At 54.5% G+C, this 122,455-nt stretch overlaps 37 protein-coding genes across 37 annotated transcripts; 15 read left to right on the top strand and 22 right to left on the bottom strand.

Annotated features, from left to right (window-relative positions):
- Positions 1-1,884: 1,884 nt before the first annotated feature.
- ISF_09422 (hypothetical protein) lies at positions 1,885-2,292 on the bottom strand (the record flags this gene model as incomplete). Its single annotated transcript, XM_018853024.1, has 1 exon — positions 1,885-2,292. One exon carries the CDS (start codon positions 2,290-2,292, stop codon positions 1,885-1,887), a length of 408 nt encoding a protein of 135 aa, XP_018699827.1.
- Positions 2,293-3,681: 1,389 nt separating this feature from the next.
- Positions 3,682-4,101, bottom strand: ISF_09421 (hypothetical protein; the record flags this gene model as incomplete). The annotated part of the gene is made up of 1 exon (XM_018853023.1): positions 3,682-4,101. One exon carries the CDS (start codon positions 4,099-4,101, stop codon positions 3,682-3,684), a length of 420 nt encoding a protein of 139 aa, XP_018699826.1.
- Positions 4,102-4,787: 686 nt separating this feature from the next.
- Positions 4,788-5,311, top strand: ISF_09420 (hypothetical protein; the record flags this gene model as incomplete). The annotated part of the gene is made up of 2 exons (XM_018853022.1): positions 4,788-4,886; positions 4,958-5,311. 2 exons carry the CDS (start codon positions 4,788-4,790, stop codon positions 5,309-5,311), a joined length of 453 nt encoding a protein of 150 aa, XP_018699825.1.
- Positions 5,312-6,018: 707 nt separating this feature from the next.
- ISF_09419 (Ankyrin repeat-containing domain protein) lies at positions 6,019-8,007 on the bottom strand (the record flags this gene model as incomplete). The annotated part of the gene is made up of 1 exon (XM_018853021.1): positions 6,019-8,007. One exon carries the CDS (start codon positions 8,005-8,007, stop codon positions 6,019-6,021), a length of 1,989 nt encoding a protein of 662 aa, XP_018699824.1.
- A 2,064-nt stretch (positions 8,008-10,071) lies between these two features.
- ISF_09418 (subunit P of phosphatidylinositol N-acetylglucosaminyltransferase) lies at positions 10,072-10,692 on the bottom strand (the record flags this gene model as incomplete). Its single annotated transcript, XM_018853020.1, has 1 exon — positions 10,072-10,692. One exon carries the CDS (start codon positions 10,690-10,692, stop codon positions 10,072-10,074), a length of 621 nt encoding a protein of 206 aa, XP_018699823.1.
- Positions 10,693-11,024: 332 nt separating this feature from the next.
- ISF_09417 (golgi complex component) lies at positions 11,025-15,950 on the bottom strand (the record flags this gene model as incomplete). Its single annotated transcript, XM_018853019.1, has 2 exons — positions 11,025-15,488; positions 15,558-15,950. The coding sequence occupies 2 exons, from the start codon at positions 15,948-15,950 to the stop codon at positions 11,025-11,027; spliced, it is 4,857 nt and encodes a 1,618-aa protein (XP_018699822.1).
- A 917-nt stretch (positions 15,951-16,867) lies between these two features.
- Positions 16,868-17,866, top strand: ISF_09416 (hypothetical protein; the record flags this gene model as incomplete). The annotated part of the gene is made up of 1 exon (XM_018853018.1): positions 16,868-17,866. One exon carries the CDS (start codon positions 16,868-16,870, stop codon positions 17,864-17,866), a length of 999 nt encoding a protein of 332 aa, XP_018699821.1.
- Positions 17,867-18,613: 747 nt separating this feature from the next.
- Positions 18,614-19,995, bottom strand: ISF_09415 (RING finger domain-containing protein; the record flags this gene model as incomplete). Its single annotated transcript, XM_018853017.1, has 2 exons — positions 18,614-19,688; positions 19,772-19,995. The coding sequence occupies 2 exons, from the start codon at positions 19,993-19,995 to the stop codon at positions 18,614-18,616; spliced, it is 1,299 nt and encodes a 432-aa protein (XP_018699820.1).
- Positions 19,996-26,183: 6,188 nt separating this feature from the next.
- On the top strand, positions 26,184-26,992 carry ISF_09414 (cyclophilin H; the record flags this gene model as incomplete). Its single annotated transcript, XM_018853016.1, has 4 exons — positions 26,184-26,221; positions 26,280-26,526; positions 26,585-26,722; positions 26,792-26,992. 4 exons carry the CDS (start codon positions 26,184-26,186, stop codon positions 26,990-26,992), a joined length of 624 nt encoding a protein of 207 aa, XP_018699819.1.
- Positions 26,993-27,425: 433 nt separating this feature from the next.
- On the bottom strand, positions 27,426-28,868 carry ISF_09413 (hypothetical protein; the record flags this gene model as incomplete). Its single annotated transcript, XM_018853015.1, has 1 exon — positions 27,426-28,868. The coding sequence occupies one exon, from the start codon at positions 28,866-28,868 to the stop codon at positions 27,426-27,428; it is 1,443 nt and encodes a 480-aa protein (XP_018699818.1).
- Positions 28,869-33,105: 4,237 nt separating this feature from the next.
- On the bottom strand, positions 33,106-35,899 carry ISF_09412 (transcription factor AbaA; the record flags this gene model as incomplete). The annotated part of the gene is made up of 2 exons (XM_018853014.1): positions 33,106-35,357; positions 35,416-35,899. The coding sequence occupies 2 exons, from the start codon at positions 35,897-35,899 to the stop codon at positions 33,106-33,108; spliced, it is 2,736 nt and encodes a 911-aa protein (XP_018699817.1).
- Positions 35,900-37,857: 1,958 nt separating this feature from the next.
- Positions 37,858-40,728, bottom strand: ISF_09411 (Nucleotide-binding, alpha-beta plait; the record flags this gene model as incomplete). Its single annotated transcript, XM_018853013.1, has 3 exons — positions 37,858-39,372; positions 39,617-40,438; positions 40,498-40,728. 3 exons carry the CDS (start codon positions 40,726-40,728, stop codon positions 37,858-37,860), a joined length of 2,568 nt encoding a protein of 855 aa, XP_018699816.1.
- Positions 40,729-42,449: 1,721 nt separating this feature from the next.
- Positions 42,450-44,969, bottom strand: ISF_09410 (Glycosyl transferase, family 2; the record flags this gene model as incomplete). Its single annotated transcript, XM_018853012.1, has 3 exons — positions 42,450-43,715; positions 43,784-44,485; positions 44,565-44,969. The coding sequence occupies 3 exons, from the start codon at positions 44,967-44,969 to the stop codon at positions 42,450-42,452; spliced, it is 2,373 nt and encodes a 790-aa protein (XP_018699815.1).
- Positions 44,970-50,394: 5,425 nt separating this feature from the next.
- Positions 50,395-51,685, top strand: ISF_09409 (Concanavalin A-like lectin/glucanase; the record flags this gene model as incomplete). The annotated part of the gene is made up of 4 exons (XM_018853011.1): positions 50,395-50,668; positions 50,726-50,781; positions 50,895-51,340; positions 51,442-51,685. The coding sequence occupies 4 exons, from the start codon at positions 50,395-50,397 to the stop codon at positions 51,683-51,685; spliced, it is 1,020 nt and encodes a 339-aa protein (XP_018699814.1).
- A 2,158-nt stretch (positions 51,686-53,843) lies between these two features.
- ISF_09408 (dynein light chain) lies at positions 53,844-54,627 on the top strand (the record flags this gene model as incomplete). Its single annotated transcript, XM_018853010.1, has 6 exons — positions 53,844-54,026; positions 54,102-54,135; positions 54,199-54,233; positions 54,301-54,327; positions 54,430-54,499; positions 54,563-54,627. The coding sequence occupies 6 exons, from the start codon at positions 53,844-53,846 to the stop codon at positions 54,625-54,627; spliced, it is 414 nt and encodes a 137-aa protein (XP_018699813.1).
- An 879-nt stretch (positions 54,628-55,506) lies between these two features.
- On the top strand, positions 55,507-57,114 carry ISF_09407 (Cytochrome P450; the record flags this gene model as incomplete). Its single annotated transcript, XM_018853009.1, has 5 exons — positions 55,507-55,897; positions 55,965-56,164; positions 56,212-56,541; positions 56,610-56,740; positions 56,817-57,114. The coding sequence occupies 5 exons, from the start codon at positions 55,507-55,509 to the stop codon at positions 57,112-57,114; spliced, it is 1,350 nt and encodes a 449-aa protein (XP_018699812.1).
- A 785-nt stretch (positions 57,115-57,899) lies between these two features.
- Positions 57,900-59,261, top strand: ISF_09406 (aldehyde dehydrogenase family protein; the record flags this gene model as incomplete). Its single annotated transcript, XM_018853008.1, has 4 exons — positions 57,900-58,093; positions 58,147-58,540; positions 58,615-59,051; positions 59,117-59,261. 4 exons carry the CDS (start codon positions 57,900-57,902, stop codon positions 59,259-59,261), a joined length of 1,170 nt encoding a protein of 389 aa, XP_018699811.1.
- A 3,082-nt stretch (positions 59,262-62,343) lies between these two features.
- Positions 62,344-63,363, bottom strand: ISF_09405 (Peptidase S33, tricorn interacting factor 1; the record flags this gene model as incomplete). The annotated part of the gene is made up of 2 exons (XM_018853007.1): positions 62,344-62,602; positions 62,660-63,363. 2 exons carry the CDS (start codon positions 63,361-63,363, stop codon positions 62,344-62,346), a joined length of 963 nt encoding a protein of 320 aa, XP_018699810.1.
- A 5,460-nt stretch (positions 63,364-68,823) lies between these two features.
- Positions 68,824-70,928, top strand: ISF_09404 (hypothetical protein; the record flags this gene model as incomplete). The annotated part of the gene is made up of 3 exons (XM_018853006.1): positions 68,824-68,997; positions 69,146-69,405; positions 69,461-70,928. 3 exons carry the CDS (start codon positions 68,824-68,826, stop codon positions 70,926-70,928), a joined length of 1,902 nt encoding a protein of 633 aa, XP_018699809.1.
- A 1,222-nt stretch (positions 70,929-72,150) lies between these two features.
- ISF_09403 (hypothetical protein) lies at positions 72,151-73,357 on the top strand (the record flags this gene model as incomplete). The annotated part of the gene is made up of 2 exons (XM_018853005.1): positions 72,151-72,882; positions 72,965-73,357. 2 exons carry the CDS (start codon positions 72,151-72,153, stop codon positions 73,355-73,357), a joined length of 1,125 nt encoding a protein of 374 aa, XP_018699808.1.
- Positions 73,358-75,401: 2,044 nt separating this feature from the next.
- ISF_09402 (hypothetical protein) lies at positions 75,402-77,075 on the top strand (the record flags this gene model as incomplete). Its single annotated transcript, XM_018853004.1, has 4 exons — positions 75,402-75,583; positions 75,680-75,741; positions 76,036-76,172; positions 76,269-77,075. 4 exons carry the CDS (start codon positions 75,402-75,404, stop codon positions 77,073-77,075), a joined length of 1,188 nt encoding a protein of 395 aa, XP_018699807.1.
- A 1,645-nt stretch (positions 77,076-78,720) lies between these two features.
- Positions 78,721-81,144, bottom strand: ISF_09401 (hypothetical protein; the record flags this gene model as incomplete). The annotated part of the gene is made up of 7 exons (XM_018853003.1): positions 78,721-79,771; positions 79,835-80,249; positions 80,298-80,442; positions 80,498-80,596; positions 80,654-80,752; positions 80,806-81,019; positions 81,077-81,144. 7 exons carry the CDS (start codon positions 81,142-81,144, stop codon positions 78,721-78,723), a joined length of 2,091 nt encoding a protein of 696 aa, XP_018699806.1.
- Positions 81,145-85,530: 4,386 nt separating this feature from the next.
- ISF_09400 (RNA polymerase, subunit N/RPB10) lies at positions 85,531-85,857 on the bottom strand (the record flags this gene model as incomplete). The annotated part of the gene is made up of 3 exons (XM_018853002.1): positions 85,531-85,651; positions 85,704-85,765; positions 85,822-85,857. The coding sequence occupies 3 exons, from the start codon at positions 85,855-85,857 to the stop codon at positions 85,531-85,533; spliced, it is 219 nt and encodes a 72-aa protein (XP_018699805.1).
- A 299-nt stretch (positions 85,858-86,156) lies between these two features.
- ISF_09399 (WD domain containing protein) lies at positions 86,157-89,038 on the top strand (the record flags this gene model as incomplete). The annotated part of the gene is made up of 2 exons (XM_018853001.1): positions 86,157-86,401; positions 86,467-89,038. The coding sequence occupies 2 exons, from the start codon at positions 86,157-86,159 to the stop codon at positions 89,036-89,038; spliced, it is 2,817 nt and encodes a 938-aa protein (XP_018699804.1).
- Positions 89,039-89,487: 449 nt separating this feature from the next.
- ISF_09398 (Oxoglutarate/iron-dependent oxygenase) lies at positions 89,488-90,655 on the top strand (the record flags this gene model as incomplete). Its single annotated transcript, XM_018853000.1, has 2 exons — positions 89,488-89,687; positions 89,758-90,655. The coding sequence occupies 2 exons, from the start codon at positions 89,488-89,490 to the stop codon at positions 90,653-90,655; spliced, it is 1,098 nt and encodes a 365-aa protein (XP_018699803.1).
- Positions 90,656-90,906: 251 nt separating this feature from the next.
- ISF_09397 (hypothetical protein) lies at positions 90,907-91,362 on the bottom strand (the record flags this gene model as incomplete). The annotated part of the gene is made up of 3 exons (XM_018852999.1): positions 90,907-90,976; positions 91,062-91,132; positions 91,201-91,362. 3 exons carry the CDS (start codon positions 91,360-91,362, stop codon positions 90,907-90,909), a joined length of 303 nt encoding a protein of 100 aa, XP_018699802.1.
- A 474-nt stretch (positions 91,363-91,836) lies between these two features.
- On the bottom strand, positions 91,837-92,802 carry ISF_09396 (urease accessory protein; the record flags this gene model as incomplete). The annotated part of the gene is made up of 1 exon (XM_018852998.1): positions 91,837-92,802. One exon carries the CDS (start codon positions 92,800-92,802, stop codon positions 91,837-91,839), a length of 966 nt encoding a protein of 321 aa, XP_018699801.1.
- Positions 92,803-93,360: 558 nt separating this feature from the next.
- On the top strand, positions 93,361-97,737 carry ISF_09395 (Urease, alpha subunit; the record flags this gene model as incomplete). Its single annotated transcript, XM_018852997.1, has 11 exons — positions 93,361-93,381; positions 93,438-93,524; positions 93,578-93,604; positions 93,654-94,031; positions 94,104-94,897; positions 94,959-95,174; positions 95,258-95,933; positions 95,998-96,087; positions 96,123-96,302; positions 97,060-97,114; positions 97,217-97,737. 11 exons carry the CDS (start codon positions 93,361-93,363, stop codon positions 97,735-97,737), a joined length of 3,045 nt encoding a protein of 1,014 aa, XP_018699800.1.
- A 428-nt stretch (positions 97,738-98,165) lies between these two features.
- ISF_09394 (NACHT nucleoside triphosphatase) lies at positions 98,166-100,493 on the bottom strand (the record flags this gene model as incomplete). The annotated part of the gene is made up of 1 exon (XM_018852996.1): positions 98,166-100,493. The coding sequence occupies one exon, from the start codon at positions 100,491-100,493 to the stop codon at positions 98,166-98,168; it is 2,328 nt and encodes a 775-aa protein (XP_018699799.1).
- A 1,553-nt stretch (positions 100,494-102,046) lies between these two features.
- Positions 102,047-102,873, bottom strand: ISF_09393 (hypothetical protein; the record flags this gene model as incomplete). Its single annotated transcript, XM_018852995.1, has 4 exons — positions 102,047-102,131; positions 102,191-102,468; positions 102,548-102,777; positions 102,831-102,873. 4 exons carry the CDS (start codon positions 102,871-102,873, stop codon positions 102,047-102,049), a joined length of 636 nt encoding a protein of 211 aa, XP_018699798.1.
- A 214-nt stretch (positions 102,874-103,087) lies between these two features.
- On the bottom strand, positions 103,088-104,358 carry ISF_09392 (Peptidase C45, acyl-coenzyme A:6-aminopenicillanic acid acyl-transferase; the record flags this gene model as incomplete). Its single annotated transcript, XM_018852994.1, has 4 exons — positions 103,088-103,813; positions 103,878-104,023; positions 104,086-104,260; positions 104,323-104,358. 4 exons carry the CDS (start codon positions 104,356-104,358, stop codon positions 103,088-103,090), a joined length of 1,083 nt encoding a protein of 360 aa, XP_018699797.1.
- A 506-nt stretch (positions 104,359-104,864) lies between these two features.
- On the top strand, positions 104,865-106,480 carry ISF_09391 (Major facilitator superfamily transporter; the record flags this gene model as incomplete). Its single annotated transcript, XM_018852993.1, has 5 exons — positions 104,865-104,995; positions 105,159-105,444; positions 105,502-105,759; positions 105,815-106,147; positions 106,196-106,480. The coding sequence occupies 5 exons, from the start codon at positions 104,865-104,867 to the stop codon at positions 106,478-106,480; spliced, it is 1,293 nt and encodes a 430-aa protein (XP_018699796.1).
- Positions 106,481-106,542: 62 nt separating this feature from the next.
- ISF_09390 (Transcription factor) lies at positions 106,543-109,787 on the bottom strand (the record flags this gene model as incomplete). The annotated part of the gene is made up of 4 exons (XM_018852992.1): positions 106,543-108,347; positions 108,932-109,378; positions 109,453-109,598; positions 109,660-109,787. 4 exons carry the CDS (start codon positions 109,785-109,787, stop codon positions 106,543-106,545), a joined length of 2,526 nt encoding a protein of 841 aa, XP_018699795.1.
- Positions 109,788-110,643: 856 nt separating this feature from the next.
- On the bottom strand, positions 110,644-112,478 carry ISF_09389 (Zn(2)-C6 fungal-type DNA-binding domain protein; the record flags this gene model as incomplete). The annotated part of the gene is made up of 2 exons (XM_018852991.1): positions 110,644-112,308; positions 112,374-112,478. 2 exons carry the CDS (start codon positions 112,476-112,478, stop codon positions 110,644-110,646), a joined length of 1,770 nt encoding a protein of 589 aa, XP_018699794.1.
- Positions 112,479-113,234: 756 nt separating this feature from the next.
- Positions 113,235-114,300, top strand: ISF_09388 (hypothetical protein; the record flags this gene model as incomplete). The annotated part of the gene is made up of 2 exons (XM_018852990.1): positions 113,235-113,346; positions 113,414-114,300. 2 exons carry the CDS (start codon positions 113,235-113,237, stop codon positions 114,298-114,300), a joined length of 999 nt encoding a protein of 332 aa, XP_018699793.1.
- A 234-nt stretch (positions 114,301-114,534) lies between these two features.
- On the bottom strand, positions 114,535-115,375 carry ISF_09387 (B-cell receptor-associated 31-like protein; the record flags this gene model as incomplete). The annotated part of the gene is made up of 4 exons (XM_018852989.1): positions 114,535-114,886; positions 114,960-115,118; positions 115,194-115,279; positions 115,355-115,375. 4 exons carry the CDS (start codon positions 115,373-115,375, stop codon positions 114,535-114,537), a joined length of 618 nt encoding a protein of 205 aa, XP_018699792.1.
- Positions 115,376-116,130: 755 nt separating this feature from the next.
- ISF_09386 (SET domain containing protein) lies at positions 116,131-119,339 on the bottom strand (the record flags this gene model as incomplete). Its single annotated transcript, XM_018852988.1, has 4 exons — positions 116,131-117,662; positions 117,884-117,983; positions 118,360-119,022; positions 119,079-119,339. 4 exons carry the CDS (start codon positions 119,337-119,339, stop codon positions 116,131-116,133), a joined length of 2,556 nt encoding a protein of 851 aa, XP_018699791.1.
- Positions 119,340-122,455: the final 3,116 nt, after the last annotated feature.

The following is a 122,455-nucleotide window of genomic DNA, read 5'->3' as shown; positions in this document are numbered from 1 at the left end:
AAGTCCTTAATCCTAAGGAGATTATGTGATCTCCTATCCTTTTTAGTGGCTAGTATAATAAGCCTTCGCTTTACCTCACTTAGCCCCGCCTATACGTCTTATAGTATTTATAATAAATAGCTAGACTATAGTTTTTTTTATACTATTAGAAATTATAGAGGGACTTAATAGCCTTAGAGCTAATAGAAGTACTTTAATAATATTATAAATACTATTAGTTATTCTATAATTTAAATAGGTAGATCCTAACTTTACTACTCTATACTTAATCTAGTTCTTAAGTGTAATAGTAACTAGATCCTAGTCTATATCTTAAGAAGTAAGTTAGGTTAAAAGTATAGAGTATAAATAAATAGTATTATAGTATAAGTTATTTTAAAAGATATCTCCTAATAGTAGAACTATTACTTAGATTAATTAGTAGATATTTAGTCTAACTATCTATTAGAAATCCCCTTCCTTATATATTTATTCTATTCTCTACTTTATTACCTAAATTATTTCATTTACTCTATAATCCTAGTAATCCTTCTAGTTTACTAGATTATTATAGTAATCTATTAAGCTATTATATAACTTTCTATCCTATCTAGGTACTAGTGTACTTAACCCTAGAGGGCGGCCCGAGAAGGAGGCCAGGCGGGACGCCTGCAGGACGCCCGATCAGGATAGAAAGTCACGTGACCACGATAGGCTCACGGGCTCACCGTGAGCCAGTGAGCCAAGAAAGGATCACGACCTCAGCGTGAGCCAGTGATCCAGGTAGCACAGTAGAGGATAGGAAGGGTATATAGGGAAGGGGATTCCCAGTAGATAGCCAGACTAGATCTCTACTGATCAATCTAAGCAATAGTTCTACTATTGGGAGTAATCTCCTAAACGTGACTCAAGCTACGATACTGCTCATCTGCACCTGTGGTGCATTCAACCTGACTCACTTCCTAAGAAACAGATTTACTGTGGATTAGAGAAGAGCCACCGTTACACTAGTCTACTTTACTTAGTTCTATATATATACTAATAGTATTTATAATAAGTTTATTTACTAAAAATCCCTTTCTTTATATATTTATTCTATTCTCTACTATATTACTTAGATTACTTAGTTTACTCTATAATCTTAATAATGTTAGATTAGTACTAGATTACTATAATCCCTAATAATCTAAGTATATAACTAGTTCCTTTATTCTTATACCCTTATAAGCACTTTATAGTTACTTATTAGACTACTCTACTCTTTATCTATAGTACTTTAGTATATTTATAACAAAAAAGTAGACTTTTTACTTCTTTTAATAAGTCTAATAGTCTATTAAGACCCCTATTAGCTTAATATATAACCTCTAACCTTATTTAAAAGTTATATAAAAGCTATAAAGATTTATATATAAATCCTTACTAATCTTAGTAAGGTGTGATTTTTATATAGATAGTTCCTAAGTTACCTCTAAGTATCCTATTAAAAATAAACTTAAGATTATTATATAAGGATATATAAGTAGATTTATAAGACTAATAACTAAAAATTAGTTGCTTAACTCTTAATATTATACTCTACTAGTAGGGTATAGAATAGTAAATAGGGTTATTACTACCTCCTTAATACTAGCTTATTAGTAGCTAACGTTATAAACTAAGGCCTCACTATGTGACCCTAAAGTGTATTAGTCCCTCCACCCTAGCATAGAGCTAGTTTTATAGCTAAAGGACAAGGTTGAAAGAGCAAGCATAGGACGCGCCAGTTATTAGAATTCAGCTTAGATGGCAATTTAACATTCTAAATAGTGATGCTATATAAAGAAATACTAATTTTCGTCTTTAAATCACGACAGGTAGAATACTTTCCATCTATGCACCATCTTTCGTGAATGAAATTTCCGCTCAGCATGTGCAGCCGCAGCGTTTGCAGTTTCCTGCGCCGCATGCCATGATGCTGCTGCACTGGCTGTCATTCTTGCAAGTAATCCAGGGTCCAGTTCCGTCACCCTCGGCCGCCCAGCACCACTGGCCGCCGCCGCCACAAGTATGCCAGCAATAGCCACGTGAGCAACCAACAGGCTTGCCGTTCCAGCAGCGTCGCTTCGACAAGTCATCCGAGGGATCAAGATGACCAAGAGGATGCTCCGCGCAGAGTCGGGTCTTAGACGCAGCGTCTTCGGACATGCCCGTCGTGTCCATGACGCCAAGCTTGCCGCAGATGGCTTTTGCTTCGTCGTCGTTGGGCTGAGCTGCGTCGACACGCTGCAAGGCAAGTAGGGCGATTCCGTAGATGTACGTGACGAGCTTCATGGTGAAGTGTTTCAAGAATGTCAATGTAATAAGAAACTGGAGATATCTGAGATGCCTGACAGCAAGTTGAGGGAAAGAGAAAGGGGTAATGCTAGGGCGACGTATCTCTCTCTTTTGTGGTTTTCGGGCTATAGGACTATTTCACCTGGACGAGGCTACGGATCTGGGCTTCTGTCACGAGGTCAAAAATACATTACCATTTTGTCGCGGCGGTACATCTCACCAACTACGGACGACGCGTACTCCTGGCAACGCCAGAAACACGTCACAGCGCAACCTTGTAAAATGGAATCAGGCTGCAGTCAATATGCATATGCAAACAGATCCTTTCATGTACACTATTGATTAGACAGTAACGAGTGGCTTCAAATAAGTGCGGCTATATCACCCGCTTAGCTATACCAGGCGCTAACTCAATGTACAGCTACAGTAGGTAGACAAAAGTTTCGATTAGTACCCTTTTTTACACCTAAATACTCTGTATTTAAACCCTTATAACTATACTTCTATAGATTCTAGAAATCTATACTAAGTCTAATTAAATATACTTATAAAAATAATAAATAGACTGACTTTAATATTTTATTATAAAATTCATTTCTTAAAATATTATAGAATAAAGTTTAAAATTAAAAGCTACTTACTTTTTACTAGTAAACTTTACCCCTACTTAGTATAAAAAACAAACTTTTAACTTCTAATAGAAATCCTAAGGAATATACCTTTTAAAAATAAAAAGTAGATAGATAGAGATAATTAAGTCTTTAAATGAATTAATTAGATTTAAATTACTATTTATCTATCTAGTACGTATTTAGTTATTAAGGGTAGAAAACTATATGCCTTTATATATAATTTAGTAGAGGAAGTACTAAACTAATCGAAACTTTTATGAACCTACTATAGTCGGACTGGCGGCGCTTTTAAATGCGTAGAGGGAAACACTGTACTTCCGTAAAGAAGGCTGTAGAAGTATTGCAGCGCATAATCATTCTGAAAAACTTTCATGCAGTTTTCGCTAGTGTGCTGTAGGTGAATTGTAGGCTGCCACGCGAAATAGGATTATTAATACCGTATCCCTTTACGCGTAACCTGGAAAGATGAAAGGGGTGTATGCTAGGTAATCTAAGGTAAATGGAAGCACCAGAAGAGTTGTAGGCTGACGCGAGGCTTGAAAGAGCTTTACGTGTAATACCATTGTTGTAGCATCATTGTTACCGTTAATCAAGCTCAAGGAAAGTCCATTTTGTAGCTTGCTTCAGAGTCATCGTATGCTACGTCACTTGCAGATCCTAGGAAGCTCAAAAATAGCTTATGTGCTACAAGAAGAATCACGAGGAAACCAAACATCTAGGTTTAACGAGGAATCATATTTATAGACTGTTCTACTTAACAGCCGCAGCCGCAGCCCTTGCAACCACCAGCACCGCAACCCATGGTTCCAGAGCAATCAGAGCCCTTGGAGCACCTCTCCCAAGGTCCAAACCCATCCCTCTGGGCGGTCCAGCACCACATGCCAGTCCCGGGCGGCCCGCAGGACTTGTAGCAGTAACCGTGGCGGTTACACCCTACTGGCTGCCCGTACCAGCATTTGCGTTTGTCCAGCTGCTGCGGGAGCTCAGGACTTCCGAGGGGATGGTCTGCGCAAATTCGAGCGTCTTCAACGTTGATGGAAGCTGGAAGAGCCGTAGTGTTCATGACACCAAGGCCGCCGCAGACCGCTTCGGCTACTTCGTACGAGAGCCTGGCGAAAGCAAAGTTGGTCGAGGCGAGGGCAGCAATGCCGCAAGAAAAAGTTGAAAACTTCATCTTGTAAGACGGATGATGGAAGAGTAGTAGATATTTTGTAGAATGTGTGGGAGAAAGCAATGTCGTAATAGAGAGAGTTAAGAATAGAGAGACAAAGGTCGACCAATCTGTTCTGGTTTAGATATAGAGTTGGTGTATTTTATATTTGTTGATACTGTTGACGTTGGTAGCTATACGCGTACTCGTTGTTTTCTGAATTATACCCCTCCCCTTTACGGCTCAATTGTTTCTCAGCTGAAACCTGCAGATGCTTGACACGTTAGAGGAAGAAGGCTTCAGAAAGCTACCGTTACGTTATAAGGCTGCAGGCTGGCGAGAAGGATGCTGTTCCGCTTGTGCAGATAATTACTGCTTCCCTAAACCGAAATAGATCTACACAGAGTACAATAAGGCTATTAGAAAAGGTGCAGGTTATAAGTCTTGCTTCCATTTTACCCAGAGGCAGTAATCGCTTTCCTCAATTGAATTCCACAATTACCCCGTAGAGGAAGCATAGCCAAAGGTTGCTCCCCACACACGCGCGTACGTACATACACGTACTGTACATATATATAGAGAGAGTGGGAGTGAGAGAGATGGTAAGTGTGATAAGACTCCCCCAACGAATGCTCCTGCCCGTTCTCCCTTGAACAATTTTCTTCTTCTCGTTCATTAACGCATACTCCAAGTTTTCTCTAAAATACAACATGCAATTTTCTATTGAATCCGCTATCGTCGTCGCCTGCATTGCGGCACACATTCCAACTACGACTGCGTTCAGCAAAGAACTGAGCGACGCCTTGCGTGTAAGACGAAAGACGTTACCGCGAACGACACTGTTTTAAGCCACTGACAGCTTTTTGTAAAAAAAACACAGAGACTTGCGCTGGATCCCACTGGCGATGGCTGGACCCAGCTGAGCGACGGCGACGGCGACGGCGGGCAGCTGCTGTCGCTCAACGGGGCAGACGACGTGATTGATCAGGTGGCCATTCCGTGGCAGCAAGAGGCCGAGCTGCGCTACGAGCTCTCGCTCGCGTATCCGGCCGTAGTAGCTGCAATGCAGTCTGGCCCCGCCGAGCAGTTGCGATCCGAAACTCGCAACGTTCTCGCGGAGCGCGGCTGCCCGAGTCTGATTATCCCTTGCACCAGTCACTCGACTTGTCAACAGGTCGGATGCTCTGCGTGCCTTTTTGAGAATCCAGTCGGCGTATGCTATGGCTACAACTAGAGGGGCAATAAAGTGACTAGCTTAGTATAAAATCAGCGATAGGCGTATACTTAAATAAGACTTAGGATTCTCCTAATTAGCTAGCATACATATATCTATATAGTATAGTAGGTATACTACTTAACTATAGCTTACTCCTAAGTAGTACTACCTTTAAATTAAATTATATTAATTAATTATATTACTCTAATTAGACTAGTCTACCTATCTAGTACCTCTATAATATTAATTTATTATACTCTAATTAAGTCTAACCTATCTAGTCCTTCTATAAATCTAATAAAAGAGGGAAAAACTAAGTTCTAGTAGAAAACCCCTACTTTTATATTAATACTACTATAGTACTATACTAGTAGCTATTTAGGGTCTATATAAAAGGTCCCCTAGTAAATCCTAGTTAAAAACTATAGTTAGTAGTAGTATTTATTTATAAGTGAGTTCCTCTAACTAGGGCTATACTTAGTGGCCCTAAGCGGCCTTACTCTAGGGCCCCCTCCTAGTCGTCCTACCCCTCTCTATATTTTACTATATTCTTAAATATTTATACTTTTATCCCTTTATACTACTTTACTTATTCCCCAAGCTAAGCTTTACTCCATGGAATTGGTAGCCTATACCGGCATGTCCAAGTGGCGAAGTATGTAAGTGGAAGCGCGGGTTGGCTACATCTTGTGTACAGAAGTGTAAAAACAGCCATGGATGTACCATCATTCCACCGCACCCCATTCTCGGAGCCTCACACGCAGCTGTGCCGGCCCGTCCGCTGCCTCGCTCAACGGCGTCCTGCCCACGGCATCCCTACGATTCACATCCACCTTGCCTGTGTTGAGGAGCAGCGTCGCCAGGTCGCACGATCCCTTCCTGCACGCCAGGTGTAGCGGCGTGGTGCCGTCCTCGAGCGCGGCCTCCGGGTCGGCACCGTGCTCCAGGAGACGCTCCGCGATACCGGCAAAACCGGCCTCGCAGGCGTCGTGGAGCGGCGTGCGACCCGCGGACAGCGACGGATGTCCTCGGGGAACTCTAAGAAGCAACAGGTCGACGATGCCTCCCTTGCCAGTAGAGCATGCAAGATGAAGTGCCGTTCGGCCGGTGCCCCCGGCATCCAGCACCGGATCCGCTTCGCGCGCCAGCAGTGCCCGCACGATCCTCGACTGCCCCCCCTCGCAGGCCAAGTAGAGCAGCGTCTCGCCCGTGTCTGTGACCGTTGTCGTATCACTTCCCCTCTCGAGCAGCTGCTCCACGAGCGCGACGTTGCCGTCACGGCAGGCGTAGCAGAGCGCCGACCAACCCCGCGCCGTGGTCAGGTTGACGTCCGCGCCGGCCTGCAGCAGCGCGCTGGTGACGCCCCTGCCGCCCCTGCACTCCGCCTGCACGGCGCACAGGAGAGGCGTGGCGCCGTCGGTCCTCTGCCGGTCCACGCGCACGCCCTTCTGCTTTAGCAGAAGATTGACGACGCCCACGAGGCTGGCGGCGGTGGCGACGTGCAGCCAGGTGGCGCCGAGGCCGTCCGCGGTGTCGTGGTGCTCCGGGTAGGCCCGGATGAAGTGCTTCAGGAGGCCGGTAGAGACGCGCTTCTCGCAGCCGAGCCGGAATAGCGCGTCCGCCGGGACGTTCACCCTGCTGCAACCCATGAGCAGCCTCGCCGTGTGCTCGTGCCGCAGCGCGTGGAACACGGGCGCCAACCCGTCCCTGTCCGGCCGATTGGGGTCGACGTCCGACCTGACGAGCAGCATAGCGACCATCGCCTCGTTCCCGGCCCCGGCCGCCAGCGCGAGCGGCGTCCGGCCCTGGCGGTCCGGCGCGTCCGGGTCGAACTCGCCAGAGTCCAGCAGCAGCTGAAACATGCCTGTTGCGATCCCGTTGCCTGGCGGCTCTGCCGCGGCTGCCCAGGACAGCGCGGTGCGGCCGTGGTCGTCCTCCAGCCTGGGCGTCACGTTGCGCCCGGCCGCGGCCAGCAGCATCCGGACCACCTCGGGCCGGCGCTCGCGCACCGCCAGGATCAGCGGGCTCGGCATCATCGGCGCGCGCAGGTCGCCGTTGGCCACGCGCGCCAGCACGTGGCTCACCATCTCCACGCCGGCGCTCTGCACCGCCTGCGCCAGCGGGTTCAGCCCGTGCGCGACGAGCCCGTCAAAGTCGACGCGCCCGGTATCCGTGAGCAGCCGCACCATGGCGAGGTGGTCGCCCTCGACGGCGGCGAGGAGAGGCGCGCTGCTCGCGTTCTCCCGCGGGGACACGTCGACGCGTGCGCCGGCGGCGAGGAGCAGTCGCGCGACGTCGAGGTGGCCGCCGCGCGCGGCGAGGGTCAGCGGCGTGTGGCACGGCAGATCCCGCGTCGCCGGCGACGCGACGTACAAGGCGTGGAGGCGCTGCGAGTCATCGTCGTCGTCGTCGCCCGGGTAGCGGCGCTTGCGATGGAGGCTCCGGGGTGGTCGCCGCGCGTTGGGGTCGGCGCCGGCGGCGAGCGCCCGTCGGACGGTGCCAGCGACGCCCCGGTGCGAAGCCCACTGCAGCGCCGTGCTGTTGGCCCGGCGGGCGTTGCGCGCGTACAGCGGCCGGCCCAGCACGTCGTGCAGTCGACGGCTCGTCCGGGACAGCGTTGAGAGGGCGGAAGCGTCGGCGGCGTCGGCGCCGAGCTCGTCGGCGAGCAGCAGCAGCACGTCGTCGGGCAGCCGCGAGAGGTGAGCGACGGACATTGTCGGAAATCAAGTGTCCCCCGGCTTCTTTTCACAACAATAAGAGGGTGGGTGTTGAATTAGGCGGTCATCACAAAGGAACATCCGGCCGTCGTCCGTTGCGTCAGTAGAATTGTTGAACTGTGGACGCAGTCAAAAGAAGGCTGCGAGCTGCAGCCTGGAGCGGGGAAAGACAAGGACCTGACCGCCCACACGAGGCTTTCATTCTGCGCCTCCGAAATCAACCGCCCCATCAAGAGTCAATATTCCTTTGCATGCGAAGCGCGGCTCCGGGTAATCGGCTCTCCATGTCGGCTGTTACTTGCCGCGCTATTGCCCATTGCACCGCAATTGAATCCTACGCGCCCCTCTTACAGCCTGATATTATGAACCGATAATGATTCCTTCTGCAAACATACACGTAGGCACAGGCATCATCACGAGAGACATCTCAGGGCTGTTTTGGTGTTGGTGTTATTATTCTATTGACCGCTATGGTCTATGACTCTGTCAATGCCTCCATCGGGGCATACAAGACATGGACAGAGACAAGCACTTATCTTGTGGAATTGGGCCAGTCGGATATCCGATTTTCAATTAACGGCTCTTCCCATCAGGAAACAAGGCTTTGCCAGGCTCCATGCCCGGATCCTTCAGCGGCACCAGCAACCGAGTAATGCCTGGTACTGGCCCGCACCACAGAAGTTGCTTGCAGATTCGGTGAGTCCTTTCATTAGAGAAAGGTATCAAAGCTTCTCATATGACGTGAGTAGATATGAAATGGCGGCATGTCCCGTCTCAGCAATGCAAAGTACGCAAGTATAAATAAAGGGACTTGGACCCCAGTTCACCCCGAGGCGAATCATCTCTTCTACAGCCCGTTCAAGAATCCCAGCACTTTCACACATAACCAATCTTGCGCACACAACACGATGCAGCTCTCAGTCATTCTTCTTTCCACCCTCGCCGCCTTTGTCGCTGCGGCCCCCGCACCCGGACGCGGAGGATATGACACTACTGTGAGTTACCCGACGAGAGCAAGAAATAGACAAGCAGTCAAGACTGACGTGGAGCGGCAGGGCTTGCCAAAGCTTAAATCGGTCCAGGGAACGACTCGGGAGTAAAGCTCTCAAGCCGACGCCTTGTGTGTCAAGTGAGTTACACTTACCATGTAGGAGGCTGTAAGGGGCAAGTCTGACATGGGAACGGCAGAACCGCACAGAGGCACACCGAAAGCACCCGCTAGGGTTACTCAGGGCTCTGCATCACGGACGTTAAAGATACAGGGCGGATACTAGGGGATGTTCGGCCCTGCGAGCTGCCATAACTCGGTCTTCCCTAGCTAGGTTGTCGTGGCTCTGCATCATGAGGGGGGGGGATCATTTTGGAAGGGGCCTGCCAAGTCGTCGTATGAAGCTATTGGACCGATATAGCAGCTAAATATAAATCGGGCTTCTTCCTCATGTTTCGGGGTCTTCCCCACGCTCTCCTCAGCGAACCAACCAACCAACGGGGGTCGACTTGGGATGGCCCGTGCCGTCGAGACAACAAGTAATAACGCAAAATTCCTTTGTTGCATAACCTGGTCAATATCCTCATCCAAGGTTGCAGCCTGAATAGCACCTATTCTGCGTTGCCGACCCCGTCTGCTCGCAGTAGCCAGTGCAATCACTCTCTCGTGATGAAGGCTGACTTCCCCTCGAGAATGTGTCGGGTCATATACATAGCCTTGAAAACCAGTTTTATGAGAAGATGAACAAAGCTTTTGAATACCTCATTTTGGTATCTCTCCCTGCTTAGTGCCGGGGTATGTATGCATGTGCCACCACCGCAGAGTCTGAATAGTAGGAGCAAGTATAATACACAAGGCCAGTCCTGTCGCCCTCTTTGATCCTAACAACAGCGCCCTTTGCCATGTCGCAGGGTCTCATCGTATACCCTGCTTCCAGGGAAGAAAGTATTAAAAGGAAATAGAAATACACCAGAAATGCACAAGGCCACTCAAGCCGGGTATGCCACGCTCGCTCGCTCCGAGGATGAAGCAGACAAGAACACAAGAACAACCAAACCGGTCCTCATCCCTCATCATATCGTCGTCGTCCACAGATCATCCTCATCCTCCTCCCCCTCCCTCCCCTCCCCGTACAGCACCTCGCACACGCCCGCCAGCGGTATATCCAGCACCGCATCCGTCCCCCTACTCCACGCCTCCTTCCCCCCCCCGCGCGCCACCTGCCCCGCGTCGTCCACCACCGTCTCCACCCTCCGCAGCTCCAGCGTCAGCACCTCGCGGTTGTACGACGCCAGCGCCACGTACACGTAGCACAGCGCCATCACCAGGAACGCCGGCGTCGCCAGCGCCCACCACCGGTCCGGGTAGTAGTAGATCCCCAGCCCGTGCAGAAACGGCGACGGCAGGTACGCCCACAGCAAGTACACCAGGAAGGCGAGGCTGCTCAGCAGGTACAGCACGAACCCGTAGTATTCATAGGTCGGCACGCGCGGCGCCGCCGAGGGGACAATCGGCGGCGGCGAGTGCGGGTGTTCGTCGTCGGAGGCGTCGGGGGGGCGGCCGTAGAAGGGAGGGGCGAAGAAGTTTTGTGGTAGGGGCGGGCCGGCGGGACGGGGGGGCGAGGTGTCGGAGCCGGAGGAGCTGTGGTCGTCGGAGAGGTAGTCCACGCCTTCGTCGTCGGATGAGGCCTGCATTTGGTGACGTGTGGGTTTGCGCCCGCCGCGCGCGTGTTGCGTTGTGGTGAGGAACAAGGTGTTTGTTTGGTGGTGATGTTGAACGGGGGTTGAAGCTACCTATGATGCGACAGCTATGCGGACCCACTCCGGGCACATCATCGCCTAACGTATCGCTTATCGCTTATTGTCGCTTGTGACGAGACATGATTCTAGTTAGTTCACGCAACTCCCAAGAATAATTAATTCTCTTTTGCTTTTTATTATTTACACGGGCAAAACCCGGATTCAACTCGTGAAAATATAACTTGCTGTATACATAATTATCATTAGTCTACCACCTCCGTCCCCCATTATCCATCAATCGGACATCGGTACTCCCTGTCCCGCGCAGGTCCCGTGCCGTTCTCCTGCTTATCCTGCACCGCGTCCAGACAGCTCTGGTGGTATACATGTCGACACGCGAGGACCACCAGCGGGCCGAGCGGAGCGTCCTTGGCCGTCGTCGTCCCGCCAGCGACCGCCGCCGCCGCCTGCTCCTTGTCCTCGACCAACAGGCTTACCGGCCGCGTGTCCAGGCTCTTACCTTTGCCCTTCCCGTCCGTTTCCGCGCTCGACTCGCCTCCTGCTCGCGTCTTCTTCCTCTCCTTCTTTTCCTCCAGCCGTCTGGCGTCCTCCGCGGCCTGCCTCGTCTCCCACGCCTCAAAGACGGCACCGCCCGCGACGCCCGGGCCCCAGACGCGGCGGCCGCAGTGCTCGCACGTCGATCCGCGCGGCCGCCATCCGCGCTGGCGCAGCTCCACCGACTGGCTGACGTTGACGAACAGGCTTCTATCCAGCAGCCGGTTGGAGAGTCGCAGGATAGACTCCTCGTACGCGTAGGCGGAAAAGATGGACGCAAGGACGCCTCGCAAATCGGCCAGGTTCGGGGATGAAGCCGCCGCGTTGGCCAGGAACGCACGGAGGACTCTCAAGAAGGAGATATTGGTGCCCCCGGCCGCTAGCAGCTTAGACGCCGACTGGCCCGGGTTCTGGCCGGACGTCGACGCCAGGAAAGCGGTAAAGGTATGCTGCACCAGCGATCTCAGTAGCGTCAGCAGTCGTTCGCCATCCAAGTCTGCTTCGACTACGGCCTTTTGGATTTGCGATGATATTTGCTTCGTCAGCTTGACTGCTGCCTCGATCAGTTGCAACCACAGGGACTCGTCCGTGGTGAGCGCTGCCTGGGCGTCTTTTGCTCGCTTCTGAACGTGCGTGGCCCGCTTGGCCGGCCTCTGCTGTCCTTGGCAAAGCCAAATACCAACGTACATGTACTTTTGCAAGCCCTGAAGCAGCTCCTCAATAGAAGCCTGCAGATCGACCGTGTCTTCTTGCCAGTCCGCTGCACCGGACAGCACGCCCTGAAGCGCCGACTCGAGCGTGTCAAAGTGCGCGACCAGGCGCTGCATGGCCTTTTCCACCAGTCCGTCACGAGTAAGAATTGTCACGGCAGCATCCACGACACCAGTCTCCTCCATGGTAGGCAGCACTTGGTCAAGCCGAAGATCCCCTGCCTGGACACGGTTGATGTAATCTGACACGTGTGATGGCTCAAACGTACACATGAGACGCACATACTGCTCAATGAGATGCCGGTCTGGCGGCATCTCCTCTGGCAGCTTTTCACGCTCCGAGTCCAGCAAAGTCTTGAGATATGCAAACTGGAGATCTGGTGCATCTGATGCGCTTTCCAAAATTTGCTTTTGCGTTTCACTCGTCTCTCCGGCGAGCACCACAGCAGACTTCTCGGGGCTGAGGTCCAGTAAGTCCCGTGCGTGATCGGTGATGGCTTCATGGATGCTGGTACGCTGCTGGAAGCCCAGTTTTGTCGAAGGGCGCAGGCAGCTGGCGAGGCACTCAAAGACTTGGTCCTGGTCCGCTGGGTCCTCAAAGTATGTGCGGATCAACGTACCAAACTGCTTGTCAACCTTGAAAATGCGCTTCAATATACGATAGAATCCAGCTTTTTTGAACTGCGGCAGCAGGGCCGTCATGTCGGTCGGATGGTAGACGGAAAGCAGGTATTCAGCACTCAACTGCGCATCATCTGCCAAGTCCTCGCCGGGGTAGTTGCAGAGCCCCTCGAGCACCTTGGACAGCGTCGATCCGGAGAAGAGCAGGTACTGCGGGAACTTAGGTAGATTTCTCGCGATAAACATGTCTAGATATATGGTGTCGGTCGCGGCGAAATCATCGGGGTTCATGACGTCCAAGAGAATAGACAGAATGTATTGGCGGTTGATCGTCTGCCCAAAGATTTGCTCTTCCGGTATGTCTACCGCTGAGCCTCCATTTGTCTTTTTATCTGGAGAGTCGTTGAGAAAGGGGTCCTCAAACGCCTCGTTGAGCGCGCTCAGGAAGCTCGGCGCATCGTAGCGCAGGATAAGCCTCAAGTACGGGAAGGAAGGCTCGTAGTCCATCCCAGGCCGTGTGAGGAACACCTTGCCGCTTCCTTTGGGCCAGGTTATCGTATGTCCAGAGAAGAAGAACCAGTAAATCTCAGCCTTGGCTTGACTCGCCGTATCCTCATTCATCGGCTCGCCATTTGGGTATATCCGGCTCGTGAGCGTGTAAGAAAGGTATGGGAATATCTTGACAGCGTTGATGCTGAAGTAGTCCTCACCGACGGCATCGCTGTCATAGCTGCCGTTGGCCATGATCGGCACGAGCAGACTCAGAAGCTCAATCATGGGGGTTATATAATCGCGGATCGCCTGGTTCCAGACATAGGTGAGGGCGTCGTAGAGACTGTGCTGCTTGCACAGGAGTGTGATCTGGTCGAGATCGAGCGTCGCCGTCTCCATGTGGCAAATCATCTCTTCCAGTCTGCTCTCCCAGCCTTGCGCGGCATAGTGGTTAACCATGGCCTTGACCACTACAGGAGGGATAAAGACGATGGACCTATCAAGGATATACGGCTCGAGGACTTCAAGGAATATTCCTGCTACGTCGGCCTCTTCGTACCACTCAAACATGTCGTCGAGCAAAAAGTCATCGTTGCCAATGTTGAGACACGCCACAAAGCAAGTCTGGGCGAGCTGCTTCAGATGCGCATCATCCGCGGCGCTCTTATCTCTTTGCCGCTGGGAAAACGCGTACTTGAGCGACGCGCTGATGATTTCCAAAACCTTATCCTTGACCATGCTATGCCGTTGCGTTTGATCCTCTGGTAGCCCGACTGTCAGCTTGTCCGCGTCGCCCGTGTAGTAGGACGTGGCAAGCTGGATGGCCCCAATGTAGTCGCCGTGCTCCATCATGGCTATCAACCGGTCGGCCCAGTTCGAAAGAGCGCCCAAGGAGACCTCGTTAAATCCGAGGATGAATATCCTGCCTTTGTAGGCCTTGAAGCTCATGTAGAAGGCGTCCGCCACCACCCCGTGCATCGAAGGGTCCTCCTCGTCCAGGTTCTCGACCAGGCTGTGCAGCTGCTTCGAGTAGAGGTCTTTGTGGTACATGTAGCGCTGCATCAGGTCAAAGGCCTCGGCCATGCGCATGGTCCTGTCTTCGAGCACGATCAGGCGCTGCGAGACGGTGAGCACCGTGATGACGGAGCGGCTGAGCCACTGCACTGCAACAATGGCCTCCTCGCACTTCCATCTGCTGCGCGCCTTGAAGCGCAGGCTCGGCGGCTGGTCCTCGTCTTCGCTGGGCACCTCGATGACGTCGAGGACCGTTAGGACGTTAGACCAGCAATACGCCAGCTTCACTTTCGATATGTCGCTCCCGCTGACGGGATCCGGCGTCTTTAGCCTGACAGCGGGGAACCAAGCCAGACATCCAGTCATTGTGCTGTGGGCCGGGACGTCCTTTGGTCGGGCCGACTTGTGTTGGGTTTGCGCGACCGGCGTGGTGGACACTATGACAAGTAGATACGGCGTGAGCATAGCCGTCAGCCCCAGGATGTCCGTGGCGCACTCGACGTTGCCTAGAGGCAGCGAGGCCAACGCGAGCACGGTGCTCGGCTTTACTGGCTTGCCGGCTGGCTTCGGGGCGTCGGGGTAGCGGCCGAGGATCCTTGTCGTCTTGACGGTCCGGCCGAGCGCGCCCGTGCCGCGGGTCGCGAGATGCGAGAAGGCCATGCCGCGGTCGTCAGCCGAGACGAGGGCCGTATGTCGCGTGCCCAGGAAGCCTAGGTGAATCACAGACACGTTGGCGACGTGGCCGTCCGCGGTGCGGTGCGGCGCATCGCCGCGCTCCAGGTGCGGTATGCTGAGGAATGGACGCGAGGGTCGCGACGTGTCCCAGGTAAAGATGCTGCCGTTGGCGTGGCCACCAGCGATGGTGGTGTGGTCGGCGGAGACAGCGATGGCTGTGATAGCGCCCGACTCGACGGCCTTTGTGCCCGGACCAATGATGAGCTTCAGGTTCTGACCGTAGTCGAAGACCAGGATGATGCCCTTGGAGGTACCGAGCACGATGGACGCCGAGACGGCGAGGCACGTCGGCGAGCCAAAGGTGCGGCGGCCCGACTCGGAAAAGGCTTGACCGTTGAGCTTCTGTAGACGCGTCCAGCGGACCACCTCCCAGGGCGGTGTCGTCGTCTCGGTGTCCGGGCCACCACCAGCGTCGACTTGAAAGTTGGAGCTGAGGGAGACGTTTCGGGAGTGGCCGCCGATGAAGGCAGGCGACGGGGAGCGCGGGCTGTGTGTGCCTGGGGACGCGATGCGTGAGGAGAAGCGGCGGTCGAAGGGGCGAAAGGAAGGTGTCGGGCTGCCGAGGTATGCGCGGGAGGCGACCGAGGGGAGCACGCTGCTGCTAGGAGAGGATATCCGGGAGCCCTGGTTCCTGCGTGTTAGCAAAGAGCCGTCGCTACGGCCAGAGGACAGTTACGATGGGGATTTACTTACCTGTACAGAAGGCGAGATGCCCTGCGCAGAGGTAAGCGAGTCAACCGGGCTGCGCATCCGCCTTGGTGTGAGGTCTACCGAGTCGGCGGCGTCCGCGGAGCCGAGCTCGGATCCTTCCTGCAGCTGTGCAAGAGGCCGCAGTGGTGTTGTCGGCGTGTGGGCGTCTTGGTCCCCGGTTTCGGCGACGGCTTCTTCATTGGTAGCATCTTCGTCGTTGCCGTCGTCGCCAGTCTCGAGCTGGGGCACATCAGCGTCGTCGTGCTCGTCAACCTTGCCGTCCCCGTTGACGACGGCCACCGGATCAACGATGACGGCCGTTGCGTCATCGGGCGTCGCGGGGATGTCGCCCAGCTGCTCTGACGGGACAGCCGGCTGGTTCTCTGAATCTGCCATGGCGTCGCCGGTCGCATTACTTCATGGTTTCCGGAGGGCGGTACGGTCGGGGGAGGGCTTGCGTGGCGTGAGGAGGCCCCGTCTCTCGGCCGAGCGTGGAGCGTGGAGCAACAATTGCGAAAAGCTTGGAAACCTGAGTGGGACTGGGATGCGGTGGGCGGTGTATCGTTGTGAATTGAAGCCAGGAATAGCTGGCCCTATGCCTGGGCGGCTGCTTGTCGTGGTTGGATGAGGAGGAAGAAGAGATGAGAGGAGGCTGGGTGCGTTTTGGGGGGGAGCTTTGACGACGTTACTGAGCTCCTGCCAGCCCTGCGTGGGTTCATTGTTAGCCTGTGTACATCCCACTGTACTGTAGCTTCGCGCAACGGTGGCGGTCCGGTGTTACTCCGCCACGAGGATGTCCTGCACCCCGCAGTAGCTGAGGGACGAAATATATTTGTGCGATCACGGCTGCAATTCATAGAGCGAGTTGGAATTTAGAGCAAGGAGCCCAGCTCATTCTTGGGGCGTGGTGGTGCAAGCAGCTCAGCAAGGCGGCCCTGGAACGGCTATGTACCTACAGCGCCCAGCATCTTAGGCAATAGCTGAAAGGCTGCATGCGTGGTACCTATTGGGCATGAGGACAAGGGGAAGCGTAGGAGAAAACGAGATGAAGAGAAATATGAGGACAGAAGGATTCAAACATTACTTTTAGTTTTTAAACAAACTCCAAATCTAGGCAAGTTAAGTCAAGCCGCGTATATAAAATCAATGCTATATACCTACCTAGGATCGCCCAAGTACGTCACTCCACCCAATCGCAGCACAAGCGCATTTCTTCACCCAACTACCCATCATCCTCCTTCACCTGACAACCCTCTAACCTTTCAGCTCACACCAACACCAACACACACACACACACACATATACAGCCCAACATGTCCTCAATAGGCCCCCAACTCCCACCCCAACCCTCTGCCAAGCGCAAACGCACGCCCGGATCCGGCGACGCGTCCCCCTCCTCCTCCAAGCACACCCGCCGCAACAACGACGAGATCGACCTCGACGGCTCCGACTCCGACTCTGACTCCTACGGTCCTCGCGCCGCACCCGCACCCACAGCCTCCTCCTCCTCCCGACCATCTCTCGGTCCCTCATTACCACCCTCCGCCGCCGGTGCGCAGAACAAGGACGAGATCGGCCTCGACGACGACTCTTCCTCTTCCTCCGACACTGGTCCCGCCCCTCCTCCTCCTGCGCCAGCACCTGCCGTCCGAGAATCGGCAGCAGACCCCGACCCCGACTCCTCCTCCGACTCCGACGACCAATACGGCCCTGCCCTCCCCAGCGCCTCCGGCCGCCGCCGCGCCCCCATCGGCCCCTCCATGCCCTCCTCCTCAGACGCGCCCTCCGCGCCCACCCGCGACTCGTGGATGCTCGCGCCGCCCACCTCCAGCGGCTACTCCGAGCGCGACCCCACGAAGCTCAAGGCGCGCAAGTTCGCCTCCAAGCCCGGCACCGCCGCCGCCGCCGCCTCCTCGTCCTCCGGCGGGGACCTGGCGGCGATATGGACGGAGACGCCCGAGGAGAAGCTGAAGCGCCTGCAGGATTCCGTGCTCGGCCGCACGTCCGACAGCGCGGGCGGCGGCAAGGCGGCGGATGAGGCGAGGGCACGCGAGGAGGAGGCGCGGAATCAAAAGATTTCGGCGTCGATCGCGGCGAGTCGAGGCAGGAGCCTGTACGACGAGCACCAGGGCGGTGGCGGTGCGAACAAGGGGGGCAAGGCCAAGGTGGAGGACGATGATCCGAGCAAGAGGGCGTTTGATAGGGAAAAGGACATGGCGCTCGGGAGCAAGATTGGCTCGGCGCAGCGCAGGGAGTTGGTCGCCAAAAGCGCCAACTTTGGTGGGCGTTTCCAGAAGGGCTCGTTTTTGTAACAGACAGACAGGCCTTGTATTTTACGGTAACAATTCGTAAATAGCATGGTACACCCTTTGTTTACAATACATCTGCAGCTGGGACTTCGCGAGCAACAACTTCTCCAAACACACGAGGGATCAAAGGCATTCACAATGTAACACGTGTGTATATATACCTCCGAGGGGCTATTTAGTATGCCACATCAAAGCCAAAACTCCGCCGCTATCAAAATAAACAAAGATTTCAACTAATCCCAAAAAAAAGCGAAAGAGACAAAAAATAGCAAGGACAAACCCGTTGCTGCCGTATCCTTCCAAGTGACAATGCAAGTTGAAAATAAATAAACAGAAGAGCAGAACCGAGGTTAATCGACTCAGCCCAAGCGCATTTTGCGTGCTTCATGTACAGGCGTGGATGGGCATGTCGGCTCACTCTCCAGAGTGAAACATGCCTCGCCGCAGAGATCAAGATTCCGCGGTATAATCAAATCCGCAGCCAACAAGTCATCGATTGCAAAGCCATTTTAACACCGCCAATCAAAGACATTCCCGCTTTAGTGTGGCTTGGTGCCGTGGGATATGTGACGTGTGAGAAAATGCAAGTAGGAGCAGGCGGCGTAGTGATGTACAGGCGCAGACCCGGTCTTGTTGTGAGGATTTTTTGAGCTGGGGACAACGCTCCCCTTGTGGGAGCGATGGAGGTGATGAATAGAGGTCGTAATGAGGATGTCGTTAATGGTATTGGGCGGGCAGACCGCAGCGACTCTACGCCACAACGTGAGGTCTGGTGCCAGACTCTAATTGAGCCGGCGTTGGTTCTGCTGTGGCGGCAGGGGCGGGTGCCTCGGGTTGGGCGGCATTATTCCTGCGGCCAAACCGCATAGCGGATCGCATAGATGACACCATGCTGCGACTGAAAGACTCGGTAGGTTGATCCGCGGGTGTCTCGGTTGTGTTGGTCCTTGAGCGTCGGCTCGTGCGGAGGGGAGGAGCTGGGCCGTTGCGGAACCAAGCAGACGCAAAGCTACTAGGCATGTTCATGCGCGTATTGCTGCGCGGATCTAAGCTGGGGTTGGTCTGGGCGGCGGCATCGCCATCCTGATTGGGCCGAGGCTTGGGCGTGTAGTAGTCTGCCTTGCAGAGCGGACAGCAAGCACGACGGCTCGTCAACCAGGGGTCAACGCAAACAGCATGGAAGGCATGGCCGCAGGTAAGGCCACGGATGTCATCGTCGTCCTCGAGCGTGTCAATGCAAATAGCACAGGTATCACCGGGCGCAGCAAGGCACTCGGGGGGCAAGGCGGCGTTGATGTGTTCGTCGTCATCGTCTTGGTCGTCCTCGTGGCTTTCAACGCGTTGCACGTCGTCAGTTTTGGGAAGTGCAGCGGTCGAGGTCTGTCCGGCAGATTCGATAGCGTCAGTGTTCTTAGCTGGTTTATCCTTTTCCGTCTCAGTTGGCTTCTCATCGGCTCTAGTTTCGGTCGCAGCAACAGGCTCATGGCTATTTGGCGCCGGGTTTGCTTCGTCTGTCGACTGGCGCTCTTTTGTGATGGGAACCGATGAAACCGCTTCAACGTTGTGGATACTGGTTGGTCTGCTGGCGGACAAGTCTACGCCGCCAGCAGTGGGTAAACCTTCTCGTGCACGCTCAATAACCCACGTCTTGTACTTCATCATAGGAAATTTATCATTGACCTCGTCCATGGTCATGAGCTTCTTTTCGCGACGACGACGATGAGGTCTGGGCATATTTTCCAGAGGCAGGGGTTCGCCATCTTCACCAAGGCGGGCGCGGTTACGGGCATTGTAACGGAAGCAATACTTGACACCGACGATGATCCTGTGGCACGAGTTAGGACGTGTTGGCACAGTTGGCACCCAGTGGACTCCAATATCGAGAGGGGCGAAAAGGGCTTATCTTACCAGAGGTTAGTGAATACAACACCGAAGCCTAGAGCGACGAAGAATAGGAGCGGCGAACTGCCTCTGTTGTTGTCCGAGTTTTTATTGTTCTGAAAGTTGGAATCGGTGGGCAGGCTCGATGTGGTTGAAATGGTGGACGAGTTGGCGGTGGGAGACGGGGTATCGGTGGCGGCCCGAACAGCGATATGCGTAGCCTCGATGACGAAGTCGGAGAGAATCGTCATGATGGCGACGGTGAGAAGGTGAGATTGGAGCAGTAGGACTGGGAGGCAATCGCAGAGGTGATTGTTGAATCAAGTCGTCGTGAGGAGGTGGGCAAGGGCCTGAAGGCGGCAAGTGGGAGACTTCATGCAAATGTAGCGGGCACGGCGCACCAACCAAGCGCCCGTTGGAAGGGAACGTTGAAGATGTAGCGTCGTGGCAGTGTCCCTTGGCGACAGATGAGGAGTGGTGTCGAGGTTGGTCGGAAGAAAAGAAGTCGGAGGCGGCGGACAGGTCGGAGAGGTGAATAAATATCGTGGACGTTGTCGACAAGCGTCAGCAAGTGACAAATGAGGCGATGGATGGGCAGAAACGGGATCTGCGTCGACGCTGATGGATGGAGGATGGAAAGATGATGTATAGGAACGGGTGAGCGGGTGGGCGAGAAGGTTGGTAGAGGTAGAGAGGGCGGATGGGGCGGCGCTGGTGGCCGTGGGAGAGGGATGGATGGATGATGGCGTACGAATAGACTTGGCTGACTGGGGCTGGGCTTTGGACTCTTTTGGGGGGGACAAGAGGAGAGGCGAGGAGAGAGAGCTGGAGGAATAGAAGGCGTTTTGCGGAGTGCAGGGAGAGTGGATACTGGTAGGGGAAGAGCGGCGTCGCCAGCCAAGAGGCGGCTTCTTTTTAGGTGGCCAGCGGTACCCATATGGAGTAATAGATTTGGAAGAGCATCTTAAGCATGGGCACTTAACTAACGCCCTCCTTAATTATTACAGATCATGTTAACACATTCGCGGGAGCTGCGCTGCATGCAGAATGGCTGGTTGACGGGCTCCACCTCTGCCGTTAGGCTCTGGTAGTGGGTGCAAGCATAGCGCTAACAGCTGGCTCCCCTGTCGTTTTAGTGAACAGTCAAGCTTGCAGGTACCTTACCGTGCTAGGGCTAGTCAGGCAGGTTATTTTAGGCCGCACCAGTACCCAGCCACAAGTCGTCTCTCAGCTGTTTGTGGCAATGAGAAGAAACACAAATAATTGAACGTAAGAAGGGTACAAAGATCCAACCCAAAGTGTACAAGAATTACGTGGGAATAAAATGGTGTCACGGACGATGACGAAGTGTGGCTCGCATCGTGTGTGATACCGCCCAACTTAGTAGCATCGGAGCATCGGACGGGTACACGCATAAGTTCTATTTTACCGCCAAACAAGCAACGCCCAGGTCTCACAAACAAACCAGGTGGGCTTTCCTTTGCTCCAGACGTTGTGAATTCGCTCAATTCGCTCAATCGAGGGGTCAACATCTGCAGCCCGCGTACTGAGACAAGCAGCATCCACTGGTCGTGGCCTGGTCTGCTGTATTCGGTGATAATAAAAACTACGAATTAGCTTACTGAAATTGAACTCAGGCTCCGTATGCACACAGCCTCAGTGGCGCAAAATAACCGCACCGTCTGCCACACGCAAAAGTGCACACCAATTAGGTCCTCCAGTGAGAGTTGCTGCCTCAATTGCTTCTTCCAAAGGCAGAAAAAAAACAATGAAAAAAAAAAGGGAAAAACAGACCACTCGAGCTGAGCCACACTCATATTCCATCCATCCTCTTGAAGCTCCTGACGTTTCCACTCCCCCAGTCCACGTCGCAGCCAGCCGCTGTTGGGAGAGGAGGCGTCGGCATCAAGCCTGACTCGAGTATATGACCGCCGAGTCGGCGGCGTCAGCCAGACTGAATGCCCTTTTTTTCCTTTTTTTTTTCTCCTTCCCTTGTCCTTTTTAGGCCTCCTGATCGTACTTTCTTTTACGCCGCGGCCATTATCCGTTTGGCTAACCAAAATTGGTGACTCTGCGTTTGCATCGTCAACCGAAGAAAAAACGTGGGCTGATTTGGCCAGCAGCAACAAGGCACTAGGGCTTGGTCCCCTCCTGTCTCAAGTGATTGCGCAATGAGACATCAGCTACCTGCCCGCCTCGGGCCAACTCAATCACACCCAGCCAAACAGCTCCTTCTGTTATACCCTCCCCTTTCACGATCTGTGCTGGTAGCAACTGTTGGCGTTGACGGCTTGGCCTTTCTTGTCTAACCGGTTCATCGAGGCGCTCCAGGTACAAACAACTCGGTGTAATTACCCCGCCAATGTTGTTCATCCATGCTTCGCATCGTTCCATGACGAACAATACCCATCCTGATGCAACTCTACAAGCACCATTATTATCTGGAGAAGCAGGGTCATCAGTCCACTTTTCCACTTCCTGGTGACAGCGCAGACACCGGGGGAGGGGGATCGCCCAAACACAGCGAACACAATGGCTGTGCAGCGTCCGTCTCGCGCGGAGCGGCCAATTTGGTTTGTCGGGCACGTATCAGTCTGGCTATGGCTAAAATCATGATTCCACAGATTCTTTCATCTCCCTCGATGTTTACGGATACAACTGATAATGTTCACCTCGGATGGCGCATCATCCGGCCTTCCCGTAGCGTCGCCCGCGCCCGCCACATCCCCAGTATTTTAGCACCCACGGCCAAGCGCCGGGCGGCCCCAACAACGAGGCGTCAGTCAGTTGACGTGTGATTCCAAAACGAACAACGGGTTGGGGTCCCCTCGGTCTATCTTCTTCCATCAAGAAGGGGGGGAATCGGCTGCCGGCAGTCGAGCATCGCCCCGATGGCGTCGCGCCGACGACACGCAAATCAAAGAGTCGGTACTCGAGATAGCCCGCTGCAGATGTTGGGTGTGCGCATCATGACGCAGCAGTGCACACACGGAGAGATTCTGGACAGCCCCGGGAGGATGAGCAACGAATAAGCCGCAATGGCTTGGGGCCCCCATAGTGACCGGGCGAGCTGTCTTGGCCGCCCAGCCCTGGCCAGACGAACCACGCGACAGCTTTTCACGCAATCGCAAAGGGCAAACGCAATTACAAATGCAAATGCAAGGCGATGCAATGCAGGCGACAGACTCGTTGCCCATCAAGCCAAAAGTTACCAGCACCGCTGCACTGTAAAACTGATAACTACCGATGTACTAACTACTAACAGTAATACTACCAACTCCGTATAGAAGAAACAGCACCTCTCAGCCAACCTCAAACGCGACCCCGTCTTGGCGCGGCCTAGTTTTCTTACTCTAGACAATACGGGTTTGAGAAAGAATGAACGTCGCCGTCTCTTCGTCTCCGTCTATTCGTTCTTGTTTCAGTGCCTCTTCTTGCACTGCTCTTCAATTCCGAGCAGCCGGATGAGTCTTTGTCTTTTTTTCGTTGGCCGTTGACATTGACATTCCCAGACGTGGAGGCGGGGCTTCTTCTTCGAGCCCTCCTGCGAGTGGGCGGGGTTGCCTTTTTAGCGCCCTCCGCCATGTCCTCGTCAGCCCAACCACCGCTGAAGTAACTTGGCACTATAACTCCAGTTAATAACTGTCATGCTGATGATGATAGGATTTGTATCAAAAGAAATAGGACAGAGTTTCTAACGTCAGAGATAAGGGACAAATCCACAAACACCCAAGAATTTGCATCTAGCCCAGCACAGAGTTCCGTTAATGCGGAAATACACCTCTTTGACTTGGCGACATCGGCGACCGTGCCATGCTGCCAATAATGATAAGAAAAGAACTTTTTATCTCTGAATCACTGTCTCAGTTGGCGTGTATGATCGGTCTCTACCGTCAAACAGAACCGCGGACTGGTATGAGCCAGCCCTGCCCAGTAAACGTCTGCGTGCCATGTCCCTCGCAATGTCTTGTAAGAATATTTCGCCATTGATAAAATCCCCAAAAAAAAAAATATGCATCGCCGGGATCCCTTATTAGCGCCGATTTGCAGCTGCATCCTGATCTCTACTTCACACGTGAGGCGAACTGACAGACGCCGACGCATTCTCACAAAAAGGGGCATGTTTGCCCCCTATCATCAAGTCGTACATGTGTTTGTTCCATAGCTCTCGGCATGTTGCCGTCGCTCAAGACGCACGGTTCTGCGCTCTGTGCCGATTTTCCATACGGCGGCATTCTACAAATTAGTTACGTCAACAACACCGCTGCTATCCGTACTATGATGCATGAGTGCCTGCCAGTAAAACAAATGTCGATACGAAGTATCCGTGCGAATTAATGTATCCGTTTATCATTACTGCTGCAGATACTTCGTGATCCGTATAAATTTACTTGCTGCAGACGACATGGTTCCAGGTTCCCTGTTAAGTCAGTCCCCAGGTCTCGCCCCCTTTCTCAGCCCAAGACACGGCCCTCGTAGCGAAATAAGAAGAAAAGTTCTCTTCTCCCATCTCGTGTCCTTTTGGCAATGCGGCCTGGTTCTTCATCGACCACACGAAAAAGTGAACAGGCTTCCCGCATCCTGTCCTGTCTCGCCCGAGAAATTAGAGTGCTTCTATTTTTACCCTTGTGTGATCCCCTTGTCCCTGGTACGGATGTCATGCCCTTGTTCTGGTCAATCAAAAACGCACGCAAAGGGGGCAGCCCGAATAACCTTGCCGTGCCTTGTCCGATGCGCACGTGGAGCATTGCGAGGATAAAGCGCTGTCGAATGTATTACCCTAGTCCACGCTCAATCATTAACGAAACAGCTCGGATAGCGAAAATCTTCGCCCCTGGCTATCCATGGGCTCGCAGCCGGGTGTACAATCCTAAGCAATATGTGCTCCTTTTCCCCAAAACCGTTCCGGTGTGCAGACAACCCCTAGACGATGTCGATACATGCGTACGACGCACTCTGCATATTCTTTCCGTAGCAACCATTCTTCTTCGTTTATCCTGGACGAGCTGAGTGACTGCTGCCAGGAATAAGGCTTAATTCTCGCCGCGGCATAGGCCAGGTGACCCACGTCATTCTTGGCATCTATCCGTTTGCTGGCCCCGACGCAATTCATCTCACGGACCTCGTCAGCAGGTGCGCCTCTTTGTCACTCACTCAACTGCCCACATGTACGGGAAATGTTTTATGGGCTTGTTATCTCTGTCAGCAAAGGCTGTCTCTTTCTTCTTCGCCCGTCGCGCCACCATGCCCGCGGCCGCGCTTGTTTGCCTCGACCGTGCATGCTTCCGCAGCCGCGGCAGTCCCATACGCAACACCGATGCGCCCCATAGTGCCTATTTCGAATGAGATTGCGATCATTTATATTCATAATGAAGCGGCGTGTTGAAGCAATCTAGATATGACGGCCTTGTGTTGCAAGCTCGGGGGATGTGCAGAGTACCGCGTATAATGGCGCTCACTTTACATGCTATTTCTATTGACCTCTTCTCATCATGGACGTCTGTCTTGTTGTAAACGGCCTTCTTATGTCAACGTGTTTTTACCTAGTAACTTGCCTCAACGCTACAATACTTTCCGTTCACAGAATGTGTCCTGTCCTCTTGAACGCGCAAGTTCAAGATGGATCGAGATGCTTTACTCCTCGCATCGGCCATGCTTATTTCTTTCGGGACTACTTTCCACTTACAGTTCAGTCCAAATTCTAGCCCCTTCTTCACTAATAAGCTCAAAGCCAAAAGTCTTGACACAAAAATTGGAAGCTCATCAGCGGTCCGACTGGACGGCTATTCTGCAGGCCGGGTGCCACAAGTACCGGTATGTTTTCGACTTTCAATATCTACACATTCTGCTTCTTCACCATTTCTGTTATTGATTCCTCCTTTTTAAAAACCGCTATATATTTATTTCGTAATTTCTCCGCGGCATCCTCCAACTTGTACTGTGAATGCGGCGCCTCTTCCAAGCTGTTGCATTATTAGTGTCGACCCGTTCCCAGAAACCACAAGGTAGTCAGCTGAAGCACCATAACCTTAAAAGACCTTTTTTTAGAAAAAAAAAACGCTTAAAAACTTTGACCATCATTTCGAGATCTTATACAGTTCCGGGCAACCTATAAGCCATAAACTCTATCTATCCTAGATCTAACTTTTAGGCCCATTAATAAGAGCCAAAAGCGGTTCCCCACTTTGGTCGCGACAACTTCCTTCATGGTTGAAGCGTTGTTTGGCTTTTTCTATTCCCCATCTCCAATCGATACCAACAACCGTTTTCAAAAAGCCTTTTTATCCTTTTAGTGTTCATCTTGATTTTATAAACACGCCCCCTTGATACCCGGCACCTAGCAAAGACCCGCCAGTCTTAAACGTTGCTGTGCTTGTCCTGACAAGCCGACGACGCGAGCCTCACCCACAAACAAGTACTATAGAGAAAAGAGAAAAGGATGGCGCCTACACAATTACCCCAATCGGGAAACCCTTTGTACGTGCTTCCCATGTTAGAGCATATACGACGAATGCTAACTCGGGGCCTCATGCAGGGTCTTTTTCGACATCACCCTCGGAGGTAACGTTTTCCGCCCACCTCTCCCATCTCATCTCAGCCTTGACTTGAACCTGACCAAAATATATCGGGATACAGGCGAGCCGCTCGGACGGGTCACGTTTGAGCTGTTCAAGGACGTCGTCCCTAAGACGGCCGAGAACTTTCGCCAGTTCTGCACCGGCGAGAGCAAGGACTCCGTCGGCCGGCCCCAAGGCTACAAGGGCTCCAAGTTTCACCGCATCGTGTGTTTTCCGGTGAGCCCTTTTTTTAAGGAAAGTTGTGAGCTAATGACGCGAGCAGATTTCCAACTTCATGTGCCAGGGCGGCGACTTTCTCAACGGCGACGGCAGCGGCTCGACCTGCATCTGGGGCCACAAGTCGTTCGCGGACGAGAACTTTACCCTCAAGCACGACCAACCCGGTCTGTTATCCATGGCTGTATGTTTTCCTTTTTCCTCTTCGGTCCTTTCGTCTCTTTGGCATTGCCGCTCACAAACACACTCGCAGAACGCCGGCCCCAACACCAACGGATGCCAGTTCTTCGTCACCACCGCGCAGACGCCCTTCCTCGACGGCAAGCACGTCGTCTTCGGCAAGGTCGTCGACGGCATGGACGTGGTCCGCCGGATGGAGGCCACCAAGACGGGCTACAAGGGCAAGGACGTGCCGAACCTGGACGTCGTCATCGCGCAGTGCGGCGAGATGTAACGGGTGTCGGGTCATCTTGCAGCTACACCATCATGTCAGGGGACCGGTCATCTTGCAACGACAGCAACATCATGTGAGGCGAATCATGGGCCTTATCACAAGTCATATACAATGAGGGGGGGGTAAGAAGAAGGAACATCCAATTTATTTTCTTATCTGCGTTGGACCAGCAACTTGTCCAAAATATAGAGGATGATGAAGAAGAAAAAGAGAGAGAAAATATAACAGTGAGAAACGAAGGGCACCATGTACGGTTTGGTATAAACGAACTCAAAACAAACAGGGGACAAAAAGTTCTCTGCCAACTGGTATGGCGTAATCTGCATCAGAAAATGTGACTCAAAACAGCAACAAAAATCAAGTACGTCCTCCTTCTTCTTTCAACTTACACCGGCCTTCTTCCTTTCCAGGCCCGGCACTTTTTTGGGACGCATCACTGAAGAAGGTGCCTGCGTCGACGCCCCGGAGGAGGAGGGGCGGACGCATCCGCCTTGGGCACCATCTTGGTGACCGTCGCGACGCACGTGTGCTTCTCGGTGACGGTAGCCGGCGGCGCGTCGCGGGGGATGGGCATGTTGGCGTACACGGCCGGCTGGGAGCGCCCGGTCACGCTGGAGTCCGGGCTGGCGCTGCTCGCGGGGGGGCCGGACGCGGTGACGTAGACAGTCTCGACGACGGTCTTGGCCGGCAGCGTCACCGTCGTGGTCACCGTGACGCCGCCACTGCCGCTGCCGGCGGGTGCGGCGGACGGCGCCGTCAGGGTCGAGGTGGGCGCGGCGGGGTGGGGGACTGGGTTGGCGCTGCTAGTGGTGACCGGGCCGCCGGCGGGCGTGGAGGGAGGAGCAGCGGCGTCCGGAGTAGAAGCCGACGAGGCGGTCGCCGTGGCAGTCGCGCTGCCGCCGCCGGTGGCCCCGTTGCCGTCAACGTCGACCTGGTAGTTGTTGGCCATCTGCGCCTTGATTGCCTGCGTGTAGATGTTGGCGTCCGACTTCCACCCGGCCGCGGCCTTGGCTACGGCGCCGGCGCCGCCAGGGAGCTGCGCGGCCTCGATGATCTTGATGTCCACAGTACTCGCGTAGCTCTCGTTCTTGGAGATTGCGTTCAGGGTGAACCCGTTGGGGTCCTTCTCGCCGCGCTGGAAGGTACCGGCCCAGGGAAACTTGCCGTTCTTGGTGGCCGCCACATCGATGTGGTCGGGGTCGAGGTCCGGCCAGTCCCAGTACCAGTAGAGCGTGTACGTGGAGCCAGGCTTAAGGTCTTCGGGTAGCTGGAGGTCCGATTGGCAGGCCAGCGCCTTGGTGTCAACGGCGCCTTCGGCGGCACCTTGCTTGACGCGCTCCTCCTTGCGCGGGCTGGTGTTCGGCTCATAGCACTGGCCGTCATCGTAGTTGCGGGTGTGGAGCAGGCGGCCACGCTTGTCGCCACCGGTGCCGTCGCGGGTCCAGGCGAGGTGCACGTCAAAGAGGCGCTCCTCAGGCTTTGGGTCAGCAGTGCCATAGACGAAGACGGTGCCGCGGTTGAGCGGCTTCTTGGGTTGGGCGTTGAGCGTCACGTGGCCGTTCTCGAAGTTCAGCAGGGCGATGTAGTCGCCGGGCGCGGCCTGTAGCATGGGAAAGTTCGGCTTGTCCGTATAGGGGTACTTGTTGAGGATCTCGTTGCCGGTGTATGCGCTTGAGTCCGGCAGCAGGTGCTGTGGGATCTTGTCGCTAAAGACTGGGTCTTTCGAGTCGCGTGAGACCCAACCGCGAGCGTAGCCGGGGTCCCCGACAAAGCCGCCGCCCGGGGCGATGCGATGCACTACCTCAACCCAGGAGTGTGCGCGGGCGATAGTGGCAGCGGCGAGCAGGGCCAAGGGTGTGGATGGTTGCGGACGCATCTTGGGTATCAGGAGCTCGTTTTGAAGAGGGAGGTAGATGGCTGCCCGCTATCTCGAGTCAAGGAGCGTTTGAAGAGAGAAATTGGATGGATGCTTCAAGTACAGGAGTGTTTGCTTCTCGCCAGGAGAAGGTATCAATGTCAACGAGTGACGCAAAGGAGTGACTAAGTGGTGTAGGTGGTGAATACAGCGAGAGGAGAGTCTCGGGGCAGGCTGCTGTAAATAGGCAGAGGCTGGCCGAGATGTGTCAAAGATCGAGAGCCAGCGATGAAAGATCCGTCAGGAAGATGGATTTTTGGTATTGTTATTGTATCCTCTGTTTTGCTTTTGTTTGAGCGAGAGGTGACGGTTGGCAGCTGGCAAAGGTGGCCAGGCAGCTAGCAGCGTGTTTGTTTGCTGGTCTGATCGTTAGACTATTTTTCTGCCTCGTTTGGCGAGGTTGATGTTTGGTAGTGCAACAAACGGTGCCTGTCGAATAGAATATGCTGGTGAGAAACAAGCGAAAGGGCGATATGTGAGAGTGAATCACACAGTTCCAGCCTGTGCTTGCGTGACTCTTGGAGGGGTAGCGAGGTCGAGGGGGGATGAAGATGCGACAACACGGAAACATACAAAGCCAGAGAGCGTGCTTGCTAGAATATCATGCTTTTGTCGATTTGCTGGAGGCAGGATTTTGAGGAGCGGAAAAGGAGAGCAGCTCAAGCACGTCAAGATCGGAGCAAATTGAGAGAAAGGCGAGTGTGTTTAATGTGAAAAGGTTTGAAAAGCGAGTCAAGGTCTTGTTGTTTTTAAAGGGAAGATGGATAGATGTAGTGCAAGATGCCAGCAGGTCGTATCTGACGACACGCCGCAGTGCAAGGGAGGGTATATTGGTTGATCAAGGCGGCTGATGGGGGAGGCGAGTGGGACAGGGCGGTTGAAAGGACGAGAAGTCGGTACAATAGATGGATGAATGACGTGAGGAAACACGCGGTACCGCAAGTATCGATTCTGTTATAAGAAAAAGGAATGAAAGGAGGGAAAATAGCATGTGTGTACAAGCTTGAGACGTTGCCGCGGGGGGCAAAGGTGTGACGATTCGGTGAGCTCATTTTTTTTCCCTCTCCAGCTATTTTTTCATCTCGTTGAATGGGGGAGGAGGCAGAGGAGGCGATAATGGTATGAGTATTCAGACGCGGAGAGCCTATCAGATGAATTGGCGGCCAAAGGTCGAGCAGGCCCAGACCAGGCAGGCAGGCCAGGCAGGCCCCGGCAGGACGGCAGTACGGGAACGGGTCTGAGACGCCGGGGGGGCTACGGAAGAAACGGAGGGGTTGTGTCGTGGATGGGATGTCTGTGCGCAAATCGTTTTTCCATCATGGTACAGGTAAGCTATAGCATCTATGGTATATCGGCAATAAAGGAAACAATTGGTTGGTTGGTTGGTGGTGGAAATAATACAAGGCGGCCCATTGTGATTCAATTCAATTCATTGTTGGGGCTGCAGATGCCGTTTCATCAGATGCAGTGGGGCCAAAACCCTGATGCCTGCCCAGCCAATCGATTTCGACGGGGGCTGCAAACGCTGAAGCAAATGGCCAGCTCTACTCGTACGGACTGGTCGTGTGAATAGGTCACGAATAGTAAAAAAGTCCAAACCAAAAATAAACAAGTTTTTATTCTTGCTTCCGATCTTTCCGAATTCTCTCGTCTTTTTTCCTTCTCCTCCTCGTGATGATATCTGGCCAGCCACCACTTTGAGTTTTGCCGCCCTGTAGCAAGGGGCTGCGCCAAGGACCGACAGGACAATGGAGACGAGATCAAAAATGTTTCCGTTCAGGTACCAGATTCATCAAGTCTCATCCCTTGTTGTACCACAGTCGCACCTGGTTTTTTTATTCTCTCTTTATTTTTATTCTTTTTATTCTCTTACTTTTTAATCCCTCGCACCGCTGCAGTGTGACGCGGTACTGGTTCTATCGGCCAGCGCCTACCTACTCAGGATAGCATCAGGCACTAATATATCTGTATCCCTGCATATACTCGCCTCCATAAGCGCCCATCCGGGGCTTCAACGTTCATGACTAGCCATCCAGTTCCCACATCTGCATCAAATATGTTTCTCTTTTCTTTGCTTTTTCTGTCGATCTGATTTCTGCTCCCCAGCTGTTTGGTATCTGCGCGACAGCTTGCTTACACAAGACTTGTTTGCCCTCCCCGCGTAATCTCACCACCAAAGGAACTACATACCCCATCTACATCATCTGCTGTCTCCTTATCCACAACTATCACGCTTGTTAGAACGACAATGCCCTTTTTTTTCTTTCTGTTCTGTTCTTCTCTCTTCCATTCTTGTACCTTATTTTCTTCTCTTCTTGTCCCTCCATTTCCTTCTCACCACTTGAGCAACTGCCAACTCTCCAAGTACCTGGTTCTCCCCTCTCTTCCCCTCCACCTGATTGGCTTCAATCCAGCCAATCACAATCCTCGGCGCTTCCCAACATGGTCTCACCTTTCCTCCTCCTCCCCCAGCTCTCCTCTTCTCTCTTACACCAACCATAAACTGCAACCCCCCCTACCACCATGCGTTATGCACCCGCCCAAAAGTCCCCGGGCCTATTCGGACCTCCTCCAAAGACGACAACGCCATCTTTTCCTAGCCCAGACCAATTCCTACACTAGATGGCGCTCCGTCAAACGGCCGCTTCGATCCCAAGTTGCCGCCGCTCCAGCCACCAGCTTTTTCGACACAAATTTGCATGCCGGAGCCAGTGTCACATGTAACCGACTATTATGAGCCATCATGAAGTCGTCGTCATTTATAATATTCGACTATCTTATGGTGTCTCTTTTCTTTAGCACAACTCGTAAAGCGCCGTCGGAAAGCCAACATCATGACCCCTCCCCCGCCCACACACTTACACCACCACCACACACGTCAACGCTAATATCATGCAAGACAGAGACAACTTCCATCCTTCGCGAATCCTACGAGAAGCACCACTACCACCCAGCCTCACTCTACATCACATCTCATATCCCCGCACACAACTCACCTCACCCCTCCACCTCTTTTCTTCAACACTGAAGGCTAGCCAGCTCTCTCCTCTCTCATGGGTGTGGTCCTCACCTCCTTCGGACGACGTCCTTTCCGTGGCGGAAACAAACCAATCATCAGATCGGCCAAAAGAAAAAGCTGCCGGGACCTGTCTGCATGGCGTGCATGGCCCGCACTAAGCCCGTCAGAAGGGCAAGCCACGACCTTGGCCAACCAAAGTCTCAGAGCCCACACCCATCCCTCTATTCACGAGGGGCCGATCTTGGCAACTCGACCCTCTTCGTATCTTGTATCTCAATACCTTCAAAACCACATGCTCTTGTTCTCGCTCGGAGATAAACCTTCCCACCCCCCACCACCACCACTAACATGCAACCCACACCATACTTCAACTCGCCAAGCTCTAGAATATTCTGATTCACGCATCTTCACTTGCGCCCTGTTCATGCCACGTTTTCCCTCTCCCTCGTCGCTTTCTTCGGAGAGCCAAAGTGAGCCAAGATTAAGCCTCGTCTCACTTTACGTCTAAGTGCTTGCATGCTTGTCTCACTCGGACTCTTCCCATCTTTCCTCTCACCATGCCAAACGCCGCGCAAAGCCGAACGAACCCAAGACATGCCCGCCATGGTGTCCGATCTTCTGCCGCGGATTTACTCCTTCTCCTTCCCATGAATCCGCCGAAAGGTCTTTTTCCAGGTTGCACGAGACTTTGCTACTAGTGTTGGTCGCCTTTTTGCTCGTATTGAGTTCCCTCCTTCAACTCTAGCCCATCGCATTTCAAAATAGTAAAATAAAGGTAATTAAACATTTCAAGAAAAGACACGTCACAGTAAGCAGATCAGAGATACAAAGAGAGAAGCTGTCTTGATCATCATATATTATTGTAGTCATAAAGGTACTAAAAGGGTAAAATAAAGGCTATTGTATATGTGAAGAAGAGAATAAGCCCAATGAGAAAAACTCCATCCAAAACTCCAGAGGCGCCGCAGCGCATCCCTCGCTTCCAAGTCGATTATTTAAAAAAAAACCCATCGTGTGAATGTAAGGAAAAGAACCAAAGCCCACTCGTACACCTTTTTTCGCCCGTCCAAAAATGTTTCATACAAGGCCCCCTCAAGACCAACTAGTGGCGCTGCAAGACACACTCGCTTCTATCCTTTTTTTTTTCTTTTTGCTGGCTTTCCATCCTCCGAAATTTTCCTACCAGCCAGCTGACACGGGCACATGGCCATCCACGTCTGTCCTGCGCCTCTTCATCTGCCGGGGACTGCCGTTGCTGTTCGATCCGGCGCCCCCGCTGCCGGGGACGTCCCACTGTTGCGACGCCCACATCCCCTGGTGGTCAGCATGCTGCTGCTGATGCTGCTGCTCCATCTTGATGCCCGCCTGCTGCTGCGGACCGGGCCAGTCCTGCGGCGCACCCGTCGAGGATGTCGGCGTGGGGCCACCGCCAGCCGCCGCCCACGGATCCAGCGAGGGCATGTCCCAGCCTTGCAGGTTGGTGGTATCACACGGCGAGTCATCATAAACGCCAGTGCCGGTGCCGGGGGCGGCGGTAGTGTAGTTGGTGACGATAGCAGGCAGCGCGGGCTTCACCTCGGCGAAGGACACCGCGCCGCTGACACCGTCAAAGTACGAAGGGGCCGAAGCGAGGCTGACCGATCCGTGGCGCGAGTCAGCCTGCTGCGGTTGGTGATGAGCCACACCGCCGTTGGATGGCAGGAAGCCGGCAGCACCCATGGCTCCCGAGTCGAAACTGCCGGTCGAGTACGGCGCCGGGGGAATCGTAGCCGATGGCGGCGGCGTAGCCAGGCCGTTCGAGAACGAGTCGAACAGACCCATACTATTGCCTGACGTCTGCAGCGTGGGCACGTGCGGCATGCCGCTTCCACCAGGGCCACCACTTCCGCCATGATGCTGGTGCTGGTCCCAGGCCGAGTGAAATGTCTCGCTCATCGCTGCCGTCAGGTGCTGGCCGACGGTGGGCGTGGGCGACATGATGGCGTCGCGCGGAACGCCTGCCGGCGGGTAGACGAGCGCCTTTTGCTGGTGGTAGCGCGACATGGGGTCGTTGATGGTGAGCCAGCGCCACGAGGTGCCGGCCGGCTTGAAGACGGGCTCGTACTTGTACCACTGGTTCGTCGTGTTGAAGCGCCAAAAGATGATGCCCTGACGCTGCCACTGCGGGGAGTCGGGCGCCCGCGACCACAACTCCTGGTACATGGCCACCTTGCAAATGAGGTCACTGCCCGTGGGCTCACGGCGCGCCCACGAAGCCGCGTCGCCCTCATCTTCGGACCGCTTGCGCTTGCTTCCAGCGCGCTCCAGCTCATGCTTCTTGCTTCCGGCGCCCGTCTTGCCGCGCTTCTCCCGAGCGCGCTGATGTTCCGTGTCCGGGTACTGCACGGCCATGCTCAGAATGCTGGCCCACTCCACGGCCGGGAAGGGCACGTGGATGTCCTGTCGGGAGCGCGCGTGGCAGTCACAGTCGGGCTTGGAGTCGCTGCAGCCGCGGCGGTGAATGCCGCTCTCGTTGGTGTAGACAGTGGTGTGGTCCGACTCGTCACCATGGAGCTCAGCAGGGCGCGTTAGGCGCGTGACGCACTTCCACTGGTGGTTCTGCAGAGCTTGCTGTGTGATGGCCACCTCGACGAAGCCCGTCAGCTCGGAGCCGGAGGGGAACTTGGCGTGCTCGTGCAGCTCCAGAGTGGCGCACATCTCGAGGAGAAGGCACTCCTCGTCGCGCGAGGGCAGGTCCAGGCTCTCATACATTGCCGGTGCGTCCTTTTGCCAGCGGCGGGTGACAGCCTTGACTGACGCCGAAGTGGAGTGATCGAGTGAACGGGTGTACTCATGAAGGAGCACATCCTTGCCGAGCACGTTTGGGCTGTCATCGCAGTTGTTGTACTTGTTCAGGTGGGGGAAAGAAGCCTGGTCAAGGGGGGTATCATGGATGTCATAGGCAATCTCGTCGCGAATTCTTATGTCGGAAGACGAAACAAAGATCTCGCACGTCTTGGGCCTTACGGTAATGTAGGACTGGAGGGCCAACAGCTGAGAAAAGTAGGCGTAGTTGGGCTTGACCTCGGGCACGCGACCTTCGGCGAGGGCGGTGAGGATGGGATTTGACTTGAAGGATTCCTGCTCCTCCTCGTCGTAGTAGTCTTCCGAGTTGGTCGAGCCGGGCTCCTTCTTCTCCTCCGAGGGGAAGAGGAAGTGGAAGCAGCGCAGGTCCTCAAAGAACTTCTTGACGACCTGCATGTGGCTGGAGACCTGCTTACGTCCCATCTGCTCAATGCTGTCATTGCTGTTGTCGATGCGGAAGATTTCCTTGCTGCCAAGAATTGCAATGCAGAGGGTAAAGATGTACTCGCTGATCAGCATGTTACGGCCATGAAGCTTTCCGCCCATGGAAAACTTGCGGCGGCCCATGTGAGGCATGAGCAAGACAGCTGAAGCTCGTGTCAGTCACGCATCTCATACAAAGACCTAAGTCTGCGTGGCACTTACAGTCGACGAAGGCATCTTCGAGCTCCGGGCGGCGCCATACGCCACCCTTGTCCTTTTGGGTATCCTTGTGCGCCTGTCTGTTGCGGTACTGGCGGAAAGCAGGCCAGAAGTAGAGGGGGTTGATGTCGCTTCGCGGCTTGCGCTGATAGCGCTGCTGAGGCTGGGGCTGAGGCTGGCGAGGGGTGGGCACACGGTAGAGGCAATCAAAGGACTGTGAGGGAACCATGGGAGCCTGGATGTGCTGAGGAGGTAACGGCATGGAAGGGGATATGGCGACGGGGCTTTGATAGCAAGAGATCATGCCGTTGAGGCTATGCGCCTGGGCATTGGCATTGCCGTTGGACTCGCGCAGAGGAACGCGGACGGCGGCAGGCTGCGGTTGAGGGTGGTGAATGCTGTTGCGGCGCGTATCGACATAGTCTTGGGGCGCCTGATGGTAGCGCTGGGATGACAGCATCGGTCTGGGAGGGTATAGTGAAGACATCTTTGTTCCAGCAAATGCTTGCTGGAATTGCAATGCGTATGTGTGGGTGAATGAGTGACTGGAGACGAAAAGCTTGAAGGCCTTGTCTTCCTTGTTGCAGGAATGCCAACAATGGGATTTCGCCTTGGTGAGAGAGAGGAAAGGGCAAAAGCTGAGGGCCGCAAGAATGCCAAAGTGGAAGAGGAAGAAGAGAGTTTCCTTTGGTATCTGGGGCAGACAGGTAATGCAGGCAAAGCTTGGGAAGCAGAGCGAGAAGAAGAATGAAAGGCAAGTGGTAGAGGAACAAGAAATGTTGGAAGGAATTCTGGGAGTGGACTGGTGGGATAGATGTATGATTTGGCAATGGCCCAGAGTTTGGACTGGAACGAGGCGCCAGTATCGAGGACCGTCAGCCGCGGCCATGTAAATGCTGGACCGAGTGACTGTTGGAGAGACCTTTTTCCTTGGGATGGGGCAACCCATGGACGATGAACCTGTGGACTGTGGATCGGTCTATTGAAGAAGGGACATCCAGGCTAGTGGTTCTGCAAGGTGTGTGAGTGTGTGAGTGAGCTTGTCGATGTCTCTCTTTCTCTGTCGTTCCCTCTCAATGCCTGGAGCTATCGCGCCTCGCCGGGTGGGTTAGCTAGCAGGAGGCGGTAGGCTTCGTAGCTTTTTCGGCAGCAGGCGGCACATCATGCACCCCTCCGTCCAGGAACGGCGAGACATGATGAAGAGGAGGGGGTGGGAAGGGCGTGTCGACAAGGACAAGTCCGGCCCTACCTACATCACCCATGCCGCCAGACTGGGGGGGGGCGAGGAGGGGGAGGGGCCAAACTGGTCGAGAGGCGATGATGACTGGGCAAGTCGACAGCAAGAGCTCGTGTGTGAATCGGAGTATATTCACATTCATGATCGAGACACGCCCCCCAATGTCTCGACACGAGGACGAGAGCTCTTTCGTTTTCTCTCGCTCTCTGGTTTTGTGCTGTTCTGCTTCCCGTGCCCTTTCCCTTTCCCTTTCTTTTCCGCTCTGTCCTCTGTCCGGCCCCCCCCCCCTTCGCAACGCAAAGCTCAGCTTTCGACAGGTCAATGACGGGCGACGCGATGCCAATATCAACTCCTTTCGCAGGGCTGCTGGCGTTCAGCACACCCAGCTAGTGCGTGCAGAAGCGAGCGACAAATCTCCATCGTCGGGGCGCGGCGCAACGCACTGCAGGGATCGTTCTTCCCCATCGGACGCACGTCACCGCACAAACGGGCGAAAAAGAGGGAAACCCAAGCAAGAGGGTGGGGGCGGCCACCGGCGGTCGGAATGGGGAGTTGAGCGAGCGTTGTCCTAAAAAAGCTTCGAATCGACCATCAAATCTCCTTGGCCCAAGGGAGGAAAGAGGGTTTGGCGTCTTGTCCAAAGGGGTTGATGGTTTGTGTGGGAGGAGGGAGTTGGTTGCTCTGGTGGGGTCATCCAATAGAAAGTCTCCATCACCAAGCTGGCAAGCTCCAAGCTTCTCTGTATACCAACTGTACATACTAACCTTGCTTCACCTCCATCGTACTCTTGCTGGTATGCTGCGAGATTACAACCAGACAAGTCCAGCTGGAACTTGATGTTATTATTATTGTTATTATCCATCGCATCATCAACGCCGTCCTCTCAGTTTTTTTCAACATCTCTTTGTTTGCGGGTCAGCAAAGGCGCGCGCACAGCTGCACAATGCTTCCTCCCTGTTGGCGTCTCAGTTCAATCCATCGAAACTCAGATTTGCCCTTCACTTTGCCCTGCCCTGCCCTGCCCAGGGAGCACCACCAATAGCTCCCACCAAAGGGACAAAATCACACAAAATCACCCGTACGATTTTGACATGGCATTGTCGCTGCAAAATTACCAGCATTCCTGCAAAAGAGCTCATGACCTGAAAAAAGGGTATCTTGGTAGTTTGATTCTACAAATCATCTCTCTATGAACACTATTGATGCATCTAGTCCATCAAGTCCATCTCGTCCTCACCTTCATTGCCAATATTCACCTTTTTCCGCCCCCCTCCTGTAAGTTGCTGCAGCGCAACCTTATTCACCTGCCCTCCCACCTTGTGCTGCATCTTTTCAATCTCCTCTTCCGCATCCACCGCCTCAGCCTCTGCAAAGTCCATGACCAGCCGACGTCCAAGTAAATGCGTGTCCCGCAGAGCGTTGAGTGCGTTCTCTGCTTCCCGAGGTGTCACAAAGTCCGCAAAGGCAAAGCCCCTCGACGTACCATCCGTCTTCTTTGGAACGCGGACGGATCTTAGCTGGCCGTAGCTGCCAAATAGCGTCCGAACCTCCTGCTTCGTTGCCTGGAAAGGCAAGTTCTTGATCACCACCTTGGTCCGCTGCGCCGCCACCTTCTTGGCCTTGTCTTGCTTTCGCCTCTCCTCCGCGGCGTCGTTGCCCTTGTGAGACGCCTTCACGGCCAGCGCATGATCATCCAAAACATGTCCGTCCATGGCACCCAGGGCTGCCTGCGCCTGCGCTTTCGTACGAAACTCAACAAACCCAAACCCCATGCTGAGTATCTGGCCCGGCTTCTTCGGGTCCGTCTTGGTCTTGACTCTGGCCGAGACGAATCCATCCAGAGCCTTGAAGGCCTCAGCTAATCTACTCGTGGTGGTGCTGAAGTTTAAATTGCGGACGAACAGAGACGTCGTCTCCACCTCTTCCTCACCGGCCTTATCACCGCCACCCGTCAACAGGTCACTAACGCTGAGCTTCGTGGTTCCCGTTGGCTGGCTGCTAGCCTTGGCTACTGCCACCGCGGGCGCCTCACTAGTAAACAGATCTTTCGGCGCCTTCTCCAGAAAAAGAACGCTGTCCTTGATCCGTCGATACGCCAGCTTGCCAAAAGCTGACTTTGCGTGGTTGGCCTGCGCGAATTGTACAATAGCAATTGTACCCGTCGGCGGCATCAAAACTCTGACAACTGGGCCAAACTCCTCAAACATTTTGCGGAGCTCTTCCATCGTCGTCCCGTATGGAAAGTTCTTGACCAGAATCGCCAGATCGCCCCGCTTGTGAGACTTGAACGCATCCAAGTCCACCCCGTTGGCTGCAAAGTATGCCTTGGTCTCTTGGATCACGCTCGTCTCCGCAATGGCTTGCTTGACTGCTGCGTCCGCCGATGTAGGATCAAGCACCTCGGATTTTGAGACACCAAGTCGAGCCGCCACTGAGGCGTTGACGGCGTCCTGGCTCATGTACAGCGAGTTCCAATTGAACGTGGTGGATGCCGCCTCCTTCTTCCTGCGAATCAGGTTCTGTTTCTTCAGCGGGAGGCCAGACATGGAGAAGTCATCCACACCATGCTCTCTTTTCGCATCCGCTGGAATGATGTGGACGATACGCCCCTGAAACGTTGCCCCATCCAACGCTTGGAATGCAGCAACCGCGTCAGATGGCTTTGTAAACAGCACCAGGGCAAAGCCTTTGCCTGTGCCTTGCGCATTGATTGGCATGTGTACCTGGAAGTGTCAGTCATTTATACAGTTTTGTGTCATGTCAATAAGTGTAAACGTAAAAATGACAGAGTTATGGCAGGATATCAGACAGTCGAAGCATCTACTAAAATATTCGCCCAGGGTTCTCATCAAATACCGTTAGGTATAAGCTGTCCCTATCTGGGGTTCATCATGCAAGCCGGGGGTTTGAAAGAAAGACACAAAAACAACAATCGATCAACAGATGCAAGGAAAAGAGGAAACTTACTTCGTCTACACCTCCAAACTTTTCAAGCTCCTCCCTTAGGTCGTCCTCGGTGGCGGAGTAAGGGAGATTTCGAACAAACAACCGAGAAGTCCTCGAAATAGCTTCAGCGGCTGATTCTTTGTCCTGCCCTTGCGTTAAGAGGGGGGCTTGGTGATCGTGAGTTCCGTCCTCTTCGGAATGCGGAGCCTCTTTGTCATTTCCGACCTCTTGGCCAGTCGAGCTGTCACCATCGGGCTTTTCCATGGGTGCGACATGGGAAATGTCGTCTGGGTCAACCAGGTCTAAAAGTCTGCTTGTTCGAGAGCGCAGCCAATCGTCGTCCGTCGCGGCTGTTGCCACGTCGGCTGGTTGATTCGCCGCCTCAGACTCTGGGGCCGAAGTCCCAGGCAACGCCCCAGCCACACCACCGTCGGCCGGGAGACTGACAGCCTCTTTACGAGACGCCGTCTCCCTCGCCGGTGTCACTTGAGCCACACCGGTCTCTCCCGTCGCATGATCAACTTTCCGGACCTTCTCCTTCCTCGAGGGAACTTCGACGTACTCGTCATCGCTCTCCCCATCGGGCACCAGCGCACCGCCCTGCGGCGCTAGAGCTCCGCTTGATTCGACAGCTGTCTCATCAGCAACGAGACTTTCCCTTCCCGACCCCATGACCCGAAGATACTCTTGCAGCTTGGGATCTGACTGGTCCAGGTCCTCCCGCTTCCTCTTCTTTGAACCACCATCTTCAGACGTGGCAGTCGGCGGCAAGGCTCTGTTGCCCTTCTCCGGCGCCGCGGTTCGGGTGGCGAACTTCGCCTTGGTTGGGGCAGAATCTGAGATCTTTCATTCCAGTTAGCACCAGAGCCTTGCCCCTTGACTCGGGGTTCCGGAAGACTTACTGCTCTTGCCGGTTCGACAGCAATCTTGGACATGCGAATGTAGGTCTTGTTGAAGTACTTGACGGCCTTTGCGGCGTCGTCTGCTGACTTGTAGCCTACATAGCCAATGCGGCGCTGCGCCATGAGCTTGACATCTGTAACTTCGCGGTTTCCCGCAGAGAAGTGTTTTCGGAACTCAGCCTCGGTAAGGCTGGTCGGCAGACCCTTGACAAATATTCTTGAGGTAGCCATATTGAATTGGAAAGGTTCAGGCACTAGGCCTCCGATGGTGGCGTTCAAGGATCACGCATCAGAATTTTCTTGGTTGCAGTCAACCTTGAAGAGATTGGAGGAAGAGGACGGGAGAAAAAAAAAAGTTATTCTACACCGGCCACAAGTGGAGCGCTGCTATCGATAAGGATGCCTTGGCGCTTCTGGGCTACGGGTACTACCCTATACTATCCTGCGAAGCGACTTTCTACGAGCATATCGACCCGTTGGTATCAATATGCGCATTGATATGTCAGTTGTGCCACTATTGTAGTGTGCTTTGCCTTCCAACACAGAATAACCATGAGAGTGCTGTGTTGGGACCTGTAAGTGTGAGTTGATCTTTCAAGAGCTGGTTTGCGTATGCTGAGAGTGTGTTCTTGTGTCTAAGTTGGGTTGTTTGCAACAGCATGTAACAGCACCTTAAGCAGGGCAGCCTCTCCATATAGCCCGTATCAATTCTTACCAATCATAATCCCGACAAACTCCATTACTGACCAAGCACAGAAATTTCCACGCGTTGTCAGTCACGGACATGAACAGGAAGCCGCGCCACAAATCCACCCAGGTCAAGGCGGCAAAGGAACCTGTAAATGCGGGCTGGTGTCACATCCAAATGCTGTACAGAAACACAGACTCAAAGTGCTAAGAAAACACCTTAACCATCGGGAGATGAGGAAACAGGAAAAGACGCAACCCATCAGCGACCGGACCAACAACCAACAACATGAACATGGGCGGTAGCGGAACCAGGTTGCACCCGCACGCAACCTCAAAAAAAAAAAAACTTGACAAAGTTTCGTATCGTAAGATTACCTGCATCGATTTAGAATTCCAGAGTTGAACCAGGTTAACGTGCAACGCGTTTCTTCCAGCGCTGGTCGTCCTTTGTTTTCGGAGCGCGCGTGTCTTTTCTTGGTGTGCCATTGTGCATGGGAATACAATCGTTCGATCTTGCGTTCCAGCGGAGACGTCCAGTCCGTCGCCGTCAACTCGCCCACATCACGGTCAACACGGCGCCGAATTTGTCGAAGATGGGAAATTATACATGCAGCGGCCAATTGACCGGTAGATCAGCCACTCCAAAGTCACACAGAGCGCAGCACGTCGAGAACTTACAGAGGTAGTCAAGATAAATAATAAACCATTAATCCCTATCCTATTCATTCTTCGCCTGATACAGTGTTTGCACTGGCCTAAATAAACCTCAACGTATTCTAACGCGGTCTAAAAACGAAACAAAGAAAAAAAAGTCGCGGTTGACTGATAACAAGAGCCAACCAAAACGTATATACAATAAGGTTATAACAATACACGTCGTTTGCGCCGATACCCATAATGCTGAATGAAAGGCTTCGCAGGACCATCCAAACCGTTGAAGAATCGCCGTTCTTCCCCGTCGCCTGGCAGCGAAGAGCCCAGGTTAAAATATATATCATTTCGCCTTTATAATCGTTCACCCAAATGTGACTCCTCTGCGGCAACACCGCCCATCACTTCGCCACGCACAGCCGAATTACCAACTTCGTCGATGCGGAAAAAAAAGAAACAAGAAACAAAAATGCAACTCCATAGGAGGTTTTTTTCATATGCATTGGTAGAACTGGCATCGCCATGAGGGATGCATAGGAGTGATACTCGATTGCGCTTTCATAAGGCGCAGTTAAACGAATGTATAAAATGCGCTGTTTGGGGTGTGTCGTTTAGAAGAGGATAAACGAGGCAACAAAGACAGCAATAGTGTACAGTGAGGTAAGGCTGTATTCGAGCTCGAAAAAGGCAGCCTGCTGGCCAAAGGCAATCTTCTTGCTCTTTCGCGTGGGATGGGCGACATCCGTCTTGGGGTCGCGAATGAGAAGATCCTCACGATCAGGCACGGTGGGAGGATCAATGGCATAGCCAATCGGGGTCCACATAGAGCTGCAGAGGAAGACGAACGTCAGGGGAGGCCAGAAGGCGTGGGTGATGAGGCAGCGCGCAACGTCCTTGAAAGCACTGTACTCGGTGAAACAGAGAAAGGTGACCATGGTGGCTCCAACAAGGGTCATGTAGACAAAGATCAAATGGAAAATGGCCATGTAGTTGAAGCAGATGCCCCACAGGCGACGGCCCATACCCTTGCGGTGGCGAGCGTCACGTTCGTTGAGAGCGGAGCCAAGGGAACCAGTGGGCTTGAATGCCTGGGTTTGACCGCCGAGCCACTTGGGGAGCATGAAAGAGCGGACAATGCAGAGGGCAATGTAAGGCGACATCCAGAGCTGGTAGCGGGAACCACGCTGACCAGTGTGGTAACCAGCGGGAAGGAAGAGAGCAAACTCGCAGAGACGGTTGGCCATGGTGGCGGCAAAGCAGGCCCGGATAAGCCATACCAGCTGGGTATCTCCTTCTAGGTCGTTGTAGGCGACAAGGGGCCGGCGCATCAGAAGAATGATGGGGATGGCGAAGAGAGAAACAGTGAGTAGTACAGTGTAGAGACTGAGCGAAGCGTACAGGAAGCCAGAGAAGCGCTGGGCAAAGCTCATCTGCTTGACCTTGTCGCCGTACAAGCAAAATCTGAGCTTGAAGGCGGTGTCGACAGTACCAATGGCCCAACGTGTGCGCTGCTTCAAGTGGCCACCAAAATCCTCAGGGACGGTGCCAAACTGTAGGGGTTCGTGGATGAATGCAGTCTTCCAGCCCTTACCAAGTAGCAAAGTGGACGTGGCAACATCTTCGGCGAGAGAGCCGAGCGGAAAGTTGCCAATCTGATCGAGTGCTTCGCGACGAACAATATAGCCGGATCCAGTGCACCAGGCAACACCGAGAGCATCCTTGATCGGCTCAATGACGTGAACGAAAAAGTCTAGGCTTTGGGCGAGGGGATCAGAATCAGGAGTGTTGTAGAAGAGCTGAGGAGGGCAAGCAAGAGCCATCTTGTCATCGACAAGTAAATGGGGCAGGATGGCACGGAGCCAGTCTCGTTCTGGAATCTGTAGACCAGTGTCAGCAAGTTTACAACTTTCAATCTGCTGAGGCAGTTTTTTTGTTCAATGCATACCATATCAGCATCCAAGGCAGCCATGTACTGGCCAGCGCCGCCTGGGAGGTTGTGGGTCATGTCCAATCCATAGTTGAGGTTACCAGCCTTGAAATGATGAGGAACGCCAGGAGTTTTGGTGCGAGCCATGTAGTAGACATTGTGGTAGGTGGAATCCAGAGCCGTTACGGCAACTTCGAGGGTAGCTGACTTGCCGTCGTCCAGAACAATAACGCGGAAGCGATCACGGGGGTAGTCTACGTCGCAAGCTCCGCGGACAGTGTCAAGAACAACGTCGTCATCTTCGCCGCAGCAGGTAACAAATACGTCAACAGTCGGGACATCGTCGGCAACCAGGCGCAACTTGGGGCGTTGACGCTTCTTCAAGGCCATCATAGTCCAGAGGTTGTGCATCATGCTGGGAATAGCGACGGCGAATTCGACGCCAATGAAGACCCAGGCCAAGACAAAGCTACTTTTGTAGGCGTTCTGAGCCGAGATGATGCAAAAGATTCGGTAGGCGAGGTAGGCGAGGTACAGGGCCGTGTTGAGGAGGGTGAGGAGAGGAACGGCGCGGAAGAGGAGACGTTTCCATCCTTTCCAGGTTTCGGCATCGTCACGGTCGTGTAAGCGAGCAATGTATCCCTCCTTGACCCAATCCTTAGCCATAACAGGAGGAGGTGCATTAGGAAGCAGAGCAGCGAGGCTGACATTGCTCTGGTACTGCAGGGAGAGAATCGGTCAGTTTTGAAGCAAACGGGACGCGGAGCAATGCGCTCAGGCACAAGGAGGCAATTCATACCATCGGGGTGTTGGGCCATGATTCCATGTTGTTCTTCGGCCGTGGCATACGGTCCATGGGAGTAGCACGGCCGCTGACCAGGGTAGGAGAGGCCGAGCGGGATTGAATCGGCGTTTCGAAGGACTGCTGGCTGTAGCGGGAGATGTGTGTTGGACCCCAGGACGGCGACGTCGCGCTGCCGTACTCCTCAAGGTACGGCTGCTGAGGAGGGCGGATAGGGCGGGAGAAGTCAGCTACGGGACGGCCGCGATAATCATCGTAAGATGAGACGTTGGAGTAGTTGGAGTGGTTTGAGTGGTGCAGCTGCTGTGGTGGTGGATGCGGAAAGTCGGAAGGAGGAGAGTGACGATGGAAGACGTCGAGGTCGACATTTTCCTCGTTTTCGGCTTGTTGGTGACGTCTCATTTTGGCGATGGGAGGAGTTGCATTCCTTTCAACGTGCTCCTTTCAAGACAGTCGGATAACTAGATGACGGCCAGACTGTCTAGCAGGTAGCGTAGACTAGTAAGGAGGAGCTCTTGGGATCTAGAGCCCGTTTGACGTGCTTGTTGCCCCGGTCAAATGTAGCCGCAACGATAATGTGATTGTTTATAACGACCAGAGAATGACCGAACAGTGGGATAAGCGATGACAATAACCGAAAGCAAAGAGGCCGGAAAGAAAAAAAGCAGACGGTGACAATTCTTATCACCGGGTCTGCGAGTAAGATAAGCAGAAACGAGCGAGTGTCGGGCCAAGCTTAAGAAGCTGGAGTGTAACGAAGAGCGAGAGAGAGTCTGAGAGCAGATCGGAGAAGAAGAGTTTGTGAGGAGGATAACTTAAAGAGAGAGGAAAAAAGTGTGGCAGCGAAGAAGAATGTCTAAGCTTGGCAACACACTGGGAAAAAGAGAGGGTGTGAGAACAAGGGGTGGTGCTTGCGGACGAAGAACGATGTTAGCGCTGGTGGGAGCCTGGATGGGCGTGGGATTTCGGATTGGGGGATGATGCAAAAATAAAAAACAAAAAAGAATAATTAAATCAAAAGACGACTGGGAGGAGGGTTGGTTAGTAGGCAGGCAGGTCGGTACAAGGTATCAGTTGGTAGCTGGCAACTGGGTCGATTTTAGTACATTTCCCTCGTCGCGGGCGGCTTGGAGGGTGAATGGCCGCGTTCAAATGCGGCGCCGCAGAACAATTGGGGAGCAAAGTACCAGCAAGTATCTTCTTGCTCGCAGGTAAGCTAACGTTGCTTTTCGAGGTACGCTGTACGGATTGCAGCATGCAATTTGTCCACCCTCAAGGCAGTAAGTTCCCTCTGTAGGTAGCTACCGCAGGTACCTGTTGGCTGCCATTACATGACCTCCGCCGCTGCAGTTGCCCAATCCCTTTTTCTCTATTTCGGTACCTACAAAGTATCCTCTCAACACATACGCAAAGCAGCTGTGTCGAGCAATCGGGCACCGTTTCCAGCAAACTCCGTCGTGCCCGTGCCGGTATATCCCCGGCCAGCTTCTCCTCCCGGCGCTGTGAGACAACAGATGCCGGCGCGTACGATTTACGTGGAAGCAGAAGCCAAGACGGGAAAATAATCAGAAAAACCTGCCCACGCTATTTCACCAGGCTACGGGAATGCCACAAGAACCGTCTAAAAAATACGGACTACAAGCCGTATAGCTATGGGGCAGCCCTGCGCAGGTACAGACAAGTAGCTGGCTGTGCATGCGTGTTGCCTGTGGGCGGGAGGAGGCAAAGAGGGGAGGAAGAGGGGCGGACGGCGACGGCCGACTTCTGGTTCTGGGCGCAAATAAATCCGCTGAAATACGGACAACTACACTGGCCAGCGAGTGCTTCCTTCGCAGCACCGCTGAAAGATGATAATAAGCCAGCAAGTAACATAACATTGCTCCCGTAGAAGCCGAACCTCATCTAGCGCTGTAGCTGCCATGACGTGGTGTACATTTTTTTAGCACGCCCTGGAGCGCGGCGCAGCTAACATTACAATGGGGCGCTGAGACTCTGACCATGCCGCCCCACCAAACCAAGTTTTTTTCCTCGCTCTCAATTTGCCCTTTGGCCTCCAACTCTCAGATATCAAATTCTCAGAGAGCCCAGTCCAGTGGGAATACGGATAGCCGAGGAGGGACCCAGAAGCACGGGATAACCCAAATAAACTCTGACATGGGCGCGCGCTGCCCCTCGCCCTCGACCAAAACAACAGGCCGCTGTCTTACAATACGTTGCCGTCAATCTCGCCTGACGGAACATCGGTTGCCCTGTCCCCAGCAGCGCTGAGACGGAATCTTCACTCGCATCCCGCCAAGGCGCAATGCTGGGACGATCGTAAAACAATGCCAGAGAGGGAGGGAAGGAAAGGTAGCTGAGGCGCGGGATGCTGCGAGCCAATGGCGAGCTCGGAGGAAAAGTCCTGCGACGGCGGGGATACATTAGCCGGGCAAGCTGCCAAGCGGGAAGACAAGGTATCCATCCGTATTGTCATGCCGTCCAGAGCCAAGCGCACAACTCCTTGGTAGTGCTGCGACGAACCATTCCAGGGAGTTGTAATCTCCCTTTCAGGCGGTCCTGGTACATTGACTAACGCATGAACGGGGCGCATTGCGGTTTTCTTCATGGAACCAAATTGGGTGCTCGAGACAACAACGGGTTCACGATGGCCTGAGGAGCTTGATTTGGGGATCCTAATTCTGTGTCTGGGACTATTTGCTCTTACAATTTGGCGACTGGGAGGCACGAGGGTTTGAGGCCTTGCCCTTCGAGTAACTAGCTGGTACAAAAACAGCCGCTGCATATGCAATACTGGTACAGGATTACGAATACTTGCAGGTAGTTACAGTGCATGCGAAGCTATAAAATGTCTTGCAGCGTCTTCGCTGTCCATGGTTGGAATGTCCCCCTTGCGTGAGTATTGGGATATATCATATGGACATGGAACTGCATGATATGATGTGACATGGCAGGCAAAATTGCCCATCTCGCGTATTGAACCCTTGGCGCAGGCCACGTAGGCACCGTCTACAGTGGTCCTACCACAGGATAGAACCCGGTGCAGGAGCCGCATCCTCTGTATTTGCGACCGCCACGAGGTTCCTTTATGATTCGGATGCCATCTCCGTCCTGTCACCAACCACGTTGTTGGTTGGCTGCTAGAACCCCCCTATCGCAGCGTTTGGCGCCCGGTTACAGGCAGCATCTGATCATGGATAGGTACAGGTAGGTACTTGCCAGGAAGCCGTATTGGCCCCCCCTGTTCTCACCCTCGTATCTCTGCAGCCTTCAAGTTGCATTGGCGGCCACCCAGACATTGGGGGGCCTGATGGGGATGCGCAAAACCTTGCAGCGGCCCGGGTCCACTGTTGAAACGACCGAGTGAGGCACTGTCAGTGCTGTGCCTGGCTATGTATGTGCCTATCCGTACGGGTGAGAAAGCAAGCAAAGCTTGTATAACATACTTCCCGGCAAGAAACAGGCCGGCGAGAAGATACTGTAAGGTGAGCGGTTTGTTGAGCGTTCATTGTTCGATAAGGAAGTGTGATCCAGAAGGAAAAATAAGAGGCCCCCTTGCCCAAGCCACCGAGGCGAGACGGAACCACCGCAGTGGCAGCCCGATTGATTGACGCTAGCAAAGAAAAAAGGTTTAAAAATAACAGCGTGTCCGACTGCTAAACCCGTTTGCGACATGGGTTGTGGAAAGAAGCCGCTAAAAAATAAAATTCACCGACCAATGATTGTTCGGCCCGCCGCTCCTGGCATAGCGCTGGTCTTCCATTTTTCTTTTTTTGTTAAAGCTTTGCATCTCCGGATGGGATCGAATCAGGCAAACCCCCCTGTGGATGACCAGCTGCAAAAAGGGAGCTGTTTTTCGTGAGGCCGCTCGTTGACTCTGTCGGCAGGTATCAATTGTTGGTACAATAGGTTCGTGCTGATAAGTTAGCTGCTATTTAATTTATTTCTAATTTCGCAAAAAAAAAAATTTTTGCTTCTTTCTTCTTTTATATTCCCGCCTACCCCCTGTTCTTCCTTTCGCAACTGAGATGGGCGCATCTTGATTAAATACCGTAACCGACCCGTGTCAATCGCCATTTCAGCCTCACCCGGCCCGGCGTTTTGTTGTTGTTAGCTAGACTTAAGACATGTCTGACGCGCCCATTGCTTGCTGTTGTTCTTCCCACAAGTTTCACTTCGACGAAGAAGGAACGGTTCCAAGGAAAAACAACATCAACAACCAAACTAGCATGCCTATTCAAAATTAGACGATAACAAACAAGTCTTTATCCCCTCCCCCCAATTTGTCGCCTCCCGGTAGGGTTACGTGCCTGCCAAGCAGCTTGACCACTTGCACAGCCAGTCTGATTCCGGATGTGATCAGCCTCGCATCTGCTGCTAACAAAGTCTGCGTGCAACAAAAGAGCCCAGCGGTTGTAACTACTGTTAGTCTGCTGGTTGAGAAACGCGTTTGTGGAATCTCATCGTGCCATGGCTTTTGTCGGGCCTTGATCCTCCACACGGAGAAACGCAGGTACCAACGGACGACGGGCTGGCGCGGTCCTTTTTTCGTTTCTCTTTATTGTTGGATCCATTGTTTTCTAATTCATCACAGTTAAGCTTTGCTATTGATTTAAACTTGTTCCTTGGCCCCCTTGATGGGCTGCTGCGTGCTTCGCTCGGTCCTTTTTGACCAGACTATCCTTCCGCCCCTGCATCCATGTTGTCTTGTGTTGTGATCTCATTGGGTCTCGAGTTCTCGACATCCAACTTTGTTTGCCCGAGAGAGATGCTGGATGAAGCCGCACGACATCTCAGCCGATTGATTGTCTTCGATGGTTTGAGCACTTACAACTCACCAGTATCCGTAATCTGCAAAATGAAATCCGCCGTCGAAGCCGGTTAGCTACCCAGTTTGCCCTTGCACCCGAGATAGTGCTCTGCATTAGTTAGCCTCTTTTATTAGCCCCGTCCGATTTTGATTTTTTTCTGGCCTCCCTACCGTCATGTACCTACAAGTATTCCGAATGCACCCCTGTCCGCCTGGAAGATAGCAGCAGCAAAGCAGGGTACATCTTCACACCCCCACAGCGTGTCAGCCCACTAGAGATCCACTGCAACTCCCTGTACCAGTCAGTGCCACTGCCACAATCCGTCTCCCACTCCCTCCCGGCATGGTTCCAGAGCGTTTTACTGGATGCTCGACTTGACATTGCCCCCCAAGAAACCACCAATCCAGCGCACATATCACCTGTATTTGTGCTGGTCTCGTACAATGGTAATGCAGGTCCTCTCCTCCTCCAACTTTCAAAACATTGGAAAGGCCGCAACTGAGAACTTGAGTTGGCTCATTCACACGTTCTTGGCCTGCCCCGGCTTAGCGCCCAAACAGGCTCTCCGCTCTCCATCTTCTCTCTTGCAGTGCTGGTTCCACAACCTTGTTCTTGCCTATCCCGGTCTCACCATCAATTCTGCCCTGGCAAATCTTCGCCTGAACATACTCGTCTGTGCATTTCGCCCAAAAAAAAAATCGATACTGGGAGGCATCGACAACTCTCACAACCCCCCATCATTGTCCGCCAACGCGCCGCCCCATTGCCTGTCGTCCCCCATCTTTGGCGCGCCGCTGAAGCCTACCTCCTCGACGGACGCTTTTGGGAGGCCAACTCCATACACTCTTTTCTTCCAGAAAAATTTACCTCCGCTCACTGTCGCTTTCGGCTTGCTCTTCTCGGAGGTTAGATTTGCTTTGAAACAAGACGGGAATCGCTCTCCAACACATCGGCCGACCACCGTCGCTCCTCGACTGTCGCTCCCATTCTCGTCGCTGTATTCGTCCGCCACCGCCGCCATGGGATTTGGCTACAAATGGATTCTGAGCTTTTGCATGCTCATCGTCCCCATCGCCATCACACTCGGCGTCCTCTTTCCGCTGCAAAACGCTCACAAGAGTGGCGGAAAGTCTGGTAGTTTCCTCGGCGATGGCGGCATCGGCACAGGTGGCCCGGGGTCAGCACCCAGGCCCAAAGACAACAATATTGAGCTCGCCCAAGCTTGCACCCAATTCGCCGACCTGGGCAATCCCCAGCGTTACTACTGGGACAAGAGCCAGCAGCAATATACTTGTATGCCCTCTCTCGGCTTCCGCTCACCTGGACTCTTGTAGGCTAACAGTCGCACAGTCAACCCTAACCAATGGGGTCTCACCAACGGCGCAAAGAGCGGCATGTGTATGGATGTAAGTCAAGTCTACCGTCTCGCCTACGCTCGCGGCAGATGCTGTCGCACCACAGCGTCACACCGTGTCAACTCTCCGTGCACAAGGCAGACACTGACGGCGCCCTTTTCCAGGTCCTCTTCAACAACAACGGCACATACGCCAAGCCCGAGCTGGCTCCTCCGTTCCAGGTGACCTGGCAGTATTCTCCCGCTCCCGCCGGGCAGAACAATGTGCACGCTTTCGCCAACATCAAGCTCGAAAAGGTCTTCCCCAAGCAATTCAGCTCCATCAAGAAGCTCTTCGTCGATTTCGAATGGAAATACGTCACTGGCAATGACAACACGACGGCGAGCGAATCGGCGACCATGGGGACCAAGAGTGTCAACACCAACGTCGCCATTGACATGTTCTCGGACAAGAACAGTGATACCTCGCAGGATAACGTAAAGGCAGCTTTTGAAATCATGATTTGGTTTGCCGCCATTGGCCCGTCTGCGCACGTCATTGGTCAGGACACGACATCGATTGTCAGGACACTGCCTCTGACAGATGCTACCACCAATGCGCAGGTCCTCTTGTAAGTTTCGAATACGCCAGGTGTTCGCCCAGCAAACCTTGGTTCCGTGTACCTGGGATGGAGTCTTGGCAAGAATGAAGGAAGCTAACTCGATCGTGTAGCGACTTGTACGCCGACAAGCACCCAACCACTAGCCAGTTCGTGATGACCTGGAAGGCGCAGACGATCACGGAAAAGTTCCACGGCGACGTCTACCCGCTGATTGATTACATCCTCACCGCCGGCAACTCGAGCTACCCGAGCTCGAGCGACTATCTTGGTTCCTTTGGCATGGGCACCGAAGCGTACGATGCGCCGTCAAACGTGACGTTTTACTGCCCCGATTTTGCCGTCACTGTAGAATAAGGAAGCGGGTTTGGATAGATTGGAGTTGAATACGGCATTGGGCTACCGGAGTTTTTGCTGTTGATTTTTTCTTTTTTTACTATTCATCGTTCTTCATGGGGGCATTGTGAATATCAATCGGTAATTTAGACATGTTTATTTGGTTTACTTTGAACCCACCAGCGTGCTTTCATGGAAGGGCCATGATTATCCGTGTAGCTTAAATATTAAATATATAGCGATGTTTGGCAAAGCTCTCATCCTCATATCTACCTGCATGTACATGTTCGTTGTCCGGGACCCTGCAAGCCACAGAGGCCCTCTTTTCTCCGGCATGGCGGATGGCGTGGGCGTTTTGGCGTCATGCCACAATGGAGCGGCGGGCACCGGGATTCCGTGTGATAGAGCTCGTATTACGCCAGCCAGCCTGGTGCCCTAGACAAGTTGTACGCGCAACCAGAATTTAAGAAAAATCTCGTATCAGGACCAAAAAGGCGGGGGATTGTATCCAAAGGGGGGTGCCCCGGGGTATGTGACCAGAGTAGTTTCAACGTCCATTGTTTCAGCATGGGGGGAATAGGTCGCGGGGGAGAATAAATGATAATACTCCTAAATAAACATGGTGAGATAACTCACTGTTTCTTGTACGAGATGGGCCGGCACCCCGCCCACCCGTCCGTCTGAAGGAAAGCCTGCGACAGCCGTCTTGTTCAGGCCGGCTGGCTCGGTCGGCGAATGGTGGTGGTTGTGGCTATGTATAGACCTAGTCTCTGGGGCTTGCCCTTCATTCCCCCTCTTTGTTCGTAACACGCCCGCCCGTTTATGACATGGCTGAGCGGGCTTGGGTCGAGTCATGTGTGCTTCTTTTCAGGGCCTGGTTTTAGTTAATAACAGAAGAGGAAAATAAGAATAGAAAATTATCATGACGCTTTTATGCTTCTATTTCTGTACTCTGTGGGGAGCTTCGCAGGGCGTCTCTTTTTTTGCGACTACTTGCCAAGTACAAAAAGCCCGTCGGGGGGTGTGCGTGAACGTTGCTGAGCTGAGCCACTCGGGGTTCCGACAACAGCCCTTTTCTTCAATGGTGGGCGGGGGTGAGTCGGGGTCTGGATTCATCATTCATGCTCAGTCTGCACATCTTGTCATGCTGGTTGATGCCGTGCTGATTGATGCCGTGCTGATTGATGCCATGCTGGTTGTTGCACGTGCTGAAAGAGAGTTCGCCTAGGAGCGAGCCGCATTGAGCAAGCTACCCTGTGGCATGACGTCGTTTGCTGATGGTCGCCGTGGTGATGGAAAATCTCCCGCGATTGGCGCATAATTGTCGTTGTACATCAAAGGGATCGACCTACCTTGAGTCTCCTTTTTTTTCCTGCTTTGGAGTTGGGCAAGTTGGTGAATTGTGGAGGAGTTGATCTCGTTGTACATTGTAGGTGTGATTGACCATCACCAAGCTACGAGCAGCATAAGCAAAAAAGTAGTCATGTACCGAGTTTCTGCAGACGCTTACACAATTTTCTTGCGACATACCAATTAGGGCATTTGAGAGTTGCCTTCCCACCCTCTTCTTCATGATGTCTGCCCTCACACCCGAAGGTTTAATTAACAATACTCATTGCTGGCTCGTCAAGTAAGAAAAGCTGAAATACTTGCCCTGCATTGCCCTGCGTTTTGGCGAGACTGCGGGGTGCTCCACTGCCAGTCCAGGCACCAACCAACCAGCCCAGGAGGAAAGCACCACACAAAAGAAGACCAGTAGCAGCAGGAGCTGGCAGCTGAAGAGGGGCCGAGGGTGGCAACTTGCAAGGCAGGCAGGCAGAGCAAGCTGTGGCCGGTGGCCTGTGGGCACCGCAATTGTTGATGCGCCAGACGCGACCCCAAATTCAACCGCCATCCAGATCGATATCAGCGACCCGACGCAACCTCGTCGCCCGCCCGACACACTGCAAGATTCCAGCGAGTATAGCTATTCCCATCCCCCATCTCATCGTCGCACACCGCGCCCGTACGTCCGTCAGTACGTCACCTCCAGTCGCCCGCAATTTCAGGGGAGACAGCCGGCTATCACCCTTTTCGCGACAACGCAAACGGACGCTGGCTGATACAAGAATAACGCAGCACACATATAGTTGTACAGGAACAAATATCACGGGACCAGTCAACTGGAAGAAAAATCACAATGGCGGACAAAAGCCCGGAGACCCCTCTCGCAAGGGAAAAGCTGCAAGGTAGAGTCACCACCTCCCACCCAAAAACACCCAGCCTTGGCAACGACGCGCATACCAAGATAAACCCAAGATACACCAAAGCCATGCCCACATCTAACAAATTCGCAACAGCACAGATAAAGTCAGCCGACATGGTGAGAATCCTGACCAAGCGCCTTCCTCCCCTGACGAGCCGATGGGAACTGACGGAACGCAACCGTGACCGCTAGACCGACGACATGCAGCAAGAGTCCATTGAAGTTGGTATGTTGGGCCGTTGGGCCATTCTGGCAGGCATGTACATGCAGTTCCTGACTTTGATTATAGCTCAGGAAGCCATGGCCAAGTTTACTGTCGAAAAGGTATGCCCCCGTGGAGCTCGGCAAAGGCGCATCAAACATGGATGGTTTGCTGACAATTTGTGAACAGGACATTGCACAACACATCAAGCGCACCGTCAGTGGCCCCGAAATTCTAACAGCTATGCTCGAATACGCGACATCATCCCCTTAATGCACACGAGAATCAATACTCTAACATTGAAGCTTGGCGCTGCAGTTCGATGAGCGCAAAGGTCCTACCTGGCACTGCATTGTCGGCCGTAACTTTGGCAGCTTTGTTACCCACGGTACGCGCAAAACCAAACAATCGATGCACGACTCCCATTGCTGGAAACTAACACCCATAACAGAGACCAAGCACTTCATCTATTTTTACCTCGGCCATTGCGCCATCCTCTTATTCAAGACCCAGTAAAGCTCGAAAGGATGGATGACCAGATCGAAAAAAATGACATACTTTACTCGATGGGCTTGCCTATGAGCAGGCCCGGGATACCACATGACTACGGCATGTGTGATTACAAGATCAAGATACAAAAAAAATGAATAAAATTGGTTCACTGACGCCGGCCATTTACCCTTGCCCAACTGCACCGTGAATGTATCCGCGAGGGGTTGCCTAGGGATGCGGGACGGAAATGACTGATCAAGGGCGAAACCGGCATTCTTCCCCTCAATGGCCTCCCTGGGCGATTTCAAGCTGTGCTCGTCGGAGAGGAAGATGTGGGCGATCAGGCGCGTGGTCGGGCTTTAATAGATGTACTTGCCATGCAGGTTTGTCTCAAAGAGTCTCATGGTACCTCCGGTGAGTGCCACGTCGGGTCCTACCTAGTCTATGGTTCTTAATGTCCTCTGACGATATACGGTGCTTTTAGGTGCTGGCCTGTTGTCGACATTATTCCAAACAGGCACTCCAGGCACCCCAGGCACCCCAGGCACCCCAGGCACCCCAGGCACTCCAGGTCATCGCCAGCTTTTCATCACCAACTTTGCATCATTTCATTCTCTTGAAATCACTGGAACTTCGATCCTGGTATGACGTATGAGACGCCTTTCGTGAGTAATAGACTGCATATGTATGATTGGTCCGCGCCCGGGTACAGTCCAAAATCTGTTTCACGACGACACGGCATAGGAGCTGCATCTACAGGTTGTGTCCGCCGGTACGAGGAGATGTGCATTGCCTGCCGGCTTAAATACGGCGTCGGCACCAGCGACTTCCCCTTCTTCTCCCTTCCTCCTGAACAACCCAGTTCGCATCTCATTGTGCTTCAATCTGCTTCATATCTATACCATGAGCCCTCTTCTACTTGGGGCGTTCCTGGCCGGGCACGTCTCACACGTTCTCGCCTTTCGCCGCGGCGAATGGGATAACCACGCGCAGCGCATCATTGCCGGCGCTGGGCTGCTTGGCCTGGCCTCCGCCGCCGCCCTCCACGCCGCCGCCCCCGCGGATGGCTGGCTAACGTCTCTAAGAACTGCCACGAGCTTGGCGCTGGCGGCGGCGGCTGGCGTGTTGGTCAGCATGCTCGCGTACCGGACCTTGTTCCACGCGCTGCGTCGGTATCCCGGCCCGTTTGCCGCGAGACTGTCGAGCGCGTACATCTCCTACACCTCGCGGCGCTTTCGCCTGCATGACGAACTGGAGAGGCTACATAAGGAACACGGCGACATTGTGCGGATCAGTAAGGCTGATTGGATCGATCGATCTGTATCGTGCGAGCTGAAACGCTGACCATGAGGGACGCACAGGCCCCTCGACGATCTCGGCCCGCAAGCCCGAGGCTGTCCAGGCTGTTCACGGGCCTAGGTCGAAGTGCTACAAGGGCCCGTGGTACGAGCAGGGTCGGCCGCTCGTAGCCCTCAGCAACATCAGGGACAGGACCGAGTATTCGGATCAGCGCCGGATCTGGGACCAAGGACTGAATGCGGCAGGTGAGCTACCTGCCTTCGTCAGTTGCCTTTTGGAATGTACCCGTAACACTGACACAATCAACAGCACTTCGAAACTACACCCCCATCATCACAAAGACCACGCAGCGGCTCCTGCAACGCATCGAAGGCAGCCGCGGACGCCTCGACGCCAGCAAATGGTTCAACTATTTTAGCTTCGACGTCATGGGTTGGATGGCCTTTGACCGACCCTTTTGACGTGCTCTCCACTGGCGAGCCCACCTACTGGATGAAGCTCATCAGCAAAAACCTCGACCTCATCGGTGTCCTTGCCCACGTGCCCTGGTTCTTTCTGCTACTGAAGGAGACGCCCATCTTCAAGGCGACGGTCAACACGTTTCGTGCCTGGCTGCGTAAGCAGGTCACCGTGCAAATGGTACGGTAAACCAAAAAGGTCTTTTTGGTTTCTATCTCGAAGAAGTTGCTGACGTCGTAAAACAACAGGAAAGACTACCAGAGACCTCGCGGAGCCTCTTTGCTAGCATCTTGAAGGATTTTCCGTCGGAGGAACTGCTGACGGAGAAGCAGCACCTGCAGCTTCAAGGTGACATGCTTCTGATTCTTATTGCTGGGAGGTACGTAGAGAGAAAAACTCCATAGCCCACCCTCTCTTTGTATTTCTTCGTGTATACTGATGGAGAAAGAACACAGCGACACGATAGCTATGACGCTGCAGGCCCTCTTCTACGAGCTATGCATCAACCCGGACGCGCAGCGGAAATTGCAGCAAGAGATTGACAAGTACCTCACCGAGCATGGCGGCGGTGGCGGCAATGGCGGCGAGGACGGCGATGGGGATGGGTCTCGTGACCCGGTGAGCCTCGCCAGGCTGGACCACCTCCAGGCGTGCGTCAACGAGGCCCTGCGGCTCTGGTCGCCCGTGTCCTGCGGCGCTACACGGTCTCGCTGGCACCGGGATTCACTCGCGAGGACTTTGAGGCTGGTCTGAGGGATCACTCTACGATGGAGGCTTCGAAGTTGGATCTGGCGTTTGAGCCGAGGCGAAGCTGCCACAGGACGAATGGACGAACGGACGAATGGACAAAGCTGGATTTAGCGTTTGAGCCAAGGTGAAGTTGTCAAATGGACGAATGGACCCGTGACCGGGGTCGGTCTGATCAAGGACCAGACAGGATTTAATCGCACAAATGTTCGTATTTGCTTTCGCTGGAATGGAGCTGGCCAAGTAAGTGTCGTTGATACATGCTAGATTGTGCAAAAGCGTGTTGTCAGTGGCCAATGGAGGAGGTAGTTGCCATCAAGAAATCCGATGACATGATGACAACCATTTACTCTTTTGTTTCCTCGGATAATGTCCTGCGCCAGGTAGGCAGTCACTTGGACGATCTATCCACTTGGACGATCTAATCAAGAAACCGGCCACGTATGGAGCTCCTCTACGACAGGTGCGAACCAGGCTGTATGTGGGCACGCCGCGAGCCAAGGAACCATTCATTACACAGCATGCAGCGGAACTATCTCGAACCCCGCGCCGTCCCGTCCTTTTCGCCTCGGGCCGTGTATAAAAATGAGATTAAGCCGGCTAGCCTGGACTTGCACCACGATCACCCCGCTCGCCCTCTAACTTCGATTGACTCGACTCAACAAGAGATTCCCAGCCCGAGAAGAAGAAGAAAAGATGACCCCGCCCCTCGTCGTCCCGCTACTCATCGCCGGCCGCGAGGAGCTCGGCCCCTCCACCTTCCCCGTCACCAGCCCGAGTGCGCGGGCTACATGCGCGCCGAGATGGGCGCCGACGAGGTCGCCGCGGACGGCTTCGTGGTGCCCCTGGCGGTCCGCATGCTGCGCGACCTGGCCGGGCGGGTTGCGTCGGCGGTGAGCGGGAGCGTGCCGCTCGTGGAGGACGAGGGGCGCAGCGCGATGGTGCTCAAGGAGCCGGTCGGGGTTGTCCTGGGCATCGTCCCTTGGTACGTCCGGCCGGCACAATCACGAAGTACCTCCGGTTGCTAACGATGACCAGGAACGCGCCGTACGTCTTCGGCGTGCGCTCCGCCGCGTGCGCGCTGGCCGCCGGCTGCACCACCGTGCTCAAGGCCTCTGAGCTCGCGCCGCGCAGCTACTGGGCGGTCGCGCGGGCCTTTGCCGAGGCGGGCCTGCCTCCCGGCTGCCTGAACGTGGTGTCGTGCGCGGCGGGGGACGCCGCCGAGGTGGTCGGGGCGATGATTGCGCACCCGGCGGTGCGCAAGGTCAACTTCACGGGCAGCACGGCGGTCGGACGCAAGGTCGCGGCCGCGTGCGGCGAGAACCTCAAGCCGTGCTTGATGGAGCTGGGTGGCAAGAACTGCGCGGTGGTGTGCGAGGATGCGGACCTGAAGCTGGCGGCGGAGAGCGTGGTGGCGGGAGCTTTTCTCAACGTGCGTATTTACTTCTTTTTTTATGTTGCGGGAAAGTTGCTAACGAGAGAGGGGGCGCACAACAGTCGGGGCAGATTTGCATGTCGACGGATAGGATAATCGTGCACGCCGCCGTCGCGGAGCCCTTCTTCGAGGCTCTCCGGACGGCCGCCGACAAACAGGCCGCCTCGGAACGCCCGACGCTCGTCTCCGCCGCGTCCCGGGCGCGCGTACAGGCGCTCCTCTCCAGTGCCGTCTCGGCGGGCGCCCGCGTGCTGGTCGGCTCCTCCCGGGCCGCCGACACCGGGGACGAGCCCGGGGTGCGCGTGACGCCGACCATCCTCACCGGGGCGGACGAGACAATGGCGATGTGGAACGAGGAGGCGTTCGCGCCGCTGGCCGCGTGCACCGTGGTCGACGACGACGACCGGGCTGTGGCGCTGGCGAACCGCGGCGGGTACGGCCTGTCAGCTGCCGTCTTCACGGAGGACCTGCGGAGGGGGCTGGCGTTGGCGCGCAGGATCGAGTCCGGGTGAGTTCTTGCACAAGGGGGAGGAGACGACAACGAGCCTTCATTCAACTGACATGGACGGACAGCGCGGTGCACATCAACAGCATGACGGTGCACGACGAGCCGGCGCTGCCGCACGGAGGCGTCAAGGACAGCGGCTGGGGCCGGTTCAACGCCGACATGGGGCTGGACGAGTTCCTGGTCACCAAGACGGTGACGTGGAAGGACTAATCGGGGAGAAGGTGCTGCCACGGAGATGATCTAAAAGACTTGGATGCAAGTCGGGTCGACAACACGATCGAAAGGCAGCTTCCCCTGCAAGACTCTTTCTTGCTTCGTCCTCCGCATAAATGCTAAAAATATTCTAGAATCGCCCTTGCATAGAGCATGGATGCCAATGTAGGCTCCCCCAACAAGCGAAATGCAGGCGGGTGTGCATCGTTTCAGACAATTGCTCGGCGGGCCTGAGGCTTATGCTGTTCCTGAGGGTTTTCCATGTCTGGACAAAATCTCGACATGCTAATCAATGCATGGAATCAGCATCAATAGAAGCGCTGGATGCTCAGTGGAATCTTGTGTGTGAACGCCTTTGCATGATGACCTTGCTTTGAGGTCGTTCATGTATGTTTGATAGGAATCACCCGAAATGTCAGCTTGAGACTAGTCAGGTTTACAGCCGTCATGGTTGAGCTTCTACATATTCGTAACATGAGACGTAGCTCTTCTCTTCATGTAGTCATGGGATGATTGATGGATGATCTCGGTCCTCCATGCAGTGACAAGGACGTCCTGCAACGAAGGCTGGCTGGCCTGCTTCTCCCGAATCGAAACGCTGGTGCATCTTGAAATAGATGGGCACAGACAACCCACACGCTGGCAGACACACACAACAACCCTGAAACCGGGCCGGCAAGAGTTGCCCGTCGGCCTCGGGTGTAGCCTCGTGGGTGGCCACGCGCTACTCAACTATTGGACCAATCCCGAGGTTGCCGCAGTCCTTTTTATGCCTTTGGAAGGGGAGGAGGGGGAGGGGTATGAATCACACGGAAAATCCCTGCGGCGCGGGGGGGGAATTGAGTCGCAGCAGACAGAAGGTGCATCATCGTCGTCGTCGTCGTCGTCGTCGTCGTCGTCCAAGTTCAAGTCACATCAGCCAAGGAACAGAAACGGGAGATGGGAATGGACCTGGCTGTTCTGTTCTGTCATTTTTCAGCTCCATGTCAGCGGGCGCTTCTTTGGAGAACAAGTTCCCTGCAACATGTCTTCAAGCCACAAACGCCCGCTTCAAGTCAAACCCCGCCATTTCTGACGAAATGCATCTTGTGTGGCATCACTTTTTCGGGCAAGTTTTGGTCAAGCCAATTATCCAAGCAGCTTCCCACAAGAGCTTGGCGCGGCGCCGGCACTCACTCGCTCTTCACTCTTCGGTACAATGTGGCGCCCCCAGGTTCGAGCCCACTTTGCCATGCAGAAAGAAGCAACGAGCAAGTGGACGCTTCTTCCCGCGAGCCGGGGGGTCTTGACTCGGGAAGCTAGCTACGGTAGCAATTTTCGTTGGGGACCATGGCTGGCTGCGGTCCTGCGGATACATGGGCATATTGTACGTATCAGGGCGGAACTTTGGTTCCATCCGCCGCAGCGCAGCGCGGGGACGACAACAGAGGACGAGAGAGGTCGTAATCTGCAGGGGGGCGGCGGGATCCCAACCGACGCTTGCACAGACTCGCGGGGGACTTCTTTTTGGTGCCGCCCGAGTCTGGCGCTGAAACATTGTCTGTGGAGGTGAGTCTGGGGTGATGACCTCCTTGCTGTCTTCTCAACAGTACGACTGTCAGTACAGGAGGAGCCCGTCGACGATGTGGTTGGGAGGTGGAGGGATGAGCAGATACAGGGCGACAAGGGCCCGGGCTGGCAAGTGTGGTTGGTGGAGATGCCGTTCATGATGAGGAGGTTAACATGGCGGCCAACCGAACGCCAAGTTAGTTAGTTGGGCATCCCCTCCAGTCCAGTTCGAGCTACTCGATATAGCCAAGTGCAGTTGCATGGCTAGCAATTAGTTAGTCACTTCAACTCGGTTCCGGATCTTCGCTGGTCGTCCTGTGTATGCATGTCGTTGGCGAGCAGCTTCCTTGTCCCGGATCAAAGTCAGCAGTGCCTACTTTCTTCTTCTTCTTCTTCTCCTTGTGCCTGCCTGTCGGCCCAATGTACTGCATCAATTTCTCGCATACGTTGATGAGCCCCCGGCAAGCGAGGCTTGGGTCGCTCGGCATACCTCCGCCAGCATCCGCGCCCACATGCCACATTCGTGCAAAAGGATGGACCTGCCTCGCGAGACCACCACCAGCCAGCGTCGTACGTACAGTCAGTATATGTAGTCTGTGTCTGTGTATCCGTAGTAGTAGGTGTGATGGTGTCGCAGGGCGGCCTATGAGCGATACGCTAGACACATTTCGACAGCCCATCCAACTTGCAAACCTTGATGCGGCACTCAAACAACATTGTTAGCGCCATGTAAAAAAACGCTGCCAACAAGGCCTCGCATCAATCAGGCTTCGCTGTGGATATTGAGTAAGACGGACCCCAACAACTTCCCGATCATCCTTTGCACGAAGTCGAGGCATAACACGAATGGCGGTGCCCCAATGGTGCCCATGGGGCGCTAGCCAGTTAACCAAAGTGATGCTTGGTGACCCTTAACTTTGACCCTGCAGGGTGCGAAAACGAGAAGTTGGTGGGCTAGATGTCTCTCAAAACCTCAACGTAGTAACTACTAGGCGACGCACACTTGACGCCTCCAGGATGGGCACCGGCCAGCTGTACTGATGGTTGGTTCTAATAAGACGCTGTCGCGGCTGCCCCTACCATCGTTGGTGACTGTCTGCCCAAACTGTCTTGTTTCGCCTTCTTATTACTCGCCTCGGAAACCCGCCGTACTTGTCGGACGAACAAGCAACATCGTTAGTAGGGTAGCGGCACGCTGTTACCCGCTAAACAAGAGACCTTGATAGTGATCAATATACTCGAACCGTGACATATAGACGTTGCTTGATCCAAGCGCCGAAAGCGACAGTAAAGTAAAATGGCTTTTTCATGCTCCAGAGGGCCCCCGGCCGAGTCGTGCGGCATGCACCTTTCGAGGTGGTGGGCTCTGCCATCAGCACCTGCCAGACCACGAGTCGGACTGTGGAGGCCAGGGAATATTGAACTATTGGTAGTCGAAAATGGCGCGCTCGTCAACATCAGGGTTCTCCATCTCCAACCCGTGCCATTCCCGCCCGAGTCACCCGAGTCCCCCGAGTCCCCGAGTCCCCCACTATGCCGCTGCTAGGAAAGCACCGACATGCTGCATGTGCTTCTCTCTTTGATCTACGTGCGAAAAGTGCGCTGCCCTGTCCAGCGTCACCCACTTGACACGGCCACCAAGCTGGTCGAAAAACGGCTGCATCGCCACATCCTGCGCCTCGTCCTCCGAGCCGTTGATGAGCAGCGTTGGCGCCGTAATTTTGTCCAACCGCGGCACTACGGTCCAATCCCGCAACGAGCCGGTAATGGCGAGCTCGCCCGGCCCATACCTAGACATGTACAAGTCAGTGCAAGGTTGGCCACGCCATGAATGAGTACCCTCTCACATGGTGCCATATGTCGTCGGATCTGCCGCGAACCAATCCAAGGCGGCCTGGACTTCGGGAGCCGGCCATGGTCTGGCAAGGGACAAGTGACGCTTGTAAAAGACCTCGATGGCGGCGTCATACTCGGCGCCCTCGTACTTGCCCGTCTCGTCGGCCTTGTCTAGCACCGCTCGTTCCGCCGCCGGCATCTGATCGCGCAGCGCCGTGATTCCCACCCGCCACGCGTCCATGCTGGCCAAACTGCTTGCGATAACGAGGCGTCGGAGGAGGTGGGCGCCGTTGCTCGCCGCCCACTCGGCCGCCAGCATGCCGCCCCACGAGTGCCCGTAGATGTCCACGGGCCGCTCCGCCAATCCTAGATGCTGCAGGAGGTTGTCCAGCTCGGCCTTGAACAAGTCGATGGACCAAAATTGCTCGTCGCCATTTTTGGCGCGCAGGTGCGTCGACTGGCCGTTGCCAATCTGGTCGTAGAAGATGAGCGGCATGCCTTTGACCGCAAGGTCCGTCAGCGGCAGCAGGTACTCGTGGCAGGCGCCGGGACCGCCGTGCAAGATGACGAGCGGCGTCTTCCCGGATGCGAGGTCCCCGACCACTCGGTACCATGTCTCGCATGGCGTGGCTAGGCCCGATACCATGAAGGCGGCTTTTCCTTCCGTCATGGCGATGGAGTTTTGAGGATGGGAAGAAGGAAGGCCGATAAGCATGGTAAGCAGCGCAGCGAGAGTGCTTGATACAAGCTAGAAGCGAAATCGGTGTCGGATAATGTTGTAGACGAGACGACGACATGGCCGAAGCGGCAGGCTGATTTAGCTAGAAGGTTTCGGCTCGTCCGTAGGAACGAGGCTACCATAGCGTGTCTTCCTCAACATGGGTAGAAAAGGCAGGCAAGCAAGCAACTGCATGCAAGCATCGGCCGGTTTTGCTATGGTAGCCGATCTTCAAGTGCTTCTCATTCTCTTTCATTTTTGTAGCGTCCTATCGGCGTGTGGTCTGGCCTGAGCACATAAAGTACGGGCATTAACGCGATTTTGAATCGCATACCTAAGATCACCAACAGTCTGCTCAAACCTCAGTCTGACCACCCTCAGTGAGTTACGCCATTTGTAGTAAACTGGCCTCGAAGCTAAAATCCTACAATGCAGAAGCTCACTGTTGCTTACCCGGTAAATAAGTTACACTGCTCAGCGAAGCCTTGTTTCTTGGCGAGATAGGGGCGTGTGTTTAATAAAGTCCATCCTGTGGACATCATTCGCGGTGGGCACGACTCCAGTGTTCAAGATGGTGTTCCCAGGCACGCACACCTCGTCACCCAATGTTGTCCCTGAATTAATTCGTCTTCTCTTCCAGTCGGGACCAGGCGAGCCGGCGCGGCGAGTTGAGCCTGCAATGCGAGTCGAATGAGACGTGTGGTCAATGCGGGCATAACCGTCGAGCAACTGGACTGAGTCCCTCTGTAATTTACGAGTCGTCGGATCGTTATGGGTTGTGGAGACGCTACAAGCAACTTGGCGACGAGAGGTGAATATGCACCATAATATGTGACGGCTGGAGCTGACCAGATTATGAGGCAAGCTGACTGTCGTATGCTGCGCCTCTGAACTAATCAGATTGTAGCCATAATGGGCTTGAATCTGTTATTGACCATGGGCGTAACTTCGTAGCGGTTGACGGTGGTGGTGCTGGCTTGTCGCTTGTGCATGGCACAAGCGAACGCATCATCAGCAAACATCGCATTGCGTGGGGGCTCATCTGGAAATCATCGAGGCATCAGTCGTCAATGGTGACATTTCTGCTTTCCCTAATTATCCTTCGGCACATTATTTTGGCGTTGTAAAATTCCTTGATACGGGAGGCGCTGGGGACGGTGGGTATTATAAGGGACAGAACGGATATGTGCATTGTTTTACCATACTGGATCAGATGCACCCGCTTTTGGTGAGAGCAACAAAATTGAAACGACTAGCTTTTGTGCTTGCTGATACAAATTCGTAAGTTGCATGCAATCAGCCGTGGTCGGCGAAAGGAGGTGTAAATATTAGCAGCTGGGTATTTTGCAACGGCGGGCGACTGGCGAGTACCGCAGGATGCTGGCACAGGCCGGACACTTCCTGGGATCCGCAACTGTAGGTCAGCCGACTACAGTGATGGGATGGTTGGATAGTTTCCGTAGTTCCTCTATCGACTCGAGCAAGGCTCGATCCTGAAACGGCGCGCACCTGTGATAGGGTCAGTGCTGAAGCTGGGCAACTCTGATGCTTGAATCTACACAGTTTCAGGGCTCTGATAGAAAGTGGGAAACTGATGATAGCGCACTGGTAGAGAAGCCGCAATCGCGCCATGGTCTCTTGTTATTCGTTGGTAGCACGCACCTGAGGCCTTGCCTTGCATGGTCTCATTCTGAGGGTGCTAGGCTCTGCTGCATCGAGGGACGGCCAAGCCGGCGCCTGATGGAAACCCAGTTAACAACGAATTGCGCGACCAATCGATACCCACCAGTCGCGATTTGGCCCACCCCATCCTCGGACATGCCTTGGTGGATGGCCCTTGGATTTGCTGGGAACAGCAGCCTGGTGACACGGGATAGGTGGAAACGAAAAAGAGCTATCCTGTCGTAAGAAATAACGCAGCAACGGATTGACGGGCGGCGGGTGATGACGGCACCTGCGTTTTGGCGACGGGAGTGCACGGGGCCGTCGTGTCGGGATGGCGGATATGATAGAGTTGTCGAGCATTGCGCAGCAACAGGATTTGGCGAATGACTTGGTGATTAGGCATTTTTCAGCCGTCGACGATGGGAACCTGTCTCAGACGCCGGCACCACGATGACTTGGCCAGCCTCTGCGACAACATTGCAGTATGACGGGCTACTTTGTGCACAGGCACATGCCTCGCAGGTGTTACGGGGCGAGACGCGGCGACGGGTATGGCAGGGCTGCTAATTGAAAATCAAGGGTTGGGCGCGTGCTGGCGAGTTCTCACTGTTCTAGCATTAATACAGGTAACATTACCTGTATAAATACCGTATCCTTACCTTATTTATTTCACCGTGAAGCTGGGAGGGAGCGCTGTGGGGCAGCTGGCATCCTTCTTGAATGACTGGACCAGATGGACGTGTTTCACATCAGATCGGTTGGCGAATCTGGCGATGGAATGGCGAGTAAATAGGTAACTTGATGGGGCAAGGGATCAGTAGTTGGAAGGAGTCGTGAGATGGATACTGGGAGATGTCTACTAAAGTTGTTGCGTTTGCAGTTGGCAACTCGCAGTTGGCAGCTGGCGGGTGGCAGGTGGCCTGATGGGGGAGCATTTGTCATCTTAGTCCTGTCGCTTCTCAGCAGAGGGAAGCATGCTGATAGCTGAAAAGTTGAAGAGTGCCTACGGATGCGCAAATGGCTTGTCTTGTTCTACTGTTATTGGGAGGGAGAAATGTCTCTCTCCTACTTTGTGGTTGCGAAAGGGCCTGGATTAACTAGGTAACCAGAGTTAGTAGGTTCACATATTGGTGTTGTGCCAGTATTCGTACTCTGCACTTCGCAGGTAGATTTGCACATATGTCTGATGGGGTCTGCCCTTGGCTGTGTGCACAAAGTCCCCAGATCTCTGCATGAGTACCTACCTAGGTAGTTAAAAGTACTTGGTTGGCGGTCGACGAAGACCTTTTCTCTCCCTTGCAGTTTTTCAAAATGTCACTCCGATAAAATCCTTCTTGAGCTGCTGTGCATTCTGGTAGGGCTCGTGGTAGGCGAGACAATTGTCAGGGTCAGTGGCGTCTGAACAAGGGCTCATCATTCATGCCGCGTCAACCATGGTACCTGACTACCAGAGGAAGTACTGTAGTAAAGCCAGGTACCGAGGAAGCTCGCCGCAGAACAACCTTGCCTGGGACGTGCCCCTCGCAATTTACGCCCGATGGACCCGTTGGCTGTCATTGACTGGCAACTATTTGTAGAGATGAGATGAGAATACTTTTTGGTTGTGAAATGTAGACTGCTACTTTTAGCTATCTGTTCCCTATTGTTCGTAGTTGGCGCTGTACCTTGCTACCTTGGGTCGTAGTGTGCAGCCACACGACTCGCCGTTGATAAGCTATTTCCCACCATCCCAAACCTTGAGCCATCCTGCTGTGTCACTGTTAACCGCAGCTTCATGGCAATGCCGATAAACGGTGAAATAGGTTGGGACGACTCGCCGTACGAAACGTAAGCTAACACTGCCTATGCCCCATCGTAGGCATTTGCAGGTACTCAGATAGGCTCGCCTGGGATGCCTACTAAGACAGGGACATGTATCAGCAAGTTTGTTTGTATGTATTGCAGGTACACAAGATTCTTGGTGCGTCATTGGGCATGTTGCGCAGATGTGCCAATGATGCGCTGTAGGTAAGGTATTGATTTGTACAGACGCCGGCACATGCATGCATCTCCGCTCCCACCGAGTGGGCTGTAAAAAGAGGTAGTCGTGACAAATGCCCGGCTTGAGCTTCGTATTTATGGTTAAAGTATCCGTACCTACCTACCTAGTAGGTACAGAGTGTAGGTAGCATCGGATTGACTCTGTACCTACTTTAGTAGCATCCAACGCAAGCAGGCAGTACCTAACCAACGTAGTTATATGGTAAGTCCTGCACCTTATCGAATGCCGATGAAGTAGTTACTTGCGAATCTATGTACATCCATTCTGCTTGCTGGCTGGGGTGTCAAGGCGTGGGCGCCGTGTGGTGGCACCATCCAGGCATCATCTGCTGATGAGCCCAGGCAAGCAAGGCAAGCAGGTCCGGCAAGCCTCTCATGGACCGCCACACCCATGCCTATGGGCCGTTGAGAATGGGCCATCCGAACCATTTTGCAACCGCATTCGACCATGACAGACCATTTCGTAGCATATTACAAAGTAAGGGCACGACCACGGATGGTACTTTGTATTTACCTCGATTTGCCTGGCAACCTGGGTAACAAGCACCAGCCTCAATCCCAGGTCATCTCCACCTGCTTGCGCCTCCCACCCAAGGGCGTGACGAGAGAAATGTCAGCTTGGTAAATGTACAATGAAGTGCTGGACTTTCACTAGAAGAAACGGGGAAAAGAATAGTGTTTGTGCTTTTTACTTTATCCGAACCCTATTCTTTGTAGTGCGCGCTTACCTACCTTTCCTTCAAAGAAGTTATAGTTTTGTGTTTCAACATTCAGACGCCGCCCAAGGCCCAGCCCGGCTGCCACACTCGCCGCTCCACGCTTTGCTCCACACTATTTACCACGGCGCCCACGCTACTGATACCTGGGTACGGATACCTGTTGAGCTAGTCCCCAAGGCCCAGCTTGTCGAGATGTACTTGCTCCCTCGCCAATAAGCGTACCTCACCTGAAGTACCCCCTTACCTGCGGCTCCATCCCCACCTGCTACCCGCGTACCTCCTACCTTTAGCTCCGCCCAGCCCAGCCAGCCCAGCCCAGCCCAGTGGTTGCAGGCAGGCCCAGTCTCGCCGCCCTTCCTGCGGTCAGTGTCAGTGCCAGTGCCAGTGCCAGTGCCAGTGCCAGTGCCAGTGCCAGTGTCGCCAGTACTAACCAGACCAGACCATTGACCCAGACCCAGTACGTGCCCACTGGACCGCTTTGCCTGTGCCTGCCTTGCCTCTTCGCCTCGTCCTCCATCTCGAACCTCCAAGCTTGTATCTCACTCTCTCACCTATTCCGCTCACCACCCTCTCGACCCCCCTCTCCTCCCGCCAGGTTGCCCTACGCCTCTCGTATCCTGTACAACAGCAACATTGGCTTCGTTACGTCGCACCGCTTGGCTTGTGATTCGCTTCCCTCCCATTGCTGGCCCCGTGGGGTCCGCACCGCTTGAAAGCCATCGCCGGCTGTCCGTCGCCAAACCGTCCCTCGTTTTCTGCTCTACCACCTCGACTTAACTTCGGCCGGCCCTGAACGAGACACTATGCGAACTCTATAAAATTTCGACCGACCCGTTGATATTTTATCTACTTGCTTCCTTTCGCTCCTCTCGCCCTCAACGTTTCCTCTCGCTCTCTCGCTGCTCTACTTGCTCCAACCCGAACGAACCTGAACCTATCGTCACCACAGACCACGCCCTGCTCCAAGTAAACAGCTTCCGCTTCCTCATTCCCGACACTCCACGACTATCAAAACACCACAAGATCCCTCACAATGGACTGCCTCAAGGTTCCCGAGGCCGGCCTGCTCTTGCAGCGCCCCTCCAGCCAGGACGCTCCTCCTCCGCTCCAAGCTTTCAGCCTCTCCCTCAGCCGCAGCGTCATTGACGGTCTCCTCCAAGCCAATCGTAACGGAAGCTCTATTAATCTTGCTCTTGGAAAGACTCCTGTAAGTATATTGCTACTGCTTCATGCACTGTCCTTCCGCCTACTCCAATGTACCTTGCACCTTCGAAGCCTCGACCACTGGGCAGTCCAGCCTGGTCCTTGACCCGACTTTGGGAGTAGCCCTTGTAATGCTAACGCTCGGTATCTAGACCCTCCAATATGGCAACAAATCTCATCGCATACCACGCCCCGATAACTCGTCGCCGTACGAACTCTATTTAACACGCCCCTACGACTCTACTCGTGTGGCCACGAGACTTCCCAACACGACCAACCTATTCACCAAACCCCCCCAGCCTAAGACGAAGCAAAAAACGACGTCTTCGAACAAGGGCGCAGACTCTGGGCTGGATTCTGACATGGAGGCGCTTCAAAATGGGATAGCGGCTCGCGAAGCGGCCAAGGAAAGGTATGTCGTGTTCACGTGCCAAGTGCATTCGCTCAGCTAACTGACTTACTACTAGGACGCAAATGATCGAGCGAGCCCCCAAGGCTGGTAAATCCATAAAGGCTAGGAGTAAGCTTCTCTCAGGTTATAATGCCGTTCCTCGATCGATAGCGACGTCACCAAGCCACAACCAGTCTCCGGCGACCCCTCCAGCACCTTCAGCAGCGAAACAGGCCGTGGAGAAAGCCAAGGAACAGAGGGTACCCTTAGTTCATGAACTGGCAACTGGCGAAAAGTCAATAGATCACCTCCAGCAAAAATGGGTTGGTCGGCCAGAGGACTTTAAGAATACGTTGGAAAAGATGGCCGAGTACAACTCCGACACCAAGTGTTGGAGTATGAAGAAACCCTACTGGAAGGAACTCGACGTCTGGAAATACGCCTACGACAGTCAGGAAGAACGACAAACCGCCATCGATAGCGCTATCCGGCAATATGACAAGCAGCGGCTGTCTGCCTCGGAACCCGAATGGCAGAAACTGCTCAAGAAGGAGGAGCGTGGCAAGGGCAAATGCCTGAGCCGACTCCAAGCATCCTTGGCAAAGGGACCAGCCCAACCTACTCCCAAAATCAAGGTGCAGAAAGCCGACGACAGTTCTACCACTTCCAAGGATGATGGGGACGTCTCCAGTGACCGAAGCAGGGTTGGCGGTGAGACAATGTCACGTACGAATTCCACCGGCAGTGCTGCGAAGCCAAAAAAGCCAGTCAAAGAGCCGGAGGCAAAGCGGGCTGTTCCAGCCACCAAGTCGAAGGCCGTCGTACCCAAAACTTTATCAACCAAGTCCAAGGTTGCCGGCGTCAAGACCAATGGTGCACGTGTCTTGTCGCAAGCCATTATCGAAAACTCGGACTCATCTGGGGATGAAGCGCCACTCGCGCAGTCGAAACCGAAGCCGAAGCCAGTGCCTGCTGTCACCAAGGAACCTCTGGCACGTCCTGCACCGAAGCCTGCTGCCAAGCCTATCGCCAAGCCTGCTCCTGCAAAGCGACCTCACTACGATGACGACGAGTCGAGTTCCAGTTCGGGAACTCCGCTGTCAAAGAGGCTGAAGCAAAAGCCTCCGCCACAGACTGGCTCGAGGCTCAAGGAACGTGTGCCGGCCATGCAGAACCCCGGTCGTCCTGCTGCAAAGACCACCGCGACTCGGCCGAAGAATACGTCACCAATCAAGTCATCGCCGCTAGCCACTTCACCGCCCACCAACGCCTCTGATATCGAGTCGGACCACCCTCCGCCGGCTAGGAAGCGCAAGGCGGAGTTGGATGATAGGGCGAGAGCCGCGAAGCGCCCGGCAACGGTGAAGGTGACGCCAGAAGTGTTGGACAGAGCGACAAAGTTCAAGGAGTACTACGCCAAGTACGAAGCTTTGCACTACCAGATTGAGGAGATGGCCCGCCCGCCGCAGGACAAGGTCGATAACCTGATCACCATGCGAGTCAGGCTGCTGGAAATGAAGAGAGACTTTTACAGAAATCGCTGATGCGATTTTCTGCGCATCAGGTGTATTGGCGCTTTTCTGTTTTTGCTTTTTTTTGTTGGTTTAACCTTATTTGGGGTGCATCGAGGGATGTCGATCCCTTCTGACGGCGCACAGCGTTTTGAGAATGGATCTTGATGATATTTTTTCCTTGTTGGATTTTGGAAAAAAAATTTGTAGCATATCAACGGAGTTATTTTTTTGGGAGCAGAATACTGCATCCTCACGGCAGCAATTATAGCCAAAGGTTTTTGGAGGCTCTTTGATGATTTTCTAGTTTATTTTTTTTAACAGATACCACGATGATATATAACAAGAAGTTTAAATGGAGCAACTTGGAATAATGATTTTGTAGCTTGCACATGTCCCATCACCTTGCGCGAGATATGACTCGTACACAGGTAATCCGATTGTCTTTGGCACGCATGCAACACTGCCAACGTGGGAGCGCCGAGCCGCGTGGACGATGAACTGACGGAGGCTTACTGTATTTATTATTTAGATTGCACTTCATCTACATATTTTTTGCCGCGCGCCTGCGCACCGGCAACATCATATACCAAAGTTCCTCTCGTCTCGCGTTCCATGCCGAGGGAATAAACTTGAGGTGACGATGCCTCCCGCAACCCGCTCCGAACCCATTGGGGCGGTCTGTCTGGATGTCCCCCGTCATCCCATAGATTAACAGGAGACGAGATGAGGGCTTTTTTTGTCTCCCGCCTGGACGAGCCATTCTAGGGTCCAAGAGAGCCCCACGTTGACGGGATCTCGACCACGGGTCCCCGTCCTTCCCGCACTGGGGCGCCCCCATCCAAGGCGAAAAATAATCGTGAGAAAAAAAAATGCCATCCGCTGAATGGAGGGATATTCTGGCACTTTTTTTCCCTGTAAATTCTTGCCTCCCTCCTCGTGTTGCCCCGGTTGCTGGGTCTCTTGTGTGGCTTACTTGCTCAAAGTTGGGCTTTTGGTTGGTCGACTTACACGGGATCTTTGCAACTCGGACGGCTTTCCCCTTTGCGAGACTTACTGTCTGTCCTTTCCGCGCCAAGAACAAAGAAGAAGAAGAACTCGACGGAGCGAGAACAAACAGCCTACAGAGAACCAACACATAAGTAGCCGCCGTGTCCCTGCCCGGCCGTGTCCCTCCACCTCGCACGTTTCAAAGGGAGACAAAGAAACCTTCCTCACCTTGGTCCTCCCTTCTGGCAACCCCTGCCTCGCTCGTATGGCTGTGGCCGTGGAAGACCTGCCGCAGATGTGGCAGCGGCCCAGCTTCGAGGCGCTCGTCGCCGCGCTGGCCGGTCTGGAGCTGGGCCCGGCCATCTGGGCTCGCCGCCTCCAGGGCCAGACGGCCGCCATGCGGAGCGCCGAGTCGCGGTACCTGGCCTCGGTCGTGCGCAGCCCGCTCACCTGGCTCACCGACGACGCGCAGCGCGAAGCCGTCTGGGCAGCCGCCGCCCGGTGCGTCTCCGAACGCTGCGGCCGCATGGCCGTCGGGGACCTCGTGCGGCGGTGGCTTTTTGCGCCGCCTGATGCGGCGGCAGGCGAGTCCTTCGAGCTGGTGATTCGAGAGCCGGCGGTGGCGGGCGCCGCCGGCCTCGGCTTCAAGACGTGGGCCAGCGCGTACGTGCTGGCGCGGGAGCTGCCGCGGCTGTCCGCCTCGTCGGCGCTGTTTCCCCTGTTCGACGAGTCGCTCGGGCAGTCGCCGCCGGCGGTGCTCGAGCTCGGGGCCGGCACGGGCTTGCTGGGGCTCGCGGCGGCGGCGCTCTGGGCCGCGCCCGTCACGCTGAGCGACCTCCCGGACGTCGTCCACAACTTGAGACATAATGTAGCGGCCAACGAGCGCGTGGTGGCGGCGCGAGGCGGGCTCGTGCGTGTTGGCTGCTTGACGTGGGGAGGCGAGGAGGACGCGGCGCGGTCGGACCAGGAGCTCTTTGGCCAACCTTTTCAGTTTCCGGTAAGTTTTTGGTGTTTATTTGATGGAGCCGGTACAAGAACGAAAAAACATCCCCAGCGAGAGACTTATTTGTGTGTTCTAGATTGTGTTGGCCGCCGACGCTCTCTACAATGACGATCACCCTGAGCTGCTGGCGTCGGCCATCTCTCGCAACTTGGCGCTTGGACCCGAAGCCCGAGCTTTGATTATGTCTCCGATGCGAGACAACGTTACACTCCACCTGATAGATAAATTCAAGCAGATGATGCTCGACTTGAAGCCACCGCTAGTCTGCGAGGAGGAGGACGAGTTTGTGGGCAATGATGACTGGGCGGGGGCGGACGATGAAGACGATGAAGAAAAAGCAAATAGCGGGAATGTGCGATGCTGGCTAGGAATTTTCTCGCGAGGAGGGTCTCCACTGACGAATGGGAAAGCTTTGGCCAAAGATTTTGCCAGCTGCTACAAGACTTCCACCACAAGCCGTTCACGATAGCGAGTCTGGACGATGGACTACAGCCTACAGACAAAAGATTCAGGGTAATAGAGGGCATAGAGTGGCTGGAGAAGGGTCAGAAAGCGAAGGGGACGCTCGTTGACCGGTTTCAAGCTCTGATTCACCGATAATGCTTGTACCAGCTGCCCTCATGGCCACGCAACGCTTGCGCCGCATCCGTTGTACGCTTCGAATTCCCAACAGAATCAAAATTGAAAACGAGGAGCTTCGTCTGGCCATTGAAAAGGTTGCATAATGTCCAGCTAAGGGTAAACATGGCTGAGGTACACCGCCTGGTAGACGTAACCCTCTTCCCCTCCCCGTGGCATGCTGTCGGCTGCCTGCCAATGAAGATTGCTTGCTACCCACCCTCTTCCCAAGACTCAGGACTCACAGCAGCAATCCTCAAGGCTCTTAATTCAAAGTCATTCCGTAGAGTATCAATATTGGCTCAGTATCACTTCATCAATGGCAAACGCTGCCTCCTCGCCTCATTCTGCCCGCCGTGCGAGCGGCCACTGACCCATACCTTTACCGTTATTCAGCACACGGCCCCCATATTACATTGCCAGTAAAACAACAGATAGTTTCGCGTCGTGCAACTTGCACAACCGCGACAGCTTACGATTTCCTTTCAGCAAGGACTGAAGCATACCCGCTGGGAACCGTTCGGGGGGGACGACAGGGGCTGCGACGATCGATGAGGCGTGAAATGGCAAACAGATGGCACTATGGACAAGAGAAGAGCAATTAAGCATGGCGTACAAAGTGGTAATGCGTATTACAAGCAAAGGAAGCCCCCTCTGCTGCCGTGATACTCTAATACGGCTTTGTTGTCCGGCCGCCGCAACACGAACTGCTAACCAGCGGCAGAGCAGCATGGGAAGGGCGACAACGGAGACACAACCGGGAAGAGGAGAGGGAGACAGAGGCGAGGCGCTGCAACTATGGTCCAAGATAACACAAGTGTGCTGGTCCGGCGGTGTTCCTTCTGGCTTGGGCGGTCTGTCAGTCAGTGACAAGAGCGATAGCGACACGGGGCAAGAGCAAGTTCGCCCTTGTGCTGCGCGGATCGTACCCCGTGGCAGAGATTTCGTGTTATCATCTGGGAAGGACGGCGTAAGCGGTGCTTCGTAACAAGACTACACCGGTGCGGAGATGGTTTCTTTCTTGCATCTGGCGGATGACGAGGCAGAGATACGGAGAACCACGCCATATACGCCTCACTTTTTGTCGATATGAACACGAGAGGCTTTCTTTTTTTCTGAAGAGAATAACACGAGGAGGCCAAGGTGTTGAAGCCAGACTGTGAATCAGTCTGATGGCGAGGAGAGACTTGCATATGGTCGACTGCATTCCGGGTGATTCTGATTCCCCAACAGAACGCCCTCCGGTGAGGAGAACATGAAGGAAAGGGCGGTAAAAAGCCTGGCCATTCCAAAAGATTGGAAAAAGAAAGAAGAAGTATGTAACGCGGATGCATAAAGGTCGAGACGACTATAAAGAGGCCAGCCCTTCCAACTATCGCGCGGTCGTTTGCATCGTTTCTACTTTGCACACACAAACACTACACGCCTTCCGCACTGTTTCCAAATGCATTATTGTTTCAAAACACAATAAACAAGTATTGAAAATAATAATTTGTCATCATATACATATCTTCTCTTTGACTCTTGTCCTCCTTTACAACTTCTTACACTTCTTTGTGTCCTTCGCGGCGCAGGCTTCCCTTGGTGGCCCACTGCCTGCTCACCTGCTTTCACCTCCAACAGCCTATCAAAATCAGCCTTTGGCAATAATATTCAAAACATCCGCGGCTTGTTTGATTCAAAATAAGTCTTAATTTGCATTCAACCTTGTTAGTTATCCCTATCCAATCCCTCCTTGGTCGCTTGCCTCCTCTTTCCTCTTCGCCTGCCACACAAACCGCATCCTCAAGTGGTATTACAAACGGCATCCATCGCGAACAAAGCACCAATGCTAACTCTCTCTGTCTACACACAGTTAATCGACAATCTATCGAATCCAGTTCAGCAGAAAAACCATGGCCGGCACGATGCAATACACTGCCGCCCAAATCTACTGGATCCTGCTGCAGTGGTTCGTGCACCATAGCCGACAGATCGACGTCGTAGGCCCGAGATTTGAGGCTATATGGGGCCGACCACTTGCCATGAACCAACTAAGATATGTCGTGACCAAGTATGGAAAGGATCCTGAGTATGGGTAAGTGCTAGAGAAACAATTAGTGCCCTGCCCTCTCCTTCCGGCGGCTATGAACAACTCCGTGGCGCTGGTGGCGGCTAATCACTGTGAACACAGGTGCCCTGCTCTCACACAAACCCGGCCTCACCCGAAGGCTGACAGTGGCAGCGAGCTGGAAGGTATCCCGTTAGGACCAGCTACCAAACTGTTGCCACTCGTAGGGATCCATCCGACCAACCCAACGACCCAGACATACATACCCAAACAGACGACACACCAAGCCATCCAACCGAGAGAAGCGTTCGGCAACGCTAGACAAAACGACCAGCCGGGACCACGACCTTCCGCACCGATGCATGTGCCTAGAGTGCCAACGAACTCGAGACTGGCTCGGGGACGACGCAGGGACGACATCTCTCGAGACCACGCTTGGCAACAGGCACATGCAGAAATGCAGGTATACTCCCAGGCAGTCGAGCAGATAGAGCTGGAGCGGCAGCAGCGGGTCTTGTGGGATCTGCAGCAGAGGCTGCAACCACAAATCTGGCAAGCGCCGCCGCAGCCGCTCCAAGCTCACGGGATGCAACCGCCACAGCATCCCACCTACCAGGTAAGTCAACCCAAACGCTTCCTGACCATGTCTCCGGAATCGGTGCCACCTGCGAATGTTAATCCAAACCAGCTGCTAATCCTTCCACGTTCACAGTTTCCCGCATTCGGTCATCAGACCAACAACCCCGTTCCCATGCCGCACGCACCGCTCGACCAGCCCATGCTCCAGAATTCGGGGCTTATTACCTACCCGGAGCCCGTCGTCGGCGGCACACCAGTCTGGACGGCCAACCCGAACCCGGGCCAACCCCCCCGCGAGAGTTTTCCCCAGCAAGTGCCGAACGGAGTCAACCCCGGTCCGGAACCCAAGCCCGAGGCGTGGGTTCCCAACTGGGGTGACAATCAGACACCGCACTTGCCGGAGACGGGTCCCGCGGTGATGGGAGAGCCCCAGGCCGTCCAAAGCGCTGGCGCCCACGCCGACGACGAGGATCTTTACGGAGGTCCCGAAACAGAAGGCGTGGTCGAGCAGGTCGCGGCCGCGGAACCGGAAGCAACCGAGCAAGAAGCAGGAACGCTGCGCAAGGAGACCAGCGAGGAGCCAGCACCCCCCTCAACACCCGCACCGGTAGAGCCACCGCAGGAAAACACAGTGGCTGCTACAGAGGGGGGCGGCAATTTCGTGAGTCCAGTGCAGGCGTTCCTCAACGGCGCCACCGACGAGTTCCTCACGGACTGCCCGGAGTTCGACTTCGACTTCCTCAACACCGCGGTTGAGGAGTCTGCGGTCGAGCACTCGGGTGAGTCCCAGGTGCCCGAGGAGCCGGACGGTGCGCCGGACGATTTCAGCTTTGAGAAGTTTCTAAGAGATCACGGCCAAGATGGTGAATGGTACGGCCCATTTCCGACGTCGCCGACGGACCTGAACGAAGACCCCCCACCGAGCGAGGAGGGAGTCTAACGTGGAGGGCCGTCGGAGCAACACCGTCGATGGGGTTGGACCAAAGGACATCTTGTCAGCCAAGGTCTAAGAAACTCTCGAGACCTCCGCGCGTTGTTGTTGTTCTTGCCAAGGGTTGTTTCCCAAAAGGGGAATGAATGCATGGGGAAACTGGTAGGATATATCCTGCTCGTCATTGTCGTTGGTAAGTTTAGCGTTGCCGGATTTGCTCTTTTCACTCACCTAGGGAAATTCTTCTTACTCTCGACCCCGGGGAGAGCATGCAGAAGAAGGACAAGGTGAAGTTTCTCTCCTCGAGCCGAAGCGTGGGCTTTTATACTTTGAAAAAACTCCAACCCTCCCTCCCCCCTTGCCTCCCCCCTTTCCGTGAATTGGGCTGAAAGATATGATCTGCTCTGTCTCGGGAGCTGGCACCCTCCTTGGACATTCAACGGGAGGGGGGCGAAATGAGGCCCGACGGGGGCGGGGGCGGGAAAGCGCTTGGCCGTGTGGCTTGGTAAGTTTTCTGATTCGTCTGTTCTGGGTTTCTGGTCTCCAAAGGGTTGGTGGTCGCGACATATCTTGGCGAATTGGCGTCGGGCGTTGATGCTTTCGTGCTTTACCTATCAAAAAGCACCAGTGAGGCGACATGCGGCTGGGGAGCTGGTTGCCTCTTTTGTTTGGCGTTACACATTGGGCTGGACAAATGGTTTTTATTGGGTTTGGCAAGATGGGTTTTGATTTCTTTTTTCTCTACATGATACCCCATTTCTTCTTTCATGTTTATTGCGCTGGCAGTCCTTTTCTCAGCTCTTGGATGCTTTACATATGAACGATTTACGAAGCGCATCACATTTCGTTGCCAAGATACCCTATGCCTATTATTATACACGGCTTCTCTTGTTTATATGGCTAGCATAGCATCTTTTATATAAATACTGCTACAAAATATATGACTTTTGTTTTTGCCTCCACAAATTCTGTATTTGGTCGTATATCTGTGATAGATTACGCTACGCTACATAAATAAACACACCATTTGCATAACCGTCCAGGGGCGCAAGTAAAGAAAGATGAAGAGAAAAAAAAATCATGTCATGTCTCATGGGAAAGAAATTGGTGGGGGTATCTTTTGCGATGTCTGCGTTGTGTGGTGGTGTAATGATGCATGGAAGAGTGACGTGTGCGTGAGTATGAGCGCGACAGGAGAACAAAACAGATATAACAACAAAAAACGACAGGATAATAAAAGCGCATAAGACAATAAAAACAGACATGACGGCAAAAAAGCTGGGGGCAGCGGCAAAGGCGCGCCCAACAGGCTGAACGTCCAGCCCGATGTCGCACCAAGAAAAAGCAGGTGAGCCTATCCCGGCCGGCATGTTTAAGGCGCGGGAGATTGCCTGCGCGCGAATGACCGTCAGAATGATGCGAATCAGCCAATACAAATATGTAGTTGGTGTGCAGGGTCCCGTGGTGGCAAGCTGCAGTAAATTTTGGCAAAAAGCTCCGCCTCATTCCGGTGCGTTGAATATCAATTTCTTTTGATTGGTAGTATCAAGGCATGGCGAAGACCTGCAAAGGTATGTGAATGCATGTCAGGGTATGTCAAGGTGTGCCAAGGTATATGGCAAGGTATATCAGAGAGGTATTGTGGAGGTTTCGGTTAAACTTGGATGATGAGGTTCCTTCGAGAATCGGCCTCCTCGAGCGGAAAGCTGCACACAAATTTGAACAGCTCCCGCAGGTAGCCATATCGAGCCTGGGACGTGCTTATCATAGCCTGCACCGACTTGGCCAAGTCTTGCACTGACACTCTCTTCATCCGTGAGGAGAGCACAAAGCTGCTTCGCGGAACGAAGACATCGGTGAGAATCGATTCCTTGTACTGCTGCAACAACGTGGCATGCGTAGCAAGAGATCCAAATGCACCGGGCTGCAGCTCGGATACAAACTTCTGCAGTGCCGTGGCACCTGTCTTGATGTCTATAATGGCCTCCTTGTTGAATCCAAGCTGGACAGCAGCGCGCAAAACGAGAATCTTGGCGCGGGTCACATTTAGGTCTTCGGTGGCGGTGGTCGTTGTGGTCGTGCTCGAGGTTCGGTTGCTGTTGTGCGAGTAGTTGGACAAGTTGGACGCGCTGCTTGGCCAGCGGCTGCCACGGCCACCGTCGCTGGTGGGACCAAGGATCATGATGTTGGGCATCTGAGGGGATCGGCTTTCCGGCGAGACTGGTGTGTCTTCGAACTCGGTCACTGGAGTTTCGGGTACATGAGGGGGGTTTCTTGGTCGCTCCTCTTGGTATGAACCTTTGCTGCTGCCCTCTCTTTTGGACCGCGAGGAGTGGTTCGAAGAACGGCTTTCCCTGCCCGTTTGCGGTGGAGAGTGGTAGGAGAAGCTTGTTTGGCTGGGTCGAGGCGTGCTTCTCTCTGATCTGGATGCACTGAGACCTTCGCGAAATAAGTCGCTGAGATTATAAGTAGCCTCAATAGCAGCGACGAAGAGATTCTCATCCGGTGGGTTCCCTTCCCGTCGGTTCTGACGAACGCTGAAGAGTACTTCTGTCAAGGACCAGCAAGCTTTCAAGATTCTGTCCGACTCGTCTTGCAAAACGCTTCGTTGCTTCATGAGGCGGTGGCAGAGGGTGACGTAAAAGTCAAGGGTGCGTTCTCTGAATTCTTCTGGAAGGTTTCGATTATCCTGACCACTATACAGACTAGAGCAGGTAAGCATTGCGACCAGGGAGCACTGTCAAAAGCGAAGCCTGAAGCCTGCTTACTGGTTGTTAAGCTCAAAGCTGACACGAAGCGTTGAGTCGAAATTCTCATCCTTCCTTGGCCTGAGTTCGAATAACGCTTGGCAGAACTTTCGGCACAAATTCAAGCCGTCGCGGACATTGAGGGAGTCCTTGTCACTGGTTTCGTCATTGTACAGTCGCTCGCAGAGCTTCCAGCACGTCTGCCAAGCATACACATGGGTATCGGAAACTGAAGAGCTGCCTAGATCTCGCTTCTTACGCCGCGCGTTGTAGCTGCCGAACTCGAGACAGCATGCCCATGCTGTGTTGAATAAAAGCTTGAGTCGCTCGATTTCATTATGCTGTCCGCTTAGCTGCGCTCTGCCGAAAAGTCCCTCGCCATCGGAATAAAGGTCGTCATCGTCATCATCTTCGGCCTCTGTCTGCTCCTCAATTTCTACGGAATGAGTCACTTGATCCGCAGTGTTTGCCATCAGAGACTTACTTTCTAGGCTGCTTGTACTGCTTGAACGCAAGCGGTTGCTTTCGGCCAACATATCTTGGAGGTCCTGAGCCCGCGGGGTGGAATTATCGAGGGTGAACCTCGCTGGTTTGAGATCGGTCTTGACTGGAGGGAGATCATGATAGGCCTAGAGAAGGTTAGAGTCAGCGTCCTGACAACATCTAGGCAAGGTGCTATCCTACGTTGGGCGGACTGGAGGGCAAGCTGGCGTCGTCCATTTGCGGTGAGGATTTTTCGCTGGTTTGACTTTGACTTGCGCGAGTGGTAGAGTCGCTGGCGGTCTGTGGTAAATGTCAGCGGCGGTGTTGCCATGGAAAGGGCAGATGCTGCTAGCATACCCAGCTTCGGAAGCTCTCGGGCGCGTGGATGACGGAGTCTGCCTCCTCGGGGCCCTTTTGACGGATGCTATCGGGAAGAGTAGTCTTGAGAGGCAAAAGCTGAGGGTTGTTAGTATGGGATTTGGAAATGGCAAAACATGAGGGGGTGGTACCTCAGTGTGCTGTGTGGGGTCACCGTCTTGAGGACTCAGTAGATCATCGGCGACATCATCCTCGATTTCGGTGGCTTCTGTGCCGTTTGAAGTGACAGGAGACGGGCCAACTAAGTCACTGGGACTGAGTAACTGGTTAAGGTTTGGGTTTGAGGATATGCGGTTGGCGGAGCTTGGCTGGAGAGAGCTGGAGCCAGTAGCTGGAGGAGATGAGCTGTGGCGCGGGTGTTAGTAGCGACTCGCCCGGGCCACGAGTCGAGGAGAGACCTACCGAGGTCTGAAAAGAAGAGGTGATAAAGGGGAGCTCGTGCTAGCAGACAAGTCGCCTTGATGAGACATGGTGAAGGACCGACTGTTAGAGATGGGGCGTGGCAAGAGAGCTTCAAGTGACATGGCGAAGCAATAGTTGAGGCGGGCAGGCGTCAGCAAACGAAGGGGAATGGGGGGCAGTAAATATTCGCCAAGAGATGGGCAACTTTGGATGGGGGGGCGGGATTGTAGGTAATGGCTTGCCCTATATATATAATCTCGCGACCAACGAGGCGGGAGGCTGGAGGCGGCGCAGAGAAGACAATATCGGATTCAAGGCACCGAGGTATGGCAGAGTGCCTGGTCGTGCGAGGAGGCCTGGTGGGGGAGGCGCGGCAAGCTTAGCCAAGCAAGGCCATGCAAAGAGGAGAGAGGACAGGCCAGCGGCGGATGTGGTGCAACAGTGCGGTTGCAGATGGGATGGGAGCCTTGGACTGGCGGCGAGCCAGGCCTTGATTTTTGGAGGGGAAGTGGAAAGCAGAGAGAGGTCGCGATTGCTGGTGGCCAGGCTGACAGGATGGTTGATGAGTGAGGGATGGATGGGTGGTGGATGGAGAGCGGCGGCTTAAAAGAGACGACAAGGGCAAACAGGCAGCGGAGGGTGAGAGAGGAGCTGCTGAGCGCGCCGCTTGTGTGTGTGTGTGTGTGTGTGTGTGTGTGTGTGTGTGTGTTGTGTGTGTGAGAATGATGTAAGGTGTGAGGTGGCAGGCCGCAGGTTTGCAGCGTGCGGCGACGGCAACGGCGGCTCAATTGCCCGACCGAGGAGGAAATAACATGACAGCGCGACGAGGACGAGAGAGGGTGTGAGCGAGGTAGAATCACAGAATCCAGAATCAAAGCGACTTGCAGATATGGGGGACGACAATGGATGGATGGCTTCACATGGGGGTTAAGAAGGGTCAGGTAGGCAGGTACCTAACAAGTAGTGTTGCGACCAGTCTGTGCAGTTGCGCGACATGCTCTCTACACTGCACCTATGTATGTATGTATGTACTGTGCCCCTACCTGCCTACCTATGTTGGCCGTGGGACAAGGGAGGGATAGAAACCCCTGTCGACTGGGTCCTGCAGATGCGCCTCTTTTCTCCCATTCTCAGGTTGCCTTTTCTCCCATTCTTAGATTGCTTTTTCTCCCATGTCAGTTTATATTTTTATCATTTTTGTTCTTCCAGTAGCGCCAGGCTGGCCAAGGTACTGGAAGGATACCCAGATGTGTGGCTGGAATTTGAGAGATATAAGAGAACAACAGAATAGCAAAGTCCAGCTATTGATGCAACTGTGTGTTTTGTTTTGCGCTGCTGCACAAGCATGCAGCAATTTGGTTTATACGGCGGTCTCCCCCTCCCCTGCGGCCTCGATTCAGCCAGGTCTGTCGGTATGCATGTAGTCCATCACTGTATCGATTGGACTTTGTATTCTCAAGTAGAAATCTACCTTGTTCTAGGTCATTGTATTATACAGCTGAATTCGTACACCCAGATTCCCCGGCTGTAGCACCTGTTCGTCCGGGTCCTCAACGTTGGGCCTGAGACGAACCCCGCCACAGAGGCTGTTACAGATTACTAGAGATAGCCTCGTTTTGCTAGCGCCCACCCACCCACAGCTCTGGGCCCTCACAATGTTCTGCTCACAATGTTCTGCTCATCCTCTAGCTCGTCTCTTGCTGAAGATACCCAGTAGCAGGGAGCTCACCAAGTTAGTTAGCCGTCAGCACCCTTGTCCGCTCTCTGCAGCCTCCAGCGTCTCCTCGGAGTCCACCAGTTATGCTGATGTGTTACAGCGGCGTTGGTGTCACTAGAGCTCAACGCAATACGCAATGAACGGGTTGTACTGCTCGCAGTTTTATCGGATTCTTCTCTCTTCTCATATCCCTGCTTATGCTTGAGTCTTGGTATTTATCATCATAACGAACCCTGGCCACTTCTATGTGGCCATCTGACTACCGACGTGCAAAGCCATGTCTCGGTCCCCTGCAGACAGCCACTGGGTAGCCGCCGAGGGCTTGCTCTTTCTTGACAGGCCCGCCCTCAACCATCACTGACAGGCAGGTAGGCCGACCAGAGAGAGCACCAAGCTCAATCACCTTTTCTTCTCACACTCCTTCACAGATTAATGCGCGACTTGCCGACCCAACTTCATTTCAGGCTCGACCATCAAGAATCAGCGCATCCTGCATACCTCGGTAGTTCCATGGCTACCAGTACCAGTCATTCAAAACGCACCGCTACCTTTCCGTCCTGGTAGCCACGCCACAAGGCTGCAACGCCATCTCGACTGGGGCATATCCCCTCCCCTCTCGAGTGATTCTCTCGCCCGGCCTACCAGTCAGAACACTTCTGCAACAGGGCCTACTGCAGGTCGTGTCCGCCTTGACTGGCCAGTCTGGTCCGCTCCCGTGGGCCCCTCCATGCAAGGCGACAGGCTTCGGCGCTTAACTTCAAGAGAGTGGCTTTTCATCAGCCAACGGTTGTTCGCCATTTCTGCGAGATGGTGTGGACGAGGTCTGCAAGCTGCTTGCTTCTCAACACCCTTGTGATTTTTCCTTTGCCCTTTTCCTTCCTTATTGAGCCCACCTCTCTTACCAGCCCCAGCCCGGTCCCTGCTCACCACCACTTTGACAGCGCCTGTCTATCAGTCGACGCCGCTTGCGCTCCCGAACAGGTCAATATCCGAACCAGCTGAGGCCAGCCTCTGCCGGATCGCAACCCGCAACAGCCGCCATGATTACTATTTTTTTGGTAGATTATACTGTGTAGGTATATTCAGCTTCCAATGACACAGCCTGGTCTGCTCTGTACTGCACACCCACCACCCGGCTGGATACCACCCTGCTGGCCGGCTGCCATCATTCCAGCACCCATGTCGTCTTCTAGCGTCGCCGGGCTGCTCTAGGCCCAACTTACAAGTCACCTTCGTGAGACAACTCAGACAAGACAACCTGTCTTGCTCCGCAGCCTCAGGATGACTGGCTGCTTGGTCCCGACAATCTGGGCCCGGCGGCTTCCTGTCCATTGTGCTGGCTTTTCCTTGCACTTTGACAGAACAAAATACCCAACTTTGCTGGGGCCTCCACACGCCACCACAATTTACCACCCACCCTGGCTGGCCTTGAACGGCGATCCCTTCATGGTTGCACAAAAATGACTGCCGATAACTGCTTATTCTGGATGGTAAGGAGCACCGGAAGGATTGAAAGCGCTCGCTACGGTCTTATCCCGAGAGGCGACATGGCAGGCCCAGCCGCAATTCTTGTCGCTTTCCAGCGCCGCCCTAACTGCAGTTGCCGCGTTTACGACACCGCTCTCTGGTTGGTTTTGCTACACTGGAATTTGTAGCCGACTGCCAATTTTGTTGGAATCGATGCTTTCATCACTTGAGCCTAGATCCACCTCTTTTGGCCTTGATATCCCTGCTATCTGGATGCCATTAACACCCAGTACCATGAATAGCAGTGTGAGTCTGGATCCAGTGGTGATTATTCCCGGCTGGATCGTAAATGAATCCCCCCTTGAGCCATGAATTCACGTTCGCCGTGTCAGCCCCGGGCCTCCATCCGGTCCTCACAGTTATACCGCCTGGTTGCGTCTCTGGCGACCTGCACTACTGCTTCTCCAGACAACCCTTGCCGTCGGGCAGATACGGTCAGTATGGCCCCTCGACCGTAGCATGGCTGACCCATGGATTTACTGCATGTAAATCCTGATGACAGCCTTTTGGGTTGTCGTATCCGCACCGCCGCAGGCTGGACTGCCCGGCTTAGATGATGGCGCTGCGTCGCGTTACACAACTCATCATCGCTTAACCTGGAAGAGCAAAGCCTGCCATCTGTGGACGTGTTATACCGGCGAGGCTTCTCACATGGACATTCCTGCAGCATGCATTCATTCTATGACATGCGTACTTGTCCATGGCTGACGCCTTTCTGTTGTGCAACGTCAAAGCTGCGGCGTGAGAAGAGGACTCGCAGCCAGCCAAGGCCCCGCCACACTTCGCTGCCGGCTTTGCATGGCTCTTTTAATAGCAAGACCGGCGCGAGATATTCCGTGCTGACCGCAGAACGCTTCCATTCCTTTAGCGCAGGATCAACGCTGTGCAAGCCTCCCTCTCACTCTGCTGCCGTCGGACGCGCTGCCTTCACGATTGGCATTCGGTCATCATACATGAAATTTTCATTCCAAGATGTAAATGTGTCTTGTCATATGACTATTGCAAAAGTTCCCCTATTGTACGCCATACCATCTAGTGGAGCGAGAAAAGAAAGTACCCAAGAAACGCCATCCCATGAAGCCTGCGCGTCGCATTGAAGCGAGCTGTGTTGTTTTATGCTAGTTCGTTGAGCTTCTGCTTAATCTCGCTTCGGCCGTCGGGGGTATACCTAAAGAAGTAAAAAAAAAAGTATGCGTTAGCGATCCGCATTTCATGTCGGTAAAAGGATGCGAGGGTCGTCGTACTTGAGGAGCTTCTCGATAAGATCGACGTGGGTCATGATCATGCGGCGGCAGCAGTAGCGCTTCAGTCCCAGTTCGTCCATGGCATCACTATGAGGACAGGTGAGAGAGTTATTCTCGAGCGCGCTTCTCCAACACGTACCCGTCAGTCTTCCTGGGGTCGGCAATGAGCTGCAGGTAGCGCTCCCAGAGGTCGCCAGTGACCTGTCAATAGGTTAGCCGGTCGTGCGCATCGCGGTCTGGCATCGGCGCCCTCGTACCTTGCCACAAGAGAAGCAGCGAATAGGAATAATCATTTTGGCGACAATAAAAACGCGAAGAGGGCTCTTTTTAAGTCAATCCGAGAAGCTTTGGCTGCTGGGAAAGTTCACGTTAGGAGATTCGTCAAACGAAGGGTGGCACTATGATTTTCTCCGCGCCCGAGGTTTGGCCGGCAGCGCTAAAGAAAAAAAAAGCGGCGGCCTTATCTTATCGGTGCAGCAAAAGTTCACCAAAATTTCATGGCGGGCTGTAAACCGACTTTTTCTAGCATTGAGTCCAACCTTGTTACCAACGCCAATCGCGGTGCATATAATATTCCATGCGTAACACCACGATGGCTAAGAACAAGACACACCGATTCAAGGTCGATGAACCAAAAAAGCGCAAGAGGGACGGCAATGACAGCGAAATAACGGCCAAGAGGGCTCGGCCTCAGGATGCAAACGGAGTGCTCGCCGAGCCGACCTCGACCAAGGATCTGGCCAAGAGGCTTGATCGTTCAGATACCGCTTGGAAGATCTCCAAGCCCATGGGAGGGCGAATGTTGGATATCGATCCTATTCTGACCGACAACGGAGAGTAAGTTGCATCTATTTCCCCGTTGAACATTCCACGATCGCAGCCAGTACTGATGCATTGTGCAGATACTTAATTCTGGCTTACAACACATCAATCCAAGTCTTTTCTGCCGTCGACTCTCTGCTGGTGAGACGCATACCAGTCAGCACCATCGATGCCTCCGCGAAACAAGGCTCGACCCCCTCTCCGATCGTCGCTACTCGCCTGTCGACACAAGACGCCAGCTTGGTCTGGGTTGCTTGCGCAAACGGCCGGGTGTACCGCATCAACTGGACACAGGAATCCAAGACCTTAGAAAGCTTCCAGACTGCGTCTAAGACCGCGCACGCCATGTCTATTGTGCCTCTGGCCGGCAAGGGTCGCTCCAAAGAGATCGTCATTGTCGCCGAATCGGACAAGCCGACGCACATCGAGCTGGTGGCCTACGAATCGGACCTCTCGTCCAAGCCCAAGCCCAAACCTCTCGTGTCACTCAAGCGCCCGGGAACGGCGCTGCGACTCCTTGAATCCACCAAGGATGGTCGCTTCCTCGTGGGCGCCATCAACGACCTCTTGTTTCTGGGCGTCTCCAAGCAGTCGCCCACCAAGGCGGATGAGCTGCAGTACGAGTTCTACGCCTTCGACACGCCGGATCTCATCACCACACTGGACCTGCGCGCGTACAAGCGCACATCTAAGCACGCCCGCGGCGACACCGAAAAGGTGGTGGACGTCCTCGTTGGTGGCGCCCGAGGCGGCATCTACCTCTACCACGACGTCATCGCCCGGTGCCAGGCGACCGAGTCTGGCAAGCCCAATGAAAACACAATACATGCTCAGAAGTACCACTGGCACCGCAAGGCTGTACATTCGGTGAAGTGGTCCAAAGATGGCAACTACATGATTTCTGGTGGATCAGAGAACACGCTGGTGCTGTGGCAGATGGACACGTCCAAAAAGGACTTTCTCCCACATCTCTCCGGAAGTGTAGAGAACATTGTGGTGTCTTCGGACGGGGCTTCTTATGTCGTTCATCTTGATGACAACTCCACAATGATCCTTTCTACCTCTGAATTGAAACCTTCCGCATACGTATCGGGAGTCCAGTCCGCCGCCGCCAATGTCCAGACCCCCAAGGACCAGCTCGTGAAGCGTGTGTGGGAGGTCCAAGAACACGTCCGTCAGCGCATTCCTGCCGCGATCCGCTCTAACGCATCATCTCGTCTCCATGTCTGTGTTGGCGCTGGGAGACAGTCCACCATGTCTGGCCGCTTTTCCGCGCCCCTGCTTCAAGCATTTGATCTCGAGACCTTCACCAGCGTTTCCAAACAAGCGCTGGCCCGAACGAATCCCACACATATCAATATGACGACAACCGGTCACGCCATTGACGAGCCTCTCGTTACTCATGTCGAATTTTCCGGCGACGGCAAGTGGCTCGCCAGTATTGATGACTGGCAGCCTGCCGCTAGGGATATCGACAACGTCAGCGCTGAGCTAAGAGACCAGTTCATCCGAGAGCGTCGTGAAATCTACCTGAAGTTTTGGGAGGTGCAAGAGGGTGACGAGCCTGTCGCGTTAGTTTCACGAATTAACGGACCCCACGCGACGTCATCCTCCGAGCCTGTGCTTGATCTCGCCGCAGATCCCTCATCGACATGCTTTGCCACGATTGGAGGCGATGGCATTGTGCGACTGTGGCGCCCAAGAACGAGACAAGCTAACGGCATTGTATCAAAGGGCGCCAACGGAAAGGACGCCGTCTCTTGGGGCTGTGCACAGATCATCCCAGTCGGCGAAGGGTATGGAGTAGGAGATTTGACGGACGTGGCTTCGTCGTCTACGCCTCAGGGCAAGATCTCGTTTTCCGAAGATGGGTCTACAATATTTGCCGCCTTTGGCTTCTCCGAGCTCGGCTCCGTCTACGTGATTGATGCAGCTTCTGGCAAGGTGGTGCGCATCCTCGAAGGTCTCTGGGAGGGCAACCTGCATGCGGTCCGCGCACTCTCGCAGTTTGTTGTGGTTCTATCAGACTCGCTCTATGTCTACGACATTGTAAGTGACGAGCTCCGATATGGCATTGAAGTACCTCAGCTCCCCGGCATGGAAGACTTGCAGCAGCTTGCGGTCGACCACGCTTCGGGCCACTTTGCCGTTACGCTGCCCATTGGCGACATCTCTAGCATTGGCATCTTCAGCCCCGAGGATCCCGAACCGTTGCTGGTGCGGAGCACCCCTCACCGCATCGTCAGCCTGACGACGGCCCCGGGCACGAGCGGATTCCTCGCCCTCGACGACGCCGCACAAATATGGACGGTGACGGAGGGCTCGGATCCGTCATCAATAGTCACGGCGCAGCCGCTCCAGGACATTCACCTAGACGGCAAAGTGGACGATGGCGCTGCGAACGGTGAGGCTCCAGCGATCGCCGACGATGACGTGGTGATGGCTAGCGATGATGAGGAAGAGACAACCGCAGCGAACGGTGTCGCCGACGACGACATGGATATTGACCTGGACGATGTGCCCACCAGCGTCATCTCACAGCAAAGCCTGGCCGATATATTCAACGCCGCGCCGGCATTTGCGGGGTCGTCGGTGGAGGACATGTTTTACAAGGTTACCGGACTCTTGGGAAGCAAGCCGCTGACTTCTTGAGGGACGAGACTACGATCTGCGGGAAGCAATATTTTGTATAAAAAGAAGAGTTGAAGAAGAGGCATTGAATCTGAGCATATTGGATGTGCGGAATTAGCTCGGAGATACTCCACCGCATTCATTCCGCGACGACTGACGAGGGGAAGCTGATCCGGGTGCGGGGACGCGACAACCGGCGCAATAGAGTTGCGACTAGAGCGATGGCGCCATTCATAGGCATTCTATCGGCACGACGGACTGCCATGTTAGAACTTGGATCTTGAATTATCATGGGACATATACTAAAACGACATTGTACATAAGAAGCGAGAAAAGATTAACATTGATTTTCCCCACGACTTCATCGTTGAGCGACTTGCATACTTGACAAGGCCCAACCTCGAAGCGTTCTGCCTGACCGCGTCTCTACTTGAGCCGCTTTCCCTCGAGGCGCGCAACATTTCATCACCATGTCGTTCACCTCGATCCCCATCCTGGACCTGGCCGAGGCCCAGGAGCCGGCGACCAAGCCCGAGTTCCTTAAGCAGCTGCGCCACGCGCTGATGGAGGTGGGCTTCCTGTACATCAAGAACGTCGGCATCCCGGAGAGCCTGTTTGCGGATGTGATTGAGCAGGCAAAGGCCTTTTTCGACCTGCCTGAGGAAGAAAAGTGAGTTTTTGTCTGTCCCATCCTGAGCTCCGTTGCGGTGCGTAAAAGGAACTGACAAAAAATCGACCAGGCTCAAGATTGAGATGAAGAACGCGCCGTCGTTCCTGGGCTACTCCCGGCTCGCCGCCGAGATCACCGCCGGCGCCGCCGACCACCGCGAGCAGCTCGATCTCTCCACCGAGCACCCGCTCCCCTCCCCCTCCGCGCCTCTTCACCACAACCTGCGCGCGCCCAACCAATGGCCGTCCGCCGGCGCCCTCCCGCGCTTCCGCCCCGTCCTCTCCGACTACCTGACCCGCATGGGCGCCGTCTCGCGCGTCTTCACCTCCCTCGTCGCCGAGGCCATCCACCTGCCCGCCACGGCGTTCGACGCCTACTTTGACGAGGACCAGCAGCACAAGCTCAACCCGCACAAGGACAGCATGCTGACGAGCTACCTGCTGCAGGCGACGGCGCACCGCGGCCTGCAGGTGCAGAACCTGGGCGGCGCGTGGGTGGACTGCCCGCCGGTGGCGGGCACGCTGGTGGTGGCGATCGGGCAGGGGCTGGAGGCGCTGACGCGAGGCGCCTGCGTGAGCACGACGCACCGCGTGCTCTCGCCGGGGGCGGGGGAGGGCGCGCGCCTGTCGGTGCCGTTCTTCCAGGGCGTCAAGGCCGACGCGGCCTTTGCGGACCTCGAGGTTGGCGGCGGGGGGGAGGTGCGGAGGGAGCGGCGGGCGGTGGGGGATGACGTCGAGTTCACGTTCAGGGCGGGCGGCGCGGCGAGGACGTTGGGGGAGGCGACGCTGAGGAACCGCGTGAAGAGTCATCCGGATGTGGGCGAGCGCTGGTACCCGGACATCCTACGGGAGATCCGCGCGGAGCAGGCGGCGAAGGCGGAGCAGAAGCCGCAGGCCGATGAGGTGGTGCGCGGGGATGGTATTACTCATGGGTCGTCTCTTCCAGCGGCCAAGGTGGAGGCGCATTAAACACGATGGAAGTGTGAGGGGGTCAGGGTCCTTATTTTTATGTTCAGTGTTAGTTTCAGATTCACCAAAATGCTCCAGCTTCTATTCTTTCTCTACGCAACGCCTTTCTCCCCGTGCCTCGCTCAACTCGCAAGTCTAAAAAATGAGTATAAAAGAAAACCACTTCGTCCCCTTTGTCTTTTCGCAATCCCGTAAAACTCCGTGTATCATCGTATTATCGTGCTGAATCGTGTCGTCGGGGCGCGGCAGGTTTAAACGCTCACAGAGGGGAAGCAGTCGGCCATGCCCTTATTGTGCTTGTTTTGGGCGTGCTCAAGCAGCCTATTCGCATGTTAGTTTTCTCTCTATCCTGCGCATTCTCACAATACATGGGCAAGGCAAGCCAGGACGATTCGGGCGGACGTACTGAGGAGGCTTGGTGGTCTTGAGGAAGGTGGATCGGCAGACGGTGCAGATAATGTCGCAGGCGGCGGCGTTCTGCACACAACAGTCAGTAGTCAAGTCCAAGTCGAAGGAGAGCAACATCTCGAATGTCGTCTACATACCACCTTGAGCTGGGACTTGGCCGCGCCGGCCTTGTCCTTGGCGTTGCGCTCGCGCTTCTGCTGTGCCTTGGCTCCCTGGTAGTTTTGGTCAGAATCTGGCGGGGTCGCCTTTGCCGGAACGGGAGGCGGGATGAGAGGTCGGCCGGGACTTACGTTGCCCATTTTGGATATTCAGTTCGGGGAGGGTGAGTTTCTGGGGTTCTGGTGCAGTTGTTCAAAGTGACAGGTTGAAAAATTACGATGGGAAGATGGGAAAGGGAAAAAAAAATTGCGGGGAGTGCCGGTGGCCAGTCTGAGAACTTTTGGTTGGCTGCAGGCTCGTAAAAGGCCGTTGGCGCTAAAGACCAACACAAACAGCTGGGAGGGTAGTATTTTGGGAAGGCTTCAGCTGAATTATATGCTTTAAGTTTATTGAGAATTTTACTGGTGAAAAATAATTAAGTTCATGACATTTTAATTGCATTTTCATGGCAGTTTTCTCGCGGACAAGTGTCAAGATGGCGGAACCAGCTGCGCCACACTGATACCAGGGATCGCGCCACACCGTTGTGCTATACTTGCCTATTCTGGCAGTCGATTAATTCATCGTCACTTACACGCTCCTACCAAGATGCCATTTCTTTATGAAAGTCACCCCTATCTATCTTGCAGACACATCAAAAATCGCGTTCCAAACTCCCGAGCCACCGTACCCTCCCTCTCCAGCATCCCGCGCAGCCAGCGCCGGGCCCCGTCGACGCTGCCGGCGCCAAACTTGACGACGGTGAATCCCCGAACGGCCGCCGCGCTCCAGAGCACCTCCGGGCCGCCGCCTCGCCTCCTCGCGCTGTCGCTGTCGTTGTCGTCGTCGTCGTCGCGAGCCCAGTCAACCTCGCCCACGCGCGGCAGACCCGCGAACTCGTCTCGGAAGAAGCGCGCCAGGCCGTCGAAGAGCGGCCCGCCGACGATGACCGTCCCGACCACGCCCAGCCCGGCTACGCACTCCCGCACCGACCCGCCGCGGAGGATCAAGTTGTCGCGGACCAGCAGCCTCGGCGGCGCCCCCTCATCCTCCGGCAGCCGCCACACCTCCGTGACGGACCGGAGCTCCGCCGGCGCCCACACGACCCCGTCGCAGCCCGGCCTCCCCTCGGAAACCCAGTCCAGCAGCAGCGCGCTCGCACGGTGATGTAAGCGCAGCGTCTGGCGCTGCTCGTGGGCGCTACCGCAAAACGGCTGCAGCGGGTCCGGCAGGAGCAGCAGCGCGGCGGCGTCGCGCACGGTGGCGACGGTGGCGGTGCGGGAGGGCGGCAGGCCGCGGTAGAGCTTGGTGCTGCCTTGGGTGAGCAGGCCGAGGCGCGCGGAGGGGTCGACGGTGACGGAGAGGGCGAGACGGTCGCCGGCGACGAGGCCGCCGCCGTAGGAGAGGAGGAAGGCGAGGACGGCGCGGGAGGAGGAGGAGGAGGGCGGGGAGAGGGGGGAGATGAGCTTGATGGGGTAGGCGGAGGAGAGATGGCGGAGGCGGGAGCGTTGGTCGGGGGCGGCCTGCACGGCGATGACGGCGGAGCCGGGCTGCAGCGTCGTCTTGGCCGTGGTGGCCATGGGGGTAGCTTGAATGGCCATTTTTTTTTGACCAGCTTGGGAAGTTGTTCAATTTCGCACATTGAGTGCATTGCGTTTCTTGGGAGTTTGCATCCGGATAGAAACCCTGTTGGTGTCACCGACTTACTTGGCCGGCCTCCGACAGCGGCCGAAGGAGGCCACCCTCGCCCATCGTCATCTCCCCGAGAAAGGCTCATATCTCGCCCAACTTCTTTGCCACATCAGCGGAAAGGGTAACGGGGATTTTAGCATGTCTCGGGACTGAAGTTGTCCGCAGTTCTCTCGGGGAGAACCCGTCCGTCTTTTGGCTCCAAGGGCGTGGTGAGCCGTAGCGCGACGCTATTGAAGCTTTCGCCGATTATTTTGCCTTATCGCCCAAAATGACGGCCTTTGGGTGGCTTGAAGACCTTTTTTTTTTTTTTTTTGTTTTTGCATTCCTGTATACGAGGTTGACTTGGCAAGTGCACGCCATGGTGTATGCCGGTTTACTGTTTAGTTAAATAGCGGTAGTTGCGCTGCGGATTTTCGGCTGATAGAAGCAAAGACAATTGCACACCCAGTTCGTATGCTCGTGGTAAAATGCATTTGGTCCCACGAGAGGTAAGCAGGTCGCAGTCTAACACTGTACATGAGCTGCTTATTCACACCTGATGTAGATTGACAGGCTGCTCATCTCGCAGACAGGCTTCCTAGCGCAGAGAAGACTCGCGCGAGGCATCAAGCTAAACGGGACCGAGGCAACGGTATGTCGAGCGAGAAAGAATGGAAATTTGTTCATTAATGATAACATTGTTAGGCATTGATCACGAATGTTATTCAGGAGGTCAGTTCCAGCCTCGTGCACCGCAGACATGCTCGGCTAACTGCGACAGCTCATCCGCGATGGAAACCACAGCGTGGCCCAGCTCATGGACCTTGGACAGCAAATTTTGGGACGAAGACACGTCGATCCATCCGCCGTGGTCATGGTCAAAGGCTTGCAAGTCGAGGGCACCTTTCGGACGGGAACACACCTCGTCACCATCGATCAGCCCCTCGCGACAGACGACGGCGACTTGGAAATGGCCATGTACGGAAGCTGCGTTGCGACTCCGAGCCAAGATTTGTTCCCCGAGGTAAAAGCGGAGGGCTTTGCTCCTGAGAAGATGCCTGGATGCATCATTGCAGCTCAAGGCGAGAACATTACGCTGAGCAAGGGCCGCAAGAGAACTCGCCTAGAAGTCACCAACAGGGGCGACAGACCGATCCAAGTACGGCTTCTGGAGTCTTGCAAAGGAAAAACGAATGCATGCATAGAGCGTCAACTAACTTGCCGTGCTTAGGTTGGCTCTCACTACCACTTTCTCGAAACGAACCCGTACCTAGACTTTGACCGGCTCAAGTCGTACGGGTTTCACCTGGACATTGCCGCCGGGACTTCTGCGCGCTTCGAGCCCGGCGAGCTCAAGACGGTGACGCTGGTCGAGGTCGGCGGCCTCAAGACTCCGCACGGCGGCAGCTCCATCGCGCCCGGCAAGGTCGACCCGTCCATGGCCCGCACCATCCTCGACCGGCTCCAGGCCGGGGGCTTCCACCACACGCCGGAGAAGATCCGTATGCCAGAGGAGGAGAAGGTTGCGCCGGCGACGATGGAGCGGGCAGACTACGCGGGCATGTACGGCCCGACGACCGGCGACCTCGTCCGGCTGTCCACGACGGAGCTGTGGATCAAAGTCGAGCGGGACCTGACCGTGCCGGGAGACGAGTGCACGTTCGGCGGGGGCAAGACGCTGCGCGATGGCATCGGGCAGGCGAGCGGCCGGCCGGCGTCGGCGTGCCTGGCCCTGGTGGTCGTGGGCGCGCTGGTGGTGGACTGGAGCGGCATCTTCAAGGCGGACGTGGGGGTGCGCGACGGGCGCATCGTTGGGATCGGCAAGGCGGGAAACCCGGACGTGATGGACGGCGTGTGGCCGCCGGGGATGGTGGTCGGGTCGAACACGGACGTGGTGGCTGCGGAGGGCCGGATCTTGACGGCGGGCGGGGTGGACACGCACGGCCACTTTGTGTGTCCGCAGCAGGCGGAGGAGGCGCTGGCGTCGGGGATTACGACGCAGTTCTCGGGCGGCACGGGACCGAGGTATGTATTTGCACCGGAGGATGAGGAGGAGAGGAAGGGATCTGCTGACCTGCGAGAGTAGCACAGGGACGGTGGCGGCAAACTGCACGCCGGGGGTGAGCCACATCAGGATGATGATGCAGGCGTGTGACTCGCTGCCGCTGAATTACGGCATCATCGGCAAGGGGAGCGACTCCGGACCGCAGGGCCTGCGCGACCAGGTGGAAGCCGGCGTCGTCGGCCTCAAAGTACACGAGGACTGGGGCTGCACGCCAGCCACCATCGACACGTGCCTGACGTGAGTCTCCTTGTCTTTTCTTGTCTTTTCTTGTCTTTTATCTTGCAGAAACCCTACTCACTACCAGTCTTGCCTGCTCACAGAGTCTGTGATGAGCACGACATCCAGTGCGAGCTGCACAGCGACTCCCTCAACGAGGCCGGCTTCGTCGAGCAGACCGCCGCGGCGCTCCGGCACCGCACCGTGCACGCCTACCACATCGAGGGCGCCGGCGGCGGGCACGCGCCGGACCTGATGCGGCTCGTCGGCCGCGCCCACGTGCTCCCGAGCAGCACCACGCCGACCAACCCGTACACGCCGGACACGGTCGACGAGCACCTCGACATGGCCATGTCGTGCCACCACCTCAACAAGGACGTGCCCGAGGACGTGGCCTTTGCCGAGTCGCGCGTTCGCCGCGAGACCATCGCGGCGGAGGACGTGCTGCATGATACGGGGGCGATCAGCATGATGGCGTCGGACGGGCAGGCGATGGGGAGGTGCGGCGAGGTGGTGGCGAGGACGTGGGATGTGGCGGACGCGAATAAGAGGCGCTTCGGGGCGCTGCGGGAGGATGAGGGCACGGGGGCGGATAATTACAGGGTGAAGAGGTATGTGAGCAAGTACACGATTAACCCGGCCATCGCGCAGGGTGTTGGTCATGTCGTGGGGAGCGTCGAGGTTGGCAAGCTGGCCGACTTGGTGCTCTGGGAGCCTGCTCGCTTCGGCACCAAGCCCTCTCTGGTGATGAAGAGCGGTTTCGTCGCTTATGCGCAGATGGTGAGTCTGATGAGACATCAGATCAGATCCGGGTCGACTTAATTCCTGACTGACTGTATGTCAGGGTGACCCCAACGGAAGCGTATCTACTGTGCAGCCCATCATCGGCAGGCCCATGTTCTCGGTGAGGGACGACGACCCCATATCCTCTCTTGTAAGTCTGTCTCTCTAATATTTTGCCTTCATCAGCCGTTGGTGCCCTCTGCCAGCGCCATGTTCGTTTCCAAGGCCAGCGTCGCCAACGGCGCCATCAAGTCGTACAACCTGGCAAAGAGGATCGAGACGGTCAAGGACACGCGCAAGGTCAGCAAGCACGACATGAAGTTTAACGACTCAATGCCGAGCCTGAATATTGATCCTGAGACATTTGTAAGTTGTTGCCACTATTTCGAAGACGGTTTGCTAAAGCAACTTGTGTAGGAGGTTGAGGCGGACGGAGTGCTGTGCAAGGCTGAGCCATGCTCTCGGCTTGCCCTGGCACAGCAGCATTTTCTTTTCTAGACAGCTTATGAAAATGTTTTGAAGACCATCATACGACCGACACTTGCGCCTTGTCTGCGATTACTCAATCCATCATCAGCCTGCATGCCGGTGATGTGACCCCAACTAGAGCCATCTGGGCAAACTAGTGCGGGTGATTTGACGCCATCTCTAGACTTCCATTCACGCTTTCTAATCAGTAGATCAAAAGCGAAAGTGCGAGACAATGGCGGTGTCCCTGTGATCTGCAATACGGGAAGGGGATCTGCCGCTTGGACGCGGACGATCCCGCCTTCCGCCCTTACTATCCCCGCATCCACGGCTGTGTTACTAGATGTGCGATCAATCTCAAATCGGCCCCTGAAAGAGGTGCCTAAACAGGCAACACGCAGAGCGAGGAGCGGATCGACCCGGCGAAGACCGGAGCTCCGGAGAAGACTATAATGAACCCGGCTTCAATGTGACACAATGCCTTACGAGCACGGAGACTAGAGTAAGAATTCATCAATTGCATACTCCAGCACGAATAACGCGACTAATATCAGGTTCTCGGAGACTTTCAAGGTTGGAGTAAGCACACAATGGAGACTCAGGTCATTAATATCCCCAATTGTGTTCAGACACTCCTGGCATATTACCTATCCAGACCCGAGCAACTATCAGTACCAGCAGTCTCACTCGAGCTGTATTGTTCGCTAATCGTGAGTTATTCTTCATCTCGATAGCAGCAAACCCCAACCATCACCTAAGCCAACCATGGTCAAACTCAACGTGGCCTCACATGCTGCTGGGCCTGGCCTCAGCCAGCCCTACCACCTCCCGGAACCAGACCACCGCTCCGGACCTGGCCGCCGCCTCCGGGGGCACCGCCTTCTGGTACCCCAACATGGACCACACGAGCGCCGTCCGCGGCTACGCGCCGGACCTGGACGGCGACTACACCTACCCCGTCTACCAAGCCGTCCAGCCCGGCGACGCTGACGGCATCCAAGCCGCCATCGACGCCGCCGGCACGGGCGACTCCGCCCACCGCACCTGGCTCGCCTCCCAGCCGCGCGTCATCTACCCCCCCGCCCGGCACCTACACCCTGCGCGACATCCTCTCCCTCAAGACCGACACCGTCCTCCTCGGCGACGCCACCAGCCTGCCCGTTCTCCGCGCCGCGCCCGGCTTAGGCCCCTCCCCCCCCTCCGTGCTCCTCCAGGGCTAGGGCGAGGCCGGCGAGACGTCCTTTGCGGTGGCGCTGAAGAACGGGGGGGGCGCAAGACGGCGACGCTGGTGGCGCCGACGTTTGACGGCGTCGGGGCGGTCCGTGGTGCATGACGGCGACGCCCCGTTCGTCGGAATCATCGACGGCACCGTGACCAACTCGTCCTCCGACGCGTTCTTGACGTCGGTGCACACTCCCGACACATAGTCACCCATCCAGACTTTACCGGCTCGTGGGGCGGCGATATTGGTCGCTACACGCCGTGACAATGTACAAGACGGCTATCTTGTACGGGTTCAACAAGGCCATCTTGGAAGAGGAGGGACCCGAAATCGTCTTCCGTGATGTAGAATGATTAGTATAGTCTGGGTACTCATCTTCTCTGCCAGGATGGGCTGCCACACCCCCAAGATCTTGACAGGAAGCTGAAGGAAGAAGACCAAATGGGTCATCATTTTACCATAGAAGCGAATTGGCATACCGATGTATAATTAGATATTACATCTAGCCGATACGGGCATGACGCTCCGTTCAAATTTATCTATGCCTTCTTAAGCTGGGTAGAAACCTCTAGCAGCTTCTTTGACACTTGCTGCAGAAACCTTGGTGGCCCTTCACCTTGTCCCCGTGCCCTCTCCACGAGACGCAAAAAGTCACCCATCACCGCATTCAAATGCTCCGGGTCCTTGGGCGCAAACCAATGCACGTGCTGCAGATACAGCTCCTGCAAAACCTCGTCGTCCTCGTCCCCGCAGAGACGAAACGCGTGCAGCAGGTAGTCCGTCGCCACCACGCTGACCGGCTTCCCCGGCCGCTCGCACCGCGCGCGGGCGTCGGCCCCGCGTGATAGGAACGCGCCCAGGATGCCCGTCTCTAGCGCTGACTTGAGCTGCGCCTGCTGTGCCTTCTTGCCCGCGTGCGGGGCGTTGTCGTCGTGGTGCGGCAGGACGTGCTCGCAGAGGACGACCCATGGCGTCTTCTCCGTCTTGGCGGCCAGCGTCTCTGCTGTCGAGAAGGGCTGGTTAGGGTCCTGCCCTTGATCTAGCAGGCACAAGACAGTCTTCTTCGCGGCCTCGTCCCACGGAGGTCGGCGTCGCTCGCGCGCGACCTCGCCAATCTGGTAGTCCGGGAAGAGGGCCAGGACCAGCGGCGGGACTTCGATGAGCACGTCGAGGTATCCTGGCCGGCGGGCCTGAACGTCGGATAGATACCACCACAGCCTGTGGCCGACGACTTGCGTGCGGAGTATCTGCAGGCTCTCTTCCGCACCAGGACCCTTGGAGACCAGGCAGTCGTCGAGATCGTCGACGAGACGACGACACGCTTCCGCATCCTCCGGGAGGTGAATTTGCGCCGCAGCTGCTAACAGAGTTGTGACGCTGGACAAATACTCCGCCCTCGGCTCGTCCGACACGGCGGCTCGGCTCGTCTTTGTCCACGCGGCAGCAGCCCGGACGAGGCACAAGCTCGGCGAGAAGCCAGGCGGTGCCCTGCTGCTTAGCATGGCCTTGGTCGCGGGCTGGTCCAGGTAGTCCCGCACGGTGCGATGGATGCAGCTGACGACGCTCGTCTTTGGGTCGACGGCGAGCAGGCCGCGGCAGACGCCCCTGAGCTGCTGCGCGGCGTGCGCGAGCTGCCGCCGGTACTCGAGCCGGCCGGGGGGCTCCGGGGAAAGGGCCAGGACGTAGTCGGGGTCGGCACGCTCCATGGCGTGGAAGTGGTAAATGCCGACATGTAGGGGTTTCTCGGCAGCTTCGGTGATGAGAAGAGACGTAGCCATCGTGGCTTGATCGCTTGTCGGAACGGCGTCGAGGTTGTACGTGAACAAGTCATCCAGCTCGGGTGGGTATTCGCGCAGCCGATCGAGCAGATCGGACGGCGAATGGTCTTGGGTGAGAGCTTCGAGAAGACTCTTGGTGGCGAGGGACACCCAGAGAAAAACGCCTTGCGATCTTTGGCTAATCTCCAAGGCTATAGTCTGCACATCGCTCGGTTTCAAGTGCATCGTCGTCTCTGGATGTTGAGCGAAGTGATCCAGGACAAAGTCTACAATGTCGTTCTTGGTGACATCGTGCAAGCGCAGGTGACCCATCTTGTTGGCCCCAAACGCCTCCTCGAACACGCTCCAGGGCCTGCTCGACAGGCACAGCTTGACATTCTCCGACCGCGCCAGCGCGAGCAGCTCACGACACAGAGCCTCGTGATCGCCGTCAAACTCGTCCAGCCCGTCGACGAAGAAGCAGAACCTGACCGGCAGGTCATCGCGCCCAACAATGTCATAAATCGCGCGGTATAGCTCCGGTATCGACCAAGTGCCACCCGAAGAGCCCCAGCGCTCCGGCAGCAGGTGCTCGATGTCGTCGGGCAGCTGCCGCAGCATCTCGAAGAGCAGGGTCTGCAGGAGCCCGGCGTGCGAGCGCTGCATGGGCGTGCCCGCGCACCAGAAGTAGTGACTGACGACGGCCGCCTGCTTGGGTGCGGACCATCTGGCGAGGGCCGTGCGGGTGCGTTCGTGGTCGGCGATGAACTTGACGAGCGTCGACTTGCCGGCGCCGGGCTTGCCGGAGACCCAGAAGATGCCGTGGCCACGCTCCAGCCAGGTATGTAGACTGAGATTGGGAGAAAAAAGAGAAGAAGAAGAAGAAGAAGAAGAAGGTGGCGGTGGCTCATCTTCATTTTGGGATCGGGGTACGGAAAAGACCCAGGAAAACGTCTTTTGGTGTGCCTCGGGGATGGTGTCGTGGCGGGCGACGTTGCTCCGGAAAGCGAGACTCCTCAACACGGCATGGTCGCGCTGAAGGTAACGTGTCTGGTCTCTTGATTGTTGTATTTGAGTTTGGTAGAGGGTAATGTCATTGGGAGAGAGCATGCTGTTGTTGGGTGTGCTTTGTTGTAACGAGTGCACCGTCACTTCTAGACTGCGCAGCAAGCTGGACAAGGTTCTGAGCCTGTCGGACTTGTGGCATTGGAATCTGCGACTGTCTAGCTGCAGCTGGCGTACCTGGTGCTTTGATGCAGTTATGTAGCCACTACTGCATGTCAGTCTTGTAACAAGATTGCCTACGATGCTCGCCTCACCTCAAGGTCTTGGCTAGTTGTGAAGCCAGGCTGACTTGCAAGTCCTGCAGTCTCTCGGAGAGTTTTCGCAGCTCGAATGCCTGACGTGAGCTCCCTAGAGCAGGACGCGACGACCTCCATGTATTCAAAGATGTACTGATACGCTTGGGTCCTCGAGTGGTCTGAACGGCAGACAGCACACGGTTGCATAGTGATTTGCAGCTCGTGGCGAGCTCTTTGATGGCAGAGGCATCATGTTGTCGTCGGCTCTGGGTCGCATCACCTGTAAAGGCCTCCAAAGAAGCCTGTAATTCATTCAATCTCTCTTCCAAGCACCTAATCCGCTGGTCTGGACTGGGTTCATTCGAATCGGTGTCTGTCTCTGTGTCGGTATCGGTGTCGCTGGTATGCTTGGCTGGTGGACCACCAACACCAGCTAGCCAGGTGGCCAGGGCGGAGCTGTATGCGACACATTGCAGCAGAGTCAAGTCATCCATGCTCATTAATTTTATCGAGACCTCTAAACAAGATGTGTGGAGGCATATGAAGATGTAGAGAGTAAGATGGAGGTGGAAGGCTGCGGCACATGTCCGTTTGTCCTTCTATCTGCTGTCTGTCTGTCGCGGGGCGGAGCAGTGCCACTCTGCCACTAGTTGCCGTCCTACCCGTCCGCCCAATAAATATAGAGAAAAGATATGCGCACTTGCTTCTGAGTAGACAGCCAATTTCGGATTGCAGATCATCGTTATTAAATCAAATTTTTATTTGTTTCTAAATTAAATAGATGCCGGTTTTGTTGCCATGTCCGCACCGTACATAAACACAGCGTATTCGTATGTTGGTTAGTGCTTACAAGCAACTGTAACTTGGGATCTGTGAGACACCGTATCCATCTCCAGGACACCAAGTTTCAGTACGTAAGAAGCAAGACTCTTAGAGAGTCCATCACGGAAATATAACAAAGACAGGAGATATAGGAAAGACAGGAAAGATATGTACAGATAGCTGCTTATAAGCGTGGGTGCCTACTAACAACTACTTATGCCTGACCGCCAAGCCTGTGAACAACTTAACACGATGTCCATCTACTAATATATAGTTCAAAGCTTTAAAAAGTTCTACTATATACTTGAAAGTTTTAAAAAGTTGCCTCCGTGGATCTTGCAGTTCTTCTCCCCGTCACTTCTTCTAATCTTGCCTGTCTTTCCTATCCTACCTATACCTACCCTACCTATCCTACTTATACCTATCCTACTTATACCTATCCTACCTATATCCTACCTGTCTTGCCTGTTTTGCCTATCTTGCCTGTCTTGCCTGTCTTGTCTATTTTTTTCTTCTTTCTATTTCTTATCTATTTTATCTTTAAAAGGCAGATAAGAAGAATCTTTTCTCCAGCGGCACACCAGCTACTCGCAATATGCTATACACCATGGTGTGGTGAAACCAGCTGCGCACACCTTGTTAGTTGAACGAGAAATACCAGAGGGAACAAGCAGCACTACATACAAGCTCGGTCCGGCGATTTGCTGCGCATACTGCAGCGCAGGTCTCTCGACGGAAAAATTGCCCAGATTGATCTTGACCGCATCCTCCTCCTTCGCCGCGAGCTTGCCAGCCTCCACGCCGTCCAGCACCGTGAGCGTCCGCTCCACCCTCGCCATGAGCTCGTCCAGCGAGAGGCGGTCGTCGGTGACGATGGCCTCGGGCGCGGCGGTGGTGACGCCCACGTCGACGAGGAATTGAACGACGTTGAAGGTGCAGAACGTCACATGGAACGGGAGAGGCTACTGAGCTGCGTTAGAATAAATTAAATCGGGGAAACAAACTGCGAAAAATGTAGGGGGAGCAGAGAGGTGCTCCTACAAACATGTCGTCCACCAGGCGAGCGCTGGAGAGAGTCGCGGCATCGCGCCCAGTCTCCTGGCACCATTCTTGCCCTTTCTTCAGAAGCTTGACCTGATTCTCAAGCGCCTTGCGGAAATATGGCACCGTGGCCTCGTAGAGCACTGGACCAACCATCTCGAGCGCAAAGGGCTTTAGGTGGGTGATGTGAGTCTTGGAAGAAGGTGGCCTTGCGAGAAATTCGTCGAGGGCTAGGGAGAAATTGAGTCGTCGTCCTATGCCCACGAAGGTGGGATGAACGGACTGTTTGTAGGCTTTCCACGCGAGAGTCTGACCAACTCACCCATGGCTGATGAGTGACTTTCCTTTAAACGACGGCGGCCAACTCGGCCATTCCCAAAGAGGCAGTGGCCGGAGCAGCGCCGCCCGCTTCACCGTGCCGCTTCTCCGTGTCCGCGACAAGGCTGCTGGTGTGGGGAACAAGAAAAGAATTAGTGAAATAATCTACCCTTATTCAATTCCTACTCTATGTGTTTGTCACACGGTCTTCCTTCGCGACCACTACAGCTCAGCGGGTTTCAGCGTCCAGCAACCCTCCGGCTCGGTCGGCCGACCCAGCCTCACACGCGCCACCTTGGCCCGCAAGTCCATCATGATGCTGAACAGCGTCTCGCTCTCCCGGACCGAGCTGCTCTTCCGATTGATCGCCGTTGGGAACCCGTCCTCGTCCTCCAGCATCCGCTCGCAGCACTCCACCGGCGACAACGCGCCGCCGCCCTCCGTGACGTCCCTCCTGCCTCGCCCCAGCAGCACGCCGATCCGCTGCATCCTCGCCAGCGAGTCCGGGAAGGTGTGCACGTCCCGCACCGCGGGGTCGTGCGCAGCCAGGAAGTGGTTCGTATGCGCAAGCTGCCCGTCCGCGTCCGCGTCCAGCGTCAGAACGTCGAGGTGGCTGAATTCCAGCGACGCGCCGCCGGTGCGGTCCGCGACGAGGATGTGGCCCGACGTGCCGAGGGTGAGGGCGCGCAGCCGCGCGACCGCCTTGGGCCGACTCTCGCACTCGAGCGCCGCGCGCAGGGCCACGTGGATCGGGAGCGCATCGAACTTGACGCCCCGGGCCTTGATGGCGTTGACGAAGACTCCGACGCCGGCTGCGTTGAGGCCGCTCTTGCAGAGGAGTCCGGCCTCGGTGACGAGGCTGGCGGGTGGTCGTTGAACGGCGCCGTCGGCGGCGGCGGCGGGCCTGACGTGCATCAGGACGAGCCGGGCTTTCTGCGGTATATCCCACTGATACGACACTCAGCTTCCAGAATATCTCTTTTGTTTGATCGAGTAGTCAGCGTAGACTTACATCCCAGTTCTGACCGGCGACGCTAAACGTATCCGTCGCCCAGGACAGAGACGTGCAACCGTCGTTCATCATGCCCATCGAGATTTCCGTCCGCGCATTCAGCGCCAATATGGCCGCGAAGGGGAGCTCAGCGCCATCGGCGATGCCTATAAAATCTGGTTAGTAGTATCCTCAATCGATTGTCGAAGAAAACGACGAATAGGCCGACCTCGCATCTCCTCGACAAGATGAGGAACATGGTGCTCAAGGAACGGATAGAATCCATTCGCCGCATCTTCGGCAGCCTCCCAGCTCATCTTGCTATTCTTCTGGAAATATTGGGCATAATATTCCACACTTCCATGCACCAGTGTCCTGGCTTTGCTTCCGTGGTGGAAGCCAATCTGGGAAATTTTGTTAACAGGCCTCAATGGTGTAAGTGGTGTGCGATGGAACGGTTGCGTACCTCATACGGAGTTCCAGAGCAAGTAATTTCCAACATCCTGGAGATTTCTAGCCGAATCTTCTTCAATCTTTGAAAGGATCGAGTTCTTCCATGAGCGACTCGTCTGAGAAAGAGCAAGACGCCATGGCCTTTTAACAAGCGCAAGGCAAGAAGCATCCAGCGGTCGCCGCGGACAGCAGCCCGGATTTCAGAGCCGAAACAAGCTAGTTTCCGACATCAGAAGGAGCAATATTAGGTTAAACTCCGAATTGTAAAAGACAAATGCGGCTAGTTGCCGAGCTGGGCTGGAACCGTTCTCCCCGCAATACCCCAGACTCCCCGGCGGGTCCTCGTCTCTTCACAAAGAACAAGCAAGACGCTTCGCCGCTCATGGCGACGATTAGGAAACTTTGAGGATGAATCAGTCCACTGCGGCCGAGTCTCGGCATTTGTCCCGCACGGGGTTATAAGGCTCGTTGCCTCCATTGTATGTCCGGTCTGATCAACTTACATGTCCATTTACTCTCCAAGGTTTCAACCACCGCAGGTTACTTACAGTAAGAATGGACCAACACATCGAAAAGACTGTTGGCACCGACGTCGCCACCACCGAGGATGCTAAAACCATGATCGATACTGGCATTCGCCTGTCACCAGAAGAAGACAGGCGTATCCTGCGCAAGCTGGACTTGTGGTAAGCACGAACGCGGTATCAATGCCGGGTGGCGTCTACTACTTTGGCTACCTCGCCGCCTCGTACCCTGCCGGCGTCTTGATGATCCGCTGGAGGGTCGGCAAGGCAATCACAATATCTATTTGAGTCGGTTGCCCGCTGCTGCTGCAACTACGTTGTCTAGGGCCTCCTCCATATTGACCTTGGGGCACAGCCTCGTCTGGGGAGCCATCCTGATGATCACGGCCGTCTGCCACGACGCAGCTGGTCTCCTCACCACGCGCTTCTTTCTCGGCGTCGCCGAGTCGGCCATTGCCCCGGGCCTGACCATCCTCATCTCTATGTTTTACAAAAAGTCGGAGCAGCCCCTCCGACACGCCGCCTGGTTCCTCGGTAACACTTGTGCCGGGGTGTTTGGCGGTCTCCTCAACTACGGCATCGGCCATGTCGGTAGCATTGCACCCTGGAAGGTAAGTTTTGGCCCTCCATCAATGACGCGTTGAGGAGTTGAGCTGACCTTGACATAGAAGCCTCCATTTCTGATTCTTGGCAGCATCACTGTTGCCTGGTCGTGCGCCAATTTCTTTCTCCTGCCAGACGAGCCCTCCAATGCACACTTCTTCAATAAAACCGACCGGGAAAAGGTTATCATTCGTGTACAAGAGAACTTGACCGGGACTAAAAGCAATGAACTGAAATGGTACCAAGTCCGAGGGGCGTTGCTGGACATAAGCACGTGGTTTTTGGTGCTGATCCAGCTTTCGTCGAGCACCCCCAACGGCGGAGTCACAACGGCAAGTAAAACGGCCCTTCCGAGTAGCATCATCTAACTTGGAGTAGTTTCGCTCCATAATTCTGCATGGTATTGGATTCAGCACATTCAATACCCTGTTGCTTCAATGCGTCCCATATCTGGTCCAGTTTGTCCTTGTCGTCCTGTGCACAGGAGGCAGCAGCTACCTCAAAAACACCCGGACATACTGGATGATGCTCACATTTGCCATCACTCTCGTCGGAGCGGCCCTCGTGCGGCAACTACCTGAGCCTGACAAATGGGGTAGATACGTGGGTACTTGTTTGATGGGCGCAAACTCGGCCGCCTTCCCGCTGCTCATGTCTCTGATGTCCGGTAACGTTGGCGGATTCACCAAGAAGACAACCGTCAATGCCATTGTAGGCATTCCACCAAAACCAACACGAGCCGTACTAATGTTGTTGTAGAGATTCATTGCGTACTGTGCAGGCAACATCATCGGGCCGCAGCTATTCTTTCAGCGGGAAGCGCCGTCATACAGCTTCGGCTTTGCTGCGCTCATCTTCTGCCAGACAACCTGCTTTTTCCCATGTCTCGGGATGCGATTCTATCTCATGTGGGTGAACAACATGCGAGATCGGCACGACGACAGCACCGAGATGGCTGGTGAAGAGAATATGCAGGTGCAAGCCGTGATGGCTATGATGGACAAGACTGACAAGGAGATCGGTAGCTTCAGATATGTATACTAGACGATAACACCAGCGTGTGTTCTTTGTTTATTGCTTCGGTCCAGTAATGGTTTTCGAATTGCCTATAACGTAAAGTCATTCCATAACGCTGAAGCGGCCATGACCAAGTCTGGGTCATTCATCCATGAAAAGTCCTCGATATCGAAACCCCATAGACCTGAGGACTCTTCTGGTCCACCATCACTGAACGGTTGTTCGATAGACGCCTGCAGAAACTTTTTGCAAAGTTCTGGTTGCTCAAGAATGAGGCCGGTTATGAGACGGACCTTGTAATAGGTCTCAGTAGGAATCATCGTGACATCCGGGTATCCGTCGCCGTCGCGGAGGGGCGTTGGAGACACCGGCACCGACTCGCTCTCCGTTCGTAATTCGGCAGCCTCGGCGCTACCGTTTTTGAGATGCTTGTTGCCGCGGCGGTATCTGGATTGGTAGAATTCGTCCAAAAGGCGGATGCAATTTGACCATGCGCGAGCCAGCCGCCACGTCTTGGCCCAGGAGTCTAGTACGTTGACGAGATAGTCTACATCGTGTTTGGCTTGTGATATCTGGTCATCAGAAAGCTGCACTGAGGACGTAGCATCACGACTGCAGTGGTGAGCCCAGAGCAGGACGCTGGCCGCTGTGACCATCGGTATCCCAGCGCAGACCCCCAGCTGTGTGTAGCAAAGCCCTGCTGTGATACTATCAATAAGTCTCAGCATGGCGACAACTTGGTTAGCGCCCTCAATACAGATGCTAATGGTCACCGCGTCGCTGTCACTTGGCGGGATAGCCACAGCAAATGTATTCGCATCACGCCCTTCCCCAGCATGTGGCAGGTACTCGTGGTGTGAAAGAAACGCGGTGTGTTGGATGAGCAAATGCATGCTTGCAAAGTGTGACATCTGTCCCAGTGATCGATGCGCACGAAGATTGCGAAGCGACCATTGCATCTCGCTAGGCAGCGAGTCTCGCCAAGCTGACATGGCCGCTTCGTATTCTGCTGAGCCGACAACCGGCTTACGTTGACCCGACTGTTGGGACCCTCGGCCACCATCCACATAGATTTGCGCCACCGGTGACCACAGCAAGAACGTCCTGACAAAATATGCCAACGCAATTCTATCCGCTGCCATGTCGCTAGCTCCGTCGGCCAATTCCGATATTGTCGGCCCGGGACTTTCGTGGCCAAACGCAAAGGCAACCTCGCTGCACGGGAGATGGAGCTGTATTAAGGAGAGATCTATGGTCTGCGTTCGGTGCGTGCAATAGGCAACTAGGCGGTCGAGCATGACGCACGCCCAAAAGGTGCGTCTCCTGACCTCGCGTTGACGAGGCACCAGTCGACGGTTGTACTCACGCCTCATGCGCAGTGTCTGCGCCATGCGAATGGCTAGGCCAATGTGCAGCCACGCCTTGGAGGTGGCCATGGTCAGGAGCTCGCAGAGCCCCAGAACGAGGTTGGCCTGGATCGTAACAACTGTGGGTGGACAGGTCAGACTGGGATATGGAGGGTGCATGTCAGGGGCGTGGGGAAATTTACCAGAAGGTTCATCTGATAGCGAGCGAGACAGCTCTTGTGCCTTGGACCTAAAAAAGAACATGAGGCTTTTTGAGTTGGCGAAGCGGGTATCGGAGGTAGCTTCGACGTCTGTCAAGTACAAGGCAGAGAGCGCCAGAATTGACTGGAGAAGGAAAGAGTCCTTGTCTGGAGCAGCGGTCCCTTGAACAAGGTCCATATCAACGCAGGCGCAAAGCTCCAGCATGTGGTGAGTCTGCGTGAATATTTGAAGGAGCCGCTGCCGCAGAGGCATGGGGAGGCTCTCGTCCAGCCCGGCGCCACTGCAGTCGGAGGCATCGTTCCCAGGCCCCCTTGTCTGCTCAGGGACTGCCTCGTCAACAAAGACAAATTGATAGTTCCCTGGCGCGAGACTATCCGGCCAATGGCAAATCTGGTTTTTCCTTGAGCACGCGAGACAACGCGGCCTGGCCCCATCACATCGAACTTTGCGGCTGCGGCTGGATTTATCATTAGCGGATCGTTCGGCAGGTAGTAGGAGCCAGAAGAAGCGCGTACCATTCTTGACAGGCCTGAAGATTTCGAGGCGCCTTGATCATTATACTTCAAAGCCTCCCTGACTTTGATAATTGATGGTTGTGTGGTGGTTTGTCAAGGTGAAGAAGGATGTTTTGTGGTGATTGCCTGAGCGCCACTGGGGAAGCCACAGCTGGGCTGTCGCGTTGATCAGGACTTGACAATCACCTTGACACCGAAGCACGATAAGAAGCAAAGAATAAAAAAATACCAAAATTTTCTATAAGCTATACCACCTTGTTTCTATCTCTATATTAGAGTCTCTCTATTTAAGCGATGGGGAAATTTACACAAAATCCTGAGGACAACTATCGCGGGGTTCGAGTCTTGCTTAGTCTCAGCCGTGAAGTCCAGAGGAGCTGATCAACTTCGCGCACCTCCAGTGCCTCCCAGACTCAGACTGCGCTTCGGGATCTTGCACTTTTCCACGCACGCGTCCACCATCGCCGCCACGCCCGCCGGCAGCGCCGCGCGGATGCGGTCAATGTCCGCCCCCGAGATGGCGTCACCCAGCTGCGTCGCCAGCACGTCGTCGGGCAGCGCAAACGCCTGGTCGGCGACGAACCCGAAGCCGCCGTCCTCGGCGGAGAAGACGGTCAGCGCCGTCGCGTCGCCGCAGTCCGGGTTGATCTGCGTGTGCAGCGCGCCCTGGTCAAAGACGGTCAGCGCGCCGGGCGAGGCCATCTCGGTGCGAATCACCCGCTGTCCACCGCTGCTGCCGCCGGCGCCGAGCTCGGGGATCGTCTCAGTGACGAGGTATCCGGAGAGGAGCACGAGCATCTCGGCGGCGCGCGGGTGGATGTGCAGCTTGCTGATAGAGCAGCCTGGGAAGAAAAAGAGCATTGTCAGAACTAAGAGCGAGGCAAAGCGTTGTTGATTATTTTAGCAGAAAACGTACCGGGAAACCTGGCAGCTGCGATGCTAGTGCCCGTACCGACCATGGCTGGGAACGTCTGCGGGTTCGCGATGGACTGAAAGTTGTTCTGGCCAAGGTCAAAGACAAAGTCCTTGTCATCGGTCAAGATGCTATAGCGCTCGGCGAAGCTGCACGAAAAGGTCGGGTTAGCCTCATATGTACTGTGAAAAGTAAGGATCGAGAGCCTACCTATCGGCCAGGCGCAGGCGAGCAGCCTTGCTGAGTCCAGCGTCGGGCTGCGTCTGGTTGGTCGGCGCAGAGACTGCAGTCAATGACAGAGCCAAAACGGTTGCGAGGAAGGCGGCCGCGTTGAGCATGATGATGATGAGTTAATTCAAAGTTGGGGATGAGAGTGAGGAGCAGGTTATTCTGTATATTGTGGGTGATGATGTCTGTTTCTTGTTCCTTGAATGCCGGGATTCCAACGTCTTTATATATTCGACAAGGAAATGTCTTATTTCAAATACCTATAAAGATGATTCTTGTAAGTGAATCAATTCATGACAGCCAGTAAGCAGCACAGCCTTGACAGGCCCATCGTGATATCCATATGCTCGCTCTTCTCTTCATCAGGCGAGTAAGGTAGAGTGAAGCCATTCCAAATAACGGTTGAACATTACCGTTTCTGACAGCATTCAGGCAAGGGTCTTTTAGCCAAGACCATCTCCCTCTCTATCGAAATGGCCAACTAAATTTCAAGGCTGTGCATGCAGATGGCGCTGCTGGTGCAATACGCCGCAAGCCGGGCGACTGGCGTATTCGCCATCAGCACTGTCGTATCGCCGCCCCGCTGGCGTATTCCTCCAGTCTTAGAGTGCCCGGCGTAAATATGCCAGTGCTAATGAATTGAAGACGCGCATATGAAGATGGGAGAGGTGAGAAAATGGATAGGATTTTTTTTATTCGTATGCCGGGTACTTCCGGGGTTGGAATATTCTTCTTCCGTTCTTGTTTGTGTAACCTGATGATGCATGTTGTCGAAATGCGGCGTATTCGCAGGCGTATCGCACAGACACCAACACAACGGCCGTTCAACAACTGCGAATTTGGAATTTTCATCTCAGCATCAGCTTCTGTTTTTTGCAGCCATGAATTTTTCAAGCGACGGCACCACATCACGGAAGCGCGGGGAGTTTTACCATTGGTCGCTAGAGATGGACTCCTTCCTCCCCCTCACGCCGCGCCGCCACCGAGCGTGGACTTGACCGCGTGCATAGTCTCGGGCCACCACGTCTCCCCCTCAGCCAGGTCGAGCGCGAAGCCCTGCGCCTCGATGAAGCGCGCGATGCGGCCCAGCTCCCAGTGGCCGACGTCCCCGATCCACCACACGCCGTCGAGCAGCATCACCAGCACCAGCCAGTGCGCGAAGATGTCCATAGCCGGCTTGTGCGCCGCCTCGAGCGGCAGCGGTTGCGGCGCCGATGAGCTCACGCCACTGTCTCCCAGCGAGGGAGAGGACGGCTCATGATGCCGGCTCTCCTCCACCGGCATGCAGTCGAGCGCCAACTGCACGAGGTGCAAGAATTCAAACGGTACCTGGTTCAGGAACGCCATGATGCGCCGCCGCCAGAGCCGCGACGGCGTGGCCGACGTCACCCGCGCCAGGTACCGCACCAGCCACGGGGGCACATCGTCCAGCGCCCCAAAGTCGTGCGGCCTCGGAGCGTCCTTCCGGGGCGGTGGCACCGCGTCGCCGCCGCCCACGATGACTTGGAAGAGCTCCTCGAGCAGCCCGAGAGCGGCGCCGCACGCTTCGAGCTTGGCATCGCCCTCCAGGTCGGCCGCGTTCCGGACCCTCAGCTTCCTCAACGCAGACTCGTACGTGCTGGCCACGATGGGCAGCAAAAGGCGCCTAGTCTCCTCCGCAGGGCCGTCCTGGAACTTGTCCGCGCCGCTCCTGTCGGCCTCCGACAGGCCAAGCGGCGACACGAGCAGCGCCGCCTCCTCCCCGTTGTCCCCGTCCTCGTCCTCCTCCGAGTTCAAGCCCGGCGAAGCAGCGCTGCTGGAGGATGCGGAGGAGGAGCGCAGCCCGGGCTGCAGAAGCCCGACAAACGCGACGTGCGCCGCCCGGATCGACGTGATCCACTGCGACTGGAAGGGCAGCACGTCCTTGGCGAGCCGCGCGCCCAGCCGCGCGGCCCGCCTCGCCAGCAGCACGCGCACGTAGTGGCATGAGAGCGCGTACAGCACCATCAGCGCGGCGTTGGGCAGGACCGACCGGAATTGCCGCTCGCAGATGTCGCTCTGCAGCTGGCCCAGCGCGGCCTGGTGGTGGCGGTCCGCCAGCCGGAGCAGCTCGCAAATGCCCCCCAGCCTCCTATCCGAGGATGCGGCGCCATCGCCCCCGAGTAGCATGTCGTGGCACTTGCAGGACGCGGCCAGCGCGAGGATCGAGTCCATGACTGCCGGGTTGGAAAAGGCCAGGTTCGGCATGCCGACTTGCAGCGGGAACATGTCCTCACGCCCGTGCGGGATCACACGGCTGGTGTGCGTGATGTAGTGGCTGAAGAGCTCCAGCTCGCGCGCGCTAAGCATGGGCAGGCCGCTGCCGCCGGACCCCGTGCGCGAGGGAGCAGCCGGCGGCATAGCAGAGTCGGCGTGGCTGCGTGCTGCGTGGAGGTGCGAGCTCGCCGGCCTGTGGGCCGACGTAGGGTCCGTAGATAGAGAGTCCCTCATCTCCACGTCCGAATCGCTGGCCACCACCGCCCGCCGGCCATGCAGCTCAGAAACGCCGCCGCCGCTGCTGGTCGCCTCATCGCCACCGTCCGTAGCATTGGCGTACTCGCAATCCGTGCCCTGCTTCACACATCGCGCGCATCTGGGCTGTCCCTCATCACACTAGAATCCAGAGGGGTCAATTAAGCACAGGTACCTTCGTCAAGCTCGTGAAAACCATCACCGACCTTTTTCCTCAGCCTCTTGCATCGCACGCAGCCATTCCTGGACTTTAGATGGGCCCGGCGCTGACGGGAGGAGTCACTGGGCGCGCGGGTGGTGTTTGCGGGCATGTCTCTCGAGCGATCAAAACATCGCAACTAATAGGGCTTGAGCTTTTGGAGATTCAGTCCGGAGCCATAGCAAGCAAGACTCTTTGTAGGCTTAAGCAGGATGTAGCTGGACAAACTGGTGGACAAGATCAAAGTCAAGATCGATGATGGTCAAGGTAAGAAAAGCGATGCTACCTAAATTAGCGGCCTTACATATAGGGCACTAACTGGGGGGCTGGGCGTTGCCGAATTCGATGGCCTCAGAGGAGCTAATTTACGATTAAAAATCGAATTTAGATTCTCTGTTTTTGTCGGGTTTAGACAAGTTCTTGTCATGATTTGCGATCAAGTGATCAAGTGTGGCAGTGACGGTTGGAGTGGCTGTGTCGCATTGACTGCGAGCCGCCTCGGCTGTATTAGTAAAAGGACAACCATGCCCAATCGAAAATGGCTTTTTAATTAGAGTTGGCTTCTTTCTCTTATTTTTTAGTTATTAGTACACTGAATAGTGTAGAAAGCCAGAGCGGTGACGACAGAACGTACAATCCAAGATCAGCAGTGTGGCGCCAGAACACAAGCTTTTGCGCCAGAACGCTTTCACGCGCGCGCCTCAGCTTCTTTTTTTTTCCCGTATCTCGCTACCTCGCCTCACCAGCAACCCTTTTCCACCTCCCACATCCTCAGCCACCGTCGACCGGTTCATTCTTGCCAATCCCCTGACAACTCCCTCCCCTCAAGGTCTTCTTCAGCACTTGCCCGCGCGCGCGACAACTCACCATGGAGTTCACCGTGGTGCCGTCGCCCGACGCCATCACGCACGACGAGTTCACCACTGCGCTCGATGAATACCCTCGCCTAATTGACTCGATGTCTAACAATTCCAAAAGACGTATGCCCTCCCATCATTTCTCCCCTCTCCCCAGCTACTTTCTAACTTCTTCTTTCCCCCACTGCAGCAGCCAAATACAGCCAAAAGACGCTCCAGCAGCTCGTCGAGTACCGCTACACCCAAGCCCCCGCCGCCTTCTCGCCCACCGCTGCCTCCCCCCAGGAGATGACCCTCGAGGATGTGCGCTGCCTTGTCGAGTGGAAGCTTCGCCACGGCAAGTTCCGCCCCATGCTCCTCGGCCTCGCCGGCTCCAACAACCCCAAGCTCGCCCGCCGCACCATCGCCGCCGCCATCCGCAACTACCGCGCCTCCTCCGACGTCGACGCCGCGCTCGCCGCGCTCGCCAAGCTGCGCGGCATCGGCCCGGCCACCGCCTCGCTGCTGCTGAGCGTGCACGACCCGGAGCGCGTCATCTTCTTCTCCGACGAGGCGTTCCTGTGGCTGTGCGGGGACAGCCTCCGCGAGCGCGGCACGTCCAAGAAGGCGCAGCGGAAGAAGAAGCAGATGACGATCAAGTACAACAAGGAGGAGTACGCGATGCTGAGGAGGAACATGGAGAACCTGACAAAGAGGCTGGGCGTCGGCGCGACGGACGTGGAGAAGGTGGCGTACGTGCTGATGAAGCGGCAAGCGGCCGCTGATGCGGAGAAAGCGGCCGAGGCAGCGAAGGAGGCGGCCGAGGCAGCGAAGCAGGCGGCCGAGGCAGCGGAGAAGGAGGGAGAGGAAGAGGATGAAGAGGAAGAGGATGAAGAGGAGGAGGATGAAGAGGAGGAGGAGGGCACGCTCAAGCTGGCAAAGGATAAAAAGCCCGTAAAGTCTACAAAAAAGTCAAAAGATGCAGAGCTGCCTCGGCAGATTAGCAAAAGCAAAGAAACTCCGCCAAAGAGGAAGACAGTGCCGGCCGAAGAGGAAACGGCGGCGAGCACGAAACGGGCAAAACGGGCCAAGAAATAAAACAGATAATTTACTGAGCTAGTGTAGAACTATCAATCGCTGTACTTTGCAGGCGCGTCGCTCCCCAACAGCCGACCACGTCCCGACGGTCCTTCTCCTTGCACCAGCCATTGTCCCAGTGCCGTTTTTTCACGTCTGTTTCTTGCATTCCTCCTCCACATCAGACCATTGAAGCACATCCGTTACTTCGGGACCGTATTGCGCTTAATTTAGGAGCGGATGTTCAACGACATACTATTTCTCCTTCTTGCTCTCCTTGACCTGGTTGGCGTCATACTGATCACTGAGGTCATTGTAGCTCTTATGCAGCTGCTCGCTCTGCTTCTTCAGGGTCTGAAGGTCCTGCTCCTTGAGTTCAAGCTGCTTCTTGAGAGCGGCGACCTCAGTCGAGGAGGCCTTGGCAGACGAGCTCTTGTCGCCGTCGTAGGCGCGCAGCCGCTCCTCGAGGCGGACGATATCCTTGATCATGGCATAGGTGCGGTTGAGGATCAGGGAGAGGAAGAGGGTGAAGCCGCAGAGGTACATGTTGCGCTGGGCGTAAAACTTGCGGGCCTGGACTTCGGTGCGCTCGTGGCCGAGGACGACGCTGCGGGGAGGGAGACGAGGTTAGCTTTGAATAGAGACGCAGTATAGTGCGGAGGAGGGGGGGGTGTGCATACGTTCCGCCGCTGCGGGCAGCCTTTTCCATGGTGTCGGAGAGCTCCATCTGGACACGGTAGACGCGGTTCACGGAGTCGATGAAGAGGACGAGGATGAAGATGAAGGTAATCTTGAGGCCATGCTGAATCTGGCCGACGGTCTTGTTCTCGGAGATGAAGCTGGGACAGTTTGTTAGTCTCGGTGGCCAAATGCGGTTCTGCGGTCCGAGGAGGGACGGGGGGGCTAATGCATACGTAAGGATGGTGCGGCGGGCGTTGTGAGGCAGCGGGACGATGAGGAACATGAAGAGCGCCATCTCAAACATGAGAAGGGCGAACACCTAGTGAGTTCTAGTCAGCACAATCACGATCTCTGCCAGCAATTATTCGCAGCCTGTCAGGGAGAGTAAACGCACAAGCGTGTAGTAGAGCGTCATGGTGACTGTTGTTGTGTGTTGTACTGTGCTTGACGAGCTTTGCGGGGGTCTGGCGGGATTGGGATTGGTAAGGGAGGGGGGGGGCTGGAATTGAATCCGGTGTTGTGAAATTGCAAGCCGCAGATGGAAGGCAGCGCGCGGGTTGTCTGCTGATACAATCGAACCTCGTGATAGTTGAGCGTTGAGAAGAAAGGAAAGCTGCTGGTTTGGAAAGGTGGTCTGTTTTTCTAGCCGAGGGGCAAGGCAGTGCAGTGACTGGAAGCTTGCCGCTGGATTGGGCCTAGAAGCTGGTCCTGTGCAAGCTTAACTGACGACCTGGCGACGTCATCGTTTTCAGCGCTGCCAGGGTTTACCTGTGGCTGTGGCTGAAGCTACCGATGGCTGTCCGTGGCTTACGCGGATGTGGGGCTGGGTCATCAACACCAAAGCAACACAGCGGCATTCTAACATGAATTCTCAACAATACACTCGGGAAAATTCACCACGGGCAAGACATGCGTTCCCTCATTCATCGGCTACAATTCATAGTAATTCTTCCCAATTAGCGAATCTACCTATCCAGACGCGCTCATTGACACTGCTGTAGCCTCGCCAATGGTCCGCCGCCAAGCCCCAATCATCCAATTCGTTCCCCCTAGTAAGGACAGGCAACACACTCCCAACGCCCAGTATCCCAGTATTTTGAAACGACGAAACTACCCTGTCGCAGTTTTTCTGCAAGACTTCTCGTAAAACTTGTGCGCGGTACTGCCCTGCTAGTAAAAAAAATCGTCTCCGCGGAATTTAGCCGGCGGTCGCCTGTTTCTTGTCGCCCGGACCAATCGCCTTCGCACGACCACGTCTTGGTCTTCTTCTTCTTCTTCTTCTTCCTCTTCTTCTTCTTCTTCCTCTTCTTCTTCCTCTTCCTCTTCTTCTTCCACTTCCGCTTGTCCATCACTCTCCCTGACTGCCGCGCCTTCTGCTTTTAGCCCATAAGATCTTAGCGCATTATCTTCGCCTCCAGTAGACCACTCTTCACTGTCTTGAATCTCCTCCGCCCGGGCTTGTTCAGTTCGGCTCTGATACGCTGGCAGCGGGGATTTTCTCAAACTCTCCTCATTCCAAGTGGACTTCTTTGGCGATTCCTGTAAGCTTCGCGAAGCTTCGGTCGTCTCGAGTACTGCTTTTGGCACGCGTAGCGGGTGTTTTCTAGGCCGTCCACTACCCGGCCGAGCACCACCGCGTCTTCCCGTGACCTTGGCCTTGGCTTTCGTTGGCGTTTCGGGGGCTCTGTTGCGTAGGCTACGCCTAGTTGTCGCACCGCCATTAGGAGTTACCTCTTCTTCTACGCCTTCCTCGTCCTCTGCCGCACAGTCCATCCACTTGTTTTGCACCATAGATTGGGGAGCGCGGTAGCCGTCATCGTCTGAATCCATCCCTGCTAATGCCCGCTTGCGTTTCACTGGTCGGGTCAGTAGCGAGGCATGCGGCGCCCGCAGACCTCCTCCTCCGTCGTCGGCGTCGTCATAGTCGTCGTCCTTAACAACTATCCGCTGCACTCTGCCCCTCACCGCAGGCTTTTTACGCCCGATTTTCTTCTGCTCAGGCCTCGGTGCCTTTCGTGCAACGTCCTTGCGGGCAGCCGACTGCGCCGGTCGCCCCGGTTTCCGCGGAACTGCCGGTTTCTCGCTCGTCCTATTCTTGAGAAGCTTCTTTGTGAGGTTCGGGAAGTTTTCGCCATAGTTAAAGAACAATTCTTCCCCAGCTCGAATGTCTCGCAGGGCCGTAAACTTGATTCGATAGTCGCCGTTGACATAGAGAATCCGCGGAGTGATGTTTGAGCCGGCTTGATCGTGTTCAGACGCATGATTGATGTACCGACTGAGATTCCCGTAAATGGCAGCATCGACCCAGATGCCTTCATTGTCCAGCAAAGTGAAAATGTAAGATATGTTGGAACCTTGGTCAAAGACATCGCCGCGGCGAGCTTCTCTGCGAACACCTTCGTCGTGAGTAATGAGCTCACCGACATATTCAATGACGAAATCGTCCTGCGCGATGTTCTCGGCCGTAAACAGTCCATACCCGACCCCGTCTAATTGACTCTGTCCCAGTACGAGCTGTTTGCCGCATCCGCGCTGGAGCTCGCAATTCTGACAACCGGTTTCATGCAACATCTCAAAATCAGCGTTCAGCGGATCCGTTCTCTCCAAAACACCGCAAGTGCCACATAGGTCTGGATCGCATTCGCGGTTGAGCTGAACGCAGATGCACGGCTTTTCTTTCTGCTTCGCTTGGCAGGTTTTGCCTATAGAGTGGCATGAGCAGCCAGTGAACTTGTATGAGCATGTATCGGAAGTACATCTGCACCACTTCTCACACAGGATGCCCGACTTGACACAAGGACAATTCAGTGAGTTGCAAGCGCCGTCGTGCGCGCAGGGTTCGACGATGTCGCGGCGTTGATGCTCATGTGTTACTGTGTGATCTTGCCAATCGCCACTGAGGACCTTTCGGCGGTTGTCATACCAGGGCAGCGTTTTGAGTCGCGGTGGCCCTGGGCTTGTTGCTTGTAGCGGTGGGAGAGCCAGTGACTCAAACTTGGCATAGACGGTACAGCAATTTCGACCTAAAATGTGCGCCGTAAAGCAAATTGGGTCCAACTCTAGCTTGTTTCGGTTGACGGTTGCAAATATCGACTTCAGAAGCATGACATCTTCTTCTTGTTCCCAAGGTTTTGCCTCCTGTGTCTGGCCGTGTGGCGAGGACGATGATAGATAGCATCCTTGTCCACATGGATAGTATCCTCGTCGATATGGCAGCCCGTTTCCGCAAGCACTCGTGTCCTCTCCCGCTACCCTCCCACGCCGTTGCCTCAGAATCTCGGCCAGAGACATCACCATCATCATGGAAAACGTGCGCTTGAAGTTCTTGCTATCATACTCGCCATGCTCGCAAGAATTACTGAAGCAGATTAGACAGCCAAACAGACTATACGTACCCACGTATGCTTCGGCGACGTCATCAGGATCCCCTGCATCTCTTGCGACCGACTTAGAGTCCAAAAGACCATCAGTGGACTGCTCGAGTAGCAAAACCCTCCGAAGTTGGATTCTGCTGGCTAGTGGCATATCTTTGTTATCAAAAGCTCGGCTGAATGCGGCTGTAAACAACGCGGCAGCTTTGCTCGAATCCCCAACAGTCGGATTGCCATCAATCAATTCACGACTGGATCGCATCACAGCAATCCCTCTTTGAGGCGTGACATTATCATCGGATTCCTGACTGGTCATGCAAGCAACCAAAGCAGACTTGGTACAGGAAGCCATGCCGAGCTTCTCTAGCCAGGTGTCTAGGTATAGTGACACGGTTGCTGCGCGCTCTGTTTGTATTGTGAGTATGACCTTTTCCTCTCGATTCATTGGTTTGAATCCAGATTTAGTGTCGATTTCCTCGAGTTCTTTGAGCCATACATTATATTTCGACTCCTCGCTGCTTTCCAGATCGCGCAAGTGCGGGACAAAAGTCAGCATCGTGTTAGGAGTGAGGACGTTCTTTCGTATGCCGACATGATGGAACCGATATCGCGGGACGCGGTCCTTTAGTGTACGGATCGAAATAATATCATGGTGCTCCTCGCGCGCATCCTTGCGGGCTTTTAAATGTTGCTGTTTCTTTGCATTAGCGTGGGTTTGGTGGCCCGATGCCTTGGAGCTGGGCATACCTTAAACTTTACTCTCATGGTCTCCTCTTGCTTCTGCGGAACAGGCCCAGGGCCCATTCCCTCGAAGAGATTCGCTCCGTGATGCACGCGCCACTCTGTAGGCGTTGTGCTCTCAATTGCATGGGCGACAAGTCGTGAGTGGTCTTGTCGCACAGCTCTTAGAAGATCTTGCAGGGCCTTTGTGAGATCGGGCTGGTTCCAGTTTCGTTGCGGAACAGTTGGACGAGAGGATCGCGGAGGCGGCGTCGTGGGTTGCGCCATCTGCATCGAAGAGGCGTGATGGCGCAGTGGTACGGAGGGGTCAGTGTTTCCTGTAGTCGATGACTGAGAATCGGCTGGTCCTCGGGAGCGTCGAAGCGGCGGAGGGCTAATCTCCCCCACGCTTTGTAGCGTATCTCTGATGAAAGTAGTCGAAGTGGTGGATGTGTGAGGTCTGAGAGCAAAGGATGCGGTAGCTCCGCTGGCCAAGCGGGAAGGCGGTCCATTGGTCGTAGGTATAGAGGACAGAGGGGGGTCTGCGGTTTGTGGTTGACTGTAGGACGGCCCGGAAAAGCGCTGCATAGTATATCGGTTGTAAGGAGTGTCCCGATGCGACGTTCGCGACGCTGCGTCGTGGTCACTGCTCGACATGGCGCAAACGTCGGCCGTGTTCGTTCCGCAAAGAACATCCTCTTCCGCAGCCTGTTGACGGGCGCATGGCAGCGAAATTGCTACCCTGGCAGTGGAATGGCCGTGGGTTTTGGATTTCTGCGTCCAGGGCTGAAAAAGGTTGCTGTGTGATGCGCAGCAGAAAGCACTTCTGTTGTTGATGTGGATGAAGGTGCGAGTGTGCCCACTTGCTGGGTCGCGCGCGCCTATTGTTTTGCTAGTACAGTACCTGGCAACGACCAGTCGCCAAACCCACCTGACTTCAATGTCCCTATTATCAGCGGCTTACTACATAGGCTAACTGCCCTGAATGATAACCAGAGGTCCGTTTTTCTTCGAAGCTGATTACACGACTATTTTGTTTCTATACGAAAATGCTTTTGCCTTCTACGGTATGGTATATCTGATTGTGGCATGCACTACAAAAACAGCAGCACAGTACCGTGTCAGACCGCGCACGTTGACTCCAAAGCAAGAGAGTTGTTTCCAGTGCTGGCAAAACGCCCAACAGGACAGCCCCGTACTCGGAGAAGCAAAAACAGGAAACAAGTTCGGATGGCGCTCCTTGTGCTCCAAACGACTGATACCTGTCAAGCCCTGCCAGCCCTGCCCCCTTACTCGGACAAGATAGAAGGGGCGTCAACAGATCGCTTGTCAATTTCCGTACCTCGCAACTTGATCACCGCTGCCTCGTGCGCCGCAAATACAGGCGTCTCCACAAGTATAATGGCCAGCATGGGAATTGGACGAGTTCATTACGGTGGTTTCAAGTTTATGATGTTATGAATGCGCTGTAGATCAGGATCCGTAGAGGGCGGCAGCCCCAGAAGATATCGCCATGGTAAGGTTACCCTATACCAGCTTAGTGTGGGATTTCCTTAATTCCACATAATTGTATCTGGAAAACTATTCTATATGGTCAAAGAATCGAATTTTCATCTCTTGGACTGTCATAGTCGAATAAACTCCCGAGCAATTGCGGCGGTAAACTGAACCATGGGCCGCACGAAACCTTCTATGACGTAGCAGCAACCAACACCTAACTAAGGTGAACCTCACTCAATACACCTGCCCAGACAACAAGTACCAACAAATCCGTCGTCTTAAATTTTCAGCCCAGTCGTCATTACAAGACATCCGTCGTTTTCTCAAGGCAAATTTCTGGCACAAGTCTACCACAGGTGCCGGTCTTCAAGTCGAACTATACTTTACAATTTGAAATAACGAGTCGATGGGCTATTCCAGCACTAGTGCATCCGATGTCGTCTAGTGGTTAGGATCCTGCGCTTTCATGTTGCTTGAGTGCCGCAGTGGCCGGGGTTCAATTCCCCGCATCGGAGATCTAACCATGATGTACGACGCTCTTTTGTTTCTTTTTTTCTTTTAAGCTTTTTTTTACTCTCTAGGAGCAAGTTATAAGGCTATATTTAAGGATACTTATTAAATAAACATAAGTTTACTATTTAATAATAACTATACTATATAAATTTAAAATATTATAGAAGAGAGTAAAATAAAATAGAATTCTATAATTTAAAATAAACTAATAAAATAGACTAAAAAAGAGAAAATAAACTTAATTAGTAATTAACTATACTTTTAAAAATATTTAAATAAAAGAAAATAAAAGAAAAAAACCAATAAATATATATAAAATATCTACTTATAATAGTGGCTTAACCCTAATCTATAGTAAGTCTGTTTCTTAGGTAGAGAGTTAGATAAGTATACACCTAGTGTGTATATAAGTAGATATTATTATATAAGTCACATTAGGAGTTTACTCCTAATAGTAGAACTATTACTTAGATTAATTAGTAGAGATCTAGTCTAGCTATCTACTAGAAATCCCCTTCCTTATATATCCATCCTATCCTCTACTGTGTTACCTAGATTACTTAGCTTACTCTATAATCCTAGTAATCCTAGATTAACACTAGATCACTATAATCCCTAGTAATCTAGTCACGTGACTAGTTCCTTTATTCCTACGCCCCTATAAGCGCCCTATAGTTACTTCCTTAGGCCGCCCTACCCCTTATCTATAGTACCTTAGTGCATCTATAATATTATTCCTCCTCTCTATTAGTCTTATCCTAAGACCTATAGTCTTACCTTATAAGTTCCTCCTTCCTTCTATATCTTCTTTCCTATAATGCCTAACTAAGTGTCTAAGCCTTATTCTAATAAAGCTAAGTAACGTTCTAAACTTACTACTACTATTAAAGAGTTTAGTGTTATTATTATACTTTACTCTTTTTATTATTTATAAAAGCTTTCTTATAAGATAATAAAGAGTGTTTCTTATTATAAAGAGTATATTTATTAAGGTTATTTATATAATAGTTTAAGTGTGCTTATATTATCTTTTAATTAAATAATTTCTAAATCTTAATATCTATATTAGGAGGAGGAAGAGGCTACTACTTTACTATAACGTCTTTAGTAGGAATCCTCTAAGGCCCTTACTAGGCTAGACCGCCTATATAAATAGTGTAAGTCTCTTATAACTTATAGTTCTACTATAGTTAGTTATAGCCTTTAGTTACTTAATAAACTAGATAAGTTAGAATGGACTTTATTAGAAGCTACTATCTAAGTATAGTCTTTAGGTTATATAAATATAATTAATTAGAATACTATATTATTAGATCCTTTCTTATTATTAGAGGTGGATTTATCTAAGTAGAGTACTATTAGTTAAGCTATTTAAGTAGGCTTAAATAGTT

The sequence above is a fragment of the Cordyceps fumosorosea genome (assembly GCF_001636725.1).
Source record: "Cordyceps fumosorosea ARSEF 2679 chromosome Unknown scaffold_48, whole genome shotgun sequence".
NCBI lineage: Eukaryota > Fungi > Ascomycota > Sordariomycetes > Hypocreales > Cordycipitaceae > Cordyceps > Cordyceps fumosorosea.
The sequence above is the reverse complement of the archived record's forward strand: the minus strand, read 5'-3'. Positions and strand labels throughout refer to the sequence as shown.